Source organism: Ranitomeya imitator, chromosome 1 (genome assembly GCF_032444005.1).
Source record: "Ranitomeya imitator isolate aRanImi1 chromosome 1, aRanImi1.pri, whole genome shotgun sequence".
In the NCBI taxonomy this organism is placed as follows: Eukaryota; Metazoa; Chordata; class Amphibia; order Anura; family Dendrobatidae; genus Ranitomeya; species Ranitomeya imitator.
In genome coordinates this window covers 1184373661-1184494597 of record NC_091282.1, presented here as the reverse complement: position 1 = coordinate 1184494597, position 120937 = coordinate 1184373661, and the positions used below count along the sequence as shown (strand labels likewise).

Sequence of the window (120937 nt, the reverse complement as noted above, 5' to 3'; positions counted from 1 at the left end):
GTAAGGGGCCTTAAGTGTGGTACCACCTGTATTAGACAGAGGAAACCTAATAATAGGAAAGTTGAACAAGAGTTATCCAGCTGGAAGAATGGAAGTGACTGAAGCCATAGGAATACAATATATACAATATTCTACAGTTTAGTCCCACAGGGCAGGGATCCAGCAGGACACATGTGGAAACATCCATCTCTGTAACAAGAACCTGATAGATATCGCACGTGAGATGGAAAAGACGGCGAGTCCATTAACTTTTGCTATAAACATTTTTATCTCTCTTTGACAGAAATTGAGCCCTTGGCAGGAAGCGTGATTTCTGGGCAGATTCATCTATAACCGTTTTTATCTGTTGTATCTCAAAATAGGAGTAAATGTTATTATTACATCTTTATCTTAAATTACAAGGAGGGATCGGTCCAAATGTTCTTTGTTTAAGTGCTGGTGTTTCTTAACCCCATGAAAACAGAGAGAACTTTGGAACTTTTTTTTAAATGTTCTTTCCCTACATTCTGTTGATGTCTTTTTGTGGGATGATTTATATTATATGGAAGAGCCATTTTTTGGTACTTGTGCAGCGCCCCAGGGTCCTGGTCGTTGCAGTAATGTCGTTCTTCCACCAGGGGGAGTGATGTTACGTCTGAGGGCAATAAAGGAGACCACCTTACCAGGTATCACAAACCACACAACACATTTCACACTCCAGGCCGCCAGGGGGAGCCATGCTTTTATCTATTAGGGCACTCCTCACAATTAGGTAAAACTGGTAGTCTGGATAGGAAGTTAGAGAGAAGCTGGCTGGAGTGAGAGGGAGCCAGATGCAGACTGAGGTCTGCGGAGGACGAGAGTCCACGGAGCTTTGCCTGCCCCATGTGCGGCAGCATCCTAAGAAAGAGACATCAGAAGGGAATTGTCTTGTAGTGAGTGAGAACCGAAGTCATAGCAAAAGGAGAGAAAACCAGAAGGAGTTCTGCCCTGTAAAAGGCTGCCTCCTTTCTGAGGTGCAGAAGCCTGTAGCCAGAACACCGAGGGAGTAAGGATCTCTATGCTTTACTTCAGAGACTGGCAGGACAGCTAATTCCACGTTGGCTGCCCGACCTTATACCCAGGAGGCACGGTGGCAACTTGTGGGGGCCGGGGCATGATTGAGTCCCTGTAAAAAGCCTCAGGCCATCAGTCATACGGGTTTGTCCTATCCATCAGAGGGACAGAGAGAAAGAGACGTTACATCTACAATAGTTATGAGGACCTCACCGAGAAGCTCAGCAGGGAGGGACTACAATACACAGGCGCTAGAGGAAGGCTATTGAATTCCACCTGGATAAGGGGAACTCTTCAAACCGGCCGGACTCTGCCTACCCTGTGATCTGGTGCCCTGGATTGTGGATGCAGAAGCCTTCAGTAAAGGTAAAGAGACTGCAACCTTGTGTCCTCATTATTCACTGCGCCTCACATCATCCACCACCTACCATCTACACTCTGGGAAGCCCTGGGGACATACTTCACCTGTGGGAAGGTATACCATCTAGCTGCCATAACATCACCCCAGCGGACTCCTAAGCAGCGTCGGTCACCCTGACCGAATACCACAGGTGGCGTCACAAACACTATTCTCATAAAAACTCTTGATTTCATTGGACGCCCCTCAAAGGGCCACGGGCCGGGTTGGGCCACTGTGACATCCCCATCGAGAACTGAAGGACCCGGTACCGAGTACCCCATTGCCCTGATGTGGGGGCGCTCCAAATCTTGGCGTCACAAACAGGATCTACTTAAGCCTGAAAAATCGGGTCATGTGTGCCTAAGAACTGTGCCAGAATCGTATTTGAACTGTTTGTGCTGAAAGACTGTGAATTGCCATTTACCGCCAAAATTCCCACCAAAACCGTCGCCATTATCGCGCCACGAGGAGCGCAGAAGAAGAAGAAGGGCGTGGCGTTGTGGGCGTAAATGAATTGACAAGCGCGAAAGATAATGGCCGCCCAGTAATAATATCTCTGTACCTTGAGGACGTGTCCGTCAGCAGCCGAGATCCGCCTCCTGATCCTCAATGGCGGGCGGAGACCAAGAACAAGAAACCGCCCACGGAGAAGAGAGCGGGAAAAAGACGAAGAAGTGTGCCACATGGAGGACGCCATGGCCAGCCGCCCGGAGCCGGAACGTGGGGTCGGAGCAGAGGATTCCCCCAGCTACCTGGAGAGGCACTGCGACCAGGCCTCCACCGCTGACACTGATTCCCTGCAGATTGGGATGGAAGAGCTGATTGACCAACTCCTGCAGCTGCGGGTGAAGACCAGGGCTCCGTACCAGACACCGCCTGCCATCAACAGAACCAGCCGACATCGGGGACACCGCTGCAGTAGGTAAGAACGCTGACCCTAGGCCCCGTAGCAGCGCCACCTCCCCGCGTTACTCACCGCCTGCAGCGTCTCGAACTTTGGGACCAGGCCACGAGGATGGAGCAGTTTATGCAGGCCCCAATTGCGCCCACCACCCTGCCGGGTGAGGACTATGCAGAGCGGACTGTGTACCGCTGGGTGAATCCCGGATCAGATTTTATGGGGTTCCCCGGGGCAGAACAACAGAAAGGAGAGACTGTGGAAGTTTTGAGTTGGGAGGACTACAAAGCCCAGCTTGCCCGCAAGTGGGAGGAAACTGAGGAGAAACACCAGGCCCAACGTAGGGCCTTTGACAAAAGAGACTTGCAAGTCAAAGCCCAGGCCCGTAAGGACCGCACCACAAACCAGGCCCCGCGTAAGCAGGGCACAGTCGTAGCTTTCAAACTCCGAGGAGGTTGGGGCTTTATTAAGAGTCAGTACTATACGCTGAGGTATTTGTCAACCGCAGGAATGTGGAATCGCACCTGTGGGAGGGACACCCCGACAGAGGCTTATACCCGGGAGACATTGTTACCTACACCAGACATTTCGGCGAGAAAGGCTGGTTTGCCCTAAACGTCCATGAGATGCATCATGCTAAAGCGCCACCATGCGTCAAGACTACTGCTACAACTACCACCACCACTGTTACTCCAGCATGTACTGTTACCAGGCCCAACACATGCACCGTCACAACTACTACCACTGTTGTGGCTACCCGGCCAACTCCCATGGTGGCCTGTGCTTTGGCTACCCCTGAACGGAACACTGTGGATACTCAGACCCCCATCTGGAGTGAGGGAGCTCCCTATGTAGCACCTGGTAGCCGCCAGTATCCAGCCGGGCTACCTCCACCCGTGCTACCTCCAGAACTACAGTAAACCTTGAAGCCCGAAAAAGATTGTAAATAGTTCTTATTAACATTCCCTTTTCCTGCCCTTTGAACCCGTCCAGGGTTACACCTTAAAGGGGTCCTCAGTTATAGGAGGATTCCAAGTTCTGCATCTGTTTTGCACAAGTTTTATTATTGCCTTTAAAGATTGTAGGATCATGGATGGTGAATGATTCCTGAACTGCCTGTAAATAGTTTGCACCTTCTTAAAGATGCTTCCTACTGGTTTTACAAAAGGAGGCTTTTACAGAGACTGCCTCTTAACAGAAACTGCTGTTAAACCTGCTGTAAAAATAACTTGCAAAATGGACTAATAGTCTGGCGCCACCCTGCTTGTCACATTCTGCTCCGGACTTAGCGAGTGTAGGGAGAGCTGCTGCTGAGATAGGGTCAGAATCGTCCTTTTAAGGCTGGAGTCACGCTCGGCTAATGAAAATACGGTCCGGTTTTTACAGGCGCAATACTCAGAAATTATCCCAAATCAGTGATCCGTATGTCATCCGTAGGCAGGGTGTGGCTGCGTATTTTACGCATGTCATGCTCCGTATGTAATCCGTATGGCATCCGTACTGTGTTTTTTTCTCGCAACCTTGCAAAATGGACATATAATGGATCCATGGGCTCAAATATTCCTGAAAACACATACACAGTCTATATATATATATATATATATATACAGGGTATATATATATATATATATATATATATATATGTATATATGTCAGTGATACACATATATATATTTATATTTCATACAGCGCTAGATAGCATAAAAGCCGGTAATTCAATTGCCGGCTTTTGCTATCTCCTTATCAAACCCGATAGGATATGAGACATGGTTTACATACAGTAAACCATTTCACGTCCATTTTTTTTTTGCATATTCCTCACTAATAATATTAGTAGAGTGTGTACAAAATGTGGGCGCTCTAACTCCCGCGCAATTTTCTCCACCAGAGTGGTAAAGCCAGTGACTGAGGGCAGATATTAATAGCCTGGAGAGGGTCCATGGTCATTGCCCTCCCGGCTAAAAACATCTGCCCCCAGCCACCCCAGAAAAGGCACATCTGTAAGATGCACCTATTCTGGCACTTAGCCACTCTCTTCCCACTCCCAAGTAGCGGTGGGATATGGGGTAATAAAGGCTTAATGTCACCTTGCTATTATAAGGTTAACATTAAGTCTGGTTAATAATGAGACACCTAACCATTATTAATCCAATAGTGTTAAAGGGTTAATAATACACGCACCCACATTAAGAGTAAAGTATTTTATTGAAATAAATATACACATGGGTTGTAAAATCTTTATTGTACACTTAATCGACCTGAAGACCCTCGTTCTGTAAACGAAAAAAGCAACAATATCCCATACCTTTCCGGCGCTCAGTCACGTCACACGCTGTAAATCCATCTGAAAGGGTTAAATAATTTTACAACTAGGAGCTCTGCTAATGCAGCTGTTGCTCCTGGCTGTAAAATCTGGGGAATGAATGGAATGTAGGGGAATCTTGCATCGTAGACTTGCGGTGATGCGCCCCCTGCTGGCATAAACTCATATGAACTCTAGCGTGGGAAAATATTCAGAAAAATTCCCACGCTAGAGTTCATATGAGTTTCTCAATCTGCGAACTCGACTTCAGGAAAATGGCCGCCACGATCTCAATCTGTGCACACGCAGCCTCCCGCGGCCATTTTCCTGAAGCCCCGGGAAGCAGAAAAAACACAATCTGCGCACGCGCAGCCTCAGGAAGATGGCCGCCGCCACCGAGAAAGCCATGATTCACCCGGCTCTGCTGCTCGCCTTGGATACCGCAGCATCACCTCACCTGTGGAAGGGACCCTGCTCACGCCATACCTCTCACCGCGCCTCATCATCCCCGCACCTCTGAGCCGCGACACCACTGCAGGTAGGCCTGCATTCGAACTGTAAGACGCACCTCCCATTTTTCTCGCAATTTTTTTAGGGAAAAAAGTGTGTCTTATAGTCCGAAAAATACGGAAATTATTGGGTATCCAAGCTGGACACGTGGCATGAACTGGCTCTCTATGCCTTGGAGGTCCTGGCCTGCCCTGCTGCTAGCGTTCTATCAGAGCGGGTTTTTAGTGCCGCTGGTGGAATTATAACAGATAAGCCCATCCACCTGTCAACTGAAAATGCTGACAGACTGACTCTTATAAAAATAAACAATCGCTGGATTGGGAAAGACTTCTGTACACCACCAAGTAAAAACAGCGAAACATAACCTCTAATACATTCTCTTTTTTGAGGTGTATTTGAGTCGCCCATCAGGGCAATGGGGATACTCGGTACCGGGTCCGGTCGCACTTAAAGGGGATGTCACGGTGGCTGCGACCCAGTCCGTGGCCCTGGGACTCAATTAAAGGGGAAAGGTCTTTTAAAGGGTATTTTGGAATAAAGTCTATTTGTGACGCTACCTGTGGTTCTCGGTCAGAGGGGACCGACGCTGCTTAAAGGGGTCCTCTGGGGTGATGTTGTTGCAGCAAGATGGTGATGCTTCCCACAGGTGAAGCGGGGTCCCAAGGGCTCCCAAGGTGTATGGCAAGGATGGTGGGTTGCCAGTAAATAACGGAGGACACAGAGTTGTAGTCTTTACCTGGTTTACTGATGGCAGCAGGCCTCAGTCCAGGGTACCGGCAACAGGTGCAGAAGGAGTCCAGGCAGCCCGAAAACAAGTAGAAATCTCCTTGGCAGGTCAGGTTTGGAGCCTTCCACTATGCACTGGTTTTATGGTCCCTTGCTACCTGTAGTTTGCTGGCAAGATACTCCTTTCTCTCTCCTGTCCTGGGACAGTACCTGCACAGTAGGCAACTTGAGCTGTTCTCTTGGGGGTATTAGACACGGTGACTCCAGGCTTTAACTGCTGCTGTACCTCAGGTATGGTATGGGCAATCTATGTATAGTCCTATGCCCTCCGGTTCTGCTGTGGACCTTGCAGTTATCCACAACCTCGGGCTCGCGGTGCCCGGCTTCTGCCCTCTGGCTCACAGGAGTGTTGTGAATTCTGTTGTCAAGCTCCCTCCTGTGGTCATGAATGGTACTTCGGCTGGTTCTGTCCATGGGCTTCCTCTGGTGGTTGTGAGTGGAGCTGCGGCTTCTGAGTTTCCTTCCACAGGTGACGAGGTTAATTCGTTAGCTGGCTGCTCTATTTAACTCCACTTAGATCATTGCTCCATGCCACCTGTCAATGTTCCAGTATTGGTCTAGTTCTCTCCTGGATCGTTCTTGTGACCTGTCTTCCCAGCAGAAGCTAAGTTCCTGCTTGTTTTTCTCTGGTTTGCTATTTTTCTGTCCAGCTTGCTATTTTGATTTTTGTCTTGCTTGCTGGAAGCTCTGGGACGCAGAGGGAGCGCCTCCGCACCGTGAGTCGGTGCAGAGGGTTTTTTTGCGCCCTCTGCATGGGCTTTTTGTAGTTTTTTGTGCTGACTGCAAAGTTACCTTTCCTATCCTCTGTCTGTTCAGTAAGTCGGGCCTCACTTTGCTAAATCTATTTCATCTCTGTGTTTGTAATTTTCATCTTTACTCACAGTCATTATATGTGGGGGGCTGCCTGTTCCTTTTGGGAATTTCTGAGGCAAGGTAGGCTTTATTTTTCTATCTCTAGGGCTAGCTAGTTTCTTAGGCTGTGTCGAGTTGCATAGGGAGTGTTAGGAGCAATCCACGGCTATTTCTAGTGTGTGTGATAGGATTAGGGATTGCGGTCAGCAGAGTTCCCACGTCTCAGAGCTCGTCCTATATTATTAGTAACTATCAGGTCATTCCGTGTGCTCTTAACCACCAGGTCCAATATTGTCCTTACCACCAGGTCATAACAGTACAGGTGGCCCAAAGTATTAATGCATCTCAATAGAGGGATAAGAGAAGTTCTGAGACCATTTTTTTTTCTTTGCAGTGTGTTTTGTCTCTCTTTTCCCCTTTACCTCTGGGTAGTTCAGGATACAGGTGTAGATATGGTCATTCAAGGTCTGTCCTCTTGTATGGATAATCTCACTGCAAGGGTACAAAACATTCAAGATTTTGTGGTTCAGAATCCGATGTTAGAGCCTAGGATTCCAATTCCTGATTTGTTTTTTGGGATAGATCTAAGTTTCTGAATTTCAAAAACAATTGTAAATTGTTTCTTGCTTTGAAACCTCGCTCCGTGGTGACCCTGTTCAACAAGTGAAAATCATTATTTCTTTGTTACGTGGCGACCCTCAAGACTGGGCATTTTCCCTTGCGCCAGGAGATCCGGCATTGCGTGATGTTGATGCGTTTTTTCTGGCGCTCGGATTGCTTTATGATGAACCTAATTCAGTGGATCAGGCAGAGAAAATCTTGCTGGCTCTGTGTCAGGGTCAGGATGAGGTAGAAATATATTGTCAGAAGTTTAGGAAGTGGTCTGTACTCACTCAGTGGAATGAATGTGCCCTGGCAGCAATTTTCAGAAAGGGTCTCTCTGAAGCCCTTAAGGATGTCATGGTGGGATTTCCCATGCCTGCTGGTCTGAATGAGTCTATGTCTTTGGCCATTCAGATCGATCGACGCGTTCATGAGCGTAAAGCTGTGCACCATTTGGCGGTATTATCTGAGCATAGACCTGAGCCTATGCAATTTGATAGGACTTTGACCAGAGCTGAACGGCAAGAACACAGACGTCGGAATGGGCTGTGTTTTTACTGTGGTGATTCCACTCATGCTATCTCCGATTGTCCTAAGTGCACTAAGCGTTTCGCTAGGTCTGCCACCATTGGTACGGTACAGTCGAAATTTCTTTTGTCCGTTACTCTGATTTGCTCTTTGTCATCCTATTCTGTTATGGCATTTGTGGATTCAGGCACTGCCCTGAATTTGATGGACTTGGAGTTTGCTAGGCGCTGTGGTTTTTCCTTGGAGCCCTTGCAGTATCCTATTCCATTGAGAGGAATTGATGCTACGCCTTTGGCCAAGAATAAGCCTCAGTACTGGACCCAATTGACCATGTGCATGGCTCCTGCACATCAGGAGGATATTCGCTTTTTGGTGTTGCATAATCTGCATGATGTGGTCGTTTTGGGGTTGCCATGGCTACAGGTCCATAATCCAGTATTGGATTGGAAATCTATGTCTGTGTCCAGCTGGGGTTGTCAGGGGGTACATGGTGATGTTCCATTTTTGTCTATTTCGTCATCCACCCCTTCTGAAGTCCCGGAGTTTTTGTCGGATTACAGGGATGTATTTGATGAGCCCAAATCCAGTGCCCTACCTCCTCATAGGGATTGCGATTGTGCTATCAATTTGATTCCTGGTAGTAAGTTTCCTAAGGGCCGACTGTTCAATTTATCTGTGCCAGAGCACGCCGCTATGCGGAGTTATGTAAAGGAATCCTTGGAGAAGGGTCATATTCGCCCGTCGTCGTCACCATTGGGAGCAGGGTTCTTTTTTGTGGCCAAGAAGGATGGTTCTTTGAGACTTTGTATTGATTACCGCCTTCTTAATAAGATCACAGTCAAATTTCAGTACCCTTTGCCGCTGCTGTCGGATTTATTTGCTCGGATTAAGGGGGCTAGTTGGTTCACCAAGATAGATCTTCGTGGTACGTATAATCTTGTGCGTATTAAACAGGGCGATGAATGGAAAACAGCATTTAATACGCCCGAGGGCCATTTTGAGTACCTGGTTATGCCATTCGGGCTTTCCAATGCTCCATAAGTATTTCAGTCCTTTATGCATGATATCTTCCGAGAGTACCTGGATAAATTCCTGATTGTATATTTGGATGATATTTTGGTCTTCTCGGATGATTGAGAGTCTCACGTGAAGCAGGTCAGAATGGTGTTCCAGGTCCTTCGTGCAAATTCTTTGTTTGTGAAGGGGTCAAAGTGTCTCTTTGGAGTTCAGAAGGTTTCATAGTAACATAGTAACATAGTAACATAGTTAGTAAGGCCGAAAAAAGACATTTGTCCATCCAGTTCAGCCTATATTCCATCATAATAAATCCCCAGATCTACGTCCTTCTACAGAACCTAATAATTGTATGATACAATATTGTTCTGCTCCAGGAAGACATCCAGGCCTCTCTTGAACCCCTCGACTGAGTTCGCCATCACCACCTCCTCAGGCAAGCAATTCCAGATTCTCACTGCCCTAACAGTAAAGAATCCTCTTCTATGTTGGTGGAAAAACCTTCTCTCCTCCAGACGCAAAGAATGCCCCCTTGTGCCCGTCACCTTCCTTGGTATAAACAGATCCTCAGCGAGATATTTGTATTGTCCCCTTATATACTTATACATGGTTATTAGATCGCCCCTCAGTCGTCTTTTTTCTAGACTAAATAATCCTAATTTCGCTAATCTATCTGGGTATTGTAGTTCTCCCATCCCCTTTATTAATTTTGTTGCCCTCCTTTGTACTCTCTCTAGTTCCATTATATCCTTCCTGAGCACCGGTGCCCAAAACTGGACACAGTACTCCATGTGCGGTCTAACTAGGGATTTGTACAGAGGCAGTATTATGCTCTCATCATGTGTATCCAGACCTCTTTTAATGCATCCCATGATCCTGTTTGCCTTGGCAGCTGCTGCCTGGCACTGGCTGCTCCAGGTAAGTTTATCATTAACTAGGATCCCCAAGTCCTTCTCCCTGTCAGATTTACCCAGTGGTTTCCCATTCAGTGTGTAATGGTGACATTGATTCCTTCTTCCCATGTGTATAACCTTACATTTATCATTGTTAAACCTCATCTGCCACCTTTCAGCCCAAGTTTCCAACTTATCCAGATCCATCTGTAGCAGAATACTATCTTCTCTTGTATTAACTGCTTTACATAGTTTTGTATCATCTGCAAATATCAATATTTTACTGTGTAAACCTTCTACCAGATCATTAATGAATATGTTGAAGAGAACAGGTCCCAATACTGACCCCTGCGGTACCCCACTGGTCACAGCGACCAAGTTAGAGACTATACCATTTATAACCACCCTCTGCTTTCTATCACTAAGCCAGTTACTAACCCATTTACACACAATTTCCCCCAGACCAAGCATTCTCATTTTGTGTACCAACCTCTTGTGCGGCACGGTATCAAACGCTTTGGAAAAATCGAGATATACCACGTCCAATGACTCACCGTGGTCCAGCCTATAGCTTACCTCTTCATAAAAACTGATTAGATTGGTTTGACAGGAGCGATTTCTCATAAACCCATGCTGATATGGAGTTAAACAGTTATTCTCATTGAGATAATCCAGAATAACATCCCTCAGAAACCCTTCAAATATTTTACCAACAATAGAGGTTAGACTTACTGGCCTATAATTTCCAGGTTCACTTTTAGAGCCCTTTTTGAATATTGGCACCACATTTGCTATGCGCCAATCCTGCGGAACAGACCCTGTCGCTATAGAGTCCCTAAAAATAAGAAATAATGGTTTATCTATTACATTACTTAGTTCTCTTAGTACTCGTGGGTGTATGCCATCCGGACCCGGAGATTTATCTATTTTGATCTTATTTAGCCGGTTTCGCACCTCTTCTTGGGTTAGATTGGTGACCCTTAATATAGGGTTTTCATTGTTTCTTGGGATTTCACCTAGCATTTCATTTTCCACCGTGAATACCGTGGAGAAGAAGGTGTTTAATATGTTAGCTTTTTCCTCGTCATCTACAACCATTCTTTCCTCACTATTTTTTAAGGGGCCTACATTTTCAGTTTTTATTCTTTTACTATTGATATAGTTGAAGAACAGTTTGGGATTAGTTTTACTCTCCTTAGCAATGTGCTTCTCTGTTTCCTTTTTGGCAGCTTTAATTAGTTTTTTAGATAAAGTATTTTTCTCCCTATAGTTTTTTAGAGCTTCAATGGTGCCATCCTGCTTTAGTAGTGCAAATGCTTTCTTTTTACTGTTAATTGCCTGTCTTACTTCTTTGTTTAGCCACATTGGGTTTTTCCTATTTCTAGTCCTTTTATTCCCACAAGGTATAAACCGCTTACACTGCCTATTTAGGATGTTCTTAAACATTTCCCATTTATTATCTGTATTCTTATTTCTGAGGATATTGTCCCAGTCTACCAGATTAAGGGCATCTCTAAGCTTTCATTTTTGGGTTTCATTTTTTCCCCTTCTACTATCGAGATGGACCCTGTTAAAGTCCAGGCCATTTATGATTGGACTCAGCCGACATCTGTGAAGAGTCTGCAAAAGTTCCTGGGGTTTGCTAATTTTTATCGTCGCTTCATCAGTAATTTTTCTAGTGTTGCTAAACCGTTGACTGATTTGACCAAGAAGGGTGCTGATGTGGTCAATTGGTCTTCTGCGGCTGTGGAAGCTTTTCAGGAGTTGAAGCGTCGTTTTTCTTCTGCCCCTGTGTTGTGCCAGCCAGATGTTTCGCTTCCGTTTCAGGTCGAGGTTGATGCTTCTGAGATTGGAGCAGGGGCTGTTTTGTCGCAAAGAAGTTCTGATGGCTCGGTGATGAAACCATGTGCCTTCTTTTCTAGAAAGTTTTCGCCTGCTGAGGGCAATTATGATGTTGGCAATCGAGAGTTGTTGGCCATGAAGTGGGCATTCGAGGAGTGGCGTCATTGGCTTGAAGGAGCCAAGCATCGCGTGGTGGTCTTGACGGATCACAAGAATTTGACTTATCTCGAGTCTGCCAAACGGTTGAATCATAGACAGGCTCGTTGGTCGCTATTTTTCTCCCGTTTTGATTTTGTGGTTTCCTACCTTCCAGGCTCTAAGAATGTGAAGGCTGATGCCCTGTCAAGGAGTTTTGTGCCCGACTCTCCGGGTGTTCCTGAGCCGGCGGGTATTCTCAAAGAGGGGGTAATTTTGTCTGCCATCTCCCCTGATTTGCGGCGGGTGCTGCAAAAATTTCAGGCTGATAGACCTGACCGTTGCCCAGCGGAGAAACTGTTTGTCCTTGATAAATTGACTAGTAGAGTTATCTCTGAGGTTCATTGTTCGGTGTTGGCTGGTCATCCTGGAATCTTTGGTACCAGAGATTTGGTGGCTAGATCCTTTTGGTGGCCGTCTTTGTCGCGGGATGTGCATTCTTTTGTGCAGTCCTGTGGGACTTGTGCTTGGGCTAAGCCCTGCTGTTCTCGTGCCAGTGGGTTGCTTTTGCCCTTGCCGGTCCCGAAGAGGCCCTGGACGCATATCTCTATGGATTTTATTTCGGATCTCCCTGTCTCTCAAAAGATGTCGGTCATTTGGGTGGTTTGTGATCGCTTCTCTAAGATGGTCCATTTGGTACCCTTGTCTAAATTGCCTTCCTCCTCTGATTTGGAGCCATTGTTTTTCCAGCATGTGGTTTGTTTACATGGCATTCCGGAGAACATCGTTTCGGACAGAGGTTCCCAGTTTGTTTCGAGGTTTTGGCGAGCCTTTTGTGCTAGGATGGGCATTGATTTGTCTTTTTCCTCGACTTTCCATCCTCAGACAAATGGCCAAACCGAACGAACTAATCAGACTTTGGAAACATATCTGAGATGCTTTGTTTCTGCGGATCAGGATGATTGGGTGTCCTTTTTGCCTTTGGCTGAGTTCGCCCTTAATAATCGGGCCAGCTCGGCTACTTTGGTTTCGCCGTTTTTCTGCAATTCTGGTTTCCATCCTCGTTTCTCTTCAGGGCAGGTTGAGTCTTCGGACTGTCCTGGTGTAGATACTGTGGTGGATAGGTTGCAGCAGATTTGGACTCATGTGGTGGACAATTTGATGTTGTCTCAGGAGAAGGCTCAACGTTTCGCTAACCGCCGGCGCTGTGTGGGTCCCCGACTTCGTGTTGGGGATTTGGTTTGGTTGTCGTCTCGTTATGTTCCTATGAAGGTTTCCTCTCCTAAGTTTAAGCCTCGTTTCATTGGTCCGTATAAGATTTCTGAGGTTCTCAATCCTGTGTCGTTTCATTTGACCCTTCCAGCTTCTTTTGCCATCCATAATGTATTCCATAGGTCTTTGTTGCGGAGATACGTGGCACCTGTGGTTCCATCCGTTGATCCTCCTGCCCCGGTGTTGGTTGAGGGGGAGTTGGAGTATGTGGTGGAGAAGATTTTGGATTCTCGTATTTCGAGACGGAAACTCCAGTACCTGGTCAAGTGGAAGGGTTATGGTCAGGAAGATAATTCCTGGGTCTTTGCCTCCGATGTTCATGCTGCCGATCTGGTTCGTACCTTTCATTTGGCTCGTCCTGGTCGGCCGGGGGGCTCTGGTGAGGGTTCGGTGACCCCTCCTCAATGGGGGGGTACTGTTGTGAATTCTGTTGTCAAGCTCCCTCCTGTGGTCATGAATGGTACTTCGGCTGGTTCTGTCCATGGGCTTCCTCTGGTGGTTGTGAGTGGAGCTGCGGCTTCTGAGTTTCCTTCCACAGGTGACGAGGTTAATTCGTTAGCTGGCTGCTCTATTTAACTCCACTTAGATGATTGCTCCATGCCACCTGTCAATGTTCCAGTATTGGTCTAGTTCTCTCCTGGATCGTTCTTGTGACCTGTCTTCCCAGCAGAAGCTAAGTTCCTGCTTGTTTTTCTCTGTTTGCTATTTTTTCTGTCCAGCTTGCTATTTTGATTTTTGTCTTGCTTGCTGGAAGCTCTGGGACGCAGAGGGAGCGCCTCCGCACCGTGAGTCGGTGCGGAGGGTCTTTTTGCGCCCTCTGCGTGGTCTTTTTGTAGTTTTTTGTGCTGACCGCAAAGTCGGGCCTCATTTTGCTAAATCTATTTCATCTCTGTGTTTGTAATTTTCATCTTAAATCACAGTCATTATATGTGGGGGGCTGCCTGTTCCTTTGGGGAATTTCTCTGAGGCAAGGTAGGCTTTATTTTCTATCTCTAGGGCTAGCTAGCTCTTAGGCTGTGACGAGGCGCCTAGGGAGCGTCAGGAGTGCTCCACGGCTATTTCTAGTGTGTGTGATAGGATTAGGGATTGCGGTCAGCAGAGCTCCCACATCCCAGAGCTTGTCCTGTTGAGTTTTAACTATCAGGTCATTCCGGGTGCTCCTAACCACCAGGTCATAACACCTCTGTACTCCTTCCCTATCTCTCCTCTCACACAGACTGACTAACTCCTCCTCCAGACCAGGATGTAAATCAGGGAAACTCCCCTAAAACAGGGTTTTGAGGTCCCCTTCTGGCCTGTAGTTAGAATGTGTTGTGTGTACAGCTTACCTGCCAAAGGGATCCCACTTGTCTCCAAGCATGGAACTACCCTCCCCAAGAGGAAGGCAGCACCACTGTGGTACCTGAACTCCTAGGGTGCCACATATTCTCATGCACCTCTTCACAACTACACATGGGTATACACTTCCAGATTTGGTCTGTTTGTTGTTATCCTCCTCCTTATCCTCATCCTCATCATCCACAACCAGTAGAACAACAGTGTGAACAGATTCCGTGATGCCAAAGTCACAATTTTTTCATACAAGGGTGTTTTTATGATGCCCGTTACTAATTGGAAACCAAAACAAATGTTACTCCCACAGGGAAAAATGTCATAAAAAAGAGATGTACGTCTATTATTCCCATTTATTCTTGTGTTTTCCATTTTCTCTATCTCTGGACAGTCCTCTAATGAGGTAGCGTATACCTGTACAATAGAAAATAATTCAAAGACTTTTATATTATATTTTTATTTATAGGCCTGTCTCTGAGCTGTTGCTAGGGACAAACATATATTGCTGGACACATTCTGGCTTCAAATCTATGAACCTGTGTTCTCCCCTCCCTTTTGTTATTTACTTTCATTGGTGAATTTACATTTTTTATTTATTTGTTTAATTTCATTATTATTTATCTTTATACCTCCTCATTCTCCACCACTAGATCACCAGGCTTAACGTCTTCTGTGCTGCTACAGACAGTCAATTTTTTGGCAAGAGTGTCTATGATGCCTATAGTATATTTTTTTAAAACTTACCCCCCAAGGGGAAATGTTTGCCAGCCCATACACTTAGTGTATGGGCATTACAAGTCTAGCACACCTGCTCCTTTAAATTGGGCCTAGTTTTAAATGGGGCCTTCAGCAATGTCTCCTCATTCTCCACCACTAGATCACCAGGCTTAACGTCTTCTGTGCTGCCACAGACAGTCAATTTTGTTGGCAAGGGTGTCTATGATTCCCATAGTATATTTTTATGTACCCCCCATGGGGAAATGTTTGTCAGCCCATACACTTAGTCAATGGGAATTACAGGTGTAGGAGACCCGCTCCTTTAAATTGGGACTAGTTTTTAACCCCTTCGCGCCATGCGCCGTACTAGTACTGCGCTGCCGGCACTGCATTTGTGCCAGCAGCAGTACTAGTACGGCGCACCGATCACCGCGGTCTCGCGCTGAGCGCCGCGGTGATCGGGTGCGGGTGTCAGCTGTAAAAGACAGCTGACACCCCGCAGCAATGCCCACGATCGGCGCTATCGCCGATCGCGGGCATTTAAACCCTCTGATGCCGCTGTCAGTAGTGACAGCGGCATAGAGGGGGATCGCGCAGGGACGGGGGCTCCCTGCGCTCTCCCACCGGAGCAACGCAATGAGATCGCGTTGCTCCGGTGACCCGGAAGGAGTCCCCGGATCCAAGATGGCCGCCGGACTCCTTCCGGGTCATGAAGTGACCTGGCTAGCCGGCGCCTGCTGAGAGCAGGCGCTGGAAAGCCAGCTAAACTGCATGTCAGATCGTTGATCTGACAGTGTGCTCTGCACACTGTCAGATCAACGATCTGATCTAATACAGAGATGTCCCACCCTGGGACAATGTTAGAAAGTTCAAAAAAAAAAATAGAATGTGTAAAAAAAAATAAAAAAAAAAAATCCCCAAATAAAAAAAAAAAACATTTCCCAATAAATCCATTTATTTATGTAAAAAAAAAAAAAAAACAATAATTGTACACATATTTGGTATCGCCGCGTCCGTAACGACCCGCTCTATAAAACTATCCCACTAGTTAACCCCTTCAGTGAACACCGCAAAAAAAAAAAAAAAAACAAGGCAAAAAACATTGCTTTATTATCATACAGGCGAACAAAAAGTGGAATAACACGCGATCAAAACGACGGATATAAATAACCATGGTACCACTGAAAACGTCATCTTGTCCCGCAAAAAAAAAGCTGCCATACAGCATCATCAGCAGAAAAATAAAAAAGTTATAGCTCTCAGAATAATGCGATGCAAAAACAATTATTTTTTTATATAAAATAGTTTTTATTGTGTAAAAGCGCCAAAACATAAAAAAAATTACATAAATGAGGTATCGCTGTAATCGTACTGACCTGAAGAATAAAACTTCTTTATCCATTTTACCACACGTGGAACGGTATAAACGCCCCCCCTAAAAGAAATTCAGGAATTGCTGGTTTTTGTTCATTCCGCCTCCCAAAAATCGGAATAAAAAGCGATCAAAAAATGTCATCTGCCCGAAAATGTTACCAATAAAAACGTCAACTCGTCCCGCAAAAAACAAGACCTCATATGACTCTGTGGCCAAAATATGGATAAATTATAGCTTTCAAAATGTGGTGATGCAAAAACTATTTTTTGCAATAAAAAGCGTCTTTTAGTGTGTGACAGCTGCCAATCATAAAAATCCGCCAAAAAAACGCTATAAAAGTAAATCAAACCCCCCTTCATCACCCCCTTAGTTAGGGAAAAATAATAAAATGTAAAAAAATGTATTTATTTCCATTTTCCCATTAGGGCTAGGGTTAGGGCTAGGGTTAGGGCTAGGGTTGGGATTAGGGTTAGGGCTAGGGTTAGGGCTAGGGTTAGGGTTGGGGTTAGGGTTTCAGTTATAATTGGGGGTTTCCACTGTTTAGGCACATCAGGGGCTCTCCAAACGCGACATGGCGTCCGATCTCAATTCCAGCCAATTCTGCTTTGAAAAAGTAAAACAGGGCCCCTTCCCTTCCGAGTTCTCCTGTGTGCCCAAACAGTGGTTCCCCCCAACATATGGGGTATCAGCGTTCTCAGGACAAGTTGGACAACAACTTTTGGGGTCCAATTTGTCCTGTTACCCTTGGGAAAATAAAAACATAGGGGATAAAATATCATTTTCGTGGAAAAAAAAATATTTTTTATTTTCACGGCTCTGCGTTATAAACTGTAGTGAAACACTTGTTGGTTCAAAGCTCTCACAACACATCTAGATAAGTTCCTTGGGGGGTCTAGTTTCCAATATGGGGTCAGTTGTGGGGGGTTTCTACTGTTTAGGTACATCAGGGGCTCTGCAAATGCAACATGACACCTGCAGTCCATTCCATCTAAGTCTGCATTTCAAACGGTGCTCCTTCCCTTCCGAGCTCTGCCATGCACTCAAACGGTGGTTCCCCCCCACATGTGGGGTATCAGCGTACTCAGGACAAATTGGACAATAACATTTGTGGTCCAATTTCTCCTGTTACCCTTGGGAAAAAAAAATTGCGGGCTAAAACATCATTTTGTGGAAAGAAAAAATGATTTTTTAATTTTCACAATGCTACATTCTAAACTTTAGTGAAACAATTGGGGGTTAAAAGTGCTCACCACACATCTAGATAAGTTCCTTAGGGGGTCTTCTTTCCAAAATGGGGTCACTTGTGGGGGGTTTCCACTGTTAAGGCACGTCAGGGGCTCTCCAAATGCGACATGGCGTCCGATCTCAATTCCAGCCAATTTTGCATTGAAAAGTCAAATGGCACTCCTTCCCTTCCGAGCTCTGCCATGCGCTCAAACAGTGGTTTATCCCCATATATGAAGTATCGACGTACTCAGGACAAATTGCACAACAACTTTTGGGGTCCAATTTATCCTGTTACCCTTGGGAAAATAAAAAATTTGGGGCAAAAAGATCATTTTTTGTGAAAATTAATATACATTTTTTTTTACGGCTCTACATTATAAACTTCTGTGAAGCACTTGGAGGTTCAAAGTGCTCACCACACATCTAGATTAGTTCCTTAGGGGGTCTACTTTCCAAAATGGTGTCACTTGTGGGGGTTTCCACTGTTTAGGCACATCAGGGGCTCTCCAATCGTGACATGGGCTCCGATCTCAATTCCAGCAAATCTTGCATTGAAAAGTCAAATGGCGCTCCTTCCCTTCCGAGCTCTGCCATGTGCCCAAACAGTGGTTTACCCCCACATATGGGGTATCGGCGTACTCAGGATAAATTGTACAACGACTTTTGTGGTCCAATTTCTCCTGTTACCCTTGGTAAAATGAAACAAATTGGATCTGAAGTAAAAATTTTGTGAAAAAAAAGTTAAATGTTCAATTTTTTTAAACATTCAAAAAATTCCTGTGAAGCACCTGAAGGGTTAATAAACTTTTTGATTGTGGTTTTGAGCACCTTGAGGGGTGCAGTTTTTAGAATGGTGTCACTTTTGGGCATTTTCTGTCATATAGACCCCTCAAAGTCACTTCAAGTGTGAGGTGGTCCGCAAAAAAATGGTTTTGCAAATTTTGTTGCAAAAATGAGAAATTGCTGGTCAACTTTTAACCCTTATAACGTCCTAACAAAAAAAAATTATGTTTCCAAAATTGTGCTGATGTAAAGCAGACATGTGGGAAATGTTGTTTATTAACTATATTATGTGATATAACTCTCTAATTTAAGGGCATAAAAGTTTGAAAATTGCTAAATTTTCATAATTTCCGACAAATTTTTGTTTTTTTCACAAATAAATGCAAGTCATATCGAAGAAGTTTTACCACTATCATGAAGTACAATATGTCACGAGAAAACAATGTCAGAATCACCATGATCCGTTGAAGCGTTTCAGAGTTATGACCTCATAAAGTGACAGTGGTCAGAATTGTAAAAATTGGCCCTGTCACTTAGGTGAAAACAGGCTTTGGGGTGAAGGGGTTAATGAGGCCTTCCTCCATCTCTCATCATTTTCCATCACTAGATCACCAGGCTTAACGTCTTCTGTGCTGCTACAGACAGTCAATTTTTTTTTTGTTTCAATAAATTTTTATTATTTGAAAAATAACACAAAGTTCTCCCAACATGGGAGTTCTGGATTTACAGTAAATACAAAAATATCAACAGCACCTTAATATTATGTGAGGGAGTTATAGATGTTGATACATTTAAGACAAGACAAAGACAAGACAGAAACAAGGGGGATTAGGTACAGAATCATGAGTGATATAATACTGTTCCACAATTTTACAGAATTGAAAATGAGAAAAGAATATTTTTTTTTTCCCTGTGACTACAAATATTGGTCCAGCCCCATCACCGGCTCCCCCGGTGTCCCCATACCGCCACAGAGTCCGAAAAGAGGCAACTCGTCATGGAGAAAGGGTGAGAGCCCTCCTCACTTGATCATCCGGGTATAGTTCCAGCCATGGCGACCAAATTTGGAAAAAGGAGTTCCAGTTATCTGTCCTTGTCGCTTGAATGCGCTCGTAAATCATGATGGTGTTCATCCTATCTTTAACCTGAGAAATCAAGAGCAAAGGAGACTTCCACTTTGACGCAATGTGTATTTTGGTCGCCATTCCCAGCTGGACCACCAGTTTATATAGGTTTTTGGGCAGTCCCTTCGGTTTTAAGCCCAGCAGGAAGGTCATTGGGCTCATTGATATCTCTTTTCCATGCATCCTTTCCACCAGAAGTTTTACCTCCCCCCACAGATCGGTCACCGTTGGGCAGGACCACCATATATGACCCATATCTCCTGGTGCATCACAGCCTCTAAAACATTTATCAGAAACCTGAGGATATATGGCATGCAGTCTCGTAGGGACCAAGTATGTTCTATGTAAGACTTTGAGGGAAGTCTCAACCAGGGATACCTGGTGGGACCCTCTCGATACAGACAGTCAATTTTTAACAAGAGTGTCTATGATGCCCATAGTATATTTTTAAAAAATGTACCCCCCATGGGGAAATGTTTGTCAGCCCAAACACTGCGTGTATGGGCATTACAAGTGTAGGAGACACACTCCTTTACATTGGGCCTAGTTTTTAATGAGGCCTTCAGCAATATCTCTTCATTCTCCACCACTAGATCACCAGGCTTAACGTCTTCTGTGCTGCTGCAGTCAAATTTTTGGAAAGTGTCTATGATGCCCATAATATATTTTTTTAAAATTTACCCCCATGGGGAAATGTTTGTCAGCCCATACACTTAGTGTGTGGGAATTACAGGTGTAGGAGACCTGCTCCTTTAAATTGGGACTAGTTTTTAATGAGGTCTTCCTCCACCTCTCATTTTCCACCACTAGATCACCAGGGTTCACGTGTTCTGTGCTGCTACAGACAGTCAATTTTTTGGCAAGGGTGTCTATAATCCCCATGAAATATTTTTTTTAAATTTAGCCCCCATGGGCAAAAGCTTGTCAGGCCATGCAAGTCTCAGAGACCCACACCTCTACATTGGGCCTACTTCTTAACTCGGTTTCCTGCAATGTCTCTTCCTTACTTGCCACTAGATGACCAGGGTGAACATGCTCTGTACTGTTATAGGCTGGTGAATTTTGGGCAAGGGGGCTGTGATGGCACTAGTTTATTAAAAAAGGTACCCCCCATTGGGGAATTGTTTGTCAGCTCATGCCCTCCATTACAAGTCTCAGAGACCCACACCCCTACATTGGGCCTACTTCTTAACTCGGTTTCCTGCTGTGTCTCTTCCTACATCTCTGACTACGTGACCTGGGTGAACGTGTTCTGTACTGTTATAGGCCACTGAATTTTGGGCAAGGGGGGCTGTGATGGCAAGAGTATATTTTTAAAAAAGTTACCCCCATTGGTGAAACCACATCCTTGTTGGCAAAAACTTCATAACATTTGTGTACCTTAAAGAGCTCACTTGAAAAGCTCCTTTTTGTGTTGCCTGGTTGCTCACATTGGACACAATACACTTCATATAAATTTGATAAAGTAATGCTGTTTGGCTCAGTAGTTCATTACAAATATTTCTTTGTCCACTATATTAGTTTCTCTCCTTGAGAGCCATAACTTTGGCTGCATCAAATGGTGAGAGTTCAATACAAAAAAAAGTGAAGGCTGAATGCTTGTAGATGCAGAGGACTTAATCAATTTTGGCTGAGATAACTTGTATGAGGGAGACTGTATGTTCCTTCTTTCTTTCTAGGATAATAAACAGGAATAATAATAAATGCTCTTTTTATCTGTAAAGTAATCATTTGAACGAATGTCAGATCATCTATTGTGTCTCCCAGTATTTACTACACCGCCGAACGCAACAGTTATGGAAAATTGAGCGTGGTCACAGTTATGTTTTAGAACATCTTCACATTCTTGCAGTTCTCACTTTTATTTCAGGAATACATAGTAGCAGCTATTTTTAACATTACTTACCTATAGATACTGGTTAAAAAGATTGTCATGATTATCCAGAGTACTCAATGGGTTAAGCTTAAGTTTTTCTAAAAAGGCTGAATATAGATATGATTGCTGTTAATAGTGTAGTCCGAATATACAAATGGCGATTTTGAACCCAGATTGAAATATACCGAATGCATTCAGACAATTACATAGCTGCAATTCTTGTAAAACATTTAAAGATGTTACAGACAATGCTCATAGTGACACAATCTTGAGAAACGTTTGTTTATTCACTTCACAAACAGTTCTAAGCTTCTATATGTTTGTTGTTTGTCATTGTAAAACATTAAGGTTTACTGAACCTCTGCCTTTGGTGGTTTTATCTAAATCCTTGTGGTTTTTATATTCTAAGGGTTTATGTCCCCTCGTCTGATGACTCCATGATATCTCAGTTTCATCCGACCTTGAAAGCTGGCCACTTGAAAGGCTGGGTGAAACTAGAGTTACTACATAGTGTAAATCACTATATAAGACCAGAGAAACATGACTAAGACAGATGCAAAAACTGGGGTACCTGTACATGTACAGTGTGCTCATACCTGCATGATTGGGGATGCCCATGCAGTGTAGGTAATCTCCCAGGGGTTCTCTGTCTTGGTATTGCATCTCTGATATTCCAGACGGATGATGTTTAAAAGCCTCTTGGTGATGATGTAAGTAGACTGTATGAAGTTAATCTTTATACATACTTAATCATTATATGTATTTAATCCTTATTCTTGTACTTAACCTTTGTATGTTAACATATACAAAAGTGTACACACACATACTATTCAATCATACTATTCCTTGAATTTTGTTCTTTGAAATAAAATTGTGTTGTATTGTAAGTATTAGCCTTCTTTAAAGCCGTATCTGAACCTTAGTGTTAAAAAAATTGGCAAAAAAAATTGCCAAATTCTCCTGTAAATAATTCTGCAAAGAGGAAACCATCATACCATTAAAAAATACAAAAAGTTGATCGTCCTTCAATGTAGTGAATCCTGCTCTCAATATATTGTCGGGAATCCATTACCATTTGAAAACCAAGAAAGGGTTTGACAGCATGAGGTTTCATGGTACACAATTTTTTTTTTAAACTAAGTCTCCTGTCTCCAATCACGTCATTCAGACTGCATTGTTGGGTATTATCAAAAGCTTAACTGAAAACAGACATCATTTTGTGTCACATTAGTAAACTTTATAGTCTTGCAAGCATTTAAAGTAATCTGTTTCACTCGCTTTTGGACTGATTGGTGATATTTTTATCAGTCACAACTCTGAAGTGTTCGCAAGTTTACAGATTCTTTCCTTTTTTTCTTCCTTGCAGTCTGTTCTCCTTAACTCTGTGTGATTTTATATGTGATTTTTCATTTGAACATTGAGAAATGGCTTTTGTAGGGGAAGAATGCACTTTTCTGACATTTGAAAATAATCTTTTGGAACCATGCCTAGTTTAACGTCCACCATCTTGCAATGTACGATCTTTACCTACAGTTTAATAGTTCACCGAATGCTTTTCTTTTCATCAGAAGACGATTTCAAGGAAGCAACATTATTTTCTTTATCTGATACAATAACAGTTGAAAAAAAATATAATGATCTTCAAGTTTGCATGGAGGTGTAATTAATTTTTTTTGGCGTGGAAATGCCATTTACTTTTATATGTTGGAAATCTTGCACTGAAGCCCTATTAATAATCATTTGGGTAGATTAACTTAGACCTTTTATGTCTGTCATTGGCGACTTATGGATGTACAAAACGCATATTGTGAAGTGGATTTCCATGGGCCCATCCAGTATGTGGGTTCCAAGGCCTGACTATGCAGCAGGGCAGACATTGCTGTCACTGTGTAAACAAAGGAGTAGGGGAGTAAAAAATGCATATTGTGAAGTGGATTTTCCTGGGCCCATCCAGTATGTGGGTTCAAGGGCTTATAGGGGTGCATATGAATTGGTAGCACGGCAGGCCTTGCATTCAATGCAACATTTTTTCAGGACGCCCTCCTGGACATCTTATGAAAGGGGTATTGTGGTGCGCCGTAATTCTTGGCAGCCCATCCACTAACAGCATAGGCTACAACAGTTTAGGAGACCCACTGTTTCATAATGGCCCTTTAAGAAGATAAATGCCGCCTGATGCACCAGTAAAAATAGGCCCTGTGACTTTAAGAGTCCCTCCTTCGCACATGAAACAAGATGGGTCTGCGTATGTGTCACACACCACATGGCCAGCTAGGGGTGTTAAATGTTACAATGACATTTCTGATTAAATGCATTTGTAGTGGTTGAAAGCAATGTTAAAGTTGAAAAACGCTTCAAAAAACGCTGCGTCTGAACTAAGCCCAAGTGGTGGAGGAGATTTTCAGTGTGGGGTCAATTATTTGGCCTCACAGGCAAGTCATTAACCTGCAAAGGATGTACCTTGACATATTTCCAAGCAAAACCCGTTTTGGTTTCGTTTTAATGTGTTTTTTTGTGGCACTGGGAAAAATGGCATGAATCTCGGAAAAAATTGTTTACAGCTGTAAACTAGGAGTCAGGAATGCTTCCAGGGGCGATCCCCATGATGTTCCTGTGTCATTTGAGCAGTGATTCCATCATTTTCAGACGTTTTTAGACCTTAAAAGGACCCCCGGCGGATCGCTGTAAAAATACTCGGGTCTCCCATACACTTACATTGGGCTCGTTGTTCGGGTCGAGTACCGAGTATTCCAATCTGCTTGACCCGAGCAACGAGCACCCGAGCATTTTAGCGCTTGTTCATCACTAGTCACTATTATTGTGGCACCAAGCATGGTATAGTTACTGGTGCAAAGTTGTTATATCTCACTGGAAGAGTTGGATCCATGAAGCCCATCGTGCGATCGAGCACTTTTTATAAAACACGAACACGTGGTGCTGGTGCAGCAGGGCAATCAAGCTGGACCACGGTGGTAGAAGTGGCCAAACGGAAACAATGGTGACTGGAGTACCAGCATAAGAATGACAGAGAGTGATTGTTCTGCCCATTCTAGCGAAGGTCAGGTTTTGTATCTAGCTTTAAAAAGGTTTAATACCATAGTTTTGGTTTGCTGTGTTATAGCACCACCCAGTGGTGGTTAAATTTATTACCTGTGTTTTTCAGTAATTATTAGAGTGTTGCATTCTGGGATTCACCAAGGTATCATGGGAAGGGGAAACTCCATTTTCTCTCTGTGTATTTCCCTGGACACACGTGTTAATCTGCTGTGTTGAACTACCTCACTTACTTCCCATTCCGGTTAAGTTTATCCGGTAAGACCATTATCCCTGTTCTTGCTATGTAATGTTGTACAGAGTGTGATTAACTGTATAGCAGCCAGTACACAGGAAATGTGATTTCAGTTACCTGCTGTATGTAGTTATTATAGAAGTTGCATCATCCTGTATGCTTTCCCTGTTAGTTGCAGTCATGTTATTATTTGCACAATACTTACTCAAATCATTTGTATTCTTATAGTTTTACCGCGCTCATGTTTACCAATAAACAAGTTAGACTACAGAGAACAGTCTGCTTATTTGGGAGACAGAAGTGGTTTATGCCGTATGTCGGATCACAAACCGTATCAACGTGTATGAAGACAGAACAGTAAAACGGATTCTAGATACCAGCGGAGGCCAGTAAAACGCAGGCTAGATACCAGCAAGCAGTTAAACAGATTCTAGATACCAGCGGAGGCCAGTAAAACGCAGGCTAGATACCAGCAAGCAGTAAAACAGAAGCTAAATACCAGCGGAGGCTAGCAAAACCAGGCTAGACGCCAGCAATAACAAGACCACTTACACAGCCGCTTGTACCACACCGCACAGCCTGCAGATACCGCAGCGGCCGCCATATTGCCCGCCAAGCGCTACACGTCTCAGTCTACGCTGAAGTCATTCCTACCCGCTCTGAGACGTCCTACAGCCTGCAAATGGACACAAAATGTCTGCAAGTCGAGCATCCTCACCCAGGACGAGGTCCCATACAAGCCGCTCTAGCAAGTCTTCCTCGAAAAGGTCTGTCACCCTCGCCCGAGCAGAAGCTGAGGCGGCGAAGGTAAGATCCTCCTTCGCTGCACAAGAGATGCAGTTAAAGTTAAGACAAGCAGAGCAAGAAGCAGAAAGAGCCCGCCTGCAAGCCGATAGAGACGCAGATACAGCACGCCTGCGAGCGACCTTAGAAAGGCTTTCCGCTGAAAAAGAAGCAGCAGCCGCAATAGCCAAAGCTGAGTTCTTAGAAGCCGTGGAGTTTCCCGAATCTGAGCGTGACAGCGACGTACGTGGACCAGACCTTGATCGTCAGGACCCTGCTCAACGCGTCTCAGAATATGTCCACCAACATCCCGGATTAGAAGACAACTCTGATCCGTTACACCAACCAGCCTATACAGATTACCAGAGATCCTTCCTCCAAACACCGTACTGGAAGCAGGAAAGTATACTGCGAAACGACGTCGACCACCACTACCGTCTTACAGAACAGAAGGTACGGCCTCCTCCCAGACTGACAGGGACACCCTTCGGTTCAGAATGGTTTTATACAGACTTTCCTAAGCCAGAAGCTCCTACCAGGTATGAGGATGCACCACACACACTGAATGACAACAGCACACCAGCTCATGTTGACACTGACTCAGCCACTATGAACTTTGCAAGGTTCTTTACCCGCCGGGAGCTGGTGACCAAGGGACTTGTAAAGTTCACCGATCGAGCTGAAAGCTACAGAGCTTGGCAAGCCTCCTTCCAGAACGCCATCAGAGACTTGCATCTTTCCAGTAGTGAAGAGTTAGATCTACTGGTTAAGTGGCTTGGGAACGAGTCAGCTGAACACGCCAAAAGAATCAGGAACATTAACATAAAGTACCCACACACAGGACTTCGCATGGTGTGGGAGAGACTCGAAGAATGTTATGGGTCAATAGAAGCTATAGAAAACGCTTTGTATAAAAGAATTGATGATTTCCCCAAGATAGCAAATAAGGGTTATCAAAAGCTCAGAGAACTGAGCGACTTGTTAATGGAGGTGCATGCTGCTCAGGCAGAAGGTGACCTACCAGGGTTGGCATTCCTGGACACTGCCAGAGATGTCAACCCAATCATCCAAAAGCTCCCTTACAACTTACAAGAAAAGTGGGTCAGTCACGGGTCCCGTTACAAACAGGCTCATAAGGTGCCATTTCCTCCTTTCAGGGTGTTTGTAGACTTTGTTGCTCAGCAGGCTAAAGTTAGAAATGACCCCAGTTTTGATTTCACTATGTCATGTACCACTGCCTCTGGTGTAAAACCCAGTAAAACACCAGTGGCAGTACACAAAACTAATGTTACCTCCACAGGTTTTCCTTACAGGGCAAGTCCTCTCCAGAGGAGGACAAACCTCAGGATCTCAGCAAACACTGCCCCCTACACAAGAAGCCTCACCCTCTACTAAAATGTAGAGCCTTCAGGGAGAAGCCTCTAGAAGACTGTAAGAGCTTCCTAAAGGAAAACAAGATATGCTTCAGATGCTGCGCGACTACCTCACACTTCGCCAAGAATTGTGAAACCAGTGTGAAATGCGCAGAATGCAGTAGTGTGGAGCACAACACGGCTTTACACCCTGGACGACCCTCAGGGGTATCGTCGCGAGTAGAAGAGTCTGCCGAAAAACAGACGGACACTGACATTGACACCCCAGTGGTCACTTCTCAGTGTACAGAGATTTGCAAGGAATTTGTAGCAGGGAGATCCTGCTCGAAGATCTGCCTTGTCAGAGTATTCCCAGCGAGCCAACGGGATAAGGCAATCAAGGTATATGCAATCTTGGATGATCAGAGTAACAGGTCTCTAGCTAAGTCCTTTTTCTTCAACACCTTCAATATTGCTGGTCCCGGCTCTCCGTACTCCTTGAAGACATGTGCAGGTATTGTCGAGACGGCGGGGAGAAAAGCGACCGGATTCAAAGTAGAGTCTATGGACGGTCAAACCTGCTTATCCTTACCATCAATACTAGAGTGCAATCAAATTCCGGACAACAGGTCTGAGATACCTACACCGGAGGTAGCAGCTCATCACACCCACTTGAGACGTATAGCTCACCTGATACCGGAGCTTGACCAATGAGCCCCTATCGTCTTACTCCTCGGAAGAGACATTCTACGGGTCCACAAGGCTAGAGGACAGATCAACGGCCCACAAAATGCCCCATATGCTCAGAGACCTGACCTAGGATGGGTCATTGTGGGAGACGTCTGTTTGGGTGGAGCACACAGGCCGACATCAGTCAACAGCATGCTCACCAATACCCTCGAGAATGGACGCCCGTCTCTCTTCCAGCCATGCGAGAGCAGTTTCCTGATTAAAGAATTGCCACACAACACCCCTCCATCTTGTCCGTTAGCTGATCCCTCCTGTGAAGACCATGCATGCGACGGTGAGCAAGATCATATAGGGTGCACAGTTTTCCACAGGACAAGAGAAGACAACCAGGTAGCAACGTCCATAGAGGACAGACTGTTCTTGGACATCATGGAGCGAGAGATAGTAAGAGATGAATCAAAGAGTTGGGTCGCACCTTTACCATTCAAACCACAGAGGCAACGCTTACCCAACAACAGAGAACTTGTGTACAGTCGATTTGTCTCCCTTACACGCAAACTGCAGAAGTCACCAGAGACAAAAGAACACTTCTTTACCTTCATGGAGAGAATATTCCAGAGTGGCCACGCGGAAATTGCACCTTTACTTCAAGATTCCGAGGAATGTTGGTACTTACCTATTTTTGGCGTGTATCATCCAAAGAAACCTGGTCAGATAAGAGTGGTATTTGACTCAAGTGCCAGATACGAAGGTGTTTCTTTAAACGACGTATTTCTATCTTGTTCAGACCTCAACAACAGACTTCTGGGAGTACTCCTTCGTTTCCGCAAAGATGCAGTAGCATTTACGGCCAACATACAACAGATGTTTCACTGCTTCCTTGTTAAAGAAGAACACAGAAACTACTTGAGGTTTTTCTGGTACCGCGATAATGACCCCTACAAGGACATCGTGGAATATCGTATGAAGGTACACATCTTCGGGAACAGCCCTTCCCCTGCTGTCGCTATCTATGGGCTTAGACATTCAGCCAGAGAGGGTGAAGCAAAGTATGGATCGGATGTAAGATCTTTTGTGGAAAAGGATTTCAACGTAGATGACTGTCTGAAATCCACACCCACAGATGAGTCGGCAGTCAGTCTCCTGAAAAGGGCACAAGAAATGCTCGCTTCATCCAATTTGAGGTTGCACAAAATTGCTTCCAACAGCCAAAAACTAATGGCAGCCTTTCCCTCTCAAGATTACTCAACCGATTTAAAAGACTTGGATTTAAGCACGGACTCCCTTCCTATGCAGCGGAGCCTGGGTTTACTTTGGGATTTGAAAAAGGATGCATTCACCTTCCAGATCAGCGAAGAAGAGAAACCTTTCACGCGTAGAGGCGTCCTGTCCGTTGTGAACAGCTTGTACGATCCTCTGGGATTTGTAACTCCTGTAACTATCCAAGGTAAAATGATGTTGAGAGACTTCACCCAAGAGACGTCCGATTGGGATGATCCGCTTCCCAGTGAGAAAAGAGACTTGTGGGTAAGATGTAAGAACTCTTTAGAAGCCCTGTCAAGTCTCTACGTTGCACGACCATATGCTTCTGTGCCATCAACAGAAATCAAGATGCAAAGGCTTTGTATCTTCTGCGATGCCTCAACCAAAGCAATTGCAGCAGTGGCGTATTTGAAAACTACTGACATCAATGAACAATGCCACGTGAGGCTTGTTATGAGCCGGACAAAATTGGCCCCACTTCGTGAACACACAGTACCCAGACTGGAACTCTGTGCAGCTGTGTTAGCAGTAGAGTTAGCTGAGCTTATCTCGACGGAAATGGACCTGGAGGTCAAAGAAATCGAGTTCTACACTGACAGCAAGGTAGTGCTGGGGTACATTTGCAATGAAACTTGTCATTTCTATGTCTATGTCAGCAATCGGGTGCTAAGGATCAGGAGATCCACCAACCCTAAACAGTGGCATTATGTGTCCACAAACCACAACCCTGCGGACCACGCAACCAGATCCATTGAAGCAAGACTCACACATGAAAGTTTAACCACATTCCTGGCAGAAGTTTCGGCCATCATTAATGCTAGACCATTGACTTCACTTTCTAGTGACTCTGAGGATCCGACCATTCTCACTCCTGCCATGTTACTTACTCAGAAAGCCAGCGTTCTCAGCGCTCCACCTGGAGAATTTAGCAACAAGGACCTCTACAGACGACAATGGAGACAAGTCCAAAGTCAGATGGAGGAAGCAGTAAGTACCTCTCCACCTTACAACCCAGGAAGAAGTGGCAGACCGACAAACCAAACATCAAAACCGGTGATGTCGTTCTCATGAAAGACAGCCAGTCTCACCGTAATGAGTGGCCACTAGGCCTCATCACTAAGATACTCCCAAGCAAAGATGGGAAGGTGCGTAAGGTCGAGGTCAAAGTAGGCAAGTCCGGGGAGAGTAAACTATTCCTCAGACCAGTTGCGGAACTTGTCTTACTGTTTTCGCCAAAAGAACCTGTGGGTGGCATCGGTTGATGCCAAGCGGGGAGTGTTCTGCCCATTCTAGCGAAGGTCAGGTTTCGTATCTAGCTTTAAAAAAGTTTAATACCATAGTTTTGGTTTTGCTGTGTTATAGCACCACCCAGTGGTGGTTAAATTTATTACCTGTGTTTTTCAGTAATTATTAGAGTGTTGCATTCTGGGATTCACCAAGGTATCATGGGAAGGGGAAACTCCATTTTCTCTCTGTGTATTTCCCTGGACACACGTGTTAATCTGCTGTGTTGAACTACGTCACTTACTTCCCATTCCGGTTAAGATTATCCGGTAAGACCATTATCCCTGTTCTTGCTATGTAATGTTGTACAGAGTGTGATTAACTGTATAGCAGCCAGTACACAGGAAATGTGATTTCAGTTACCTGCTGTATGTAGTTATTATAGAAGTTGCATCATCCTGTATGCTTTCCCTGTTAGTTGCAGTCATGTTATTATTTGCACAATACTTACTCAAATCATTTGTATTCTTATAGTTTTACCGCGCTCATGTTTACCAATAAACAAGTTAGACTACAGAGAACAGTCTGCTTATTTGGGAGACAGAAGTGGTTTATGCCGTATGTCGGATCACACACCGTATCAACGTGTATGAAGACAGAACAGTGATGAAGAAGAATAGACACTACTCGGACAACCCCTTTTCAATTTCTATACTCCCCGTGTAAAGTAAAAACAGCCTGTGCTCAAAGCAGTGCCGTTAAAGCACTGTTGGTGCCGGTTCTCTAGAGACGTTATGTCATGTAAACCCTCCAGCCCAATGGGCCACTTAGCTCGAAAACTAACAACCGGAGAAAGTGAGAACTGGTGTCAGTTTTGTCCAAAGGGAGTGAAGGAAAAGTGGCCCATTAGTGGCTGCTGATTGGTTCCAAGGTTCAGGTGACATCACGTGAGCCTCCAGAGGCTAGCTCCAACACTGCTGGAATGGCGCCATCGCCAGTAGTTAGTGCAGGCTGTGATTATATTACATGGTGGAAATACTCATTAAGAAGGGGTTGACCGAGTAGTGGACAACCCTTTTAACAGAAAGGAACAGGTGTAAGAGAGCTTGGCTGGGAAGAGCTCAATGTGGCAGAGCTGGCACGGCGATGTAGAAGAATTGACTCAACGGTGAGGAACTGGTGGAGGAGACCTGAGTCAGCAGCAGAGTTGGAAGAGTGACGCCACAGGAGAGCGCCATGTTGCCATAGGAAAATAACACAGAAGGGCAATGTGACCTGGCAGCAGAGGACGGAGGAAGAAGCAGAGTCCGGCGCCGGATCCAGCAGAGGTGAGTAACAGCCAGAATAACACTAAGGGCAGCAGCAGCTTAGGGCACCTTCTCGAGTAATAGTGGCCCGGATAAAATGTGATGTATAAAGCACCAATTATTTTAAGTTACTTGTACGAATGAATGAACTTGTTTTACTTACAGGCTTCATGCGAAACCTTACACTAAGCAGGAGCCAAAATTAGGAAACGAGCCAACTCGATGAATGTCGCCTTCAAGGCCAACAATGGAGACTTCACTGCAGAATGAAACATGCATTATTATTAATATTTATAAAAGAGGAGGCTAATGTGTTTCTTCCACAATAACTACATTATTGATAGCGAGGCAGAAGGGACTAAAATGGTTAAATTGTGTAGAAAGGTTTAAAGTCCAGATCCCATCATGGGCGCTGTGTTCTGCAGCGCTCCTTCGCTTCGGCTTGTTTTGTTTGGCCATGGACTCACATTCCTCTATAATCCCAGCATGTTCCCGTTTAGTGGTGAGGCCATAAAGAATAATAGTGTGGACACAGCGATGTCATCCAAGTAGGGAGCCATACTTGGCCGGGATAACCTGTCCCGGTGTATCGCCGTGTGTACAGAATTAATAAGAATTCAATTAACCACAGTAATAATAGATACCATGGCTGCTGCTTAGTTTCGAAGTGCTTTCTTTCAGTACTTTGACCTTATACTACCTCACCGAACGTGCTCGGATATCCATTACTGCTACTCAATAACCTATTTCACCAGTCCAGTAATACTTAAAGTAATTGGACACCTTTGGCAACAATTATTATTAATTTTTTTATTATTTTTTATTATTTAAATGCAGGTATTTTGGGCTAAAATAATTTTTGCAACTGGGTTTGATTAAAAATTTGACATTTTTTATAATAACAAATCACATTAAAGTTGAGCTGAAATTTGGTACGATCACAAATCAACAGTAAAAGAGTTACAAACTCCCATCAGAACAAGCTCACTGAGGGATTCTCAGATAACTCATTGTACAACCAGCAATTTACAGGGAAACAAAATTCCTGAATACGTGCAAAAATCTTCATAAAACTCAGCTGTAAAAAATTATTTTAGCCCAAAATACATGCATTTAAGTTTATAAAAACCTCCCAATGTATACATATGCTTGTATATTTATACTAGATGGGGGTCCGATGCTATCGCATCAGGAGGACAGTAATGTCACGATGGGGACAGGCATGCGGCGCTGTTGTTGCCTAATGGCATCCAGTGATAATCTAAAGACTTTTGTATCAGGGGATTCATGTGCTTGACGCCTACGCTTATATGCATTGTTTTCGTCCCAGCGATGCTATTGCTCTTCAAGAGTCTCATTTGCCCTTTATTTTCTTCGATGTTGTGCCTTTGCTGCTTTCCTTTCATTGTTATTGGCGTACTTTTTATGAGGAGCCATACTGGCGTTGATATTTGCTTTTTTAAGGGGTTTTCCCACGAACTGTACCGAACATACCACAGCTCCTGGGCAGGGGAGGAAGCAAAAGACAATACTGACAATACTGACATTACAGCAGGAGATCGCAGAGGATACATTTTGTGAGGTCAAATATTTTTTAAAAAGTTAGTGAAACATTTCACCTTACAAAATGAATCCACCGTGCTGTAATGTCAGTATTATCTTTTGCTTCCTCCCCTGCCTAGAAGATGTGGTATGCTCCGTACACGGTCAGACATAGTCACTTTTTAAAATGAACTTTCCTTCGTGGGAAACCCCTTTAATGTGACCAGCTTCATCTGCCTGTAGACACGTCGCGCATCAGCCAAATGATTCACTGCACCAGACATCAACACAATTTCTATCCGCTCCTCAGATGTTAACCTCTGAGACATGTCAACGGCTGTAAACAAAGAGAAACTTGTAAAAAAAACTCATGAAAGAATAAAGTTACGTTAAAACCAAGCATACCATTGTTTTTCTTGTGAAAGTCTCAATAAGTTTGATGTTTCACATGACCGTCTTCCCACTGGAAAAAATAAAGTTGGCTCCAAAATGGCCAACTTCAAAATGGCTGCCATGGTAACCACCCATCTTGAAAAGTTTTCCCCTCCCATATACTAATGTTCCACAAACAGAAAGTTGATATCACCAACCATTCCCATTTTATTGAGGTGTTTCCATATACATGGCCCACCCTGTATATACATCCAGGGAAAGCTTATGTGATTCCTTCAGGACTATAGCTTTGGAGATGATTAGTTTACGGATGCATTGGCTGCAGTTCATTGCAGGCTGCTATTTGCAGATGTAGCAGAGGTGGACTGGCAATACAGCATTTTTTTGTGATCTATTAAAACTTACTAAGTTAATATAGAAGATTTCCATCTAGACCTGTTAAAAATGACATTGTGATATCATGAAATCTGGTACAGAATTTCTTATTTTGCATTCTGTACAGGATTATTGGAGCAGCCATCTTGCCTGAGCTGCTGTTAAAGAGAACCTTTTACCAGTTTGTGCATGTTAAACTGGCCACATCAGGGGACAGTGGCTACAGAGCTGAGTAAAACACAATTTTTATTTTTTTATTTCTCCTTACCATTAAGGAGACATTAGCTTGTAAAGTTTAAGTCATAATTTTATGAAAAACCCAACTGGGCATTACCAGAAATTCATCTCTGGGGGTGTGTACATCTTCCTTAGCATGACATTGGCCAATCGTAAGCAGGAAGCCTCAGGCAAAAACACACCCTGATCTCTGCATCTACTCTGTAATATAGATTAGAGCTGAGTGTGATTACAAACACTTCCAGATAGTCTTCTAGAGCAGTCAGTGTGCAGAACTAAGTATTAGTACAAACATGTCTACATTCTGCAGCTCTCCTCCCACAGTGCATCAGCTCTGCCCCTCCCACACATTGATACTATCATGGAAGGAGATCTAGAAGTGTTGGCAATCACATTCAGCTTCTCTGTACTCTCCTTTCCCCACACTTACTGCCAAGATGAGATCTGGAAGTGTTTGTTATACTCACCACATTATCCCCCCTTCCTTCACTGACTGGCATGAGAGGAGATCTGAAAGTGTTTCTAATGATGCACATCTCTGCTTTATACTACATAGCTTCAGAGACCATTGAGGAGAGGAGGGTTATTTTTTTTTCCAGCATAAAACCTTCTTTAAGCTCTTCACCCTCCCTTTCTGGGTGGACTCTTCTTTCTCTCCTTAAGGGAGGGCACAACATCCTCTGCCTGGGACATTAAGGTTATGTTCATAAGCTCCATTTTTGCGCCGTTTTTTTTTTCTGCAGCCAAAACCTGCTCTCTTTGCAGTAAAGAAGCTGCTTACAAAAAACAGGTTTTGCTGCATTTTTTTCTGCGTTTTTGTCATGGTACATTTGTCTCTTGTGCATGCTGATAAAGTTTAGTGCATAGAAAAAAGCATGATGCAACTTCGTTAGGTTTTTGCACCACAAATGCAGCAAAACCCGATACCTACGTTTTTTGATGCACTTACCCATTGCTTTCTATGGGTGTAAAAATGCACCCATAGAAAGTGAAAAAGTGAAAGAATGCTGAAATAAGTGACATGCTGAAGTTTTCAAAAATGCAGCAGTTTTCCAATTCAGTGAGGAAAAAAATCAATGTGTGTCCATGTGATTTCTCAAATCTCATAGCTTTTGCTGGTACAGTAAAACGCAGCTTAAAATTTGCATGACAAAAAACACAGCAAAAAGAAAAACACAGTAAAAGTGCAATGTGTGACATAGGCTTATAGAGGTAATCTTTCTACCCTCTGTAATTTGGCGTGACACACCACTTCAGATGTGCTCTCTTCCGATTTACAGGTCACATGTTCTAATAAGCAGTGTAGTTCCTATCCATCCCACATACCCTCTGTGACTGACCCACAATGGAGGGAAGCCAAACCTTAAATACCTCATCTGCCAGGGACATAGAGGCACTATCCCTTCTGTAATTTGGGGTGACTCGCCACTTCAGATGTGCTCTCTTCCCATTCACAAGTCATGTGCTCGAATAAGCAGTGTAGTTCCTATCCATCCCACATACCCTCTGTGACTGACCCAGAATAGAGGGACGTCAGCCCTTAAATACCTCCTTAGTAATCAGTAATAAAAGTCTCATGTGTTTTCACCATACTGACCTCAGCATGATGGATTTTTCTTACTACATTAGTATTACGAATTGGGATCCTATCCAGGCACCTACTTCTTACTGGGGGTGCTGCATTTCTTTTCTTTCATTGAGTGCCCAAAATATATTACTGTCTGACATTCCAAAGTTCACATGCTCTCTGAAAGCTATGGATTTTTTAGAGCATACAAGGATCAAACGTATTAAAGATGTTAAGCTTTAATATAAAAATATACAGTGCTTACAATAAAAGATATAAAAAGATAAAAATAAAACGACACACAAATATGCAAAACAGTTATAAAATAAAAATGGAGAAATAACAGAAATATCTAAACATTTCCGTCTACAGTTATTTTCTGTTTCCTTGAAGGAAAGAGAAATTAGTTAAAGGGACTCTGTCACCTTAATTTGGAGGGAACAATCTTCAGCCATGGAGGCGGGGTTTTCGGGTGTTTGATTCACCCTTTCCTTACCCGCTGGCTGCATGCTGGCTGCAATATTGGATTGAAGTTCATTCTCTGTCCTCCGTAGTACATGCCTGCACAAGGCAATCTTGCCGAGCTTCCATGCTTGACACACACCTCTCAGTATTCTCCCAGGAGACCTCTCCCCCCACTCCAGAGCAGAGCACTCTGTGAATGCCAAGACATATAGTGTCAATGTAAATAACAACTTCCAAGCTCATTGTCCCTCAGCAAAATGTACTTACAAAAAAATCAAAGGTTCTTAACGCATAAATTGGCCAATTCATGTGTGCCCATCAACCACGACAAGGTGACACTTGTTGCTATTTCCATTGACACTATATGTCTTGGCATTCACAGAGTGAGTGCTGTAAGCCATAATCATCAACATTAACAGAAATAAACATTTGAAATAGATCACTCTGTTTGTAATTACTCTATATAATATATGAGTTTCACTTTGGAATTGAAGAACTGAAATAAATTAACGTTATGATGATATTGTAATTTTGTGAGAAGCATCTGTATAGATATATATATATATATATATATATATATATATATATATGTGTGTGTGTGTGTGTGTGTTTTGAAGAATATTTCCTTTGAAAACTATGTGTAAATGACAGAGAATTGCTGTATGTAAAAGCTCATGTTAAAAGCGCACTGCAATCAGATGTAAATTGGATGCTGGGTGTGAAAAATCGGATTCTATTCGCAAAACTCTCGCGCGACTCTCGGCAGTGAGAATCGGACAGATTTTTTTGACGTTTAGTGTGAATCTGGCCTTACTATTACTAACTTCAAAAAACTGACCATCACATCCAAACATAGACTAAGTGTGAACAGGTGCTGAACCTAGAGTCGCCAACTCATACACTCTCAAACAAAAAGGCAGCACACTGTAGCGCCATAGCATGCAAATATGAAAGTTGAATTGCATTACTGCATTATAAATATAAAAAATATGAAAAATTTTAAAAATATGAAATATGGAACATTGAGAAAGTTTAGCCCATAAATTGGCCAATTCATTTGTACCTGGAAGCCACGATAAGGCATTTCTCGTTTCCAGGGCCTAAACAATGCCATTACTAACTGTCCAAGGTTGCTGTAAATTAGTTGCATTTAAACAAAAGTTATATCGTTCACCGACTCTCCTCACCTTGCGTATTCTGTGTCTTCTGCTTTACACAGCCATTCATTCTTTGTTTTATAATAATAATAATAATAATCTTTATTTTTATATAGCACTAACATATTCCGCAGCGCTTTACAGTTTTGCACACATTATCATCACTGTCCCCGATGGGGCTCACAATCTAGAATCCCTATCAGTATGTCTTTAGAGTGTGGGAGGAAACCGGAGTGCCCGGAGGAAACCCACAGGAACACGGAGAGAACATACAAACTCTTTGCAGATGTTGTCCTGGGTGGGATTAGAACCCAGGACCCCAGCGCTGCAAGGCTACAGTGCTATCCACTGAGCCACCATGCTGCCGTCCCCTGATATGTAGAGATACATCTATATTTATCAGTATATAATTGTGCCTAGACTGAAGAAGAGAATCATTTTGATGTTTGGGCAGATAATATTCTTCTATTTTTCGTTCAGTGCAGTCTTGGCTCATTGCTGAAGCTGCTGCCTGTCATGCACGAGGGTCGGAGTTTGAATCCTTTGAATTAACTAGCAACTAATTTACTATGAAGATATCAATGAGTTTTAGTCGCTTATTGACTGTGCAGAAAAACGTATCGCTTCTTTTTTAACTTCACTTTTACAAATGAGTAAGTGATGCCTTCACAACAACATTTTATTGAGGATTTGTCTCCATCAGATGTGACTAGATGAGGCATCACAAGGCAAAAGTCAGTTTGGGAGGGACAACATGAGGACAGGAGCCCCCCACCCTCGGTGCGTGGTACTTATCGACAGTCCAAGCTCCACTGTGTCATCATGGTCAGAGAAGGTTAAGTCATGGTGGAGACCTTCCAAAGAAACGTTCTCCCAGTCAACAGCGGGAGAAAGGATTTCACAAATGCAAAGTTTCGATGATTTACAACTAAGGGGAATCCGGTTTCGGGCGTTGCATCAATTTTATATCAAATGTCATGTACAAAAATGCAAAAAAGTGTTGTCATTGGGAGGTGTGGACACTTGTGGAGGGGTACATGATGAAGAAGAGAAAAACTGATTCAGAGGGTTCTCTTTATTTTAGAATATCGCGTTTGCACAAATTCACTTCTAGGGGATCCCAATGTTTATCGATTCACTATTCATTTTAACCCCTTCGGGGCTGGACAATTAGTATTTCTTTATTTATTTTATTTCTTTTTTTTTTGCCATTTTGTTGTTTCCTTTCCTTCTTCCGAAAGTCATAGCTTTTTTTTTATACAGTATATTCTGTCAACAGAGAGTAGTCAGATGAGGGTTTGTTTTTGCTGGACGAGCAGTTTTCTAGGTCACTTTTCCTTTTAACAAATCATGTACTGAAAAATGCTAAAAAAGTTCAGTCTAGGGGTGAAATAGTCCTCTAGTGATAATCTCCTGCTGATAAAACAATGATTTTATTTAAAAAAAAAAAAAAACTACAACAAGCAGCCCAGTAAGGGACACATAGCTGGAATCAGGGTCTCTGTCTCTACATTATACTGTACTCAGATTAGGGAGCATAAATCTGGTAACAGATTCCTACAAAATTGTATATTTTTTAAGTATTTCAAACATTATTTTTTTATTTGCACTTGTGATCGTTTGATATTAGCTATGTATTAGCTTTAATTAGCTTGTTTAGTTAAAATAACATCCTCCTATCAAGTCCATAGGGCCATCAACATGGCAGTGATGGGGGGCATTCACCGTCCCTGACTGCCGTGGTGGTAACTCATCGAGACTCCTAGATCGCTTAATCACCACACTGGCCATTTAAATGTCGTAGTAGTTGACAATGGCATTTAAATGGTTAAACAGCAGTGATCTGGGGTAACTCTGATCATTGCTTCTACATGCTTGGCCATGTCACTCAGGTGGCATCTACCCAGTATGGAGTGGGCTCAGCTCCTAAACCCGCTTCATACACACGATCCATGACTGTGACGCATGATTACATCAGGGTGCGCTAAGGGATTAAAACGGGGCAGAGACAAATTTCCATTTTGTATTTTATATGGTAATTGGTGATGAGCGAATGTGCTGGAATAAGGTGTTATCTGAGCATGCTCGTGTGCTAACAGAGTGATCTCGGCGTGCTCGAATAATATGTTTGAGTTTTTTCCATATTTAATGTCACCCATAATCTGTACAATTCATTTGAAAAAAAAAAAAAACTAAAATAATTTTGAGGGAGAAATAAAAATAAAAAACTAAAATAATTTGATTCCATAAGTGTGAACACCCTTTTATGACTGTACATTTACACTCAGCGGGATCCAAGCATTAACGTTTCTCCTTGCGGAGAGTGACATGCCAAGGTTAGGAGACTTTTAAGCCATGCAATGCTCCTCTGGGAAATATGAAAATTGTCTCTTCAGAGAGAATGAGAACTAGAACTCTAGCGCCACCTATTGGAATCAACAGTCAACATCGACCCTCTAACGAGCCTTGTCACATGACTTAGGATAAAAGCCAAAGCTAAAATCTCAATTTGCAGACACTGGGTTCCAAGGTACGGCCTCGTCAGTGCGAAGTGTTAGATCTGGTTTGGCTGAGTGAGAGGCATCTGACTAAGTTCCAAAGGGTAAGTCACCTTGGCACATCAGGCTTGACTTGTCAATCTCTGCAAGATGAAACTTTACCCCTTGGATCTGGTCAGACGCCTCTCACCCAGCCAAACCAGATCTCGCACTTTGCACTGATGAGGAGCAGTACCCTGAAACACAGTGTCTGCAAACTGAGATTCTGATTTGGCTTTTAACCTAAGTCCTGCGGCAAGTCTTGTTTGATGGTCGATATTAACTTTTAAGATTGCTACTTTCAATATCAATAGGTGGCACTAGAGTTCTAGTCCTCTTCCTCTGAAGAGAAAATTTGCATTTATTCATCTTACATAGTAGTCAGTGCACAGCTGCCATCATTTAGAGGGATTATGATTAGTCCTATATAAAGTTTTACCATTCTCGGAGGATTTTCCTGACATTTTCTTAGTTGCATTTTACAGCAAGAGCCATGGTCTGTAAACATCTTACAACACAGCAAAGGGATCTCATTGTTGAAAGTTACCAGTAAGAAGGGTGCAAAAAAAATTCTAAGGCATTACATATACCGTGGAACGCTGTCAAGACGATCATCAAGAAGTGGCTCAAATTTGGTACAACATTGACATTACCTAAAAGTGGACGTACCTCAAAAATGAATGAAGACACAAGTTGAAAATTGGTCCAGGAGGGTAAAAAGAGGCTGACGGCAACATTAAAGGAGCTGCAGGAATTTATACAGAGAGGGAAAGTGAGATTCAAGGTATTCTAACGGGAATCTGTCATCACATTAAATCCATCTAAACTAATAATATCTGCATATAGGTTAAAGGACGTACCTCAAAAATTAATGAAGACACAAGTTGAAAATTGGTCCAGGAGGTTGCCAAGAGGCCGACAGCAACATTAAAGGAACTGCAGGAATTTCTAGAAAGAGAGAAAGTGATATTCAAGGTATTCTAACGGGAATCTGTCACATTAATTCTATCTAAACTACTAATATTGGCATACAGGTTATAGACTGCTGAAAAAGCTCCTCCCTGTGTGTCTCATATCAGATGTGCCTTATTCACACATAATTGATTTGTCACTTGAGAAATTCAGTCCAAATTTCATAAGTTTTTTTTTAGAATAAGCAACAGAGCTTGGTCAGTGTCAATTTTTACCATCAGAGTTTGGTCAGAGTATCATTAGTTTTTCTCGGATGAGGAACCAAGAAAAAAAGAAAATTTATGTAACTTCTGGTTTGGCTGAGTGAGAGGCATCTGACCGGGATCTAAGGGGTAAAGTTTCACCTTGCAGAGAGTGACATGTCCAGCCTGACGTGCCAAGGTGAGGAGACTTTTCTCTGCCTCTCATTGCAGTCTGATTTTTTTCACGGACCCATAGACTTGCATTGCTATTTCAGACCTGACACTCGGATCAAAATCAAACATGGTTCTGCAATTCTACATGGAACATAAGTTCCGCAAAAAATCATGGACACGTGAGTGACCCCATAAACGTTACAATACAAGTTGAGTCCATGAAAAATGTGCATAGCACTCGTACAAGAAAAACGGACACGTGAATTAAACCTTGGTCTTCATTCACACATCAGTATTTCTGATCAGATAGCAATCTATAATGCATTTCTGCATGGTAATTAGTTTAGTAACCAGTACCCATATACAAAAAGACTATCTGACCTATCATCATGATAGCAAACACTGAAAAAAGATGATACTAAGTCCAAGAATTATCAAACGATAAACATCTTCATAATTAAAAATCATCCGACCACAGGTGAAGGAAGTGAAATACAGGGGCGCAATTGAAAGAATGCTGTGCAAAAACGGGAGGCGCGTGCCCAGGAACTCAAATTATTAGTAAACCAAATCTATAGTCTCTCATAGGTGTCCCAGTGTGAACGTATTCGCTATACAATCTCTGATGTCCAATCAGTGTCACAATCTGCACATATCCTTATACAGAGATCTGGAGAGACATCATCAACATAATCCTATAATTGCTGCAACATAGTGGATAGCAATATACATCATCACATCTCCTTTGGCTAAAATTGCCCTGGAGTATCTAATAACAAAATAACATAATGCAGAAAGCTATTTACCCGTCAGAGTGCAGTCAAGATGTCCGGGGGGACGCACCTCCGCCCCAACGCGCGTTTCGGAGAACTACCTTCGTCAGGGGGCATTCAATTCTAATACGCGAGGGGTTTAAAAAGGTTTGAACCTGGAAATGTATCGCATGCATACTCCAGAAGCTGTTGTGCGTTGCCATGACCACCTCGACGCCGGCGAGCGTCCCAACTCACCAGCGGGAGGAGAGCAACCACGGGGGCCCCACGTGATCGCAAACCACCCGATCGAGGCAAGGCAGCACGCGAACGCAGCAGGGCAGGAGAACACACATACACCCAAGAAATAACCTAATCATGCAGGAGCGGACACAGACTGCAGAGGGCCCCTGTGCAAGAAATCTTCCCGGCCCCCCCCCCGCCCCCTCTCTCCAACACAACAAAGTTATGTAACCATATAGGCAGGGGTGGGATTCAAATTTTTAACAACAGGTTCTGTGTTTGTGTAGGAAAACCACAGCCATTTTTAAGCCACACCCATTTACACACACCTTTTCCTCAAACATATACAAGTAGGGGCGCAGTTAAACCATACCTCCCAACTTTTGAAGAGGGGAAAGAGGGATAAAGTTTGCAGCGCGTGCCGCGAACCACGGCAAATTTTAAGCCATGCCTCTGAACACACCCATTTCACAAATAGTCACTCCCATATCCACATCCCAACCACAGCCATTTAGCATTGTTGATTGCACTGTTTCATAAACAATAATTATAAACAAAAATATGGCCACACAGTGCTCCATACTGTATAATGGCCACACATGATGCTCCATACTGTATAATGGCCACACACGATGCTCCATACTGTATAATGGCCCCACATGATGCTCAATACTGTATATTGGCCACACAGTGCTCCATACTGTATAATGGCCACACATGATGCTCCATAGTGTATAATGGCCACACACGATGCTCCATACGGTATAATGGCCTCACATGATGCTCCATACTGTATAATGGCCACACATGATGCTCCATAGTGTATAATGGCCACACACAATGCTATATACAGTATAATGGCCTCACATGATGCTCCATAGTGTATAATGGCCCTACATGATGCTCCATACTGTATAATGCCACACACGATGCTCAATACTGTATAATGACCGCACAGTGCTCCATGCTGTATAATGGCCACATGAAGCTCCATACGGTATAATGGCCCTACATGATGCTCCATACTGTATAATGACCACACAGTGCTCCATGCTGTATAATGGCCACACATGAAGCTCCATACGGTATAATGGCCCTACATGATGCTCCATACTGTATAATGGCCACACATGATGCTCCATACTGTATAATGGGCCCACAGTGCTCCACACTGTATAATGGCCACACATGATGCTCCATACTGTATAATGGCCACATAGTGCTCTATACTGTATAATGGCCACACGATGCTCCATACTGTATAATGGCCACACAGTGCTCCATATACTGTATCATGGCCACACAGTGCTCCATACTGTATAATGGCCACACATGATGCTACATACTGTATGATGGCCACACATGATACTGCGCACTGTATAATGGCCACACATAGTTACTCCTACACATGCGGCTCCGCTCCGTACACCTCATACACACACACACGGCTCCGCTCCGTACACCTCATACACACACACGGCTCTGCTCCATACACCTCATACACACACACGGCTCCGCTCCGTACACCTCATACACACACACGGCTCAGCTCCATACACCTCATACACACACACACGGCTCCACTCTGTACATCTCATACACACACACATGGCTCAGCTCCATACACCTCATACACACGGCTCAGCTCCGTACACCTCATACACACACGGCTCAGCTCCGTACACCTCATACACACACACGGCTCAGCTCCGTACACCTCATAGACACACACGGCTCAGCTCCGTACACCTCATACACACACACGGCTCCGCTCCGTACACCTCATACACACACACACGGCTCCGCTCCGTACACCTCATACACACACACGGCTCCACTCCGTACACCTCATACACACACACGGCTCCGCTCTGTACACCTCATACACACACACAGCTCAGCTCCATACACCTCATACACACACATGGCTCAGCTCCGTACACCTCATACACACACATGGCTCAGCTCCGTACACCTCATACACACACACGGCTCAGCTCCATACACCTCATACACACACACACGGCTCCACTCTGTACACCTCATACACACACACATGGCTCAGCTCCATACACCTCATACACACACACGGCTCCGCTCCGTACACCTCATACACACACACGGCTCAGCTCCATACACCTCATACACACACACACGGCTCCACTCTGTACACCTCATACACACACACGGCTCCGCTCTGTACACCTCATACACACACATGGCTCAGCTCCGTACACCTCATACACACACACGGCTCAGCTCCGTACACCTCATACACACACACGGCTCAGCTCCGTACACCTCATACACACACACGGCTCAGCTCCGTACACCTCATACACACACACGGCTCAGCTCCGTACACCTCATACACACACACGGCTCCGCTCTGTACACCTCATACACACACACGGCTCCGCTCTGTACACCTCATACACACACATGGCTCAGCTCCGTACACCTCATACACACACACGGCTCAGCTCCGTACACCTCATACACACACACAGCTCAGCTCCATACACCTCATACACACACACGGCTCAGCTCCGTACACCTCATACACACACATGGCTCAGCTCCGTACACCTCATACACACACACGGCTCCGCTCCGTACACCTCATACACACACACACGGCTCCGCTCCGTACACCTCATACACACACACGGCTCCGCTCCGTACACCTCATACACACACACAGCTCAGCTCCATACACCTCATACACACACGGCTCTGCTCCGTACACCTCATACACACACACAGCTCAGCTCCATACACCTCATACACACACGGCTCTGCTCCGTACACCTCATACACATGGCTCCGCTCCGTACACCTCATACACACACACACGGCTCAGCTCTGTACACCTCATACACACACGGCTCCACTCTGTACACCTCGTACACACACACACACGGCTCTGCTACATCCACACTATAAACAACTCCGTCCCCACACTTAAGCTTACCGTCTAGCACCATGACAGCACAGCAGAGTCCTGCAATACAGGGAGGCTCCTGATCATGTGACTCCCGACTCCTCCCCTCCTGTGACCTCATCACAGGTCCTGAGCAAGCTTCAGTGACTCCTCCCTTCCTGGTCCAGCGTCTGCTACCCGTCACCTCACCGCAGACCACAGCAGTGACAGCCTGCTGGACCGCAGCATAATATATGCTAGCAGGTGAGGAGGGGGGCCCGTTTAACTGTCATATCACATGCGTGCAGCAGAGCGGGCCCCCCTGCTTCTCCTGTTAGCAGTAATACTGCCGCCGGCTGTCATTCATATTCACTGCTTTGTATGCCCGTCGGGGGCCCCCTTCCGCTCTGGGCCCCTGTGCGGTTGCACAGGTTGAACAGGCGGTATGTCCGCCCATGTAATCATGGATATACACACAGTCCCTATACGTGCGTAATACAATGAACGGAGGCATAATCATGATACAGTAACCAACAGCGTAGCAATCATAGATACAAGAACATACCATGTACATAATATACATCGTTTTTACACCATATATATTTACAGGAATCAAGGTATAATGATTGTCCCATTGAATTCAAAGTGGTATATACCTTCTTTTTAGGGGTCCATAGTAGAGCAAGATTGCTGAGCACATAGGGTAAGGAATCGTATTAATAAATATTAGCTAATTATAAAGGTGGTAGGGGATGAAATATGTCATTATTACAAATACACATCCAGAAACCTATACCTTCTTAATGTACCAGCAGACATTGCTCCACATGGACACGCAAAGAAATCATAATGTAATGATAACGGTGTTAAGGGTCCAAAGCCATCTAGATTCCATCTGGGCAAGTCGTTGAAAGGTAACATCCCCCCCGAATACCCACCTCAATCCTGAGAAGGCTGGCATCACTCTTACGAAATCTCTTAAAATGGCGGGGCAGAGTTTTTAAAGTGGACGTGTCCTCAGTCTCAGCCGCTGCGTTGATGCCCAACACATGTTCTCTGGTCTGTATTTTAAGTTGTCGTGTTGTCATCCCGACGTATATTTTATTGCACGGACATACTGCGTAGTAGATAAAATTTCTACTCGTACATGTTATCCTCTTTCTAATCACGAATTGGCGGGATCCATCAGAGTTAGAAAAAGTATCGCAGCGCTCAATGTTGGGACATGCAACGCATCGGCCACATGGACCACATCCCTGTCTCCCCAACCTAGAGTCCAGGAATGTAGTCACCGGTTCGCTGGTATAGTGACTATGGACCAATATGTCTCTTAAATTCCTGGAACGTGTAGCTGCGATGCCAGCCCTCTCAGGAAGATACTGTGAAATTATGGGGTCGGCCCTAAGGACATGCGAGGATTTCTCCAAAATCCTTCTCATTAGTGGAAACTGGGAGTGGTAGTTGGTTACAAACCGGACAATATCCTGATCATGATTCATTTTAGTCTCATATAGTAAGGAATCTCTTGATGTACGTTTAGCCCTGTTAAAGGCTTTTTTGATCATACGATTACTGTAGCCCCGTTCAACCAATCTACCCTTCAAATCCTCAGCCCGTATTAAGAAGTCCTCATCCGTGGAACATAGCCCGCGGAGGTGGAGGAATTGGCCAGTGGGCATGGATTGAATCATGTGGCCAGGGTGTGAGGAGGAGGCATGCAACAATATTTTAGTTGTAGTGGGCTTACGGTAAATGTCTGCAAATCACCATGTGTATCACGTATTAAAGTGACATCCAAGAGCTCAATAGTATATCTATCACATTTATAAGTCAAATAAATGTTGCGATCATTTTTATTCAATGCTGACATAAAGTCCTGGAGATGCTTTTCCGGTCCCTGCCAGATCATAAGGATGTCATCAATGTACCGCGTCCAAGAGAGGACGCGGTCCATTAACGACGGGTGATCTGGCAGGGAGAGGTCCCTCTCCCACAGCCCCAGGAACAAGTTGGCGTAAGCCAGGGCGAAGGGGGCCCCCATAGCTGTACCCTGGAGCTGCAGGAAGGACTGTTCATCCAGTGGGATTAAATGATAACATTAGCAATGCCCCGTTTCTATAATCGCTGGTTTTGCTGTGCTTTTGAGCCTCTTTTTGTAGAGTGCTGTGTTGTTTTTAACCATTTTTATTCTTGTTTTGGTATTACATATGATATTTATCTCGGTGGTGATGGTATGACCATTGGTGCCACTCTTCATGCAACTCAGTCCTTCTTCTTCCTTTTCATCATGGATTGTTACCACAGTATGGAAGGGAGTTCAATCGGATGTCCTCGGTGACTCAAGAAACGCTTCTAATTCTGAACAAGAAACTATACTGGGCATTACTATATAGGAACCTGTTGTTTTATGGATGTAGAGATCTTTGGACCACTCTATTGGGCTGAGGTTCCTCTGTAGTGTTACTTGAATCTCCAATTATGCTACCTCTCCCGATGGATGCATATTATGATATACAGATATATATGTCAGTATTCTCATTACATTATGATTTCTTTGCGTGGGTGTCCATGTGGAGCAATGTCTGCTGGTACATTAAGAAGGTATAAGTTTCTGGATGTGTATTTGTAATAATGACATATTTCATCCCCTACCACCTTTATAATTAGCTAATATTTATTAATACGATTCCTTACCCTATGTGCTCAGCAATCTTGCTCTACTATGGACCCCTAAAAAAATGGTATATACCACTTTGAATTTAATTGGACAATCATTATACCTTGATTCCTTTAAATATTAGAATTGAATGCCCCCTGACGAAGGTAGTTCTCCCGAAACGCGCGTTGGGGCGGAGGTGCGTCCCCCCCAGACATCTTGACTGCACTCTGACAGGTAAATAGCTTTCTGCATTATGTTATTTTGTTATTAGATACTCCAGGGAAATTTTAGATTTGGTTTACTGATAATTTGAGTTCCTGGGCACGCGCCTCCCGTTTTTACACAGCATTCTTTCAATTGCGCCCCTGTATTTCACTTCCTTCACCTATGGTCGGATGATGTTTTTAATAATAAAGATGTTTATAGTTTGATACTGCTTGGACTTAGTATCATCTTTTTTCAGTGTTCAGTATTTCTGATCAGTATAAGCCAGGAGCGTCTCCACAACACAGAACAATAACTACAAGAAAAACCTCCCTATGAAGAAAGGAAACAAGTGTTCATTATATTATCCTAACCAGAAAATTACAGGGGTAATCATTTATTTTTTTTTCGCTTTCCTGCTCATTTTCTTAGTCTGTATGCGCCTCTCTTTTATAGTTTCCATCTATCCCTTTAATTCTTCCTTTTCCCACTTTCCTATATTCCTTATTAGTTTCCCTCCCTTTCCCCTTATTTACCCTGAACCTTTTCCCACCTTTTTTTTTGTCTTTATCTTTTATCCCTTTAAATATTGTAATTTGTTACTTTACTAAACATATAATTAAAAACATTGGAAAACAAAACAGAGAACAGATGTAAATCTCACCATTATAGTTTTTCTCCCTGAGTTCCATTCCTGGTTTAGCCGCAAATATTCTTGATAAAATACTGACGCGTGAATGAGACCTTAACAGTTTTATTTATTCTTTTATTTCTTGGGGTGTTCTACCCATTTCTGAGCATCTCCTAATGAATTATTGACTTTAATTGGTCTGTACAAATGGAAAAAAAAATGTGTTTCCAAACTTTTGGCTCCTCACATCATATTGGGCAATTGCTTATATTACAATCCCGAAATATAATAATGTAGAAATGGCTGCAGGACTGTGGTGAGGACCAGTCATCCTGTGTCCTGGCAGCTTCAGACCCCAACCACAGCCATTTCCTGACTTTGTGGAAGTGCTGGTTGAGCAGTTTCCCCCACACATGCCCACTGGCCCAGGCTGGTAGGTGGCAGCGGTGCTGGGGGCTGAGCCTTCCCTGCAGTAACACCCCCATCCTCCCTCTCATATAACGCAGGCTCAGTCACTGCCCTCATCATCCTCCTCTCAGGATGCCAGGCTGCTGCCGATCACTGCTGCTGCTGCTCCCCCTGCTCCTGGGCTCCTCCGCCTGCCAGTCCCGCTGCGATGTGTCCCGCTGCCCCAGCCCCGTGTGCCCCAGCGGGTATGTGCCGGACCGCTGCAACTGCTGCCTGATCTGCGCAGCGGGGGAAGGAGAGCCCTGCGGCCGGGAGGGAGACCCCCCATGCGGCGACACCCTGCAGTGCAAGCCGCCCCCCGGCAAGAGGGGACTGAAGGGCACCTGCCAGTGCAAGCACGACTATGAGGTGTGTGCCAACGACGGGCAGACCTACCACAACCTGTGCCAGCTGAAGCTCGCCAGCAGGAGGGCGCTGCAGCAGGGGCACTCGCCGGTGCTGCAGGTGCACAAGGGACCCTGCCAATCGGGTAAGGACGGGCTGCATGCACTAATAACTACTACTTGTATTCCCTGCAAAGAAATGCCATCTCCAGTAGAACTACAACTCCCAGCTTGTCAGAGGAGCGGGCACTGTACATTGTATGGGCAATGACTCCTGACCGCGGCTGCTGAACTATCATGGCTAGTCAGTGACTACTGGAGGCCAATAACTGGTCGGAGCGTAGGGCAGGTAGTAATGGTCGGAGCGTAGGGCAGGTAGTAATGGTCGGAGCGTAGGGCAGGTAGTAATGGTCGGAGCGTAGGGCAGGTAGTAATGGTCGGAGCGTAGGGCAGGTAGTAATGGTCTGTAGGGCAGATAGTAATGGTCGGAGCGTAGGGCAGGTAGTAATGGTCGGAGTGTAGGGCAGGTAGTAATGGTCGGAGCGTAGGACAGGTAGTAATGGTCGGAGCGTAGGGCAGGTAGTAATGGTCGGAGCGTAGGGCAGGTAGTAATGGTCGGAGCGTAGGGCAGGTAGTAATGGTCGGAGCGTAGGACAGATAGTAATGGTCGGAGCGTAGGACAGATAGTAATGGTCTGTAGGGCAGATAGTAATGGTCGGAGCGTAGGACAGATAGTAATGGTCAGAGCGTAGGGCAGGTAGTAATGGTCGGAGCGTAGGGCAGGTAGTAATGGTCGGAGAGTAGGGCAGGTAGTAATGGTCTGTAGGGCAGATAGTAATGGTCGGAGCGTAGGACAGATAGTAATGGTCGGAGCGTAGGGCAGGTAGTAATGGTCGGAGCGTAGGGCAGGTAGTAATGGTCGGAGAGTAGGGCAGGTAGTAATGGTCTGTAGGGCAGATAGTAATGGTCGGAGCGTAGGGCAGGTAGTAATGGTCAGAGCGTAGGGCAGGTAGTAATGGTCGGAGCGTAGGACAGATAGTAATGGTCGGAGCGTAGGGCAGGTAGTAATGGTCTGAGCGTAGGACAGATAGTAATGGTCTGTAGGGCAGATAGTAATGGTCGGAGCGTAGGACAGATAGTAATGGTCGGAGCGTAGGGCAGGTAGTAATGGTCGGAGCGTAGGGCAGGTAGTAATGGTCTGAGAGTAGGGCAGGTAGTAATGGTCTGTAGGGCAGATAGTAATGGTCGGAGCGTAGGGCAGGTAGTAATGGTCAGAGCGTAGGGCAGGTAGTAATGGTCGGAGCGTAGGGCAGGTAGTAATGGTCGGAGCGTAGGGCAGGTAGTAATGGTCTGAGAGTAGGGCAGGTAGTAATGGTCGGAGCGTAGGGCAGGTAGTAATGGTCTGAGAGTAGGGCAGATAGTAATGGTCGGAGCGTAGGGCAGGTAGTAATGGTCGGAGCGTAGGGCAGGTAGTAATGGTCGGAGAGTAGGGCAGGTAGTAATGGTCTGAGTGTAGGGCAGGTAGTAATGGTCGGAGCGTAGGGCAGATACTAATGGTCTGAGCGTAGGGCAGGTAGTAATGGTCTGAGTGTAGGGCAGGTAGTAATGGTCGGAGCGTAGGGCAGGTAGTAATGGTCGGAGCGTAGGGCAGGTAGTAATGGTCGGAGCGTAGGGCAGGTAGTAATGGTCGGAGCGTAGGGCAGATAGTAATGGTCGGAGCGTAGGGCAGGTAGTAATGGTCGGAGCGTAGGGCAGATAGTAATGGTCGGAGCGTAGGGCAGGTAGTAATGGTCGGAGCGTAGGGCAGGTAGTAATGGTCGGAGCGTAGGGCAGATAGTAATGGTCTGTAGGGCAGATAGTAATGGTCGGAGCGTAGGACAGATAGTAATGGTCGGAGCGTAGGGCAGGTAGTAATGGTCGGAGCGTAGGGCAGATAGTAATGGTCGGAGCGTAGGGCAGGTAGTAATGGTCGGAGCGTAGGGCAGATAGTAATGGTCGGAGCGTAGGGCAGGTAGTAATGGTCGGAGCGTAGGGCAGGTAGTAATGGTCGGAGCGTAGGACAGATAGTAATGGTCGGAGCGTAGGACAGATAGTAATGGTCTGTAGGGCAGATAGTAATGGTCGGAGCGTAGGACAGATAGTAATGGTCGGAGCGTAGGGCAGGTAGTAATGGTCGGAGCGTAGGGCAGGTAGTAATGGTCGGAGCGTAGGGCAGGTAGTAATGGTCGGAGCGTAGGGCAGATAGTAATGGTCGGAGCGTAGGACAGATAGTAATGGTCTGTAGGGCAGATAGTAATGGTCGGAGCGTAGGGCAGATAGTAATGGTCGGAGCGTAGGGCAGGTAGTAATGGTCGGAGCGTAGGGCAGGTAGTAATGGTCGGAGCGTAGGGCAGGTAGTAATGGTCGGAGTGTAGGGCAGGTAGTAATGGTCGGAGTGTAGGGCAGGTAGTAATGGTCGGAGCGTAGGGCAGGTAGTAATGGTCGGAGTGTAGGGCAGGTAGTAATGGTCGGAGCGTAGGGCAGGTAGTAATGGTCGGAGCGTAGGGCAGGTAGTAATGGTCGGAGCGTAGGGCAGGTAGTAATGGTCTGAGCGTAGGGCAGGTAGTAATGGTCTGAGCGTAGGGCAGGTAGTAATGGTCGGAGTGTAGGACAGGTAGTAATGGTCGGAGCGTAGGGCAGGTAGTAATGGTCGGAGAGTAGGGCAGGTAGTAATGGTCGGAGCATAGGACAGATAGTAATGGTCGGAGAGTAGGGCAGGTAGTAATGGTCTGAGCGTAGGGCAGGTAGTAATGGTCGGAGCGTAGGGCAGGTAGTAATGGTCTGAGTGTAGGGCAGGTAGTAATGGTCTGTAGGGCAGGTAGTAATGGTCTGAGCGTAGGACAGGTAGTAATGGTCGGAGCGTAGGGCAGGTAGTAATGGTCTGAGTGTAGGGCAGGTAGTAATGGTCTGAGTGTAGGGCAGGTAGTAATGGTCTGTAGGGCAGGTAGTAATGGTCTGAGAGTAGGACAGATAGTAATGGTCGGAGAGTAGGGCAGGTAGTAATGGTCTGAGCGTAGGGCAGGTAGTAATGGTCTGAGCGTAGGACAGGTAGTAATGGTCTGAGCGTAGGGCAGGTAGTAATGGTCGGAGCGTAGGGCAGGTAGTAATGGTCGGAGCGTAGGGCAGGTAGTAATGGTCGGAGTGTAGGGCAGGTAGTAATGGTCGGAGTGTAGGGCAGGTAGTAATGGTCGGAGTGTAGGGCAGGTAGTAATGGTCGGAGCGTAGGGCAGGTAGTAATGGTCGGAGTGTAGGGCAGGTAGTAATGGTCGGAGTGTAGGGCAGGTAGTAATGGTCGGAGCGTAGGGCAGGTAGTAATGGTCGGAGGGTAGGGCAGGTAGTAATGGTCGGAGCGTAGGGCAGGTAGTAATGGTCGGAGCGTAGGGCAGGTAGTAATGGTCGGAGCGTAGGGCAGGTAGTAATGGTCTGAGCGTAGGGCAGGTAGTAATGGTCGGAGCGTAGGGCAGGTAGTAATGGTCGGAGCGTAGGGCAGGTAGTAATGGTCGGAGTGTAGGGCAGGTAGTAATGGTCGGAGCGTAGGGCAGGTAGTAATGGTCGGAGCGTAGGGCAGATAGTAATGGTCGGAGCGTAGGACAGATAGTAATGGTCTGTAGGGCAGATAGTAATGGTCGGAGCGTAGGGCAGGTAGTAATGGTCTGAGAGTAGGGCAGGTAGTAATGGTCGGAGCGTAGGGCAGGTAGTAATGGTCTGAGAGTAGGGCAGGTAGTAATGGTCGGAGCGTAGGGCAGGTAGTAATGGTCTGAGAGTAGGGCAGATAGTAATGGTCGGAGCGTAGGGCAGGTAGTAATGGTCGGAGCGTAGGGCAGGTAGTAATGGTCGGAGAGTAGGGCAGGTAGTAATGGTCTGAGTGTAGGGCAGGTAGTAATGGTCGGAGCGTAGGGCAGGTAGTAATGGTCGGAGCGTAGGGCAGATACTAATGGTCTGAGCGTAGGGCAGGTAGTAATGGTCTGAGTGTAGGGCAGGTAGTAATGGTCGGAGCGTAGGGCAGGTAGTAATGGTCGGAGCGTAGGGCAGGTAGTAATGGTCGGAGCGTAGGGCAGGTAGTAATGGTCGGAGCGTAGGGCAGATAGTAATGGTCGGAGCGTAGGGCAGGTAGTAATGGTCGGAGCGTAGGGCAGATAGTAATGGTCGGAGCGTAGGGCAGGTAGTAATGGTCGGAGCGTAGGGCAGGTAGTAATGGTCGGAGCGTAGGGCAGATAGTAATGGTCTGTAGGGCAGATAGTAATGGTCGGAGCGTAGGACAGATAGTAATGGTCGGAGCGTAGGGCAGGTAGTAATGGTCGGAGCGTAGGGCAGATAGTAATGGTCGGAGCGTAGGGCAGGTAGTAATGGTCGGAGCGTAGGGCAGATAGTAATGGTCGGAGCGTAGGGCAGGTAGTAATGGTCGGAGCGTAGGGCAGGTAGTAATGGTCGGAGCGTAGGACAGATAGTAATGGTCGGAGCGTAGGACAGATAGTAATGGTCTGTAGGGCAGATAGTAATGGTCGGAGCGTAGGACAGATAGTAATGGTCGGAGCGTAGGGCAGGTAGTAATGGTCGGAGCGTAGGGCAGGTAGTAATGGTCGGAGCGTAGGGCAGGTAGTAATGGTCGGAGCGTAGGGCAGATAGTAATGGTCGGAGCGTAGGACAGATAGTAATGGTCTGTAGGGCAGATAGTAATGGTCGGAGCGTAGGGCAGATAGTAATGGTCGGAGCGTAGGGCAGGTAGTAATGGTCGGAGCGTAGGGCAGGTAGTAATGGTCGGAGCGTAGGGCAGGTAGTAATGGTCGGAGTGTAGGGCAGGTAGTAATGGTCGGAGTGTAGGGCAGGTAGTAATGGTCGGAGCGTAGGGCAGGTAGTAATGGTCGGAGTGTAGGGCAGGTAGTAATGGTCGGAGCGTAGGGCAGGTAGTAATGGTCGGAGCGTAGGGCAGGTAGTAATGGTCGGAGCGTAGGGCAGGTAGTAATGGTCTGAGCGTAGGGCAGGTAGTAATGGTCTGAGCGTAGGGCAGGTAGTAATGGTCGGAGTGTAGGACAGGTAGTAATGGTCGGAGCGTAGGGCAGGTAGTAATGGTCGGAGAGTAGGGCAGGTAGTAATGGTCGGAGCATAGGACAGATAGTAATGGTCGGAGAGTAGGGCAGGTAGTAATGGTCTGAGCGTAGGGCAGGTAGTAATGGTCGGAGCGTAGGGCAGGTAGTAATGGTCTGAGTGTAGGGCAGGTAGTAATGGTCTGTAGGGCAGGTAGTAATGGTCTGAGCGTAGGACAGGTAGTAATGGTCGGAGCGTAGGGCAGGTAGTAATGGTCTGAGTGTAGGGCAGGTAGTAATGGTCTGAGTGTAGGGCAGGTAGTAATGGTCTGTAGGGCAGGTAGTAATGGTCTGAGAGTAGGACAGATAGTAATGGTCGGAGAGTAGGGCAGGTAGTAATGGTCTGAGCGTAGGGCAGGTAGTAATGGTCTGAGCGTAGGACAGGTAGTAATGGTCTGAGCGTAGGGCAGGTAGTAATGGTCGGAGCGTAGGGCAGGTAGTAATGGTCGGAGTGTAGGGCAGGTAGTAATGGTCGGAGTGTAGGGCAGGTAGTAATGGTCGGAGTGTAGGGCAGGTAGTAATGGTCTGAGCGTAGGACAGGTAGTAATGGTCGGAGTGTAGGGCAGGTAGTAATGGTCGGAGCGTAGGGCAGGTAGTAATGGTCGGAGTGTAGGGCAGGTAGTAATGGTCGGAGTGTAGGGCAGGTAGTAATGGTCGGAGTGTAGGGCAGGTAGTAATGGTCGGAGCGTAGGGCAGGTAGTAATGGTCGGAGTGTAGGGCAGGTAGTAATGGTCGGAGTGTAGGGCAGGTAGTAATGGTCGGAGTGTAGGGCAGGTAGTAATGGTCGGAGTGTAGGGCAGGTAGTAATGGTCGGAGCGTAGGGCAGGTAGTAATGGTCGGAGCGTAGGGCAGGTAGTAATGGTCGGAGCGTAGGGCAGGTAGTAATGGTCGGAGCGTAGGGCAGGTAGTAATGGTCGGAGCGTAGGGCAGGTAGTAATGGTCGGAGCGTAGGGCAGGTAGTAATGGTCGGAGCGTAGGGCAGGTAGTAATGGTCGGAGTGTAGGGCAGGTAGTAATGGTCGGAGCGTAGGGCAGGTAGTAATGGTCGGAGCGTAGGGCAGATAGTAATGGTCGGAGCGTAGGACAGATAGTAATGGTCTGTAGGGCAGATAGTAATGGTCGGAGCGTAGGGCAGATAGTAATGGTCGGAGCGTAGGGCAGGTAGTAATGGTCGGAGCGTAGGGCAGGTAGTAATGGTCGGAGCGTAGGGCAGGTAGTAATGGTCGGAGTGTAGGGCAGGTAGTAATGGTCGGAGTGTAGGGCAGGTAGTAATGGTCGGAGCGTAGGGCAGGTAGTAATGGTCGGAGTGTAGGGCAGGTAGTAATGGTCGGAGCGTAGGGCAGGTAGTAATGGTCGGAGCGTAGGGCAGGTAGTAATGGTCGGAGCGTAGGGCAGGTAGTAATGGTCTGAGCGTAGGGCAGGTAGTAATGGTCGGAGCGTAGGGCAGGTAGTAATGGTCGGAGTGTAGGGCAGGTAGTAATGGTCTGAGCGTAGGGCAGGTAGTAATGGTCGGAGCGTAGGGCAGGTAGTAATGGTCGGAGAGTAGGGCAGGTAGTAATGGTCGGAGCATAGGACAGATAGTAATGGTCGGAGAGTAGGGCAGGTAGTAATGGTCTGAGCGTAGGGCAGGTAGTAATGGTCGGAGCGTAGGGCAGGTAGTAATGGTCTGTAGGGCAGGTAGTAATGGTCTGAGCGTAGGACAGGTAGTAATGGTCGGAGCGTAGGGCAGGTAGTAATGGTCTGAGTGTAGGGCAGGTAGTAATGGTCTGAGTGTAGGGCAGGTAGTAATGGTCTGTAGGGCAGGTAGTAATGGTCTGAGCGTAGGACAGGTAGTAATGGTCGGAGCGTAGGGCAGGTAGTAATGGTCTGAGTGTAGGGCAGGTAGTAATGGTCTGAGTGTAGGGCAGGTAGTAATGGTCTGTAGGGCAGGTAGTAATGGTCTGAGAGTAGGACAGATAGTAATGGTCGGAGAGTAGGGCAGGTAGTAATGGTCTGAGCGTAGGGCAGGTAGTAATGGTCTGAGCGTAGGACAGGTAGTAATGGTCTGAGCGTAGGGCAGGTAGTAATGGTCGGAGTGTAGGGCAGGTAGTAATGGTCGGAGCGTAGGGCAGGTAGTAATGGTCGGAGTGTAGGGCAGGTAGTAATGGTCGGAGTGTAGGGCAGGTAGTAATGGTCGGAGCGTAGGGCAGGTAGTAATGGTCGGAGCGTAGGGCAGGTAGTAATGGTCGGAGTGTAGGGCAGGTAGTAATGGTCGGAGTGTAGGGCAGGTAGTAATGGTCGGAGTGTAGGGCAGGTAGTAATGGTCGGAGCGTAGGGCAGGTAGTAATGGTCGGAGCGTAGGGCAGGTAGTAATGGTCGGAGCGTAGGGCAGGTAGTAATGGTCGGAGCGTAGGGCAGGTAGTAATGGTCTGAGCGTAGGGCAGGTAGTAATGGTCGGAGCGTAGGGCAGGTAGTAATGGTCGGAGTGTAGGGCAGGTAGTAATGGTCTGAGCGTAGGGCAGGTAGTAATGGTCGGAGCGTAGGGCAGGTAGTAATGGTCGGAGAGTAGGGCAGGTAGTAATGGTCGGAGCATAGGACAGATAGTAATGGTCGAAGAGTAGGGCAGGTAGTAATGGTCTGAGCGTAGGGCAGGTAATGGTCGGAGCGTAGGGCAGGTAGTAATGGTCTGAGTGTAGGGCAGGTAGTAATGGTCTGTAGGGCAGGTAGTAATGGTCTGAGCGTAGGACAGGTAGTAATGGTCGGAGCGTAGGGCAGGTAGTAATGGTCTGAGTGTAGGGCAGGTAGTAATGGTCTGTAGGGCAGGTAGTAATGGTCTGAGAGTAGGACAGATAGTAATGGTCGGAGAGTAGGGCAGGTAGTAATGGTCTGAGCGTAGGGCAGGTAGTAATGGTCTGAGCGTAGGACAGGTAGTAATGGTCTGAGCGTAGGGCAGGTAGTAATGGTCGGAGTGTAGGGCAGGTAGTAATGGTCGGAGCGTAGGGCAGGTAGTAATGGTCGGAGTGTAGGGCAGGTAGTAATGGTCGGAGTGTAGGGCAGGTAGTAATGGTCGGAGTGTAGGGCAGGTAGTAATGGTCGGAGCGTAGGGCAGGTAGTAATGGTCGGAGCGTAGGGCAGGTAGTAATGGTCGGAGCGTAGGGCAGGTAGTAATGGTCGGAGCGTAGGGCAGGTAGTAATGGTCGGAGCGTAGGGCAGGTAGTAATGGTCGGAGTGTAGGGCAGGTAGTAATGGTCGGAGCGTAGGGCAGGTAGTAATGGTCGGAGTGTAGGGCAGGTAGTAATGGTCGGAGTGTAGGGCAGGTAGTAATGGTCGGAGTGTAGGGCAGGTAGTAATGGTCGGAGTGTAGGGCAGGTAGTAATGGTCGGAGTGTAGGGCAGGTAGTAATGGTCGGAGTGTAGGGCAGGTAGTAATGGTCGGAGCGTAGGGCAGGTAGTAATGGTCGGAGCGTAGGGCAGGTAGTAATGGTCGGAGTGTAGGGCAGGTAGTAATGGTCGGAGCGTAGGGCAGGTAGTAATGGTCGGAGCGTAGGGCAGGTAGTAATGGTCGGAGCGTAGGGCAGGTAGTAATGGTCGGAGAGTAGGGCAGGTAGTAATGGTCGGAGCGTAGGGCAGGTAGTAATGGTCGGAGCGTAGGGCAGGTAGTAATGGTCGGAGCGTAGGGCAGGTAGTAATGGTCGGAGAGTAGGGCAGGTAGTAATGGTCGGAGCGTAGGGCAGGTAGTAATGGTCGGAGCGTAGGGCAGGTAGTAATGGTCGGAGCGTAGGGCAGGTAGTAATGGTCGGAGCGTAGGGCAGGTAGTAATGGTCGGAGCGTAGGGCAGGTAGTAATGGTCGGAGAGTAGGGCAGGTAGTAATGGTCGGAGCATAGGACAGATAGTAATGGTCGGAGAGTAGGGCAGGTAGTAATGGTCTGAGCGTAGGGCAGGTAGTAATGGTCGGAGCGTAGGGCAGGTAGTAATGGTCTGTAGGGCAGGTAGTAATGGTCTGAGCGTAGGACAGGTAGTAATGGTCGGAGCGTAGGGCAGGTAGTAATGGTCTGAGTGTAGGGCAGGTAGTAATGGTCTGAGTGTAGGGCAGGTAGTAATGGTCTGTAGGGCAGGTAGTAATGGTCTGAGCGTAGGACAGGTAGTAATGGTCGGAGCGTAGGGCAGGTAGTAATGGTCTGAGCGTAGGGCAGGTAGTAATGGTCTGAGTGTAGGGCAGGTAGTAATGGTCTGTAGGGCAGGTAGTAATGGTCTGAGAGTAGGACAGATAGTAATGGTCGGAGAGTAGGGCAGGTAGTAATGGTCTGAGCGTAGGGCAGGTAGTAATGGTCTGAGCGTAGGGCAGGTAGTAATGGTCTGAGTGTAGGACAGGTAGTAATGGTCTGAGTGTAGGGCAGGTAGTAATGGTCTGAGTGTAGGGCAGGTAGTAATGGTCTGTAGGGCAGGTAGTAATGGTCTGAGAGTAGGACAGATAGTAATGGTCGGAGAGTAGGGCAGGTAGTAATGGTCTGAGCGTAGGGCAGGTAGTAATGGTCTGAGCGTAGGACAGGTAGTAATGGTCTGAGCGTAGGGCAGGTAGTAATGGTCGGAGTGTAGGGCAGGTAGTAATGGTCGGAGCGTAGGGCAGGTAGTAATGGTCGGAGTGTAGGGCAGGTAGTAATGGTCGGAGTGTAGGGCAGGTAGTAATGGTCGGAGCGTAGGGCAGGTAGTAATGGTCGGAGCGTAGGGCAGGTAGTAATGGTCGGAGTGTAGGGCAGGTAGTAATGGTCGGAGTGTAGGGCAGGTAGTAATGGTCGGAGCGTAGGGCAGGTAGTAATGGTCGGAGTGTAGGGCAGGTAGTAATGGTCGGAGCGTAGGGCAGGTAGTAATGGTCGGAGCGTAGGGCAGGTAGTAATGGTCGGAGCGTAGGGCAGGTAGTAATGGTCGGAGCGTAGGGCAGGTAGTAATGGTCTGAGCGTAGGGCAGGTAGTAATGGTCGGAGCGTAGGGCAGGTAGTAATGGTCTGAGCGTAGGGCAGGTAGTAATGGTCTGAGCGTAGGACAGGTAGTAATGGTCTGAGCGTAGGGCAGGTAGTAATGGTCTGAGCGTAGGGCAGGTAGTAATGGTCGGAGCGTAGGGCAGGTAGTAATGGTCGGAGTGTAGGGCAGGTAGTAATGGTCTGAGCGTAGGGCAGGTAGTAATGGTCGGAGCGTAGGGCAGGTAGTAATGGTCGGAGAGTAGGGCAGGTAGTAATGGTCGGAGCATAGGACAGATAGTAATGGTCGAAGAGTAGGGCAGGTAGTAATGGTCTGAGCGTAGGGCAGGTAATGGTCGGAGCGTAGGGCAGGTAGTAATGGTCTGAGTGTAGGGCAGGTAGTAATGGTCTGTAGGGCAGGTAGTAATGGTCTGAGCGTAGGACAGGTAGTAATGGTCGGAGCGTAGGGCAGGTAGTAATGGTCTGAGTGTAGGGCAGGTAGTAATGGTCTGTAGGGCAGGTAGTAATGGTCTGAGAGTAGGACAGATAGTAATGGTCGGAGAGTAGGGCAGGTAGTAATGGTCTGAGCGTAGGGCAGGTAGTAATGGTCTGAGCGTAGGACAGGTAGTAATGGTCTGAGCGTAGGGCAGGTAGTAATGGTCGGAGTGTAGGGCAGGTAGTAATGGTCGGAGCGTAGGGCAGGTAGTAATGGTCGGAGTGTAGGGCAGGTAGTAATGGTCGGAGTGTAGGGCAGGTAGTAATGGTCGGAGCGTAGGGCAGGTAGTAATGGTCGGAGCGTAGGGCAGGTAGTAATGGTCGGAGCGTAGGGCAGGTAGTAATGGTCGGAGCGTAGGGCAGGTAGTAATGGTCGGAGCGTAGGGCAGGTAGTAATGGTCGGAGTGTAGGGCAGGTAGTAATGGTCGGAGCGTAGGGCAGGTAGTAATGGTCGGAGTGTAGGGCAGGTAGTAATGGTCGGAGTGTAGGGCAGGTAGTAATGGTCGGAGTGTAGGGCAGGTAGTAATGGTCGGAGTGTAGGGCAGGTAGTAATGGTCGGAGTGTAGGGCAGGTAGTAATGGTCGGAGTGTAGGGCAGGTAGTAATGGTCGGAGTGTAGGGCAGGTAGTAATGGTCGGAGCGTAGGGCAGGTAGTAATGGTCGGAGTGTAGGGCAGGTAGTAATGGTCGGAGCGTAGGGCAGGTAGTAATGGTCGGAGCGTAGGGCAGGTAGTAATGGTCGGAGCGTAGGGCAGGTAGTAATGGTCTGAGCGTAGGGCAGGTAGTAATGGTCGGAGCGTAGGGCAGGTAGTAATGGTCGGAGTGTAGGGCAGGTAGTAATGGTCTGAGCGTAGGGCAGGTAGTAATGGTCGGAGCGTAGGGCAGGTAGTAATGGTCGGAGTGTAGGGCAGGTAGTAATGGTCGGAGCGTAGGGCAGGTAGTAATGGTCGGAGAGTAGGGCAGGTAGTAATGGTCGGAGCATAGGACAGATAGTAATGGTCGGAGAGTAGGGCAGGTAGTAATGGTCTGAGCGTAGGGCAGGTAGTAATGGTCGGAGCGTAGGGCAGGTAGTAATGGTCTGAGTGTAGGGCAGGTAGTAATGGTCTGTAGGGCAGGTAGTAATGGTCTGAGCGTAGGACAGGTAGTAATGGTCGGAGCGTAGGGCAGGTAGTAATGGTCGGAGTGTAGGGCAGGTAGTAATGGTCGGAGTGTAGGGCAGATAGTAATGGTCGGAGTGTAGGGCAGGTAGTAATGGTCGGAGTGTAGGGCAGGTAGTAATGGTCGGAGCGTAGGGCAGGTAGTAATGGTCGGAGTGTAGGGCAGGTAGTAATGGTCGGAGCGTAGGGCAGGTAGTAATGGTCGGAGCGTAGGGCAGGTAGTAATGGTCGGAGCGTAGGGCAGGTAGTAATGGTCGGAGTGTAGGGCAGGTAGTAATGGTCGGAGCGTAGGGCAGGTAGTAATGGTCGGAGCGTAGGGCAGGTAGTAATGGTCGGGGCGTAGGACAGGTAGTAATGGTCTGAGTGTAGGGCAGGTAGTAATGGTCTGAGTGTAGGGCAGGTAGTAATGGTCTGAGCGTAGGGCAGGTAGTAATGGTCTGAGTGTAGGGCAGGTAGTAATGGTCTGAGTGTAGGGCAGGTAGTAATGGTCTGTAGGGCAGGTAGTAATGGTCTGAGCGTAGGACAGGTAGTAATGGTCGGAGCGTAGGGCAGGTAGTAATGGTCTGAGTGTAGGGCAGGTAGTAATGGTCTGAGTGTAGGGCAGGTAGTAATGGTCTGTAGGGCAGGTAGTAATGGTCTGAGCGTAGGACAGGTAGTAATGGTCTGAGCGTAGGACAGGTAGTAATGGTCGGAGCGTAGGGCAGGTAGTAATGGTCTGTAGGACAGGTAGTAATGGTCTGAGCGTAGGGCAGGTAGTAATGGTCGGAGCGTAGGGCAGGTAGTAATGGTCTGAGCGTAGGGCAGGTAGTAATGGTCGGAGCGTAGGGCAGGTAGTAATGGTCTGAGCGTAGGGCAGGTAGTAATGGTCGGAGTGTAGGGCAGGTAGTAATGGTCGGAGCGTAGGGCAGGTAGTAATGGTCTGAGCGTAGGGCAGGTAGTAATGGTCGGAGCGTAGGGCAGGTAGTAATGGTCTGAGCGTAGGGCAGGTAGTAATGGTCGGAGTGTAGGGCAGGTAGTAATGGTCGGAGCGTAGGGCAGGTAGTAATGGTCTGAGCGTAGGGCAGATAGTAATGGTCTGAGCGTAGGGCAGATAGTAATGGTCTGAGCGTAGGGCAGGTAGTAATGGTCTGAGCGTAGGGCAGGTAGTAATGGTCTGAGCGTAGGGCAGGTAGTAATGGTCGGAGCGTAGGGCAGATAGTAATGGTCTGAGCGTAGGGCAGATAGTAATGGTCTGAGCGTAGGGCAGGTAGTAATGGTCGGAGCGTAGGGCAGGTAGTAATGGTCGGAGCGTAGGGCAGGTAGTAATGGTCTGAGCGTAGGGCAGGTAGTAATGGTCGGAGCGTAGGGCAGATAGTAATGGTCGGAGCGTAGGGCAGGTAGTAATGGTCGGAGCGTAGGGCAGGTAGTAATGGTCGGAGCGTAGGGCAGGTAGTAATGGTCGGAGCGTAGGGCAGATAGTAATGGTCTGAGCGTAGGGCAGGTAGTAATGGTCGGAGCGTAGGGCAGGTAGTAATGGTCTGAGCGTAGGGCAGGTAGTAATGGTCGGAGCGTAGGGCAGGTAGTAATGGTCGGAGCGTAGGGCAGATAGTAATGGTCGGAGCGTAGGGCAGATAGTAATGGTCTGAGCGTAGGGCAGGTAGTAATGGTCGGAGCGTAGGGCAGGTAGTAATGGTCGGAGAGTAGGGCAGGTAGTAATGGTCTGTAGGGCAGGTAGTAATGGTCTGAGCATAGGGCAGGTAGTAATGGTCTGAATGTAGGGCAGGTAGTAATGGTCTGAGTGTAGGGCAGGTAGTAATGGTCTGTAGGGCAGGTAGTAATGGTCTGAGCGTAGGACAGGTAGTAATGGTCGGAGCGTAGGGCAGGTAGTAATGGTCGGAGTGTAGGGCAGGTAGTAATGGTCTGAGTGTAGGGCAGGTAGTAATGGTCTGAGTGTAGGGCAGATAGTAATGGTCTGAGCGTAGGACAGGTAGTAATGGTCGGAGAGTAGGGCAGATAGTAATGGTCTGAGCGTAGGGCAGGTAGTAATGGTCTGAGTGTAGGGCAGGTAGTAATGGTCTGAGCGTAGGGCAGGTAGTAATGGTCTGAGTGTAGGGCAGGTAGTAATGGTCTGTAGGGCAGGTAGTAATGGTCGGACTCGGAGCGTAGGGCAGATAGTAATGGTCTGAGCGTAGGGCAGGTAGTAATGGTCTGAGCGTAGGGCAGGTAGTAATGGTCTGAGTGTAGGGCAGGTAGTAATGGTCTGTAGGGCAGGTAGTAATGGTCTGAGCGTAGGACAGGTAGTAATGGTCGGAGAGTAGGGCAGGTAGTAATGGTCTGAGCGTAGGACAGGTAGTAATGGTCGGACTCGGAGCGTAGGGCAGATAGTAATGGTCTGAGCGTAGGGCAGGTAGTAATGGTCTGAGTGTAGGGCAGGTAGTAATGGTCGGAGTGTAGGACAGGTAGTAATGGTCTGAGCGTAGGGCAGGTAGTAATGGTCTGAGCGTAGGGCAGGTAGTAATGGTCGGAGCGTAGGACAGGTAGTAATGGTCTGAGCGTAGGGCAGGTAGTAATGGTCTGAGTGTAGGGCAGGTAGTAATGGTCTGTAGGGCAGGTAGTAATGGTCTGAGCGTAGGACAGGTAGTAATGGTCGGAGAGTAGGGCAGGTAGTAATGGTCTGAGTGTAGGGCAGGTAGTAATGGTCGGAGCGTAGGGCAGGTAGTAATGGTCTGAGTGTAGGGCAGGTAGTAATGGTCGGAGCGTAGGACAGGTAGTAATGGTGTGAGTGTAGGGCAGGTAGTAATGGTCGGAGTGTAGGACAGGTAGTAATGGTCGGAGCGTAGGACAGGTAGTAATGGTGTGAGTGTAGGGCAGATAGTAATGGTCTGAGCGTAGGGCAGGTAGTAATGGTCTGAGCGTAGGGCAGATAGTAATGGTCGGAGCGTAGGGCAGGTAGTAATGGTCGGAGCGTAGGGCAGATAGTAAAGGTCGGAGAGTAGGGCAGATAGTAATGGTCGGAGCGTAGGGCAGGTAGTAATGGTCTGAGCGTAGGGCAGGTAGTAATGGTCGGAGCGTAGGGCAGGTAGTAATGGTCGGAGCGTAGGGCAGGTAGTAATGGTCGGAGAGTAGGGCAGGTAGTAATGGTCGGAGCGTAGGGCAGGTAGTAATGGTCGGAGCGTAGGACAGGTAGTAATGGTCGGAGCGTAGGGCAGGTAGTAATGGTCGGAGCGTAGGGCAGGTAGTAATGGTCGGAGCGTAGGGCAGGTAGTAATGGTCTGAGCGTAGGGCAGGTAGTAATGGTCGGAGCGTAGGGCAGGTAGTAATGGTCGGAGCGTAGGGCAGACAGTAATGGTCGGAGCGTAGGGCAGGTAGTAATGGTCTGAGCGTAGGACAGGTAGTAATGGTCTGAGCGTAGGACAGGCAGTAATGGTCGGAGAGTAGGGCAGATATTAATGGTCGGAGAGTAGGGCAGGTAGTAATGGTCTGAGTGTAGGGCAGGTAGTAATGGTCGGAGAGTAGGGCAGGTAGTAATGGTCTGAGTGTAGGGCAGGTAGTAATGGTCGGAGTGTAGGGCAGATAGTAATGGTCTGAGCGTAGGGCAGGTAGTAATGGTCTGAGCGTAGGGCAGGTAGTAATGGTCTGAGCGTAGGGCAGACAGTAATGGTCTGAGCGTAGGGCAGGTAGTAATGGTCTGAGCGTAGGACAGGTAGTAATGGTCTGAGCGTAGGACAGGCAGTAATGGTCGGAGAGTAGGGCAGGTAGTAATGGTCGGAGCGTAGGGCAGGTAGTAATGGTCTGAGCGTAGGGCAGGTAGTAATGGTCTGAGCGTAGGGCAGGTAGTAATGGTCTGAGTGTAGGGCAGGTAGTAATGGTCGGAGAGTAGGGCAGGTAGTAATGGTCTGAGCGTAGGGCAGGTAGTAATGGTCTGAGCGTAGGGCAGGTAGTAATGGTCGGAGCGTAGGGCAGGTAGTAATGGTCGGAGCGTAGGGCAGGTAGTAATGGTCGGAGCGTAGGGCAGGTAGTAATGGTCTGAGCGTAGGGCAGGTAGTAATGGTCTGAGCGTAGGGCAGGTAGTAATGGTCGGAGAGTAGGGCAGATAGTAATGGTCGGAGCGTAGGGCAGGTAGTAATGGTCGGAGCGTAGGGCAGGTAGTAATGGTCGGAGCGTAGGGCAGGTAGTAATGGTCGGAGAGTAGGGCAGGTAGTAATGGTCGGAGAGTAGTGCAGGTAGTAATGGTCGGAGCATAGGACAGGTAGTAATGGTCTGAGCGTAGGGCAGGTAGTAATGGTCTGAGCGTTGGTCGGAGCGTAGGACAGGTAGTAATGGTCTGAGTGTAGGGCAGGTAGTAATGGTCTGAGCGTTGGTCGGAGCGTAGGACAGGTAGTAATGGTCGGAGCGTAGGGCAGGTAGTAATGGTCGGAGCGTAGGGCAGGTAGTAATGGTCGGAGCGTAGGGCAGGTAGTAATGGTCGGAGCGTAGGGCAGGTAGTAATGGTCGGAGCGTAGGGCAGGTAGTAATGGTCTGAGCGTAGGGCAGGTAGTAATGGTCGGAGCGTAGGGCAGGTAGTAATGGTCGGAGCGTAGGTCAGGTAGTAATGGTCGGAGCGTAGGGCAGGTAGTAATGGTCGGAGCGTAGGGCAGGTAGTAATGGTCGGAGCGTAGGGCAGGTAGTAATGGTCTGAGCGTAGGGCAGGTAGTAATGGTCGGAGCGTAAGGCAGGTAGTAATGGTCTGAGCGTAGGGCAGGTAGTAATGGTCGGAGCGTAGGGCAGGTAGTAATGGTCGGAGCGTAGGGCAGGTAGTAATGGTCTGTAGGACAGGTAGTAATGGTCTGAGCGTAGGGCAGGTAGTAATGGTCTGAGTGTAGGACAGGTAGTAATGGTCGGAGTGTAGGGCAGGTAGTAATGGTCTGAGCGTAGGGCAGATAGTAATGGTCTGAGCGTAGGGCAGGTAGTAATGGTCGGAGAGTAGGGCAGGTAGTAATGGTCGGAGCGTAGGGCAGGTAGTAATGGTCGGAGCGTAGGGCAGGTAGTAATGGTCGGAGCGTAGGGCAGATAGTAATGGTCGGAGCGTAGGGCAGGTAGTAATGGTCGGAGAGTAGGGCAGGTAGTAATGGTCGGAGCGTAGGGCAGGTAGTAATGGTCGGAGAGTAGGGCAGGTAGTAATGGTCTGAGTGTAGGGCAGGTAGTAATGGTCTGAGCGTAGGGCAGGTAGTAATGGTCTGAGCGTAGGGCAGGTAGTAATGGTCGGAGCGTAGGGCAGGTAGTAATGGTCTGAGCGTAGGGCAGGTAGTAATGGTCTGAGCGTAGGACAGGTAGTAATGGTCGGAGTGTAGGGCAGGTAGTAATGGTCGGAGCGTAGGGCAGGTAGTAATGGTCGGAGCGTAGGGCAGATAGTAATGGTCTGAGCGTAGGGCAGGTAGTAATGGTCTGAGCGTAGGGCAGGTAGTAATGGTCTGAGTGTAGGACAGATAGTAATGGTCGGAGTGTAGGGCAGATAGTAATGGTCGGAGCGTAGGGCAGGTAGTAATGGTCTGAGTGTAGGACAGATAGTAATGGTCGGAGTGTAGGGCAGATAGTAATGGTCTGAGCGTAGGGCAGGTAGTAATGGTCGGAGCGTAGGACAGATAGTAATGGTCGGAGTGTAGGGCAGATAGTAATGGTCGGAGCGTAGGGCAGATAGTAATGGTCGGAGCGTAGGGCAGGTAGTAATGGTCTGAGCGTAGGGCAGATAGTAATGGTCTGAGCGTAGGGCAGGTAGTAATGGTCGGAGCGTAGGGCAGGTAGTAATGGTCTGTAGGACAGGTAGTAATGGTCTGAGCGTAGGGCAGGTAGTAATGGTCTGAGTGTAGGGCAGGTAGTAATGGTCGGAGCGTAGGGCAGGTAGTAATGGTCTGTAGGACAGGTAGTAATGGTCGGAGCGTAGGGCAGGTAGTAATGGTCTGTAGGACAGGTAGTAATGGTCGGAGCGTAGGGCAGGTAGTAATGGTCGGAGCGTAGGGCAGGTAGTAATGGTCGGAGCGTAGGGCAGATAGTAATGGTCTGAGCGTAGGGCAGGTAGTAATGGTCGGAGCGTAGGGCAGATAGTAATGGTCTGAGAGTAGGGCAGGTAGTAATGGTCTGAGCGTAGGGCAGGTAGTAATGGTCGGGGCGTAGGGCAGGTAGTAATGGTCGGAGCGTAGGGCAGGTAGTAATGGTCGGAGCGTAGAGCAGGTAGTAATGGTCGGAGCGTAGGGCAGGTAGTAATGGTCGGAGCGTAGGGCAGGTAGTAATGGTCGGAGCGTAGGGCAGGTAGTAATGGTCGGAGCGTAGGGCAGGTAGTAATGGTCGGAGCGTAGGGCAGGTAGTAATGGTCGGAGCGTAGGGCAGGTAGTAATGGTCGGAGCGTAGGGCAGGTAGTAATGGTCTGAGTGTAGGGCAGGTAGTAATGGTCTGTAGGACAGGTAGTAATGGTCTGAGCGTAGGGCAGGTAGTAATGGTCGGAGCGTAGGGCAGATAGTAATGGTCTGAGCGTAGGGCAGGTAGTAATGGTCGGAGCGTAGGGCAGGTAGTAATGGTCGGAGAGTAGGGCAGGTAGTAATGGTCTGAGTGTAGGGCAGGTAGTAATGGTCGGAGTGTAGGACAGGTAGTAATGGTCTGAGCGTAGGGCAGGTAGTAATGGTCTGAGCGTAGGGCAGGTAGTAATGGTCGGGGCGTAGGACAGGTAGTAATGGTCGGAGTGTAGGACAGGTAGTAATGGTCTGAGCGTAGGGCAGGTAGTAATGGTCTGAGCGTAGGGCAGGTAGTAATGGTCTGAGCGTAGGACAGGTAGTAATGGTCTGAGCGTAGGACAGGTAGTAATGGTCGGAGCGTAGGGCAGGTAGTAATGGTCTGAGTGTAGGGCAGGTAGTAATGGTCTGAGTGTAGGGCAGGTAGTAATGGTCTGTAGGGCAGGTAGTAATGGTCTGAGCGTAGGACAGGTAGTAATGGTCTGAGCGTAGGGCAGGTAGTAATGGTCTGTAGGACAGGTAGTAATGGTCTGAGCGTAGGGCAGGTAGTAATGGTCGGAGCGTAGGGCAGGTAGTAATGGTCTGAGCGTAGGGCAGGTAGTAATGGTCGGAGCGTAGGGCAGGTAGTAATGGTCTGAGCGTAGGGCAGGTAGTAATGGTCGGAGTGTAGGGCAGGTAGTAATGGTCGGAGCGTAGGGCAGGTAGTAATGGTCTGAGCGTAGGGCAGGTAGTAATGGTCGGAGCGTAGGGCAGATAGTAATGGTCTGAGCGTAGGGCAGGTAGTAATGGTCTGAGCGTAGGGCAGGTAGTAATGGTCGGGGCGTAGGACAGGTAGTAATGGTCGGAGTGTAGGACAGGTAGTAATGGTCTGAGCGTAGGGCAGGTAGTAATGGTCTGAGCGTAGGGCAGGTAGTAATGGTCTGAGCGTAGGACAGGTAGTAATGGTCTGAGCGTAGGACAGGTAGTAATGGTCGGAGCGTAGGGCAGGTAGTAATGGTCTGAGTGTAGGGCAGGTAGTAATGGTCTGAGTGTAGGGCAGGTAGTAATGGTCTGTAGGGCAGGTAGTAATGGTCTGAGCGTAGGACAGGTAGTAATGGTCTGAGCGTAGGGCAGGTAGTAATGGTCTGTAGGACAGGTAGTAATGGTCTGAGCGTAGGGCAGGTAGTAATGGTCGGAGCGTAGGGCAGGTAGTAATGGTCTGAGCGTAGGGCAGGTAGTAATGGTCGGAGCGTAGGGCAGGTAGTAATGGTCTGAGCGTAGGGCAGGTAGTAATGGTCGGAGTGTAGGGCAGGTAGTAATGGTCGGAGCGTAGGGCAGGTAGTAATGGTCTGAGCGTAGGGCAGGTAGTAATGGTCGGAGCGTAGGGCAGATAGTAATGGTCTGAGAGTAGGGCAGGTAGTAATGGTCGGAGTGTAGGGCAGGTAGTAATGGTCGGGGCGTAGGGCAGGTAGTAATGGTCGGAGCGTAGGGCAGGTAGTAATGGTCGGAGCGTAGAGCAGGTAGTAATGGTCGGAGCGTAGGGCAGGTAGTAATGGTCGGAGCGTAGGGCAGGTAGTAATGGTCGGAGCGTAGGGCAGGTAGTAATGGTCGGAGTGTAGGGCAGGTAGTAATGGTCTGAGTGTAGGGCAGATAGTAATGGTCTGAGCGTAGGGCAGGTAGTAATGGTCGGAGCGTAGGGCAGATAGTAATGGTCTGAGCGTAGGGCAGGTAGTAATGGTCGGAGCGTAGGGCAGGTAGTAATGGTCGGAGAGTAGGGCAGGTAGTAATGGTCTGAGTGTAGGGCAGGTAGTAATGGTCGGAGTGTAGGACAGGTAGTAATGGTCTGAGCGTAGGGCAGGTAGTAATGGTCTGAGCGTAGGGCAGGTAGTAATGGTCGGGGCGTAGGACAGGTAGTAATGGTCTGAGTGTAGGGCAGGTAGTAATGGTCTGAGTGTAGGGCAGGTAGTAATGGTCTGAGTGTAGGGCAGGTAGTAATGGTCTGTAGGGCAGGTAGTAATGGTCTGAGCGTAGGACAGGTAGTAATGGTCGGAGAGTAGGGCAGGTAGTAATGGTCGGAGCGTAGGGCAGGTAGTAATGGTCTGAGTGTAGGGCAGGTAGTAATGGTCTGAGTGTAGGGCAGGTAGTAATGGTCTGTAGGGCAGGTAGTAATGGTCTGAGCGTAGGACAGGTAGTAATGGTCTGAGCGTAGGGCAGGTAGTAATGGTCTGTAGGACAGGTAGTAATGGTCTGAGCGTAGGGCAGGTAGTAATGGTCGGAGCGTAGGGCAGGTAGTAATGGTCTGAGCGTAGGGCAGGTAGTAATGGTCGGAGCGTAGGGCAGGTAGTAATGGTCGGAGCGTAGGGCAGGTAGTAATGGTCTGAGCGTAGGGCAGGTAGTAATGGTCGGAGCGTAGGGCAGGTAGTAATGGTCGGAGCGTAGGGCAGGTAGTAATGGTCTGTAGGACAGGTAGTAATGGTCTGAGCGTAGGGCAGGTAGTAATGGTCGGAGCGTAGGGCAGGTAGTAATGGTCTGAGCGTAGGGCAGGTAGTAATGGTCGGAGCGTAGGGCAGGTAGTAATGGTCGGAGCGTAGGGCAGGTAGTAATGGTCTGAGCGTAGGGCAGGTAGTAATGGTCGGAGCGTAGGGCAGGTAGTAATGGTCTGAGCGTAGGGCAGGTAGTAATGGTCGGAGTGTAGGGCAGGTAGTAATGGTCGGAGCGTAGGGCAGGTAGTAATGGTCTGAGCGTAGGGCAGGTAGTAATGGTCGGAGCGTAGGGCAGATAGTAATGGTCTGAGAGTAGGGCAGGTAGTAATGGTCTGAGCGTAGGGCAGGTAGTAATGGTCGGGGCGTAGGGCAGGTAGTAATGGTCGGAGCGTAGGGCAGGTAGTAATGGTCGGAGCGTAGAGCAGGTAGTAATGGTCGGAGCGTAGGGCAGGTAGTAATGGTCGGAGCGTAGGGCAGGTAGTAATGGTCGGAGCGTAGGGCAGGTAGTAATGGTCGGAGCGTAGGGCAGGTAGTAATGGTCGGAGCGTAGGGCAGGTAGTAATGGTCTGAGTGTAGGGCAGATAGTAATGGTCTGAGCGTAGGGCAGGTAGTAATGGTCGGAGCGTAGGGCAGATAGTAATGGTCTGAGCGTAGGGCAGGTAGTAATGGTCGGAGCGTAGGGCAGGTAGTAATGGTCTGAGAGTAGGGCAGGTAGTAATGGTCTGAGTGTAGGGCAGGTAGTAATGGTCGGAGTGTAGGACAGGTAGTAATGGTCTGAGCGTAGGGCAGGTAGTAATGGTCTGAGCGTAGGGCAGGTAGTAATGGTCGGGGCGTAGGACAGGTAGTAATGGTCTGAGTGTAGGGCAGGTAGTAATGGTCTGAGTGTAGGGCAGGTAGTAATGGTCTGAGTGTAGGGCAGGTAGTAATGGTCTGTAGGGCAGGTAGTAATGGTCTGAGCGTAGGACAGGTAGTAATGGTCTGAGCGTAGGGCAGGTAGTAATGGTCGGAGCGTAGGGCAGGTAGTAATGGTCTGAGAGTAGGGCAGGTAGTAATGGTCGGAGCGTAGGGCAGGTAGTAATGGTCTGAGTGTAGGGCAGGTAGTAATGGTCTGAGTGTAGGGCAGGTAGTAATGGTCTGTAGGGCAGGTAGTAATGGTCTGAGCGTAGGACAGGTAGTAATGGTCTGAGCGTAGGGCAGGTAGTAATGGTCTGTAGGACAGGTAGTAATGGTCTGAGCGTAGGGCAGGTAGTAATGGTCGGAGCGTAGGGCAGGTAGTAATGGTCTGAGCGTAGGGCAGGTAGTAATGGTCGGAGCGTAGGGCAGGTAGTAATGGTCGGAGCGTAGGGCAGGTAGTAATGGTCTGAGCGTAGGGCAGGTAGTAATGGTCGGAGCGTAGGGCAGGTAGTAATGGTCGGAGCGTAGGGCAGGTAGTAATGGTCTGAGTGTAGGGCAGGTAGTAATGGTCTGAGCGTAGGGCAGGTAGTAATGGTCGGAGCGTAGGGCAGATAGTAATGGTCGGAGCGTAGGGCAGATAGTAATGGTCGGAGCGTAGGGCAGGTAGTAATGGTCGGAGCGTAGGGCAGATAGTAATGGTCGGAGTGTAGGACAGGTAGTAATGGTCTGAGCGTAGGGCAGGTAGTAATGGCTGAGCGTAGGGCAGGTAGTAATGGTCTGAGCGTAGGGCAGATAGTAATGGTCGGGGCGTAGGGCAGGTAGTAATGGTCTGAGCGTAGGGCAGGTAGTAATGGTCGGAGCGTAGGGCAGGTAGTAATGGTCGGAGCGTAGGGCAGATAGTAATGGTCGGAGCGTAGGGCAGATAGTAATGGTCTGAGCGTAGGGCAGGTAGTAATGGTCGGAGCGTAGGGCAGGTAGTAATGGTCGGAGAGTAGGGCAGGTAGTAATGGTCTGTAGGGCAGGTAGTAATGGTCTGAGCGTAGGGCAGGTAGTAATGGTCTGTAGGGCAGGTAGTAATGGTCTGAGCGTAGGGCAGGTAGTAATGGTCGGAGCGTAGGGCAGGTAGTAATGGTCGGAGAGTAGGGCAGGTAGTAATAGTCTGTAGGGCAGGTAGTAATGGTCTGAGCGTAGGGCAGGTAGTAATGGTCGGAGTGTAGGGCAGGTAGTAATGGTCTGAGTGTAGGGCAGGTAGTAATGGTCTGAGTGTAGGGCAGATAGTAATGGTCTGAGTGTAGGGCAGGTAGTAATGGTCGGAGAGTAGGGCAGGTAGTAATGGTCTGTAGGGCAGGTAGTAATGGTCTGAGCGTAGGGCAGGTAGTAATGGTCAGAGTGTAGGGCAGGTAGTAATGGTCTGAGTGTAGGGCAGGTAGTAATGGTCTGAGTGTAGGGCAGATAGTAATGGTCTGAGTGTAGGGCAGGTAGTAATGGTCTGAGCGTAGGGCAGGTAGTAATGGTCTGAGTGTAGGGCAGGTAGTAATGGTCGGAGCGTAGGACAGGTAGTAATGGTGTGAGTGTAGGGCAGATAGTAATGGTCTGAGCGTAGGGCAGGTAGTAATGGTCTGAGCGTAGGGCAGGTAGTAATGGTCGGAGCGTAGGGCAGGTAGTAATGGTCTGAGCGTAGGGCAGGTAGTAATGGTCGGAGTGTAGGACAGGTAGTAATGGTCGGAGCGTAGGACAGGTAGTAATGGTGTGAGTGTAGGGCAGATAGTAATGGTCTGAGCGTAGGGCAGGTAGTAATGGTCTGAGCGTAGGGCAGATAGTAATGGTCGGAGCGTAGGGCAGGTAGTAATGGTCGGAGCGTAGGGCAGATAGTAATGGTCGGAGCGTAGGGCAGATAGTAATGGTCGGAGCGTAGGGCAGGTAGTAATGGTCTGAGCGTAGGGCAGGTAGTAATGGTCGGAGCGTAGGGCAGGTAGTAATGGTCGGAGCGTAGGGCAGGTAGTAATGGTCGGAGAGTAGGGCAGGTAGTAATGGTCGGAGCGTAGGGCAGGTAGTAATGGTCGGAGCGTAGGACAGGTAGTAATGGTCGGAGCGTAGGGCAGGTAGTAATGGTCTGAGTGTAGGGCAGGTAGTAATGGTCGGAGCGTAGGGCAGGTAGTAATGGTCTGAGCGTAGGGCAGGTAGTAATGGTCTGAGCGTAGGGCAGATATTAATGGTCTGAGTGTAGGACAGGTAGTAATGGTCTGAGTGTAGGACAGGTAGTAATGGTCTGAGTGTAGGGCAGGTAGTAATGGTCGGAGAGTAGGGCAGGTAGTAATGGTCGGAGAGTAGGGCAGGTAGTAATGGTCTGAGTGTAGGGCAGGTAGTAATGGTCGGAGTGTAGGGCAGATAGTAATGGTCTGAGCGTAGGGCAGGTAGTAATGGTCTGAGCGTAGGGCAGGTAGTAATGGTCTGAGCGTAGGGCAGACAGTAATGGTCTGAGCGTAGGGCAGGTAGTAATGGTCTGAGCGTAGGACAGGTAGTAATGGTCTGAGCGTAGGACAGGCAGTAATGGTCGGAGAGTAGGGCAGGTAGTAATGGTCGGAGCGTAGGGCAGGTAGTAATGGTCTGAGCGTAGGGCAGGTAGTAATGGTCTGAGTGTAGGGCAGGTAGTAATGGTCGGAGAGTAGGGCAGGTAGTAATGGTCTGAGCGTAGGGCAGGTAGTAATGGTCTGAGCGTAGGGCAGGTAGTAATGGTCGGAGCGTAGGGCAGGTAGTAATGGTCGGAGCGTAGGGCAGGTAGTAATGGTCGGAGCGTAGGGCAGGTAGTAATGGTCTGAGCGTAGGGCAGGTAGTAATGGTCTGAGCGTAGGGCAGGTAGTAATGGTCGGAGAGTAGGGCAGATAGTAATGGTCTGAGCGTAGGGCAGGTAGTAATGGTCGGAGCGTAGGGCAGATAGTAATGGTCTGAGCGTAGGGCAGGTAGTAATGGTCGGAGCGTAGGGCAGGTAGTAATGGTCGGAGCGTAGGGCAGGTAGTAATGGTCGGAGAGTAGGGCAGGTAGTAATGGTCGGAGAGTAGGGCAGGTAGTAATGGTCGGAGCGTAGGGCAGGTAGTAATGGTCTGAGCGTAGGGCAGGTAGTAATGGTCTGAGCGTAGGGCAGGTAGTAATGGTCTGAGCGTAGGGCAGGTAGTAATGGTCTGAGCGTAGGGCAGGTAGTAATGGTCTGAGCGTAGGGCAGGTAGTAATGGTCGGAGCGTAGGGCAGGTAGTAATGGTCGGAGCGTAGGGCAGGTAGTAATGGTCGGAGCGTAGGGCAGGTAGTAATGGTCGGAGCGTAGGGCAGGTAGTAATGGTTGGAGAGTAGGGCAGGTAGTAATGGTCGGAGCGTAGGACAGGTAGTAATGGTCGGAGCGTAGGGCAGGTAGTAATGGTCTGAGCGTAGGGCAGGTAGTAATGGTCTGAGCGTAGGGCAGGTAGTAATGGTCGGAGAGTAGGGCAGGTAGTAATGGTCTGAGCGTAGGGCAGGTAGTAATGGTCTGAGCGTAGGGCAGGTAGTAATGGTCGGAGCGTAGGGCAGGTAGTAATGGTCGGAGAGTAGGGCAGGTAGTAATGGTCTGAGTGTAGGGCAGGTAGTAATGGTCGGAGTGTAGGACAGGTAGTAATGGTCTGAGCGTAGGGCAGGTAGTAATGGTCTGAGCGTAGGGCAGGTAGTAATGGTCTGAGCGTAGGACAGGTAGTAATGGTCTGAGCGTAGGACAGGTAGTAATGGTCGGAGCGTAGGGCAGGTAGTAATGGTCTGAGTGTAGGGCAGGTAGTAATGGTCTGAGTGTAGGGCAGGTAGTAATGGTCTGTAGGGCAGGTAGTAATGGTCTGAGCGTAGGACAGGTAGTAATGGTCTGAGCGTAGGGCAGGTAGTAATGGTCTGTAGGACAGGTAGTAATGGTCTGAGCGTAGGGCAGGTAGTAATGGTCGGAGCGTAGGGCAGGTAGTAATGGTCTGAGCGTAGGGCAGGTAGTAATGGTCGGAGCGTAGGGCAGGTAGTAATGGTCTGAGCGTAGGGCAGGTAGTAATGGTCGGAGTGTAGGGCAGGTAGTAATGGTCGGAGCGTAGGGCAGGTAGTAATGGTCTGAGCGTAGGGCAGGTAGTAATGGTCGGAGCGTAGGGCAGATAGTAATGGTCTGAGCGTAGGGCAGGTAGTAATGGTCTGAGCGTAGGGCAGGTAGTAATGGTCGGGGCGTAGGACAGGTAGTAATGGTCGGAGTGTAGGACAGGTAGTAATGGTCTGAGCGTAGGGCAGGTAGTAATGGTCTGAGCGTAGGGCAGGTAGTAATGGTCTGAGCGTAGGACAGGTAGTAATGGTCTGAGCGTAGGACAGGTAGTAATGGTCGGAGCGTAGGGCAGGTAGTAATGGTCTGAGTGTAGGGCAGGTAGTAATGGTCTGAGTGTAGGGCAGGTAGTAATGGTCTGTAGGGCAGGTAGTAATGGTCTGAGCGTAGGACAGGTAGTAATGGTCTGAGCGTAGGGCAGGTAGTAATGGTCTGTAGGACAGGTAGTAATGGTCTGAGCGTAGGGCAGGTAGTAATGGTCGGAGCGTAGGGCAGGTAGTAATGGTCTGAGCGTAGGGCAGGTAGTAATGGTCGGAGCGTAGGGCAGGTAGTAATGGTCTGAGCGTAGGGCAGGTAGTAATGGTCGGAGTGTAGGGCAGGTAGTAATGGTCGGAGCGTAGGGCAGGTAGTAATGGTCTGAGCGTAGGGCAGGTAGTAATGGTCGGAGCGTAGGGCAGATAGTAATGGTCTGAGAGTAGGGCAGGTAGTAATGGTCGGAGTGTAGGGCAGGTAGTAATGGTCGGGGCGTAGGGCAGGTAGTAATGGTCGGAGCGTAGGGCAGGTAGTAATGGTCGGAGCGTAGAGCAGGTAGTAATGGTCGGAGCGTAGGGCAGGTAGTAATGGTCGGAGCGTAGGGCAGGTAGTAATGGTCGGAGCGTAGGGCAGGTAGTAATGGTCGGAGTGTAGGGCAGGTAGTAATGGTCTGAGTGTAGGGCAGATAGTAATGGTCTGAGCGTAGGGCAGGTAGTAATGGTCGGAGCGTAGGGCAGATAGTAATGGTCTGAGCGTAGGGCAGGTAGTAATGGTCGGAGCGTAGGGCAGGTAGTAATGGTCGGAGAGTAGGGCAGGTAGTAATGGTCTGAGTGTAGGGCAGGTAGTAATGGTCGGAGTGTAGGACAGGTAGTAATGGTCTGAGCGTAGGGCAGGTAGTAATGGTCTGAGCGTAGGGCAGGTAGTAATGGTCGGGGCGTAGGACAGGTAGTAATGGTCTGAGTGTAGGGCAGGTAGTAATGGTCTGAGTGTAGGGCAGGTAGTAATGGTCTGAGTGTAGGGCAGGTAGTAATGGTCTGTAGGGCAGGTAGTAATGGTCTGAGCGTAGGACAGGTAGTAATGGTCGGAGAGTAGGGCAGATAGTAATGGTCGGAGCGTAGGGCAGGTAGTAATGGTCTGAGTGTAGGGCAGGTAGTAATGGTCTGAGTGTAGGGCAGGTAGTAATGGTCTGTAGGGCAGGTAGTAATGGTCTGAGCGTAGGACAGGTAGTAATGGTCTGAGCGTAGAGCAGGTAGTAATGGTCTGTAGGACAGGTAGTAATGGTCTGAGCGTAGGGCAGGTAGTAATGGTCGGAGCGTAGGGCAGGTAGTAATGGTCTGAGCGTAGGGCAGGTAGTAATGGTCGGAGCGTAGGGCAGGTAGTAATGGTCGGAGCGTAGGGCAGGTAGTAATGGTCTGAGCGTAGGGCAGGTAGTAATGGTCGGAGCGTAGGGCAGGTAGTAATGGTCGGAGCGTAGGGCAGGTAGTAATGGTCTGTAGGACAGGTAGTAATGGTCTGAGCGTAGGGCAGGTAGTAATGGTCGGAGCGTAGGGCAGGTAGTAATGGTCTGAGCGTAGGGCAGGTAGTAATGGTCGGAGCGTAGGGCAGGTAGTAATGGTCGGAGCGTAGGGCAGGTAGTAATGGTCTGAGCGTAGGGCAGGTAGTAATGGTCGGAGCGTAGGGCAGGTAGTAATGGTCTGAGCGTAGGGCAGGTAGTAATGGTCGGAGTGTAGGGCAGGTAGTAATGGTCGGAGCGTAGGGCAGGTAGTAATGGTCTGAGCGTAGGGCAGGTAGTAATGGTCGGAGCGTAGGGCAGATAGTAATGGTCTGAGAGTAGGGCAGGTAGTAATGGTCTGAGCGTAGGGCAGGTAGTAATGGTCGGGGCGTAGGGCAGGTAGTAATGGTCGGAGCGTAGGGCAGGTAGTAATGGTCGGAGCGTAGGGCAGGTAGTAATGGTCGGAGCGTAGGGCAGGTAGTAATGGTCGGAGCGTAGGGCAGGTAGTAATGGTCTGAGTGTAGGGCAGATAGTAATGGTCTGAGCGTAGGGCAGGTAGTAATGGTCGGAGCGTAGGGCAGATAGTAATGGTCTGAGCGTAGGGCAGGTAGTAATGGTCGGAGCGTAGGGCAGGTAGTAATGGTCTGAGAGTAGGGCAGGTAGTAATGGTCTGAGTGTAGGGCAGGTAGTAATGGTCGGAGTGTAGGACAGGTAGTAATGGTCTGAGCGTAGGGCAGGTAGTAATGGTCTGAGCGTAGGGCAGGTAGTAATGGTCGGGGCGTAGGACAGGTAGTAATGGTCTGAGTGTAGGGCAGGTAGTAATGGTCTGAGTGTAGGGCAGGTAGTAATGGTCTGAGTGTAGGGCAGGTAGTAATGGTCTGTAGGGCAGGTAGTAATGGTCTGAGCGTAGGACAGGTAGTAATGGTCGGAGAGTAGGGCAGGTAGTAATGGTCGGAGCGTAGGGCAGGTAGTAATGGTCTGAGTGTAGGGCAGGTAGTAATGGTCTGAGTGTAGGGCAGGTAGTAATGGTCTGTAGGGCAGGTAGTAATGGTCTGAGCGTAGGACAGGTAGTAATGGTCTGAGCGTAGGGCAGGTAGTAATGGTCTGTAGGACAGGTAGTAATGGTCTGAGCGTAGGGCAGGTAGTAATGGTCGGAGCGTAGGGCAGGTAGTAATGGTCTGAGCGTAGGGCAGGTAGTAATGGTCGGAGCGTAGGGCAGGTAGTAATGGTCGGAGCGTAGGGCAGGTAGTAATGGTCTGAGCGTAGGGCAGGTAGTAATGGTCGGAGCGTAGGGCAGGTAGTAATGGTCGGAGCGTAGGGCAGGTAGTAATGGTCTGAGTGTAGGGCAGGTAGTAATGGTCTGAGCGTAGGGCAGGTAGTAATGGTCGGAGCGTAGGGCAGATAGTAATGGTCGGAGCGTAGGGCAGATAGTAATGGTCGGAGCGTAGGGCAGGTAGTAATGGTCGGAGCGTAGGGCAGATAGTAATGGTCGGAGTGTAGGACAGGTAGTAATGGTCTGAGCGTAGGGCAGGTAGTAATGGCTGAGCGTAGGGCAGGTAGTAATGGTCTGAGCGTAGGGCAGATAGTAATGGTCGGGGCGTAGGGCAGGTAGTAATGGTCTGAGCGTAGGGCAGGTAGTAATGGTCGGAGCGTAGGGCAGGTAGTAATGGTCGGAGCGTAGGGCAGATAGTAATGGTCGGAGCGTAGGGCAGATAGTAATGGTCTGAGCGTAGGGCAGGTAGTAATGGTCGGAGCGTAGGGCAGGTAGTAATGGTCGGAGAGTAGGGCAGGTAGTAATGGTCTGTAGGGCAGGTAGTAATGGTCTGAGCGTAGGGCAGGTAGTAATGGTCTGTAGGGCAGGTAGTAATGGTCTGAGCGTAGGGCAGGTAGTAATGGTCGGAGCGTAGGGCAGGTAGTAATGGTCGGAGAGTAGGGCAGGTAGTAATAGTCTGTAGGGCAGGTAGTAATGGTCGGAGTGTAGGGCAGGTAGTAATGGTCTGAGTGTAGGGCAGGTAGTAATGGTCGGAGTGTAGGGCAGATAGTAATGGTCTGAGCGTAGGGCAGGTAGTAATGGTCTGAGCGTAGGGCAGGTAGTAATGGTCTGAGCGTAGGGCAGACAGTAATGGTCTGAGCGTAGGGCAGGTAGTAATGGTCTGAGCGTAGGACAGGTAGTAATGGTCTGAGCGTAGGACAGGCAGTAATGGTCGGAGAGTAGGGCAGGTAGTAATGGTCGGAGCGTAGGGCAGGTAGTAATGGTCTGAGCGTAGGGCAGGTAGTAATGGTCTGAGTGTAGGGCAGGTAGTAATGGTCGGAGAGTAGGGCAGGTAGTAATGGTCTGAGCGTAGGGCAGGTAGTAATGGTCTGAGCGTAGGGCAGGTAGTAATGGTCGGAGCGTAGGGCAGGTAGTAATGGTCGGAGCGTAGGGCAGGTAGTAATGGTCGGAGCGTAGGGCAGGTAGTAATGGTCTGAGCGTAGGGCAGGTAGTAATGGTCTGAGCGTAGGGCAGGTAGTAATGGTCGGAGAGTAGGGCAGATAGTAATGGTCTGAGCGTAGGGCAGGTAGTAATGGTCGGAGCGTAGGGCAGATAGTAATGGTCTGAGCGTAGGGCAGGTAGTAATGGTCGGAGCGTAGGGCAGGTAGTAATGGTCGGAGCGTAGGGCAGGTAGTAATGGTCGGAGAGTAGGGCAGGTAGTAATGGTCGGAGAGTAGGGCAGGTAGTAATGGTCGGAGCGTAGGGCAGGTAGTAATGGTCTGAGCGTAGGGCAGGTAGTAATGGTCTGAGCGTAGGGCAGGTAGTAATGGTCTGAGCGTAGGGCAGGTAGTAATGGTCTGAGCGTAGGGCAGGTAGTAATGGTCTGAGCGTAGGGCAGGTAGTAATGGTCGGAGCGTAGGGCAGGTAGTAATGGTCGGAGCGTAGGGCAGGTAGTAATGGTCGGAGCGTAGGGCAGGTAGTAATGGTCGGAGCGTAGGGCAGGTAGTAATGGTTGGAGAGTAGGGCAGGTAGTAATGGTCGGAGCGTAGGACAGGTAGTAATGGTCGGAGCGTAGGGCAGGTAGTAATGGTCTGAGCGTAGGGCAGGTAGTAATGGTCTGAGCGTAGGGCAGGTAGTAATGGTCGGAGAGTAGGGCAGGTAGTAATGGTCTGAGCGTAGGGCAGGTAGTAATGGTCTGAGCGTAGGGCAGGTAGTAATGGTCGGAGCGTAGGGCAGGTAGTAATGGTCGGAGCGTAGGGCAGGTAGTAATGGTCTGAGCGTAGGGCAGGTAGTAATGGTCGGAGCGTAGGGCAGGTAGTAATGGTCGGAGCGTAGGGCAGGTAGTAATGGTCTGAGCGTAGGGCAGGTAGTAATGGTCTGAGTGTAGGGCAGGTAGTAATGGTCGGAGCGTAGGGCAGGTAGTAATGGTCTGAGCGTAGGGCAGGTAGTAATGGTCGGAGCGTAGGGCAGGTAGTAATGGTCGGAGCGTAGGGCAGGTAGTAATGGTCGGAGCGTAGGGCAGGTAGTAATGGTTGGAGAGTAGGGCAGGTAGTAATGGTCGGAGCGTAGGACAGGTAGTAATGGTCGGAGCGTAGGGCAGGTAGTAATGGTCTGAGCGTAGGGCAGGTAGTAATGGTCTGAGCGTAGGGCAGGTAGTAATGGTCTGAGCGTAGGGCAGGTAGTAATGGTCTGAGCGTAGGGCAGGTAGTAATGGTCTGAGTGTAGGGCAGGTAGTAATGGTCGGAGCGTAGGGCAGGTAGTAATGGTCTGAGCGTAGGGCAGGTAGTAATGGTCTGAGCGTAGGGCAGGTAGTAATGGTCGGAGCGTAGGGCAGGTAGTAATGGTCTGAGCGTAGGGCAGGTAGTAATGGTCTGAGCGTAGGGCAGGTAGTAATGGTCTGAGCGTAGGGCAGGTAGTAATGGTCGGAGCGTAGGGCAGATAGTAATGGTCTGAGCGTAGGGCAGGTAGTAATGGTCTGAGCGTAGGGCAGGTAGTAATGGTCTGAGTGTAGGGCAGGTAGTAATGGTCGGAGCGTAGGGCAGGTAGTAATGGTCTGAGCGTAGGGCAGGTAGTAATGGTCTGAGCGTAGGGCAGGTAGTAATGGTCGGAGCGTAGGGCAGGTAGTAATGGTCTGAGCGTAGGGCAGGTAGTAATGGTCTGAGCGTAGGGCAGGTAGTAATGGTCTGAGCGTAGGGCAGGTAGTAATGGTCGGAGCGTAGGGCAGATAGTAATGGTCTGAGCGTAGGGCAGGTAGTAATGGTCTGAGCGTAGGGCAGGTAGTAACAGGAGGTGACATTAGAGGGGTCTTCCAGTTACAATGAACTTTTTGCAGCTTGTGTGAATTCATTTCTCAGCCCCGTTCTTGCTGTCAGTGTATGAGGGCATAAGTGTTCACTCTCAGGGGCTAAAATAATGTGCCGGTCTTGGGCCCTGTTCACACAGAAGGCTCCATAGCGGATTCAGATGGAAGAACAGTGTAATACGCGCGTATTCTTAACGTACCGACGGACATCATAGCGGAAAGTGACGGACGTCCTAAAGTAAATGAGATCAGCTAGTTGCCTTCGGGAACACATTCAGCACTACAAGTTTAGTTTCCTAGAGGAGCATTGCACAGTAAGTCTCCTTACACTGGCATTAATTTTCAAGAGGCGCATTGTATGGCTTATAAGTCTAATTACAGTGGCATGTCAGCAAATGTAATTTCCCAGAAGAGCATTGTATGGCTTCTAACACTTCTTACACTGTCAAGGCAGCAAATTTAATTTCCCAGCGGAGAATTGCGTGGCCTATAAGTCTCCTTACACTGGCATGTCACTCTCCACAAGGAGAGAGGTTACCCCTTTTTTAGTGAGATTTAGGTAGAAATCCCCAAAGCTCAGTGTGAACAGGGCTTTATTATACTTTTTAAAAGTTTATTTAGACGTAAACCTCAATCATGTTACTTTATGTCAATAGGAGATCAATATCACATAAGTGGGGGGTCTTACACCTACCACCTCCACTCATCCGCTGTGTATGACGTCAGCACAGCGCCGTGCATTGATTAGTGGACACTCCTGGGTACTGCAGTTCAGCATCTAGAGAATGGTAGATGATCTGCAGTATCTGGCAGTGACCACTAGAGAGCGCTATCCTGGTGCTGTTCTGTTCTGCTCCATACACTTTTACATCCAGCCACCATTAGAGCTGATTACTTGTGATCGGTAGAGGGTGTCAGACCCCCACTGATCTGGGGATATGGAGGGGTATATATCCGTCAACGGATAAAACCTTCCCGAAATAAAATTACCCCCTTATTTTCCCCCTTTGCAGCTGTAATCTCTGACATCTAGGAGGCTGAATTAGAGCAAAGTCTATCAGGAAGTGCGGTATTCCTCCGAGTCTCCTCTCCGGGGCTTCGTTCTCCCCACATTAAGAATCCTCCCTTAGCAGCATCTGATTTTTGTTATTTTGTCACGGTCGATTATGACTTTTTTCCCATATAGGAAAACTTTGAGGTTGCCCCATGTTTGTCACCTTTTACGGCCGTGAAGATTCAGCTTCTATGGGATGTGTCATATAATGAGATTCCTCCTAAGACAGTGGTCTCCTTAACAAGGACCTGTTCAAAGTGGCCATTTTTTGCGATTATTGTATTCCCATTGCTCCCTGTGTCTATTTTTTCTTTTTTTAAATGCATCATATGGTTCCAGAAATATGGGCGTTTTTTTTTCCTTAGAGCTAATTTTTATGGTCGGAACCAAGGGGGTGGTGCTCATGGGGCAATAAAGACACGCCGCGAGAATCATCCACTTAGTAAAAAACATAAAAAATAGCACTAAATAAAAAAAAAGCCCAGATCCTCTGTAAATAAATAGTGCATTAGAAAAGGAATACTCAGAAACAGAGGGAATAAAATAAGAGCAAAAACTGGACATTTATAACTTGGTAAGGAGAAACCTTACTCCTTAGATACCACCTCTCACCTAGCCAGTTTTTCCTAATTTGCACTGAATAAGGGCAAGAATCCCCAGTTACATGTATATGGGACCTCTGATTTGGCCTTATATCTTCTCATGTGGCCAGGTTCCTTAAAGGGAATCTGTCCCCTGTTTTTTTCCGCCTAATCTGAGAGCAGTATGATGTAGAGACAGAGAACCTGATTCCAGTGCTGCATCACTTACTGGACTGCTTGCTGTAGTTTTGATAAAATCACTGCTTTATCAACAGGAGATTATCAGGACAAGTTGTCTCCTACCATCTAGTCCTCCTGCTCTGTATAACCCCGCCCCCTCACCAATGACTGGCAGCTTTCTGGCTATGCAGAGTGTACACAGAAAGCTGCCAATAAGTGGTGTGGGCGGAGTTATACAAAGCTCAGCATTCCGAGGACAGCAGCAAATAAAACAACTATTTTATCAAAGTGACAGCAAGCAGCCTAGTAAGTGATACATCACTGGAATCAGGGTCTCTGCCCCTTTATATTATGCTGCTCACAGATGGGGTAGCAAAAACCTGGTGACTTATTCCTTCTAAAGGGTTGATATTGCTGTTTCCAATAGGTGGCACTAGAGACCCTGCTTTGTTCCTCTGTGTAGAGGCTTTATGAATATCCTCTAGTGACGTCACTCCATGAGCCAGAACATAGCACCACTCAGCAAGAATGTCTATTGCTCGGGTGACATTAGTGAGGTTTCTGGAAGCCGATACCTCTGATCTGAAAAGGGAAATCCCTTTAAGGGAAAGGAGACCCCCTAACATATTTTTTCGGACCTTCACTGAGTTTGTGATCAGTTTAGTTCTGAACTAATGCCAGATACAGTAGGATCTCAAGCTTTTTGTACTTGGTCCTCACCAGCCAAAATGTGGCACACGCTGGGAATCTGGGCTCAAAGTTGATGCCAAAATTAAAAATGTGCTTGTTCCTCTAAGTTAGGTTAGGAGAATGACTATGAGTAAAGGTGTATAACCACCCTAGTTTTGCCAGATAAGGGTATACAGCCATGGCCAAAAGTGTTGGCACCCTTGAAATTGTTCCAGAAAATGAAGTATTTTTTCCAAATTATTGCAATTACAAATATTTTGTTATACACATGTTTATTTCCTTTCTTTGTATTGGATCAACACAAAAAAACTGAGAAAAAATGCAAATTGGACATAATTTCACACAAAACCCCCAAAATGGGCCAGAGAAAATTGTTGGCACCTTTCCAAAATTGTGGGTAAACAACTTTGTTTCAGGCATGTGATGCTTGTTCAAACTCACCTGTGGCAAGTAACAATTGCGAGCAATATGAAAATGACACCTGAAACCAGATAAAAAGGAGAGAAGTTGACTCAATCTTTGCATTGTGTGTCTGTGTGTGCCACACTATGGAGAACAGAAAGAGGAAAAGAGAACTGTCTGAGGACTTGAGAACTAAAATTGTTGAACAATGTCAACAATCTTAAGGTTACAAATCCATCTCCAGAGATCTTGATGTTCCTTTGTCCACGATGCGCAACATAATCAAGAAGTTTACAACCCATGGCACTGTAGCTAATCTCTCTGGATGTGGACGGTAGAGAAAAATTGATGAAAGGTTGTAATGCAGGATAGTCCGGATGCTGGAAAAGCAGCAACAATCAATTTCCAAAGAAATTTGTCCTGCAGGCTCAGTGTGCATCAGTGTCAGTGAAAACTATCCATCGACATTTGAATGAAATGAAATGCTGTGGCAGGAGACCCAGGAGGACCCCTCTGTTGACACAGAAACATAAAATAGCTAGACAGCAGTTTGTTAAAATGTGTGTGAGTAAGCCAAAATCCTTCTGAGAAAGCGTCTTGTGGACAGATAAGACCAAGATTTAGCTTTTTGTTAAATAACATCATTCTACTGTTTGCCGAAAAAGAAATGAGGCCCACAAAGAAAAGAACACAGTACCTACAGTCAAATATGGTGGAGGTTCAAAAATCGTTTGGAGTTGTTTTGCTACTTCTGCCACTGTGTGCTTTGACTGTGTTCAAGGCATCATGAAATCTGAAGATTTTGGATCGCAATGTAGTGCCCAGTGTCAGAAATCTGGGTTTGCATCCTAGGTCATGGGTCTTCCAGCAGGACAATGACGCCAAACATGCTTCAAGAAGCACCCAGAAATGGAGGGAAAAACGCTGGAGAGTTCTGAAGTGGCAGCGATGAGTCCGGATCTAAATCCCATTGAACACTTGTGGAGAGATCCTCAAATTGATGTTGGGGGAAGGTGCCTTCACATGAGAGACCTGAAGACGTTTGCAAAAGAAGAGTGGTCAAAAACTTCAGTTGAGGGGTGTAAGAAGCTTGTTGATGGTTATAGGAAGCGATTGATTGCAGTTCTTTATTATAAAGGGTGTGAACAATTGCTCTGGCCCATTTTTGGGATTTTGTGTGAAATTACCGTATTTTCCGCTTTGTAAGACGCACTTTATTTCCCCCAAATTTGGGGGGGAAATGTGGGTGCGTCTAACAAAGCGGATATACCGCTTACCATTACAGGCTGGGAGGAGGGGGTGTCCGCCGCCGCTACCGCCTGCCGCCGCTGTCGTCCGCCGCCACTGCCGGGGTTGTCCGCTGCTGCCCCGGGTGATGCTGAAGGCTCCGGTGCTGCGGGGGGCTCTGGCGACATATTGTGAAAGACCAGAGCCCCCCGGCAGTTCTTCCATGCGTTCCAGTATGACTGACTCCGGGAAAATGGCCGCCGGAATCTCGGGAGATGAGATTTCAGCGCTGAGATCTCATCTCTCGAGATTCCGGCGGCCATTTTCCCGGAATTAGTCATACTGGAACGCATGGAAGAACTGCCGGGGGGCTCTGGTCTTTCACAAAATGTCGCCAGAGCCCCCCGCAGCAGCGGAGACAGCCCTACAGCACAGGAGCCCCCTGCAGACCCCTCATCCCAGCCTGCAGCAAAGGAGCCCCCTGCAGACCCCTCATCCCAGCCTGCAGCAAAGGAGCCCCCTGCAGACCCCTCATCCCAGGCTGCAGCACAGGAGCCCCCCTGCAGCACAGGAGCCCCCTGCAGACCCCCTCATCCCAGCCTGCAGCAATGCTCCACTCCTGCCTCCGGCAACGAGCCTGGGACCCTGATCCACCACAACCACAACCCCTGGTAAGTAATAAGACGCATGGATTATAAGACGCCCCACCAATTTATTAAAAAATAGTTTTTTCCTATTTTTCTCCTCAAAATTTGGGGTGCGTCTTATAATCCGGAGCGTCTTACAAAGCGAAAAATACGGTATGTCAAATTTGCCCTTTTTTCTGTATTTTTTGTGTTCCAATACACACAAATGAAATAAACGTGAATAACAAATAGGTGTAATTGCAATAATTTTCTTGGATAAATACTTCATTTTCTGGAACAATTTCAAGGGTGTCAAACTTTTGGGCATGACTGTATCTTATGATTTTCACATTAGTTTTGTCTTTTGGTGGAAATGTTCCTAACTGGACATTTTCCCCAACCGTGATGTGTCCTCTATTTGGCCAGTTCTACCATACAGTTTGGAATGTGCTTTCAGAAGATGCTTCACTTCATTACTCCTCCTAATCCTTTCATTGCTGCCATATTCCTGTTTTTACAAGTCATGGACTTGGTTGACTAAATAAACTTAGTTGTCAGTTCTTAGAGGCAGGGGCAGAGGAACCGTGGCCAAATACTTGAGATGCCTTCACATACAAGTCAGGTCTACAGACCATAGCCCCACTGATGGATTCATAATTGTAAGTCCATGTAGTCCGTAGTTTCATGGAGAAGGAGTACAGTTTTGTGTATGTTCCTAACCTTTCCTCAGGATGGTGGACCAGTGGAGGACCTGCTGAAAGTTCATGGATCATACTCTCAGGTATAGGTGGATTACATGAACAATTCTATAGGAAGACCAGGAGGACCAATGTTTCTGCTCCTGAACTAAGGGTTCCTTTGTGTAGATATTATAGATTTCAGGACAAATGCTTCGTACTTCCACCTCTCGTGATAGAAATGTCTTGGACAAAGATATTCTTTGAAGATGTTGTACGGTTTTGACAGTCTATCATCCTCCATCTCCTAGAACAGTGGTCCCCCTAAAGCTTTCTGATTTTGAGAGCCACATTCTGATTGAAAAAGGCAATATATGACAAGCAGGAAATCCCACCTTACCTCCATTTAGGTTTTTCCCATCAAGTTGACCATACTAATAGATTTCCAAGCCCCCAAGGACAGTATTTGCACATCCAGATCAGCTCTTCTGGGCAGGGTTAGTCACAAAAGCCATCATCTGGAGACCTTCTCTCCATAGCCACCTGGTGTTAATACACTGAGCTGGGAGACATCCATGAGCCAAACATCACTGGCTCGCGAGCCACATTGGCATGTTGAGCAGCAGATTGGGAACCGCTGTCCTAGAGGTTTCGCTCCTGGTAGCCCCCATGGTCTTCTGCTGGGACTTGATAGGTAAGCTCTTGCTGATCTTAGTTTGATCATTGTGGCCATGTTATTTCTCCATGGTTTCCAACATTGAGGTGCTGCGCAGATTGAGAACACCCATGTATGAATTTATAGTTTAGGTTACCGGCCACCATTACGGTCTACCAGAGTTGGCCTGTTTCCTAAGCAAAGAGTTCTGCTCTGACGTCCCCCAATGCTGCAGAGGCTCAGCCAATCTTCTGTAGCACAGCGGCCCCCTAGTAGAAGGAAGTCGGGAGGCAGTGGAGCGGTGCACTCCTGCAGAGATATAACGACAATATCGATTACTGTAGAAGAAGCATTGTCTGTTTCTCTGTTCCATTTCCATAAGAATTGGGTATACCAAAGCTTTGGAGGTCGCAGCGTTTAACCCCTCTACCACACTAAATAGCCCCCCAAAACATTCACTAATATCAGTAATGTAAGAGTGATGATTGTACGTGTCCATAGTAAACTGATCAGGGGAATTATGTCTGTTTTGCTGTTCTTAAAAATGAATCCATCAGGGCTTTGCTACTCTATTTGAGACAGAGACACTGATTCCAATGATGTATCACTTACTAGGCTGTTTGCTGTCATTTTTATAAAGACCACTGTTTTATCTGCTGCAGATCTAGCAGTTCTCTGAATGCTGAGCTCTGTATAACCCCACCCACATCTCTGATTGGCAGCTTTCTGTGTACACTGTGCATAGGCAGAACGCTGCCAATCAGTGATGTGGATGGGTTGCTGCTTTCAGTGACAGATTCCCTTTAGTTTACCATGCACTATTTTTGAGTGGGTGGTTTCTTTTCATTGACATTCTGCCAGCACTATGAGAGCTGGAACTTCCTCCCTTCCCATTGTCATTGTCTAGTGATTAGCCTGCTCAGTTTTGCTTGTAAGCATTCTGACAGAGGTGAGCTCGGCGGCTCTGCTGTCAGAGGTGGATTACACTTGACAATAGGCACTGAAAACAACTCATACAGATGGGAGAATTTTGGAGAAAATTTTGGTGGGGCTAAAACATTTTGATAGTCATCGCATTGCCGGTTAGATGATCCGATGTTTAATAAAGCAACAAGAACTATTTACGAAAAAAGGGATAATGCTCTTACACAAAGTCTTCCCTATAAGCTCTGGGATCTCTCAGAGGTGAAATAACAAAATAGACAAGAATCTTCCTGAGACTTCCCTGCTGTACTCGGGATGAGACGAGCAGTCGCCTCCTGTAGTCACGGCCTCACATCTGCAGCCGCCCCGTTATCGCCGGCAGCCGGACGCTTATTTACTTATGCACCGAGGCCCAGAAAGCAGAATTTTATAGCCATAACATGTGAAAAGACGCCATAGAACGAGGTGAGGACGGAGAAGGACTGAGACCCATCCTGAGCACGGCTCGGCCGCAGACGCGGCTCTAGACGCAGCGCGCTGTTTACCCGCAGCCAGTGGTCCGTGCTGAAAAGGGTGAGCAGGAAGGTTTACATAGGTGGTCTGTCGGAGAGCAGCAGTCTGAATGGTCGGCAAATATTTCCTCACTTACACACGAGGCGATCAAATAGTTTCTTTAATTCTTTCTTCAAATGTCACGTAGGCAAAATTCATCACGGAAAAAGAGTAAAATCATGGAGAAGAATTATAATGTCACTGCCACCATTGGTGAAACTATAGTTAAATATTATAAAATAAGATATGAAAAAAACCTGAAAATAACAATTATCTTTTCAGAATCACTTTATTTTCAGATCAGAGCACACTATATCAGCTCACACACTACCCCTATATACAGTCGGACACCACACAGCCTCCGTATATACAGAATGAGCCCCCTATATACAGTATGGGTGAACACACAGAACCCTATATACAGAATGAGCCCCCTATATACAGTATGAGCCCACACACAGCCCCCTATATACAGTATGAGCCCACACAGCCCCTTTATACAGTAGGATACCACACAGCCTCCCTATATAGAGAATGAGCACCTACATCCCCTATATACAGTAGGACACCACACAGTATCCCTATATACAGTATGGGTCAACACACAGAACCCCTATATACAGAATGAGCACCCTATATACAGTATGAGCCCACATACAGCCCCTTTATACAGTAGGATACCACACAGCATTCCTATATACAGAATTAACCCTATACAGTATGGGTCAACACACAGCATCCCCTATATACAGAATGAGACCCCTATATACAGTATGAGCCCACATACAGCCCCTATATACAGTAGGATACCACACAGCATCCCTATATACAGAATGAGACCCCTATATACAGTATGAGCCCACACACAGCCCCTTTATACAGAATGAGCCCCCTATATACAGTATGGGTCAACACACAGAACCCCTATATACAGAATGAGCCCCCTATATACAGTATGAGCCCACATACAGCCCCTATATACAGTAGGATACCACACAGCATCCCTATATACAGAATGAGCCTCCTATATACAGTATGGGTCAACACACAGCCCCTTTATACAGAATGAGACCCCTATATACAGTATGAGCCCACACACAGCCCCTTTATACAGAATGAGCCCCCTATATACAGTATGGGTCAACACACAGCATCCCTATATACAGAATGAGCACCCTATATACAGTATGAGCCCACACACAGCCCCTTTATACAGTAGGATACCACACAGCATTCCTATATACAGAATTAACCCCTATATACAGTATGGGTCAACACACAGCATCCCCTATATACAGAATGAGACCCCTATATACAGAATGAGACCCCTATATACAGTATGAGCCCACATACAGCCCCTTTATACAGTAGGACACCACACAGCATCCCTATATACAGAATGAGCCTCCTATATACAGTATGGGTTAACACACAGCATCCCTATATACAGAATGAGACCCCTATATACAGTATGAGCCCACACACAGCCCCTTTATACAGTAGGATACCACACAGCATTCCTATATACAGAATTAACCCCTATATACAGTATGGGTCAACACACAGCATCCCCTATATACAGAATGAGACCCCTATATACAGTATGAGCCCACACACAGCCCCTTTATACAGAATGAGCCCCCTATATACAGTATGGGTCAACGCACAGAACCCCTATATACAGAATGAGCCCCCTATATACAGTATGAGCCCACATACAGCCCCTATATACAGAATGAGCCCACATACAGCCCCTATATACAGTAGGATACCACACAGCATCCCTATATGCAGAATGAGCCCCCTATATACAGAATGAGCCCCCTGTATACAAAATGAGCCCCCTATACACAGTATGAGCCCACACATAGCCCCTATATACAGTAGGATACCACACAGCCTCCGTATATACAGAATTAACCCCCTATATACAGTATGAGCCCACACACAGCCCCTTTATACAGTAGGATACCACACAGCCTCCGTATATACAGAATGAGCCTCCTATATACAGTATGGGTTAACACACAGCATCCCTATATACAGAATGAGCCCCCTATATACAGTATGAGCCCACACACAGCCCCTATATACAGTACAGTAGGATACCACACAGCCTCCCTATATAGAGAATGAGCACCTATATCCCCTATATACAGTAGGACACCACACAATCCCCCGACATACAGTTTGAGTCCATACACAGCCCACCTATATACAGTTTGAGCCCCAACATATTCACTCCCCCATACACAGACACACTTTCCATACACATTGACACAAAAAACCCTTACGTCGCTCCTGCTCCCCCAGCGTTCTGCTCCGGTCTGTGCTGTGTGCACCGACGCACCGGACAGCATCATACTGCCTCAGCTCAGTGTATGGAGCGAGGCTGCGCCCACTGGCCGGGGTAAGTATAACTCATACATAGCCTCCATTCCCGGGTCTGAAACTGGCAAATCCCCACAGTGCACATTGCATTCTCAGGGGGAATTCATGAGTCTGTAGTCCCAGAATCTATGAGTGAGCTCATTCCGATAGCAGAATCGACAATTCTTATCTTTCTTCTTCTGATCTACTCTAAGCTGATTAATTACAACGTGAAAGTGAAGCTCACAAAAAGGAAGATAAGATTTACTGTCAGGGTGCTCACTGACATATTCTCAGTTCACTCCTTCTACAGCCAGCAACAAGCAATACATCACAGAGGCTCAAGAAGGCAAACGGTGTAAATGTTTTTAATGAAGCCCTATTGAAAAATATATATATATTTAAACCCAAAAATACATGTCCATCAAAAGAAAAAAAGTTTGTAGGACGGCACTACCGGGAGAATCGGGGTAATCCCAACATGAGAATCAGGTGTTGCTCGACAGATCATGTAAAAGTCAGCCGCACATCATAAATCCGGGTGCTCCTCTTAGAAAAACAAGTACTTCCAAAGCCATGTATAAGAAAAAAGAGCGAAGGCACTCACCATAATGAAAATCCCAATCTTTAATCAATCTTCATATAAAAATCCCAAGGCCAGGGGAGTGAAATACGGATCTTTTGTGAGCAGGAGACAACGGCGGCCGTTTCGCACTGTGCTTGCGCTTCAACGGGTCAACATCTTGACCCACTGAAGCGCAAGCACAGCGCGAAACGGCTGTCATGGGATTTTTATATGAAGATTGATTAAAGATTGGGATTTTCATTATGGTGAGTGCCTTCGCTCTTTTTTCTTATACATGGCTCCAAAAATACATGTATTTAAGTTAAAAGTAAAAGCGCCCCTAAAGGTGGCTATAAATGTGTAAGGGAACATAAAAACTTAGTGCTTGTCAATCTAATATATGGTCCTAGCTCTTTCAAATTCTGAAAATTTTGTCAAAATTTTCTAAAAAAATTAAAGCGACCATTCGATGGGTGAAACCATAGTTTTAGCAAAACAAGGACATATTGTTATCACCTGAAAATAAGCCCAATAGTCGATAAGTCTATGGCTATCCTATGCTGGGGCGCCCCTCCTATGCACCTAAAAAAAGAAGACATACAGGAGATTTACCTGTTTGAGGCTAAGGCAGATGCCATAATTCATCCCAAAACTTGCATAGGAAAATTGTTCTCATATTTTCTGATCTGAATCTAACCTTCTTCTTCCATAATAAGCTCCGTGACATTTCGGATTCTGTTTGTGAATATTTTAGAAACATTTTTTGATGTGCGCCAAAGTTGGAGTTTACACGGTCGTGTAAAATGTAAATATTTAAAAGCCTCGCATTGTCTGTAAATTTTCCATGTTGTGGGACGATGTTTGTGGTTTCGGACCACATGAAACCTTCCTGCTCCACTCTTGTTACATAAACACCAAATGTTCTCAAGTGGACCCTTTCATGTGGTCATCCTCAAGCAAACCTTGCTAGTCTCGAGACAAGAAAAGAAGTATCTCCAGTCTGGAACGTTGTCTAAGCCACCAGGTGGAACAGATTAGGATCTGGGATCTGTGTTAACCCCCAATGTAGTTATTGCGTCTGGTGTCACCAAAAACATGTCCCGGTGGAAAAGATGAAGTCCATGATCTTTATTTATAGATCCCCCAATGTTGTTCTGTCTTTCGCGAACTTGAAAAAGAATGGGGTCAGCCAAGGTTATTACTGGATTTGGGGTTTAGAAGACATCTTATCCAGAAAGACGAAAGGCTGTAATTAAACATAATCCTGTCTGCGTAGAGGAGACTTCACCCAGGAATGTTCTGACTAACATACCCAATTTTTTCTGCCAGTATAGGTCACCAACTTCCCAACAGTCCGAGGTACAAATTTAACTTCATTGCTGATGTGGTGGAAAAGATTGCTCCGGCCGTGGTGCACATTGAGCTTTTCGTCAGGTAACGTCATCTACTCTGCTTTTGCTGATGAAAGGGCGTACGTACCCAAATGCCAGACTTTTACGGGAGCCTTGGAGACAGGACCTCAGACATGGTTGGTCCATTCTTTTTTTTTCGGCTTGGTGTGGTGGACCTACCTTTGTAGACCAACAGGTTTGTTAGTATCTATATGTGAATCCTGAATTGAGCAGGGAGTTGGATACGATGACCCTTGAGGTCCCTTCCGACTCTACCATTCTATGATTCTATAGCATGGGGGAAACTGGACCATGGGTAGAGAGAAACAAAAAAACACCATAAGGCACCCAATCTGATCTTTACTATAGGGCTCTGTCATTATCAATGTTACTTTCAATGACTCAGTAAAAAAATGCATCTGAGGAAAGAGGTAACGTTTCTCCTGTGGAGAGTGACATGTTTGACAAGCCCGTGTAAGGAGACTTATAGGCCATGCAATGGTCCACTGGGAATTGAAGTATGCATATTGCCTCTTCAGAAAGGGAGAGGCCTTAAATTGTAGTGCCACCTGTTAGAGGTAACAATACCACATAGTCAATATCGACCTTTTAACGAGCCTTGCCATATGATTTAGGATTAAAGCCAAATCAGTATATCAATTTACAGACCTGTGTTTCGGTGTGTTGCCTCGCTTCAGTGCAAAGCATGAGATTTGATTTGGCTGTATGAGAAGCCTCTGACTGAGGTATTATGGGTAACAGTTCTCCTTGTTGAGAGTATCAAGCTTAACATGCCTGGGTAAGGAGACTTATAGGACATGCAATGCTCCTTTTGGAAAATAAATATTCAAATGGCCTCTTCAGAGAGGAATAGGCTATGAAATCTAATGCCACCTATTGGTAGTAGCAACCCTAAAAGCCAATATTGACCCTTTACCGAGCCTTGACACATGACTTAGGATCAAAGCCAAACTAGAACCACATTTCCCAGACACGTGTTTCTGGGTGTTACCCCTCATCAGTGCAAAGTATGAGATCTGATTTGGCTGTATCACAGGCCTATGAGCTAAGTATGATATTGGAAAATATATGGACTTATATTTGACTTAAATGCATGAATTTTTGGGTGAAAAGCATTTTTACTATCAGGCTTCATTACAAAATTTGGACCTTTTGGCTTCTAACAGCCTCACAACCCATAGCAGACGCCAGGGTGAGGTATAGAGGTTTTCTTAGCCTTCCAATACCTCTGTGATGAGACTTCGCAGAGCCGATGGGTAGCCGGAAGGCTAGTGAAAGCCCCTCTTGCTGCCATGTTGGTGCACTAATTTTGCAATATATTGTAGCAATGCTGCATATACTACAAGGAAGTCCAGGTGCTCTTGGGGGGGGGGGGGGGGGGGGCAAACCATTATAGTAAAAATTTAATGAAAAAAAATATTTTAAAGAATATTACAAAAATTCAAGAAAAATTAAATCACCTTCCATTTCCAAATTCTAAAAATGAAGAAATAAAAAAACATATTTGGTATTATCTAAGTCCAATCTATCATTATATTAATGAACAAGCTGATGAAAAAATGTAAAAAAAAAGTAGTTGAAGGTCTGAGAAAAAGGCAACATAACCCAGAATTTTTTTAACCACTAAAATATTAAAAAAATACCTTGCAGGTTTGCTATCACCGTAATTGTACTGACCTGAAGAATCATGTGTGCTGCCAGGTTTTTACATTTTTACTGCAGAATGAATGCCATTAAAAAGGAAAAATAAAAACAAAGGTGAAATTACGTTTTTGTTTTCTTTTTTTTTTTAATATTTCACTCAACTTGGAATTTTTCTACTTTTTTCAGTACACGGTATGATAAAATAAATGGTGTAATATCAGAACTATAAGTCGCAAACGAGCAAAATAAGCCCTCATAATGGAGTTTTGTGGAGGCAAAAATTAAGAAAAAAATGTTTGACTTTTTGAAAAAGAGGAAGAGAAAACTAAGGCATAAAAAAAAAAAGGTAGACCTATCCTTAGGAAATGTCATCGATATTAGACAAACGCTTCCACTGATCCACTGATTGAAGGAAGCGTTGCGCGATAGAAGCGGTACAGCGCCATACGTTGAGTAGTGGCCGCGAGTGGTACTGCAGCTTTCTCCCATACAAATTAATTAGAATGTATTTTTGTACTTTTTGGGCTTTTTTTTATTGTTCACTTCCGACGGAAAGGATATAAATCTGTCCTGGTGAACACACCGGTGCGGGCCTCGTTATTGTACAGATATCGGAGCTGTGTTTTGTAACATGTCCTACATCTGGAGTGTCCAGTGAAGTCGATGACCGGTGGTGCCCAATGGTCATCGCAAGTAGCGTCTGCCCAGCGTTGCGTCCAGTTGGATCTTCGAAGTGTTTCTTAAAAAGCAGCTTAGAGCCGGATTATTTTGCTGCTTGGCAGGATCATCTCATGTCTGCACCGCAGTGGTGAAATAATATGATTACCTGGCATTAGGACTGCAGCCACAAGCAGGACAACCTCTCTCTAAATCACGAAAATTGCTGCTTGCCTCTGGTGTTGAATATAGACTAAAGTCAAAAAAGGCAGTAAGTAATTTGTAATCTGGGGAACGTGGTTGTGCCAAAGTAAATGAAGGCTCCTCGCAGCTATAAAAATTCTTAAGTGCTTACCATAGAGTTTGCACTGCTCCATCATTCATACGTGTGAGCCTAGAAATCCTCTGTCCTGAAATGACTCAACACCAGCACGAGAAAAGTGTCGACAAAATTTATACCTATACCCAGCGAGCTATGTGCTGAGAAGAAGATAAATACTGTGGATAGAATATGTTAAGTAAATCTTCTAACTAGTTTCATCCATAGACAAGATTATTTAATCAAGAAATGACAGCAGCAGGAGAAGAGGAGTTTGTACTTGTGATAAGCAGTGACCTGTCCAATCTTGCCATTATGCTGAACATACACATAAGATAGCTGTCAGATGAGCTATCTCTCCTGACTCTCGACGCCACCGGTAGGGGCTCATCTCCCCTAAAAAAAAGTAGAATTGAAATTTCAACTACCTGATCCTTCCCATCAGATAATTTTGGGGAGAGTTGGGAACCTCCCACCCCCTCCATCCATACACACCTGATGGTCAGTAGGTCCTGGGACGGGTATGGCTGACTTTTATCTAATGAGATTGGCGGCCTTTAAACTAATGTAGACCACAATGATAGATTATGGGTTTAACCTTCGTCTGGCTGAGTAGGTACAATTGTAAATATTCCGTTTTAAAATTGCAATAACTTTTTTTTTCAAAAAGCCGTAGAGGGCTGAAATTTCGTGACATCTCTGCAGTTTTGGTCCAGAATATATTGGCCAAATTTCAATAAAATATATGTGAAGGTACAATTGTACCTCTGCAGCCTGTTAACGTTGTAAAATTATGTAGCCTGACGAAGGTTAAACAGGGGAAGACTATGGGAATTATGATAACAGCAGAAAAAAATGTGTTGCTTTTGTTGGAAGCAGTAACCCCTCCACTGATGATAGCATGTTAAAAGGAACCTGTCACCCCGGTTTTTCAGTAGGAGATAAAAATACTGTTAAATAGGGCCTGAGCTGTGCGTTACTATAGTGTATTTTGAGTACACTGATTCCACCCCTAAGCTGCCGAAATAACTTACCAAAGTTGCTGTTTTTGCCTGTCAATCAGGCTGGTCAGGTCAGATGGGCGTGGCGACATCGCTGGTTCTTCCCCCAGATCTTGCATATATTTCCGTTGGTGGCGTAGTGGTTTGCGTATGCCCATCTTCTGAATCCACTGGGCAGGAGAAGAAAAAACGCGCGATCGGCGCTATTTCCCTGGTGATCTGTGGGGGCGGCCATCTTCCTGAGGCCGCGCGTGCGCATATGGAGTCTTCTGCTGCCCGGGGCTTCAGGAAAATGGCCGCGGGATGCCGCGCGTGCGCAGATGGAGATCGCGGCGGCCATTTTCCTGAAGCCGAGTTCGCATCTGCCGCAGGGGTAGGGGCCCAGTGAGCAGATGAGACGGGGCCCGATGCGGGCCGCCTCTGCCCACCGGGCCTATCCGCCAGTCAGGGCAGTAATGCCCTGATGGCAGCGGGCAATCTGAGCGGTAGCCCAGGGTCCCCCACACCACTGGGTCCTGGGCTACCATCCAGATTGACCCTATTATAATCCACCCCTGATCACAATGTAAACTAGATAGATACATTCCATACAGTCAGTGCGAGACCCCAGATCTATCTTGGTCCGCTGCGTGAACTGGAACAGCCAGAAGGCTGGATGTGGCCCATGATCAGTGCGAAGTAGATTAGTAAAATTCCATCAACTGTCAATGATAGATGGTGGAAAGTATAACAGCTGTAGGAAAGAAGTTAGTTGATTTTGATGGAGGCAGTGACCATTCTACTCATATGATTATATTAATGAGGATATAAGACAGGATGGGACTGACAGAGATAATGACATAAAATACATAAATACATTTCATACTGATACATTATGAGAAATATGATTGCAGCACAAAAAGTGTATTTATTTTGTGGCAGGCAGTGACTTGTTTACTCGTGATTTTACTATGAAGGTTATTGCTAAGGTCACAGAGCTGGATAAACAAAGTACAATGTCAAGAAGTAAAATAGATCTACAACCCCTGGCAAAAATTATGGAATCACCGGCCTTGGAGGATGTTCATTCAGTTGTTAAATTTTGTAGAAATAAAGCAGATCACAGACATGGCTCAAAACTAAAGTAATTTCAAATGGCAACTTTCTGAGTACTTAATGAGTCCTGTGTGACACTCATTAAGTCCAGGCCTCAGAGACTGCAAGCTGCTATAAACGCCAGAGGGGGTGCAACAAAATACTAGAGATGTTTTTGTGTTTGTTTGTTTCTTTTTCATGATTCCATAATTTTTTCCTCAGAATTGAATGAGTCCATAATTTTTCCCTATGCTTGGTTAAAAAAGTAACCATTACTGACTACCACATTTTTTGTTCTTGATTTCTTTTAGTGTCTCTTAAAGCCAGAAAGTTGCCATTTGAAATGTCTTTAGTTTTGTGCCATGTCTGTGATCTGCTTTTTTTTCTACAAAATTAAACAAGTGAATGAACATCCTCCAAGGCCGGTGATTCCATAATTTTTGCCAGGGGTTGTATATAATTTCCATCAACTATCATATGATGGAAAATATAACAGCAGCAGGAAAGAAATGTGTTGATTTTGTCAGGGGCAGTGACCTATCCACCCATATGATTAGGTTAACGAGGATATAAGGCTGGATGGCACAGAGATAATGGCATAAAATAAATGGATATAGACCACAATAGAAGATTCTTAGAATGGAGACAGCAGCAAGAGATGAGTGTGTTGGTCTTGCAGGAGGCAGTGACCAGTTCATTCATGCTGTTTTGTGAGAACAGTGCTGCATGTTAAAAAAAAATGAAAAAGAGTCAGATAAATAGTTGGATTGATTATGGGAACAGTAGTTTGATGTTCTTTTAGGGCCCTGTCCACATGCCATTATTTTGATCTACTTAGGGCTATGACAGGATTCGCTCTTCTTTCCTTTTTTTTTTTCGGGAGCGGAGGTGGAGGGACAGTATGCAACTGTATAAAGATATTTTTGCAGAATATCTCCAATTGTTTGCCACATGTGTATTCGAAGGAGGAGACTGTTCCTTCACCATGAGCTTTAAAATTCTTCACATTTTTTCCATATTCCGCAAATCTTGAAGTCATGTCTGTAGCAAGTATAAGACATAAGAGACATTCAAGCTCTGCTGCAAACCAAGAACTTATAAATCATCCTTATCCTCCACATTTTCCAGCAGCCGTATGCTATTTTTGGTTTTTAAGGGGGTTTTAAAGTTATCGGTCATTTCTCCTGTAGACCTTATCTTGCTCTAAGAGTAATGACTTGGAAGAATCAATTTTCTATGTAATGTTGACCATAAGTGATGCATCCTGGATGAACCCACTTTTCCCATTATTTTCATAGACACCCACTATTTGGCCGTAACGTTCCCCTGTCCAGTGGATCAGGATTTATCATCTCGGATATGGGATTAATTGTAACCAACGCTCACGTGGTGACGAGCAGTAACGCCGTCTCTGGGCGACAGCACCTAAAAGTGCAACTCCATAATGGCGACACCTACGAGGCAACAATCAAAGATATCGATAAAAAATCAGATATTGCCACAATCAAGATTTACTCAAAAGTAAGTATGTAAGGTCTTATCATTGAGAGTGACACTTTTGCTAATTAAAGGACTCATCTCCCCGAGATCCTGGGCCAAGAGGACAAAGCTTTGTTGCTCTAGTTGGCCATTGAACCCATGGCCAGAAGGGCCAAATAGGTTTGAACTGAGAAAAGGGCTTTCGTAAAACAAAGCTATAGCTCAACTTTCCTTCAAAGGTCCAATGCAGCGCCCTCACCCTGTATATAAATACCCCACTTGCCCCATGGTAAATGCCCCATTAGCCTCCCTCTGACTGAGGAAATGCCATAAATGCCCACCTCTAGGACCCTGACCTATAGGAAGAATGTAAGGTCATCAGATTACTCTCGGTATATTTCAGTGTAGCAGTGGAGCTTATGGAGACCCCCATTCTCCTAGAGATGGGACCTGCACATATTAGACATTTATCCAAAATGTATTCCGTAAACGCCTAAGGAAATTTCTGACTAGCTATTATAATGGTTGACAAGGGACCCTTGACCATAGTGAAAATCACTCTCAGATACCACTAGTTGGGATGGAAAGTCCCCGGGGAGCCTTAGACTAGGCAGTGGACGTACATCAGTCACTCATACGTGTATTTTTCTGTTCTTGTATATAACTTTTGCTTTTTCTTTTTGTCTAGAAAAAGTTACCAGTCTTGTTGTTGGGACATTCGGCGGATCTGAGACCTGGAGAATTTGTGGTGGCTATCGGAAGTCCATTCGCCTTACAGAACACCGTGACAACGGGAATCGTCAGCACGGCTCAGAGAGACGGAAGAGAACTCGGCCTGAGGGACTCCGATATGGACTATGTGCAGACAGACGCCATCATTAACGTAAGTCTACATCTTCACTTCTAGATTGATGACGTTTTTCAGGATCTTGACTCCTGTAGCCATTGTTTGTTGTACTATGATATAGACGTGTCGCACAAGTCAGGAGCCTACGGCCATGTTTCCACCTAGCAAAATGCTGAGGCTACAGGGAGACATTTGCTACAGGACATTGAAATTGCAGTGAAACATTGCGACTTCAGATCTAATGATTTCTTACCTGCGACCTCCTTTGACTGTTAGGGTAGGATAACACCAACGTATAAAATAATCAGTGTTTTATGCAAGAAAGTGGGACAATTTTTTTATTTTTTTTTTATAACCACTTTTAAGATTCTCAATCTGTCCCGATTTCATGGCACGTCTAAGAAGCATGGTTGACAATTTATCTTTTGGTTTTACCATATTCTTCATATTTTTAACAGTTAAATCTTTTTTTCTTAGTATGGAAATTCTGGGGGTCCTCTGGTGAACTTGGTAAGTATTATATCTTCATGTTATTGCATCTACGATAGGTAAAGGAACATAGGCCGTAGGAATATAGACCAAATGAGCCTTTGGACCTCCTTAGGCTTCAGGGCCTCCACCATTGCACCCTTTATAGTTATGCCCCGAGAGACCTGCCACCAGCAGGTGTAACTTGAAGTTCTTCAGCCCTTATGCAAAGCCTGAAACATGACCTTAAATCCTAACCACCCATATCGGGCAGACAGACCTTTTGAACGCCTCCGAGTGTAGGGTTTGGATTCGACTGTAATTTTTGCCATGATTCTTGTTTTATCCAACATGACCAATCATTTGGGTAAAATTTTTAAGTTGAGTGGTATTATAATAGGGTTGTAACATACCTTGGGGCAGGAGCCGTGGTACTCATCTTAAACGCCTCAGCTCGCTACATGAAAATGAGGGTCATGGCTGGGTGTGTGGACTTGTGTTCGTTTGGCGATATGCCTCTGCAGACTGCATGGTGCCTCTGTATTTGGCTGGCCAGGGCCAGGTGTTAAGTGAAGGAGACCACCGTTCAAAACTTCTTTTTGCTGAAGAGTAACCGAATAAGAACTATACACAGCGGATAGTGGGTATACACCTTCATGGACGTTCCTTTAGCAATATGCGACATCACACACCTTTCCTTCCTTGCTGAAATTCCTCTGCTCTTCTCAGTTCCTCTGCTCTTTTCAGTTCCTCTCTTTCCTAGTTCAGCCCAGCAAACTATCCTCAACAACATCACTAAAGTCCAGTCAGGAAGAGTCTTAGACTCCATCCCGTAGTATTGCATCCTTCTCTCCATAGGACAGTTTATGTGCCAGTATGGCGACTGCTTACTTCCTTTATTACTGACTTACTTCCTTTAGTATCTAACACATGGTGTATATTTCCTTCTTCTTGTTTTCTGTTCCCTTTTCCGTTCCATATCAAAAATGCATGCTATCCAAATGGCCTTCCTGTTCCAGGCCTCAATATTCTTTTTTTCTTTCTCCCTCTTTTCAGCCTCCTGGCTCCAATTCGGCTTGTTTCCACTACTCTCCTCAAGAGTTTTACTATCTGCTCCTCACGTCTGCCTCTTGCCACACAAACATTACATGTGGATCTGACCTTAGGTCTGATACTGCTGGAAGCTGGACCCTATCTAAATAATTACCAGGAAGTCCTCTCCTTTCTCCTCATGCAGATCCTCCCATCCTGTGCTAGACCCAACTCTTAACTCTATCTAAACTTACTTACTACCTGTTGCTGGGTAGAATCCTTGATCCTTCAAGTGATATCCACAACATCTCCACTTCCTGAGTCACTGGTTCACATATTACCAGAATTAAAAAAGAAAACAACACGTGTTAGCTTTTGGGCGAACGATCCCTCATCTGACACTTTTGACATCAGGGAGAAATAGCTATCAGCCACTGCAATCCAATGTGTTGGATCCTTCTGTCCTCCAATATCGGAGAGTAGGGAGGCCCCCAAATTCATTAGACTGTTGGCTGATAACAACAAAATCGTCCGGTTCGGACAACTTCTCTTTGGAGGTCCCAGCTTTTATTCAAGACATGTTCTGACTGGTTCCTATGAGGCCCAGTGACCCTATGATACACTCAGCTACCAGGGAAGACACAAGCAGATAAACCTCCTTTAGACTCAGATTTTCGGGATTGTATTAGAAGACGTGTAATATTTTAAATAAAGTTTGATATAATTTATTGAAATTTGGCTCATGCTTTGGCACTTTACACTTCCCTAAAAGAATAAAATTACAATTTCAACGCAAATTTGGGATCCAAGAAGCATCGTTTCTCCTTGCGGAGAGTGACATGTTAAGCATGTCGAGATGAGGAGACTTAAAACCGCAATGAAAATTTGGGAAACCTGTTGTTTTATTTTTCTAGAAATACAGTTACACCAGTGTTCCCCAACTCCAGTCCTCAAGAGCCATCAACAGGTCATGTTTTCAGGATTTCCTTAGTATTGCACAGGTGATAATTGCATCACCTGCACAGGCAATAAGTCCATCACCTGGGCAATACTAAGGAAATCCTGAAAACATGACCTGTTGGTGGCTCTTGAGGACTGGAGTTGGGGAACACTGAGTTACACAGTCCTGGACTAAATAATTGACATCTTCCCCACATTCGATGTGGTGCTCATCTAGATATAAAACTCCTAGGAATTAAATAATGAAGCAACATAAAATCAGTGCAAATCTTCTAATTGTAGTTGTATTATATTACTTCATCAAGGACGGAGAAGTGATTGGAATCAATACCCTGAAAGTGGCTGCTGGAATCTCATTTGCGATCCCATCCGATCGCATCACCAAGTTCATGACCGACTTTCACGACAAGAAAATTAAAGGTAAGGAAAAATATAAAAGAATAGCAATAGAAAAATGGGAAATGATTTTTAAGTGAATCTCCATCTTTTCTTATCATAACATTTTAGGTCCTTACTGCCTCGTTATTTCTTAATATATCTTTAAAGAGTATCCATTTTTTTTCATAAATCAATAGTACACGTGAAAGTAGAAATCTTTGTAATATATCTTATTAGAAAAATCCACTTCTTTCTCCCCCAGGACTGATCTTTCATTCTCAATTCACTGGAAAAATGTGTCTTCAGTGAATACAGATTTTTCCATTACTGAGATAGGAGATGACGGTTGGTGCTTATAAAGTTCTATGGAGAAATGTAACTGTGGTATCAGGAGAACTTGCAGCATAATGTCTGTCTTCCTTTAGCTCCTCCCTCTCCGTAGAATGTTAAAAGCACCAACTGTCATCTATCTCAGTAATGGAATCTTTCCGAATACACATTGTAGAGATTTTTCACATGAATTGAAAGTGAAAGAAGAGAAAATAACACATTTCTCTGATAAGATATATTTTGGAATAGCTTACCCATGTTTATTTTATTAATTTATTAGATTTTTTAGCAGATTGGAAAAAGTATATTTGATTTTTTTTTCCATTATTTTCTTTTTATAGATTATTGAACATAATTTTAAAATAATTGTAGTCCCTGATCTTGGAACTATTCGATCACTGCTACACTTCACTGCACTACATCTGTATTTATGCACATTATCATTTTTAACAGTAACTGTTCTTTTAATATTTTTCCCCAATAAATCAATGGATCGTATGAAAATAAGAAACGTCTGTAAGATATCTTATCAGCGCAGCCGCTCTCTGAACTGCTATAATATGCGAACATTGAACATGTGAGATTGATACTGCATTACTGCTATAGGTAATATTTTAAAAATGAAGGTACTTAGCGCACAAATTGACCAATTTGAGAGAGTCCAACAGCATACGTCAAGGTGTACATCTTTAATATGTAATATGATGCCTCTCCAAGGCTAAAAGCTACAATTTTAAGGGCAGGTAGTTTCCAGCTCTAATAAATTCTTGTTCTGTTAGGAGTGGCTGGTGGGCCCTTATGTATTGCCCAATTTTTGCGCTAAGTACCTTCATTTTTAATGTATTTTCTATAGCAGTAATTCAGTTTCAATTTGATTTATTCAATGTTCACATATTATAGCACTTTCTTAGCATTTTTGACTTGGTTGTCTCAGCTCGCACCTGTTCACATTGCCTTGTTCTGTTAGGAGGTGCTGGTCGGTGTTTTTGATCATAGTACACTCGTATACAGGAGTACAATGATGGCAAACACAGGGGTCCTTTGGCTTCCATGAGAACTCATCCACACATGACCAATCCACTGTAGGGGGGGGTCTAATCATAGGAAGGTTCTACCTGTATAACATAGGGGCTGTGCCCACTTAAAGGGGTTGTCTCCCGTCAACATATTACTGCCCACTGGCAAAGTTCCATGTTAAAAGAAACAATTGCTTACCATCCCCTGGTCCAACGCAGTGTCACCTCCACTACCGCAGTGTTTGTGGATGCAGCAATTACATCACTCTGACATTGCTGCAACCAATCACTAAGCTCAGCGGATCCCTTAGTCTATATCAGCTTAGTCGCTTAGCTCAGTGATTGGCTGCAGCCAAATCGACATCACCACTGCAGACAAGCATCAAAGACCGGAGCAGTGGCAGAGATTCAGCAGCTGGCCCTGGTGATGGTAAAGTACCTAAAGTGAACATTTCACCAATGGTGATCACTAATGTATGTACAGTTGTGCTCAAAAGTTTACATAACCCCAGCAGAATTTTTGCTTTCTTGGCCTTTTTTTTTCAGAGAATATGAATGATAACACCAAAACTTTTTCTCCACTTATGGTTAGTGGTTGGGTGACGCCCATTTACTATCAAAACTACTGTGTTTTCTCTTTTTAAATCATAATGACAATCCAAAACATCCAAATGACCCTGATCAAAAGTTCACATACCCCATTTATTAATCCCGTACATTGCCCCCTCTAACATCAATAACAGCTTGAAGTCTTTTGTGGTAGTTGTGGATGAGGTTCTTTATTTCCTCAGATGATAAAGCTGCCCACTCATCTTGGCAAAAAGCCTCCAGTTCCTGTACATTCCTGGGTTGTTTAGCATGAGCTGCGCGCTTGAGATCTCCCCAGAGTGGCTCAATGATATTGAGGTCAGGAGACTGAGATGGTCACTCCAGAATCTTCACTTTGTTCTGCTGTAGCCAATGACAGGTCGACTTGGCCTTGTGTTTTGGATCATTGTCATGTTGGAACATCCAAGTATATTCCATGCACAACAGTATTTGCTGATGTCTCCAATGGTGCTATATAAGGCAGGATTGCGTAATGACTCTGAATGTCCGAGGTGTAGGTCTACGGATGCAGATATTTTCCATATGATGTGGACATGCCCGAGGTTGGCTGCCTTCTGGGTGGTAGTTTTGAGTCGTATGGAAGGTGCGTATGGGTGCACGGTGCCAAGGGATCCAGTTGTCTGTTTGTTGGGATGCGTGGATGAGATTGGAGTGGATAAACACCTAAAGATAGCTATAGCCAGATTGCTATACATGGCTAGGAAGGTGATAGCTCGAAATTGGATTAAGGAAGAGCCGCCGTCAAGAGGAGAATTCCTCCAGTATGTGAAGCAGGGCCTGACACTGGAAAAGGGGATTTATAAGAAGAGAGGGAAAATTGAAACGTTCAATAAAATGTGGTCTTTATGGATAGCTGTGGGATAGTAATGTAAAGTGTGGCTTATACGATTGGTTGAGGGATTAGATAATCTATTGTCTTAATGATGGAAGTAATTAACAAGATGAGCTGCTTTGTGGGGTGGGGGTGGGGGGCCTTGGGATTGAAGGGGGAGGAGGGGGGGAAATACTCTGTATTGAAAATGTGAATGTAACATGTTAATTGTCTTGTTATTCTTAATAAAAATTTATTTGAACAAAAAAAAAAAACAGTATTTGCTGATAATGTGCTGCATTCATCTTTCCTTCAACTTTGACAAAGTTTCCTGTGCCTTTGTAGCACATACACCCCCAAAACATCAGCGATCCCCCTTCGTGCTTTACTGTAGGAATGGTGTTCCTTTCATCATATGCCTTGTTCACCTCTTTCCAAATGTAACATTTATGGTTCTGGCCAAAAAGTTCAATTTTGGTCTCATCACTCCAAATTACCTTGTTCCAGAAGTTTTGAGGCTTGTCTCTGTGCTGTTTTGCATGTTATAGGCGAGTTACTTTGTGGCATTTGCTCAGTAATGGCTTTTTTCTGGTGACTCGACCATGCAGCCCATTTTTCTTCAAGTGCCTCGATATTTGCATCTTGAAACAGCCACACTGCTGTTGTTTGTGGGTTTTTCTTTGCACCGCGAACAATTTTCCTGGCAGCTCTGGACGACATTTTTGTTGGTCTACTTGACCGTGGTTCTGTTTTTACAGAGCCCCTGATTTTCCATTTGTTAATCACAGTTTGAACGTTGCTGACTGGCATTATCAGTTCTTCAGATATCTTTTTGTATCCCTTTCCTATTTTATACAGTTCAACTACCTTTTCCCATAGATCTGTTGACAATTCTTTTGCCCATGAGTAACAATCCAGAAACGTCAGTGGCTGGATGAAAGATGCAAGAGTCTGTCTGGATCCCAGAAACTCACTCAGCTTTTATGCACACACACTGATTGCAAGCAAACAGGTCACATGTGAGGATGTTACCTTTAGTATTAATTCAAACCCATTTGTGTCAACTTCTGTGCAGGTTATCAGGCCAAAATCACCAGGGTATGTGAACTTTTGATCAGGGTCATTTGGATATTTTGGGTTGTCATAATGATTTAATAGAAACACAGCAGTCTGAGAATAAATGGCTTCACCCAACCACTAACCATAAGTGGTGAAAAAGTTTTGGTGTTATTCATATTCTCTGAAAAAAGGCCAAGAAAGCAAAAATTCTTCTGGGGTATGTAAACTTTTGAGCACAACTGTATATACCAGTGGTGAAATAAAAAATCTTTTTTGCCGAAATTATACTTGTCTGTTGCTTCCCCCAATGGGATGAAGTTTGTTGAAATGGTACCGTCCTTGCATGTCAATAAGGGGTTAATTTCACATCTGCGGAGGGGATAGGGAGCTCTGGTTTTTACAGGTGGGGGGACAACCCCTTTAATTTTACAGGAGACGTAAACAGAGTGGAGCATTTGATCCAAATATCAAGAATAAGTTTTAATTTTGGTTGTAAAAATGCACTGTAGATTCTATAAAAATAAAAGTATTGCGCAGACATGCGATGTTTATAAAGCTCTTCTGCAACATAGTACAAGGCAGGGTCTGCATTGTAAATCCGTCACTTGATATTCTGTAGTTTTCCCTCACTTTCCTATCTCTATCTGTATAATCTCTGAGGCGAGAAGTCTGACCTTTAAGAAGGGTGAAAAAGATTTTTTTTTTCACTACATTCCAAACTGATCCGACTGTGACTGTCTTGACAATGTTTGTTTCTTCAGACGGAAAGAAGCGTTTCATCGGGATAAAGATGCTGACTATAACTCCTGCGTAAGTAACACAGACTTGTATTCTTGCCAAAAACATTTTTTTAATGATCTGCTAAGGAAGAGTTGTAGCTGTGGAGCCTGAAATTATTACGAAAACTAATTTCTGGCCCGAGCCTGCGTGTGCAAACTCCGAGGACTGAAAGCTTTTGGCAGCGAACATGAACCGAGTTTGACTTGTTGCGTATAAACTGTGGACTTAGAATCTGAAAATATTTAGATAGAAGTAAAAGCAACTTATTTTATCACCGCAGAGATGAATAAAGGATTTAAAGGGGTTGTCCGGTCTAAAATGAAAAGTCTGCAGTCACTCTGTGTGACTGCCGACTTGTGAACCCTACCTGTGCACACACTGGGCGCTGCGAGAATTCTGCGAGTGACTGCAGATTTTTCATTTTAGACCGAATAACCCCTTTAAGGAGGGCACAGGCATGTCCAAAATGACGAATTTTCCTACATTGGTGCTTAAATGTTTGTGAACCCATCAGAATTCTCCATTTCTGTATAAATTTGAGCTAACACTAAATTAGATTTTCACACAAGTCCTAAAAGTACATAAACAGAACCAAATAAAGTAAAAAATATTAGGACTTTTTTTTTTAATGAGGAAAATTATGCAATAGCACATGTCTATGAAGGGCAAAAGTATGTGAACCTTTGCTTGCAGTATCTGGTATGATATCTTCTTCTAAACATTTCGGGTAATTGTGGTTTAGTCCTGCACATCGGCTTGGAGAAATTTTAGCTTGTTCCTCCCTACAAAACAGCTTCAACTCTGTTATGTTGGTTGGTTTTCTCCCATGAATTCTCCATTCAGGTCCTTCCACAACATTTCGATAGGATTAAGGGCAAGACTTTGACTTGGCCATTCCAAAACTTCACCTTCATTCTTCTGTAACCATTCTTTATACAAAAACCACCAGACTTGTCACATGTAAATGGCCGGGAGCATATAAATACCACTCCCCCACTATCATAGACCACACCACAATGGTAGGTAGGGAAACTCCAAAACATATAAAACACAAAAAACCGGAGTACAGAAATCCCAAAACACATGTTTACCAATATATAAACTTTATTAACAATAAACAACAATACCATTAAAATGTATCAATTGCCATCATAGCACATATAACACAGGAGAAGATTCAAATGGAGAGCCCATAGGTATACCAGTGGGGCGGGGAAGTCCAGTTGTCCCAAAGAGATGGGCATACGTGGATAGAAATTTCAAATAGACTGGGCGCATGTAGAGGGGTTAAACCCCATAGTAACAAATAAGTAGAGCAGCTAAACATGCATAAATATGCCCCCACAATGAGCCACAGTCAAGTCACAAATTAAGGTAACTTACCCATATCAGAGGCAAGAGGACACTCCCCGCTCGACTGGCAGCCCCCTGACGCGCGTTTCGCGGATTGCTTTATCAAAGAGGGTTAGCCATTGTTTGCTCACAATGAGGTTTAAATAGGGCGTATGCCGGAAATCTCAATGGCACATCGGCGCACGCGCATCCGAAGCCAGGCACCGCTCCCCACCACGGCCGTCATAGCAACGCCTGCATTGGGCGGAACCCCGCCGGTGACGTCAAATAACATGCAGGCGCCGCCACAAATGACAGCCGCCGTGGAGACGGAAGCATCTAGCCCCAGGCGCGCATGCGCACGGCCATCGGCCATTTTACTGAAGACCATAGAGGCTGACATGATGTGAGGAATACCCCCATACCATCCCAAGTAAAGGGAGTGCATGTTAATACATATAAGAATAAAAATACGAATATACATAACCACATTACAGACATAAGTGATAAGTACAATTTACATCAAAACGTGCACAAAGTGCAAAGTGCATTATATAAATGACAATGAGCACTATGTAGCATACACTATAACATACAATAGTAATAAATATGCATAGTGCTTTATAAAGGATGTGCAAAAAATGCAGAGGGATCCAAAACGTCCCTCCATTATTCGCTAAAGTGAATCATAGATATGGATCATGACGGCCAAAAATTGAGGTCTCAGAGAAATTTGCCACGAATATGCTATTAGTCCCAGAAACTGCAACGAATAAGAAAAAGACAAACAATGATTAAAAAACCAATAAAATCAGATATGGAGGTGAACTCAAAATAGGGGAGAGGGACTGCACGACCAAACCACCAAATATATATAAATAGTATAGTCGCAAAAGGCAGCAATAGCCCGTCCTCATATCACATACAGGAGGACAAAGGAACAGTGGAATAGGGAATTGTGTCTATATCCAGAACAATTATAAAAAAGGGGCAAAACTCAATCTTTCGTTTAGCCCCTTGGGGGCCATTGTATCAAGGGTGACAATCCACCTGCACTCACATTGTGCCAAAAGTTGGTTAAGATTGCCACCCCTGATACCCCCATGAACCATATCAATCCCCCTCACCCTCAACCCGCTGGGGTCGGATCCGTGACACATCCGAAAATGTTTCGGGATAGTTTTTAATATGGAAATGTCAGTTGCCTCCCCTGCGGCAATGATGTCTCGAACGTGTTCACGCGTTCGTACCTTTAGTTCTCTCGAAGTCAAACCGACATAAATAAGGGAGCAGGGACAAGTAGCATAGTAAACTACATAAGTGCTATTACACGAGATATACTCTCGGATTTTATATTCCCTGCTCCCATCGGATGACTTAAAGCTCTTACGTCTTTGTATATTTGAACATGCAACGCATGAGCCGCAGGGGAAGCAACCGACCCTAGGAGTAAATCCATCGAGAAATGTTTTATGTTTTTTCGCCACATAGTGACTTGCAACAAGATTATCTTTCAAATTCCTACCCCTCCGTTGTACCATACGTGGGGAAGGAGGTAGATGTGTTGCAAGAACACTATCGGTATGTAAAATAGGCCAATGTTTATTTAAAATCCCGCGGATCCGATCCCAGCGGCAGTTGGAGGTGGAAATGAACCTTATATCTGGATCTCTCACTTGACTAGCCTTGGTAGACTGTGTTAGCAAATCCTCTCTCCGAGTTTGTTTAGCCCTACCATAGCCCGCCTTAATACAACGGCGGCTATACCCCCTGGCCCTGAATCTATCAGTTAGGATCGCGGACTGACCCTCGAAGCGGGCCTCTGTAGAGCAGACACGCCTGTTCCTCAAAAATTGGCCAACTGGGATGGCCTTGATGACAGAATAATTGTGTGCCGAGGATGCATGAAGGAGAGAATTAACCGATGTCTCCTTCCGGTAAAGATCTGTCTCAATTGATCCATCCTCGGCAACACATAAAGTAATATCAAGAAAATTAATACTGGACTTATCCCAAGCATAAGTGAATTTTAAATTAAAAGGATTTTTATTAAGGTTCTGCATAAAAGTAGATAGGCTGGTCTCGTCTCCATTCCAAATCATAAGCACATCATCGATGTAGCGAAACCAGCCTATCACTGGGTCCGCGGCATGTGCCCCGTCCCCCTGGAAGATAGTCCTCTCCCAGAACCCCAAAAAGAGGTTTGCATAGGACGGGGCACATGCCGCGCCCATAGCAGTACCCTGTAATTGCAAAAAAAACCTATCCTTAAAAACAAAAAAATTATGTGTCAAAATAAATTCCAATAAATCTAAAATAAAGTCAGAAAAATGTCCATCCCAGTTGGCCGTCTCGAGGAAGAAGCGTGCCGCTCTAAGACCGTCACTATGTCTTATAGAGGTGTACAGTGACTCAAGGGGCTAAACGAAAGATTGAGTTTTGCCCCTTTTTTATAATTGTTCTGGATATAGACACAATTCCCTATTCCACTGTTCCTTTGTCCTCCTGTATGTGATATGAGGACGGGCTATTGCTGCCTTTTGCGACTATACTATTTATATATATTTGGTGGTTTGGTCGTGCAGTCCCTCTCCCCTATTTTGAGTTCACCTCCATATCTGATTTTATTGGTTTTTTAATCATTGTTTGTCTTTTTCTTATTCGTTGCAGTTTCTGGGACTAATAGCATATTCGTGGCAAATTTCTCTGAGACCTCAATTTTTGGCCGTCATGATCCATATCTATGATTCACGTTAGCGAATAATGGAGGGACGTTTTGGATCCCTCTGCATTTTTTGCACATCCTTTATAAAGCACTATGCATATTTATTACTATTGTATGTTATAGTGTATGCTACATAGTGCTCATTGTCATTTATATAATGCACTTTGCACTTTGTGCACGTTTTGATGTAAATTGTACTTATCACTTATGTCTGTAATGTGGTTATGTATATTCGTATTTTTATTCTTATATGTATTAACATGCACTCCCTTTACTTGGGATGGTATGGGGGTATTCCTCACATCATGTCAGCCTCTATGGTCTTCAGTAAAATGGCCGATGGCCGTGCGCATGCGCGCCTGGGGCTAGATGCTTCCGTCTCCACGGCGGCTGTCATTTGTGGCGGCGCCTGCATGTTATTTGACGTCACCGGCGGGGTTCCGCCCAATGCAGGCGTTGCTATGACGGCCGTGGTGGGGAGCGGTGCCTGGCTTCGGATGCGCGTGCGCCGATGTGCCATTGAGATTTCCGGCATACGCCCTATTTAAACCTCATTGTGAGCAAACAATGGCTAACCCTCTTTGATAAAGCAATCCGCGAAACGCGCGTCAGGGGGCTGCCAGTCGAGCGGGGAGTGTCCTCTTGCCTCTGATATGGGTAAGTTACCTTAATTTGTGACTTGACTGTGGCTCATTGTGGGGGCATATTTATGCATGTTTAGCTGCTCTACTTATTTGTTACTATGGGGTTTAACCCCTCTACATGCGCCCAGTCTATTTGAAATTTCTATCCACGTATGCCCATCTCTTTGGGACAACTGGACTTCCCCGCCCCACTGGTATACCTATGGGCTCTCCATTTGAATCTTCTCCTGTGTTATATGTGCTATGATGGCAATTGATACATTTTAATGGTATTGTTGTTTATTGTTAATAAAGTTTATATATTGGTAAACATGTGTTTTGGGATTTCTGTACTCCGGTTTTTTGTGTTTTGTAACCATTCTTTAGTAGAACGACTTGAGTGCTTAGAATTGTTGTTTACCGGCATGACCCACATTCTCTTGAGATGCAGCTTATAGCCAGGTGTCCTGACATTTTACTTTAGAATTTGCCAATAAAATTCAGAATTCATTGTTCCATCAATAATGGCAGCCATCCTAGCCCAGATACCACAAAACAGGCCCAAACTATGATACCACCATCACTGTGTTTAACAGATTTTATGAGGTTTTTATGCTGTAATGGAGCGGTTTTCTTTCTCCAAACATAACTCTTCTCATTCAAACCAAAAAGCTCATCCATTCACAAAACATTGTTCCAATAACCTACCGGCTTGTCCAGGTGATATATAGCAAACTATACCAATGGCCTACTAACCGCCAAGAGCAAGCGACACTACTCTGTCCTCTTCCTCCTGGATCAGTCTTCTGCCTTCGACACTGTGGACCACGCCCTCCTGTTACAGATTCTCTCATCTCTTGGCATCACAGACTTGGCCCTATCCTGGATCTCATCATATCTAACAGACCAGACATTCAGTGTATCCCTCTCCCACACTAGCTCCTCATCTCGCCCCTTGTCTGTCGGTGTTCCCCAAGGCTCAGTTCTACGACCCCTACTCTTCTCCATCTACACCTTCGGCCTGGGACAGCTCATAGAATCCCACGGTTTACAGTATCATCTCTACGCTGATGACACACAGATCTACCTATCTGGACCTGACCTCACCTCCTTACTCACCAAAATCCCACACTGTCTGTCTGCTATTTCATCTTTCTTTTCTGCTCGCTTTCTAAAACTGAACATGGACAAAACAGAATTCATCATCTTTCCCCCACCTCACTCTACCCCTCCACCCGACCTATCCATCAATGTCAATGGCTGCTCACTTTCCCCGCTCCCGCACGCTCGGTGCCTCGGGGTGATCCTTGACTCTACCCTCTCTTTCAAGCCACACATCCAAGCCCTTGCCTCCTCCTGCCGATTCCAACTCAAAAACATTTCCCGGATCCGTGCATTCCTTGACCATGAAACCACAAAACACTAGTACATGCCCTTATCATCTTCCGCCTTGACTTCTGCAACCTCCTACTCTCTGGCCTTCCCTCTAGCACTCTGGCACCACTCTAATCCATCCTAAACTCTGCTGCCCAACTAATCCACCTGTCTCCCCGTTATTCCCCAGCCTCTCCTCTTTGCCAGGCCCTTCATTGGCTTCTTATTGCCCAGAGGCTCCAGTTCAAAACACTAACAATGACATACAAAGCCATTCACAACCTGTCTCCTCCATACATCTGTGACATGGTCTCCCGGTACCTACCTACACGCAACCTTCGATCGTCTCATGATTTCCTTCTCTACTCCTCTCTTATCTCTTCCTCCCACAACCGCATCCAAGACTTCTCCCGTGCTTCCCCTATACTCTGGAACTCTCTGCCCCAACACATCAGGCTCTCGCCTACCACGGAAACCTTCAAAAGGAACCTGAAGACCCACCTCTTCCGACACGCCTACAACGTGCAGTGATCCTCAATCTACTGAACCACCGCATGACCAGCTCTACCCTCTCCTATTGTATCTTCACCCATCCCTTGTAGACTGAGCCCTTGCGGGCAGGGTCCTCTCACCTCCTGTCCTTGTGTGTGCCTTGTTTTACTCATGTTTATTGTACTTGTCTATTTTGCCCGGTTCACATCTAAAGCACCATGGAATAAATGGCGCTATAAAAATGTATAATAATAATAAACTGTAGACTTACAGCAATGTTCTTTTTGGAGAGCAGTGACTTTCTCCTCACAATCCTGCCATGCACACTTTTGCTGCTTAGTGTCCTTCTTATGTTGGAATCAAGAATATTAAAATTGGCTAATGTGAGAGGTCTTTAGTTGCTTAGATGTTACCTTGGGTTCCTTTGTGACCTCATGGATATTTATACAACTTGATCTTGCAGTGATCTTTGTTGGTCGACCGCTCCTGGAGAAGGTGATAATTGTCTTAAATTTCCTCTATTTATACACAATCTGTCTCTGGATTGGTTGGAGTCTAAACTCTTTAGAGATTCAAGCCCGATGAAGCATAAACAACTCTTTCTGGGACCATCAGAAATCTCCTTTGTTTGTGCCATGATACACTTTCACAAACATGTTTTGAAGATCAAACTATGATAGATCTCTGTTCTTTAGATAAAACAGGTCGTTCTCTCACACTTGATTGTCATTCCATCGACTGAAAACACCAGACTATAATATCACCTTCAAATTATCTGATAATCCTAAAGGTTCACATTCTTTTGCCTCTCGCAGACATATGATATTGGATCTTTTTCCTCAATAAAAAAATTACAGCGTAATATTTTGGATTTGATTCTGTTTCTCTACTTTTTGGACTTTTGTAAAAATCTAACGTAGATTTAGGTCAAATTTCATGCAGATATATGGAAAATTCTGAAAGGTTCACACACTTTCAAGCACCACTTTCTGTACTCATATTGGACTCTATTTCTATTAAAGAATGTAAAACTTTAATTACTCGTGTCCTATATGAAGCAGGATTACTCTATCCCCATTATGAATCTATATTAGTTCTTATGAAACTCTGAGTTTCTCTTTATTCCCCCATGAACCATTATTATTCCCTTTGTTGACTTATTTCATTCAATTCCATTGATCCCTATGTCCTCCAATGAATCTCTTCTGGTCTCCTCTTATTAACCACTATTAGTCTCTATGTCCACCTAACATTTTTAGTTATCCCAATGTTCACCTCTACTACACCATCAATGCATAAGAAACCATATTATTTCTTGTGTCACCATATGAAACACTATTAAAGAAGATCCGTCATCAGATTTTATAGTGCAGACTGCAAACTTTAATTCAAGCTCTAAGACCTAATGATGCGGGTGTACTTACTTTGATCAGCCATGTCAGAATAACTATATAAGTATTTTGGAAAGTTAAACTTAATCTTCTGCCATTTCGCCTGATTGACAGCTTCTCATTGACCCTCCTCCTTGCTGCTGCAGAAATATGACCTAGCTCAGTACAAGCTGCAGCTGTTGGTAAGGTTGAGTAAATACACATGAACTCATGTATATATTGATTCCATGGTGCTGTACATGAAAAGGGGTTACATACAAGTTACAGATATCACTTACAGTAAACAAACTAACAATGACGGACTGATACAGAGGGGCGAGGACCCTGCCCTTGCGAGCTTACATTCTACAGGATGGTGGGGAAGGAGACAATAGGTCGGGGGTTGCAGGAGCTCCAGTGTTGGTGAGGCGGTAGCTTCGATAGTGATGAGGCGGCAGCGGTGTCAGTGCAGGCTGTAGGCTTTCCTGAAGAGATAAGTTTTCAGGTTCCGTCTGAAGGATCCGACTGTGGTTGATAGTCGGACGTGTTGGGGCAGAGAGGTCCAGAGGATGGGGGATATTCGGGAGAAGTCTTGGAGGCTATTGGATGAGGAGCGAATAAGTGTGGAGGAGAGAAGGAGGTCTTGGGAGGACCGGAGATTACGTGAGGGAAGATATCGGGAGATTAGTTCAGAGATATATGGAGGAGACAGGTTATAGATGGCTTTGTAGCTCGGTATTTGTAATTTGAACTGGATACGCTGAGGGAATGGGAGCCAGTGAAGAGATTTGCAGAGGGGGGAAGCGGAGGAGTAGCGAGGAGAGAGATGGATTAGTCGGGCAGCAGAGTTAAGGATGGACTGGAGAGGTGCAAGGGTGTTAGCAGGGAGGCCACAGAAAAGGATGTTGCAGTAGTCAAGGCGGGAGATGATGAGGGCATGCACAAGCATTTTAGTAGATTGGGGGTTGAGGAAGGGACGGATCCTGGAGATATTTTTGAGCTGGAGGCGACAGGAGGTGGAAAGAGCTTGGATGTACGGTTTGAAGGACAGGGCAGAGTCGAAGGTTACTCCGAGGCAGCGGACTTCGGGTACGGGGGAAAGCATGATGTCATTGACTGTGATAGATAGGTCAGGTAAGGAAGATTTGTGGGATGGAGGAAAGATGATGAGTTCAGATTTGTCCACATTGAGTTTGAGGAAGCGAGAGGAGAAGAAGGAGGATATGGCTGATAGACACGCTGGGATTCTGGACAGCAGAGCGGTGAAGTCTGGGCCAGAGAGGTAGATCTGAGTGTCATCAGCATAGAGGTGGTACTGGAATTCATGGGACTTTATGAGTTGTCCCAAGCCAAGTGTATAGATTGTATTCAGTTTGCGTTACGAAATCTGGTTTATTTGCCTTGTTTCTGGGACAAGTAAATCACCCCCTTTGACTTATACCCTATAAATAGTAAGTACAAATTATTTGTACTTGATTATTTTTTTTTCTTGATTGATAGAGGTGCATTATTTCATTTGGTTCTAGACTTGTGGAGGAACTGAAGTTGAATAATCCAGATTTTCCAGATGTGAGCAGCGGCATATATGTTCATGAAGTTTTGCCCAATTCACCGTCTCAGAGGTAAGAGCTAAATTAAGCTAAATGTTCCGCAAAACATCCACCGATGAACCATTACCTTTTATTGCACCACCACCACCTCAATATTTACATAGGTGACATTACACCTCCAAACATGGCCTAAGATGTAATAGGTGGGACCACTGGGGAGTATAGTCTTGTAGACAACTAATGTGTAGAACCTGCCTAAGACTTTTCCCAAAAGTCATCTTACTGGTCAAACATATAGTATTAGACCCAAAAAAAATTCAGTTTTGGGTAGAAATCAGTTTTAAACTCCAAAGATTCTGGTCTTATTGTTTTATTGTAAATCAACAGAGGTGGAATTAAAGATGGAGACATCATTGTGAAGGTCAACGGACGACCACTGCTGACATCTGGTGACTTGCACGAGGCCGTAATGAACGAATCGCCTTTACTACTCGAAGTTCGAAGAGGGAACGATGACCTACTATTTAACTTAGAACCTGACGTCTCAAAGTAATTAAAAACCATAAAAAAGACTCATCTACAAAACTAGGTACAACCAAAGACATGGAGCTCTACAAAGTCCAAGTCCACAGAATCTTCATTAACACCTTCAGAAAGATCTCAGACTTTCACATAAGACTTCATAAATGAGACTGCCACCAAAGACTTGTCATGAGGTTTCTTGCAAAATACGGCTTGTATAAGATATGCAAGGGAAAGCGATACACAGAGATTTGTCTCCAAAAGATTCTCTTTGAGAAGACCGTCCTTTTTTCCAGGCGACTCCAGATCCATAGACTATTCAGAAACCTCCTTCGAAAGATCTCAAGTTTCAGCCAAAGAAGACTTTTAAAACAAGGTGGCCACCAAAGTCCTACTAGGATATTTCTCACAAAATAAAGCTTGAATAAGGTAATCAAGGAAAGCGATTACTTTTTTGAGAAGACCACCTTATTACCCATCGTAGACTATTCATCTTTTTTGTGAGAAGACCACCCATTAAAAGACCATTTTCTAGGCAATTTTAGGTGGTCGCTTCAGTGAGTTAATGAGCACTTGCATTCTGGAGGACAACAATGCTTATATGATCCATGTCGGTACTGTACTAAAGAACTTGAAGGTCAGCACCAAAAATGCTGAGCATTTGGTAATATATAAGGTACCGAGACAACTGAGGAGCTTCACAACTTTTCTGCTGCACGTGAATTTCCTTAGGCAAATGGAGTAGTATCGTCATATAAATGCCGTAGTACAAAATAATTGGCCAACATGGTAACGTAACCACATGCAGTGCATGCCTTCCTATATAGAGATGCATAACACATGGAATAACTGTGAAAATACATTGAATTACTCATCTAGTGCCGACCCTGAATTACTGTCAGTGTTATACTTCAGAGCTGCACTCACAATTCTGTTGGCTGTTATTGGAAAGCTTGATGTCAGACATCCCCTAGAGCAGGGATCCCCAACTCCAGTCCTCAAGGCCCACCAACAGGTCATGTTTTCAGGATTTCCTTTGCATTGCACAGGTGATGCAATTATTACCTGGGCAAGACTAAGGAAATCCTGAAAACATGACCTGTTGGTGGGCCTTGAGGACTGGAGTTGGGGACCCCTGCCCTAGAGGCTTAGCTCAGGTCCTATAATACAGCGGGACAGACACTCAGAGCTGATAAAGGAAGAAAGACCTGTGTAGACATAATAGCAGCAGAGAATGTTGAGAGACTTCAGCACTGTTGACTGCAGAATTGTGAATGCAGCTCTGGAGTATTACCCAGGATTAGTACAAGGTGTGTATAAAATAATGTTTAGAGGTGAGTAAACACTCTAAAGGGAATCTTGTCAACGGGTTTCTGTTACCCCATCTAAGAGCAGGATAATGTAGTGGCAGAGACCCTGATTCCAGAGATATGTCACTTACCGGGCTACTTGCTATCGTTTTGATAAAATCACTTTTCTGCATGCAGATCTGTGCAGTGTTCTGTAGAATTCTGTACAACTCCAATCACACCACTTAATGGCAGTGTACAAAGTACATAGGCAGAAATCTACCAATCAGAGGTGGGGGCGGGATCGGACTACCTGGCAGCAAGTGTAATATTCCTCTAGTGATAAACTCTTGCAGATAAAACATTGATTTTCTGAAAGCTACAGCAAGCAGCCCAGTAAGTGACACATCTCTGGAATCGGGGTCTCTGTCTCTATACTATTTTGCTTTCAGATAAAGTGGCCAAAACCTGGTGACAAATTTCCCAGTAAGTGGGCATTGTGAGATTATTTATTCTGAAATGTGCAGGAAATAAATACAGTATATGGGGCATGTACCCCTTTATTGAGAGTAGATCTGGCAAATTAAAGCACAACTGGTTACTGAGTTTCTTTACAAATTATGGCACCAAAGGTCTTCTGTGCATTTTCAACTTCAGCAATTGTTAACTAGTTCCATGGGTCATATGAGACAGACTATCCCCTAGGGACTCACTATCCAGCCCAGAAGCAGACATACCATATGTGCAATATGAGCAACTGAACCAATGTTTTCCCAAAGAATATAAAAACCCCTTTAGGGATTTTTTTTTTTACTCAAGTGAAAGTATTTTGGGTTAAAAATATTTTTTATATTAGGGTTTCATTAAATATCTTTGATTGTTTGGCTTCTACAGCCTCTATGTATCTCTGTACATAGTAGACTGCTGAATGAGTAACCAACCAGTGAATCCAACAAATGAACTTGTTCTGAATGGAAGTTCTGTAACTGTTCTCCCTGAATTATGACTAATATAAAGTCTAAACCTTCCACCGGTTTTAAATCAGCTTAGCAAATCTTTAAGGAAAGTGAAAATAAGGATATCATTGCCTGCTGTCAGGACCAGCTTAGGCTACTTTCACACTTCCGTCTTTATAAAGACGTTGCAATGCGTCGTTCTGTGCAAAAACGCATCCTGCAAAGTTGCCCGCAGATGCGTTTTTTGCACATAGACTTGTATTATCGACGCATCATGACGTATGGACACACGTTCCATACGTCATGGCACTGGATGCGTAAGTAATTGGCGGACTGTCGTCATAAAAAAAGTTCAATGCAACTTTTTTGTGCGACGCGTCTGCCATTTTCGACCGCACATGCCCCCTCCTCCCCGCTCATCACAATGGGCAGCGGATGCGTTGTAAAACTGCATCCGCTGCCCACGTTGTGCTAAATTTAGCACAACGTCCGTCGGTATGTCAGGCCGATGGTTTGCGATGGCCCCGTACCGACGGAAGTGTGAAAGTAGTCTAAGTTATCAATGCACTTTTTACACTTTCTGTTATGTACAGTGAAACATAGAGGCTGTAGAAACTGTATGGTCAAAAATGTTTTTTAAAACAAAAAAAAATATATTTAGCCAAAAAAGCATTTAAATAACAATATTTTTTAACATTATATTTTTTTCATAAATCAACAGTGCAAGCAAAGATCAGAAACTTTGCAATAACTCTTACTACAGTCTTATTATTTTCCTTTCCTTTGAAAAACTGCTCAAATCTGTATACATTTCTGTCTTCACTGAACGATCAAGTTCATTCTTCCATGACTCACATTGCACCAACAAATGGTCAGTCTGAACAGTCGTTTCCCCTCACCACTTTCCTAAGAATAAAAAGGTCTCCAACGTTGGGCAGCTCTTTTGCTTTTAGGTGTCCACTGGAGCTTGTAGTTATCCAGTGAATCTTAAGAAAAATACAGTCTTGATAACCCTAAGCAAATATTAAGTGTATTACCATAGTGGAGCAGATATCACACTTGGATTAATTGACGGGTTATTTATTCTTATATACTCACAATTATAAAAAAAACAAAAAAATATATATAAAATTATAGAGTCCTAGTGGCATGCCAGACTCCTGCTGGACCCTGGGTTTCGCTTTCAAAGTTTTTCTGAGGACATGCCCCAGAAGAAGCCATGGTGGCTGAAGTCTAGGGTTGGGCAGGAGAATGACGTGCCGCTGGGACTCTATACTTTAATATAACTACACCTTTTATCATTGTTTATAAATACATAAGAATAAATAACCCATTGATTATCCAAGAGCAGGGGTGGGCAATTCATTTTCCAGGGGGGTGGAGGGGCACATGAGAAACTGTGACTGTTGTGGAGGCCGATCCAATAAGCTGAAGTTAAGTCTCCTCAATTAACATATTAACTATAATCATTTTATATTAATA

At 46.0% G+C, this 120937-nt stretch overlaps 1 protein-coding gene and 1 long non-coding RNA gene across 2 annotated transcripts; one reads left to right on the top strand and one right to left on the bottom strand.

The window, feature by feature from the left end:
- Positions 1-40373: 40373 nt before the first annotated feature.
- LOC138658348 (uncharacterized) lies at positions 40374-45017 on the bottom strand. Its single transcript, XR_011317461.1, has 3 exons — positions 44983-45017; positions 40546-40633; positions 40374-40430 (listed from the first exon to the last, which is right to left on the bottom strand). It is a non-coding gene; the product is annotated as an uncharacterized lncRNA (long non-coding RNA).
- Positions 45018-48941: 3924 nt separating this feature from the next.
- On the top strand, positions 48942-119114 carry HTRA3 (HtrA serine peptidase 3). The gene is made up of 9 exons (XM_069744767.1): positions 48942-49362; positions 92681-92780; positions 98752-98974; positions 99621-99815; positions 100257-100289; positions 102545-102659; positions 107204-107252; positions 116665-116760; positions 117076-119114. Exons 1-9 carry the CDS (start codon positions 48966-48968, stop codon positions 117239-117241), a joined length of 1374 nt encoding a protein of 457 aa, XP_069600868.1. The 5' UTR covers positions 48942-48965; the 3' UTR covers positions 117242-119114.
- Positions 119115-120937: the final 1823 nt, after the last annotated feature.

Bases quoted from the DNA above. Each gene is read 5' to 3' on its own strand.
- HTRA3 (XM_069744767.1), top strand. From the start codon at position 48,966: ATGCCAGGCTGCTGCCGATCACTGCTGCTGCTGCTCCCCCTGCTCCTG. The intron at 102,660-107,203 runs GTAAGGAAAAAT...TTGTTTCTTCAG, and splicing joins TCACGACAAGAAAATTAAAG to ACGGAAAGAAGCGTTTCATC. The intron at 116,761-117,075 runs GTAAGAGCTAAA...GTAAATCAACAG, and splicing joins CCCAATTCACCGTCTCAGAG to AGGTGGAATTAAAGATGGAG.